Here is a 116,735-nt window from a genome sequence, read left to right on the forward strand (position 1 = left end):
GTGGCTCCAATGAGAGACTGGCAGTAAGGAAACACGGGGGGGGCTGCATTCAGTCTGGGAGGGAGGGAGGGAGGGAGGGAAGGAAGGAGGTATGGAGATGTGCTGCATGCAGGGCTCAACCCTCTGCCAAAAACAACAGGGGAAACTGTGGCTCAATCCCTCCAACCACAGGTACGGGAAAAGAAGGTGGCCCTGTAACATTAGTGTCCTTGTGAGTACCATGCTATTACGAGCATTCAGAGAACATTATCAATACATATAATCTTTGAAATGTAGTTGATTTCTGGCAGTGGTCAAGCTGAGGGGGCAGCTGTATAAACAGGCACGGTTATGTGGTAAGAGCTGCAGAGGGTTGTGGTCTGTTGCTAAAGGGGCCATCACACGGCCAGTCGGCTTGTTCAACACTGCTGCCAGGCCACACTCACTCCCTCTCTCAGCCATTCGCTCGCTATCTTGCTCACTCACTCTCTCACTCACTCTTGCTCGCTCACTTGCTTCTATACATCATCTCAGGTGGATTCATAGTGCATGTGTGATGAATTTGAAAAGTATTTTCAGCTGAAGTACTTCTGACTGTCCTTCATTAGACCTGCGGCAGGTCTATAAGTGCATACAAACGAAAATATACGTTTTCCAAAAACTCTCACTCTAGACCCGGGTCTTTCCTATAAGCAGTATAGGAAAAGGTTTCTTCCATGATCAAGGTGAGATGCTGTCTACTGCAATATCTTCTTTTCCCATTTAAATGCAAATAACTCTGAGAACATTGACTTCACACCAGCAAAGAGTCAGGCTTTTTGTCATATCTCGTCACACCATAAGGTTAAAGCTTTTCTATGGAAGCTGAAAGATTACCACATGTGCAGTCCTGAAACTCAACAGGGCAATCTCTTTCTGTGTTTAGGGTCATGAGTAAAAATGCCCAGTTGCCCATTATTCTGGCCACCATGACTAGAAGAAGAGATCTCAGTGACTTTGAAAGAGGGGTCTTTAACGGAGCATGGGGGGGTTAAAGTGTGTGTGTGTGTGTGTGTGTGTGTGTGTGTGTGTGTGTGTGTGTGTGTGTGTGTGTGTGTGTGTGTGTGTGTGTGTGTGTGTGTGTGTGTGTGCGTGCGTGTGTGTGTGCGTGTGTGCATTTTTCCTTTTAACATTGTTTCTCCCTTGGTGATGTTTGTGACTATGCTTTACCTTTAGGCTTATTGAGAAGGACTTAAAACTCTCATGAGTTTCACAAACAGAGTGTTTGTGATTGGAATTCCCTTTGTTATGACCATGGAACAGGGTCAATATTGTCCTGTTGACTTCCTGTTTTCAGGACAGAACAACCCATGGGGTTACGATATGTATCTTTCTCTGAACACAAAAGAGGAGAGCGGAGAGAAATGATCTCTGTATTAATTAACATCAACTCACAAAACATAGCAGGAGGGGCTTACGCTTACGACTCAACAACACTATGTACCAAGAAAACGTTTATTGAAATGGCAACACAGCATGTGGAGACAGCATGTGCCAACACAGCATATCACAACCACATTATAACCAGGTTCATATGTGAATGATAGATATTGTAAAATACCAATGAGTTGGAATTTCCCCAAAATGAGAAAAACACCACTGCTAAGAAAATGTTAATTGACATGGCAGCACAGCATGTGGAAACTGCAATACCCATTTCCAGGACGAACAAAACACCTCATGTTTTTCTCACAAAATGGTGAAAACATGTCCCACAACTTGCCTGAAACATTGAGCTTAGAGACAGAGTTCAGTGCTGACAACTACACCTTTCAGCTCAGCAGCACCGACTCGAGGTGGATTCTGAACCCTGCATTGCTCAGCAGAACGCCAGCAGCACTGGATCCCATGCAGTCACAAAGAGTGGAGAGTGAGACATGCACCAGGGGTGATACATCTCCCTACACAATACGCCTACACAATGTGGATGAACCCTGGAACTCTGCAGTGTGGTGTCCAATGCCAGCCCTCCATTTGAGCCCCAAAGGCAGTCAGTGGCCCTGAGCAGGTATTGCACACTCCATTTGGAATGCAGCGTATTCTGCAGAACACTAAAAACAACGTCATACACCACTTAGATAGATGTCAACAGCATCATTAAATCGTGTGCTGGCAAGATTTTATCCAAAATATTATAGTTCAGGCCCACTTAAAAAGTCATGTTGGCGGCAAAATGTGCACATGTCATGTTGTGTTTCTATCAAGCAGAAAAGCACAACTCCCATATGGGCAGAGTGGAACTAGATCTGACACCCCCAACTTTTGTCTTTAAGCGTGAAGACTGGATGGGGAGAAGAATGTAGAGATGGCTTTGCAGGACTCTCAGGCTTGCTTCTCATCTCAGCCAGCAAATCCATTCTCACCCTCGGCAAACAGATAACTTGTCGGACCTTGCCTGAAGAGATGGAGAGGAAAAAGTCAACTTGGAATCACCAGGGAGATTTTTTTCATTTGACCTCTGCCAAGTGGATTTGTAAAAGGACCTTTATGGAAGGCCAGAATAGATTGGAGATTCAGGAGTATAGAGTGAATGGCATGGCTTTGTATGTGTGAATACTTGGGAGGGACAGTTTCTTTTGACCACATTGATTCCATCCTGACACTTCCAGCTAACTTCTTTCAAGTCATTGGCAGGCTTTATTGAGAAACTAATGCATGACATTTAAAGGGATGAGGTTGAATAAGGAACTGATAATGCAGGTAGGAAAGGACGGTGAAAAGAATGAGTCTCCTTTTGAAAATGAACAAGTCTTTATAAGCAATAACTCAATGAATATATTACGTTCTATCAGTTTGGAAGGGGGAAGTAACAATTTTAATGGTAATTTCCCAATCGCTGTTAAATAAATTACATCGGCTGCCCTCTAAAAAGTACTATTCAAATGATCATCATTAAGTACGTGACGAAGATAACACTTTGTAATTTCTGACATTTGCAATGGGGTTATTAATCAGCACCTGTTAAGGTGCTCTGTCTTCAGTCGCATTAGTGGAAGTGAAAGTCAAACAATTTTTGGAAAGAGATGTGAATGAGGTTTAAAGGCTTAAAGGTCAAGTTAGTATGTGATCTCACACAGTATTCATAGCCACAGAGGTAGCGAACTGAACGTGTGCAACATGTGCATTACCAGTGATTTGCAATAGGTCTTCATTTGTCCATTTTTCTTCGTACATGAAGTTCCAGTGAAAACACACAGAAAAGTATATGTTATACCACTTGTGGATTGGACAAGCATTGAAATCCGTAGGAATACACAACACATTATTAGGAAGTGTATACTCAGCCAAATCCTGTTGAATATTTCCCGTCCACATTTCATGTGAGGGTGGCAGATGGTGCGTTGCTGGCGGTCGGTGAGATGGGAGATGGAAATAATACAGACAGGCAGTTGATTCAAAGCAAACAAACACCCTCTCAATAGTCAGATTCAGACATGGTCATATAAATTCCAAAGGAGGAAATAGAGTATGAATAACAGGATTTTGAGTCATTCCCATTCCCAAGTGCTGAAAACATAAAGACGTCAGAGGTTACTTTCTCTAACATATTTTTCCTATCCATTATTACAGTTTTGAGAACTATTTTGTAACATTGGAATACACATTTCTGTGTTTACAGGATAAGTCACTGCTGTTCCATAATCAAGTCTCTGATTTGTTGACAATTGAAAGGAGCCAATCAAAGGGGAATGGAGAATATTTGAAGGTGAATGTTTTGTTGACCTTTGTTTGAAGGTAAACTTGTCAGTTTGTCTCAGCTGTAATAGCAATGCAGTATGCTACTCCTGTTTTGTGTAATGAAATACTGCCTATAATATACAGACCTAATGTAAATCTTCCAAAAGTCTGACGTTCGAGTCAAGCAACAATATCCATTTAACTGTGTTTGAACTTCCTTCTTGTTGATATACGGCTAGATGTGTGCCTTCCTGCTATATTGTTAGTGGCTGTCTGTCTTCATTTGAGTCCATACACCACACCTACATTCCAACATCAAAGAAATTGTTAATGGAAACGTGTCAAAGACCAAGATGTTATTGCTGTCAGGTACAGTATGTTCCATCATAGGTAAGTGATTTAATCTTCTTAATTCCGGATTCATCTCTGATATTTTCTTCTCATATCATTATCATACAGACTAAGGCAGTATGCCCTGTGAGCAGGTAAGGTCTACACGTAGGCTATAACAATGTGTAGGCTAGTAGGGGTGGCAGGTAGCCTAGCGATTAAGAGCGTTGGGGTGCTGGTTAGAATCTCTGAGCTGGCTAGGTGATGTGCCCTTGAGTAAGGCACTTAACCCTAATTTTCTCCTGTCGCAATTGTAAGTGTTCACTGTAATTACAATAGACGTCGATAAGAGTTTATAATATAAGTTTAAGGTCATATACATTGGTAACCCACTATCAAAGCAAAAAGCCTTAAACGTATGTGTTTTTCATAATTGTGGAAGCAATCTGGTTTGAGGGCCACTGTTGTCCAGTTAGTCACCACAATACTCCGATATTTTCTAAAAGCCTGCTCATCGAGATGCTGGAGGAATGGGCGGTGGCAGCTAAGGTACTTCCCGCCTAGTGGGTGTGTTTTACGCAAATGACCATTGCATCCACCTGCCAGCGCGTTTCCCCAGCAGTCAGGAGCGAATACACTTTCACCAGTAACACTGGCTGCATGTTTAGCCGAGTTTCAGACGAGGAATTCTTTAAATTGACAATTTTGAAGGAGCTGTCACATTGGACTTGTCACAACTTCTGGTCATTAAACTTACACGAGATTTACTTGGAGAGACGATATTTTCAGCTGCGCCTCATGAGCATTGGACCGGGCAGCGGTAAACACACCGGGCTCCAGGTGAATCTCTATAAGGACTCCTGCAACGGGGACACGGCACCCCGGATCTTATACATTTTAAACTTGGAGAATTGAGGCGACCGATTCCGTGGAATTCTGTTGGTTTCTTCGATGACTTGTAAGGTTGGACTTGGACTCAAAGTTATTTGTGTAGAGTAAAGTGACAATCAGGTATGCCTAATTATTTATAACGTTAATTATTTGCATTCAAACAGCCTGCAATTGGCTCACACAGCACCGTCATTTATCATTTACTTTATATTATCGTGAGAGGTATACCTATGCTGTTTACTTTACTGGTGTGTTACATGGGACATTTGGTTACCTCAAAATAACTGTGATAAAATGGTTTTAATAAGTTCTGTACTGGCATTGTAACCCTTAAACATGTTAATTCGATTAGGCTTAATTAGCCTTGTGAAAACCATCATGAGGCTATTTCAATTATAACAATGAACTTTAGCATTTGAAAGTGTGACAGTAATATTTGGACACGTAGACTTTGTTATAAACATCGAACTAAATATTATATTTCATGTGAGTGAGTTTTAACGTGCTTTAAATTAGTATTTAGATTTTATTATATGCACGCTTGCAAGTTGCGCATGAACTCCTACCAGGTTCAGATTGTTTACAGCATTAAAATCAGAAAAATGTATAGCTTTATCTCTCGCAGTCCAACACCGATAGTGTTGATGTGAAATTGGGGAAATATTTCTCGATATAATTCAATTCAATTGCCAGACTACTTATTCATAGCCTATTGCTTTGTTCGCACTGGAATTTGACAGCTGAAGTGTTTTCAAAATAGCATAACAATTAAAAATGGTTCAAAGTGGTTTTGTAATACACTAGGTGTTTTCTTTTTAGAATAAAAATACGGACGGGATGGATTTAGTAATCCACAAAGTGTATTTTGCTGCTGGTAAAAGCGCACAAATCATTAACAGCGCACACATGTCTCTAGGAAAAGCAATGCAGTATTTAGCCTACCCACGCCTGAAAGGGAAAAATAGCTAATTACCAAATAATTGGGAACATGAACAAATGTAGGCTACTCTTGGAATACGATCCCCTATAGACCGCTGAATTTACAAGCGCGGCTGGACCAAGCAGGGAGGGTGATTGGCTGAAAGCGCGTTTTAATAGTGGTCTTTACCACCCTGCGCTTGTAAATCATGCTCAACATGTCGATTGTCTTGACTCACAATATAGCAATAAGTTAAGTTTGGCTGTCTAAAACACATGCAGGAACTGCGAAAAGACAATTGGTCAACACTCACCTTTTATAGGAATGGTCTTGATAAGTAATAAACGAGGTACCGTTCAAAATGCCAGTGAACCGATGGCGTGGGGGATACGTTGCCTTAATGTAGATGTCATGTTTATTATACATGGTTGATCCTTTGATTAGAACTATGTCAAGGCTACTGACCTTGATTCCTGTATTTAGCGCCAAATATGTTTTACCGTGGCCCACGCTATTACACTGCAACTACACTTCTTGCACTTTCTTCAAGAATGTTAAGATGAATACATTAGATTGACCTGTTTAGATAATCAAATCAAGTGGAAAGTCATGCCTTTGTGTGTGTGTGACAGTGTGTGTATGCGCCTGTATATGTGTGTTTGTGTCTGCCTATATGGTGTGTGTTGAAATGTAATTTGTAAATAGTCTGTTGTTTAATTTAATTGTGTAAATATATCTGTCCTTGACTTAGAATAAACAGCTCGCCAGTTAACAAATTGCCCATAAATAGCTGAGGTTTGCGCTGATGTTTATACTCGTAAATCCCCCCTAACCAACCCGTTTGGTTCGAGGATATATTTTGGACTGTAGGCTCTGGCTCCAGCTCTCCAGCAGTCTACATGTTGAGTTTGTGTTTGTGGTGGAAGTCTCCTTTAAAATGTGCCCTCTGGCAATCACATGCAGAGTGGTTAGATGGCCGTCAAGCCATGAAATAAGACCAATTTGTAGATTTGTTAAATAACGTTTCTAGGCAACCCTGTATACCCATAAAGAAGCATGCAGTATTCTGCTTACCCTTTATAACTTGAGTTTATTGCACATTCCTGTTTGATGTGGTTGGCTCCTTTACACAATTTAATTACAATGTTATATACAGTTTCAATCAACAGTCCCAAATGGTTCTGGCAAGACTGATTTTATTTATCTTCAGTACCATATTGTCCTTTGTAGAGATGAGATTACATCAGTGACCATTTGTCACACTGAATTGTGTGACAACAAGGTATATTGCGTGACGAAGACAAGGTAGAACCTTACATTAGGTGACTACAGCACATAATTACAGAGTAGTGCACAGGGTTGGTGGTCATGCAAGAGGATTGTGTTTGGTGGGACTAGGAGACAACAGCATCTTCTTGCACAAGAGGCAGGGAACAGTGGAGGAGGCATCATTGTGTCACACATACATAAAGGTCAAATATGACTCTTGCCAAATGGAATTGTATAGAAAACTAAAAGGCTGGATTCTCTACGTTCGAAAGGCATTAGGTCCCAATGGTCTGGTTATAATCCCTGAACATCAGTGATGTACTTCAGATGTTCACATCTTCAGATGTTCACATCTCTCACAAATAAGCTCTCATGAAGACCAATGTTTCGAGATCTACACTCAAGGTATGCTGTGTTATAATGTGTATGGCTTTTCGCAGCGGGAAGTTTTTAAATCTTTAATTGTTGACCTCTTCTTTCCTCCAGTGTTCTGCGATCGTTCTATTCCTGGAGGTTGGTTTACCATGCTGTTGGACAGTCTGTGGACGGTCCACATGCTCCTGGCCCTGGTTGTCGGGGCTCTGTGCAATCACAACATCATCGACCCTCATGCTGCACCCCGCGTCTTCATCTCCTTCAAAGGTAAGAGGCAAATGTCTCTGGTCTATTTCTCCCCCAAGCACATCCCTATCTGTTTAGTGTTTTGTGCTAGTGGTTTCTACGTGGTGTCTTGAGTTCATGCAGTGCTCTACTCTAATAGTTCGGTGTATCGTCTTTAAAATAATCGCCTCATTTGCTGTTTTCTGCTACTCTGAAATGTATGTGTGCACCCTTATGTGTGACTGATGAGTTGATGATCAGATAAATGGGACGATTCTGGCTTTGATAAGTGCTCTAGATTCCATAGGAAGAACTCAGACTCTCAGGTTACACTGCAGACCCGTCCCAGTGACCACTAACAAATCATGCAATGCTAATTTGCTTCCCCTCTTAAACATCCTGGCATGGTAATTCTCAGCAGCTGCTTCCACTTGACTGTATGTACGAATAATTAAAAACATAAACAAAGACAGAAAAAATGGTTCAAATTGAGGTTAACAAAGACAACAGTGTATTTTTGAGAAGCCTTTTGCGTCTGGTACAGAATGTTAGGTATAAGGTGTCCTTGAATCAACATGATTAGATTCTCTGATGTTTTTGAAATTGAAAAGGAACAATCTAAAAGTGAAATTGATGCATTAAAAAGACGCAGCATATTAGCATGTAATAATAACACTATCATGGTCATTATCAGATTGGGGGTCCCTCTACAGAACGACACATCTCAGGGCTTTGTTCATGCACTTCAGTGGTCATGTAGATGAGGTGGGGTAGGGAGGGAGCAGGTAGCGGGTATTACTGAGAGCAAATTGCCTGGTTCAGCCAAGCAGAGCGCTGTCTGTCCCTAAGGTCTGTCCCACTCTCAGATCTAGCTTGCGATTAGCAGCCGGAGCAGAGCTAAGGGACTGAGCAGTGCCCCTGTTTGCTTTGCCTTCCATTTCCCTGGGCTCTCTCCACGGCACCAGTTGACTTAATTAACTGGACAGGCACAGTTCACTACTAAAGGTTCTTTCCCTTTTTAATCAAGTCGGATTTTACATGTCACTGAGCACATATCCAGAGCTCAGAAATTCCTTCGTGTTTTATTCAAAATATTATTTACCCAGTTCTCTAGTTTAATATCTGCAAATATATTGCTTTTACTCAACTGTAGGTTGGTCTTTTCGTTTTTTCCGGTTCAATGCCTTTCTTAGAATGGATGACTTTTTATTCAAATCTTTTTCTCAGAAGTATGTAGTTGAAATTTTAGCCAGTTCTTTATTCACCTGCAAGACTCTAAAAGAGTCATTCATTTCTGTTAAACCAGCTTACTATAGCAGTATTGTTTAGCTGACGAGAAGACGGAGGAGTCCCTTGCTCTCTTGCTTACCTGTTTGTTTTTCTCCCCAGTCAACATGCATGTCACGGTCGACTCTGCTTTTCTCCAAAGCTCTGGAGAGAGCATTTTGCCTTTAAATATTGTGAAATGCACTTAATTGTTTTTCTAATCTCTTGGTAACATCACCTATATATCATAGTGTTTTAATACGTTGACTATAGGCCAGCAATTTAGGTTACTAGATTGTTGGCAACAAGTTTTAGATCCTCTTTATAGCACCCTTAGATGTTTTGGCTATGGGCTTTGGCACAGCATAAAGTTGATAATGATATATTTTTTGCTAGAATATACTCGTTATGAACGTGCCGTATAAAGGTGCTGTATCATATTAAACATATCTCTAATTAAAAACTTTAAGCTTACATCCCTCTCTTGGTTACCTGACGGTCCGTTCTCTCAATATTACAAAGTTGGCTGCCTGCCAAAAACTGATTAACTCTGTTTCTCCCAAGACGGTTTAAGGACCGTGACCTCTTACTCAAGAGGCCCTCACTTCCCCATTAAAACAGGTCGTACACATGTGGAGAGTAAATCAAGAACCTCTTAATTGTTTTTTTTTCTTTCCCCTTTATTTTGTGCTTCACTTAAATGTTTCCCCGGGGAACACCATGTATGATCCACAGTCTGGTCTACTGACTGAGTGTCCATTAAATTCAGATATGTTAGTTAGTATGTCTCAAGATATTCACTCTAATGCTTGATAGTTAGAAATGCTTATGTACTGCACATACAGTATGATTTGGAGCTAAATTATGTAACTGTTGATATGAACCACAGTGAGGAAGTGTAGCCATCAAAAGGATACTCCTCTGTAGCTAGCGAAAACATGAGGTAAGAGCCTTGGAAAAGTAGACTTTGGTCAGGCTTACAACTGTCTCCGGCCCTGCAGGATAACAGCCAGGGTGAAGGACTTTGATAGCCAGAGCTGTGAAGTCTGCTTCAGTTAGGAGAGCTTATAGGAATCTGTGTAATCAATACCGCACAGCTTGTTTAAATTGCCAACCTAACTTGGGCATAAAGAGAAGTGAGTCGCCATAGATAATCAATTGCACTCTATGGGTGTAGCTCAGACAAGACTGCTGTCTCCAGAAATCTCCAAGAAGGGAATGTCTCCTCCCGTCTTCGCACGTAAGTCAGAGGGCCTGGAAAGAAAATGGAAAAAACAGTGAATATGTTTTAGCCTTTCCCCAATGACCGTATTTTAAGGATCAAAGTTGAGTTCCGAGCCAGCGGGAATTCATAGGGAGTGAAATCTGCCGTAACTCTGTGTGCCTGAGCCAAAAAATAATATTCCTTTCTACGGAACTCGATGACCAACACAGTTCTATATTTATGTAATAAATGGAGTTAAAGGCATTATTCCAGATTGGGTTTATTGCCATGCAAAAGGATTGTGTGAGAGAATACAGGCCTCCAATGTGACAACTACTAAGTTATTGTTTACATGCAAGGCCCCTTGTAAATCCATTTAAAGATTACAACAGATTTATCTGTGTACTTTTACAGATTACTCATTCCGTATCACAGTTTGACAATAGCCATGGAGAATGACAAATCATTTGGATGAACAAATGCACTGCTAGGCATTGCTCCAGGGAAGTTTCTCCATTATGTTTTGGTATAGAATTCCCCTGCATCACAGATAAGTGTAACCTTACTATGTTGGCCCATATTCCCCCTCTGACACATTTCTGCTCATGCGTTACGGATCTAAATTCATGCTTATAGCTCTGCCTTTTGAGGTCTTAAACCACACGTGGACCCTGGCTACAGCTGTGCTGGTAAATACGTAGCTTACTATAACTGACTAAATGCTTATTGTACTCTTATAGAACGTCAGCTTTTGTTTAATGTTATTGTAAAAGGCACAGGGTCAAGAGCCACTACAGTTGTAAATAACATGACCATGGCTGTGAAGGTGACATAGCCCTCCCCTGCAATCGCCATCACTAGATACGTGCTGATAAGACCGTGGAGCACACTAGTGTGTATACTCGCATATAATTGGTTGTGTTTGATGTTGTGCTTTCTGTTTCTAGCTTCCTATTAACTGCTAGCGAGAAGTTATACATGCACCTTTACTCTCCCTTTCACCTTTTCCCTGACGGACTTAATGACATTTGAAACGGCTGTTCTCCAGTGTAGTCCCTGGAATTATGGACCATGGTGGGAATGCCGTGACATCACATTACTCCCCCATTGGCATACAGGACCAAATCCACTGGAAGGGGGTCCCTGTTACCACCGTGGTTGTGGTCGGGAACGCCAGCGGTAGGTGTCTCAGAGCAGGAGGAAGCTACACTGAATGATTGCCCCTGTCTTTCAATCAGTTGTCATCTGCATCCTCCACATCCATGCCGGGGTTAGCAGCAGACTCTATTTCGGGTGCTGTTGGGGTTAAAAACTCCCCTTCAGGGCTAAAAGCCCTGCACTCATGAATGGCAGTGCCCTTGAAGTACAGTATTAATGTATCTGTAATCTAAAGTGTTATTTGCCAGTGTTTTTCTGGGTTAACGCCTTAGAACCTGCACAACAACAGAGAAGGATTTAAAAACCATGAATAAAAAGCAGCTTAATACTGTTAGTACATGCCGTTTAGCAATAGTTGTTTTCCTTTAAAAAAATCTGAGTGCCAGTTCATCTTTCAGCTAATCCCCCAGTTGTGCCCTCTCACTGTCTCCACTAGTCAATGTTTAAAACATTACAACATTGATACAGAATACAGACAATAGCCCAAGTGTTCACTTAGGTTAGGAATACATTAGACCGAGTTGTCTCATCCTGAACTCCTGAGTATGTTTGTTTACATGCACACTAATAGTTTGATATTAAACTGATTCTTATTAAACTGATTATGGTAGTAGGTCGTAGACATAGAAAAAGTGTGATTCATCAAACAATCCTATGAGTGTCATACACACATGGAAACATGACTCTCTTGGGATATACTGTCCCTGTCCATACAGCCAGGCTTCTCAGTACATCGCGCAGTCAGGAATAAAGAAGTCTTCGGGAAGAATGGTGTGATTGTGATAACATACAGAAACTCAGTTCCTTTTGTTCATCACACCTAGAATACATCACAATCAAATGCCAACCATATTACCTCCAAAGAGAATTATCTTTGTTTATAGTCAGAGCCGTGTATATTCCCCCTCAAGCCGATACCATGACGGCCCTCAAAGAACTACACTGGACTTTATGCAAACTGGAAACCACATATCCTAAGGCAGCATTTATTGTATCTGGGGATTTTAACAAAGCAAATGTGAGGAAAACGCTACCGAAGTTCTACCAACACATTGGCTGTAGTACTCGCGCTGGGAAAACATTGGACCACTGCTACTTTTCGAAATTCTTACAAGGCTCTCCCCCGCCCTCCCATTGGCAAATCCGATCATGACTCTAGTTTGCTCATCCCTTCCTATAGGCAGAAACTCAAACAAGAAGTACCCATGCTAAGGTTCATTCAACGCTAGTCTGACCAATCCGAATTCATGCTTCAAGATTGTTTGATCACTCGGACTGGGATATGTTCCGGGTAGCCTCTGAGAATAACAGCAACAAATATATGGATACGGTGACTGAGTTCATCAGGAAGTGTATAGGAGATGTTGTACCCACTGTGACCTACCCAGACCAGAAACCGTGGATAGATGGCAGCATTCGTGCAAAACTGAAAGTGCAAACCACTGCATTTAACCATGGCATGGTGACTGGCAATATGGCTGAATATGAACAGTGTGGTTATTCTCTCTGTTAGGCTATCAAACAGGCAATACGTCAATACAGAGACAAAGTGGAGTCGCAATTCAATGTCTCAGACACAAGACATGTGTGGCAGACAATTACTCACTACAATGGGAAAACCAGCCACGTCGCGGACACCAACGTCTTGCTTCCGGACTAGCCAAACACCTTCTTTGCCCGCTTTGACGATAACACAGTGCCACCAATGCGGCCCGTTATCAAAGACTGTGGGCTCTCCTTCTCCGTGGCTTAACATGAGTAGGACATTTAAGCGTGTTAACCCTCGCAATGCTGCCGGCCCAGATGGCATCCATACCCGCATCCTCAGAGCATGCGAAGACCAGATGGCTGTAGTGTTTACGGACATATTCAATCTCTTCCTATCCCAGTCTGCTGTCCCCACTTTCTTCAAGATGTCCACCATTGTTCCTGTACCCAAGAAAGCAAAGGTAACTGAACTAAATGACTATCACCCCGTAGCACTCACTTCTGTCATGAAGTGCTTTTAGAGGCTAGTTAAAGATCATTACACCTCTACTTTACCTGACACCCTAGACCCACTTCAATTTGCTTACCGCCCCAATAGATCCACAGACGATGCAATTGCCATCGCACTGCAGACCGCTCTTTCCCATCTGGACAAGATGAATACCTATGTAAGAATGCTGTTCATTGACTATAGCTCAGCATTCAACACCATACTATCCTCCAAACTCATCATTAAGCTCGGGGCCCTGTGTCTGAACCCCGCTCTGTGCAACTGGATCCTGGACTTCATGACAGGCCTCCCCCAGGTGGGTGAAGGTAGGAATCAACACTTCCACTTCGCTGATTCTCAACACAGGGGCCCCACAAGGGTGCGTTCTCAGCCCCCTCCTGTATTGTCCACCCATGACTGCGTGGCCAATCACACCTCCAACTCAATCATTAAGTTTACAGACAACCCAAAAGTAGTAGGCCTGATTACCAACAATGATGAGACAGCCTACAGGGAGGAGGTGAGGGCCCTGGGAAAGTGGTACCATGAAAATAACCTCTCACTCAATGTCAATAAAACAAAATCAAGGAGCTGATTGTGGACTTCAGGAAACAGCAGAGGGAGCACGGCCCTTTCCGGGATCGCAGTGGAGAAGGTGGAAAGCTTCAAGTTCCTCGACGCGCACATCACTGACAATCTGAAATGGTCCACCCACACAGACATGGTGTGGTGAAGAAGGTGCAAAAGTGCCTCCTCCACGTCAGGAGGTTGAATTTTTTTGGGGCTTGGCCCCTAAAATCCTCACAAACTTTTATATATGCACAATTTAGAGCATCCTGTCGGGCTGTATCGCCGCCTGGTATGGCAACTGCACCGCCCGCAACTGCAGGGCTCTCCAGGGGGTGGTGTATCACCGGGGGCAACCTACCTGCACTCCAGGACACCTATAGCACAAGATTGTCACAGGAAGGCCAGGAAGATCATCAAGGACATCAACCACCCATAATGTGGTTTCCATATGAAGATCATTAATAAAGGGACAATTGGCTGTGTGTATGAGGCTATTAGCTCTATGACAGTTTCCATGGCTGTCTCTCCAACCTGCCCTGATTTTCATGGCACCTCAAGCGTACACATTTAGACACACCTTTACACCGAATACCTAGCTCATAACACTCCTATGGACCACAAGACGTGTTGAATCTATGAAACCAAACCGCTGTCATCTGACACAGATGAAAATGTTTGGCTATGTTTTCTAATTACAGTTAGCAGGCCAGTGGTGGAGAGGTAATTACTGACAAAGCATTAAAAAATATATATTACATTGGCCCTGGCCCAGACCTCAGTTTCTCCCCATAGCAGCTATATTTAGTGAGAAATGCTGTGCTCCGCTAAGTGTCAGGCACATAGCGCTCATCTGTAATATAGTTGTTAACCAGAGACAGATGAAGGCCAGTGGATATGTGGAAACACTGCCTGGTCGTGCCTTTCTCTCTGGGTGTTGTATTCATGATACACGTGTCAAGTGTGTCACTTCTGTCAGGCAAGCAAGTCTCACTCTGTCAGATGCATATTGTTTGTGTACAAAATTGTGTGTGTGTGTGTGTGTGTGTGTGCGCGCATGAGAGACAGAGAGAGAGAGATTGTTGAAGCTCTATGCTGTGAGGTCCGTAGATTGAGCTCTTGTGTTCCAAAACCAGTTTTGATCCTCCACTTTGGTCCACATGATAGGAGGGGGTGATGGGGAGCGGAAGGGAGTGGAAGGGAAGAGATGGGAGGGGAAGTGAGGGTGGGGGGTAGTGGAAGGGAGGTGACAGAGATGGCCGCCTCGCTTCGCGTTCCTAGGAAACTATGCAGTTTTTTTGTTTTTTTACGTGTTATTTCTTACATTAGTACCCCAGGTCATCTTAGGTTTCATTACATACAGTCGAGAAGAACTACTGAATATAAGATCAGCTTCAACTCACCATCAGTACGACCAAGAATATGTTTTTCGCGACGCGGATCCTGTGTTCTGCCTTACAAACAGGACAACGGAACGGATCCCATGCAGCGACCCAAAAAAACGACTCCGAAAAAGAGGGAAACGAGGCGGTCTTCTGGTCAGACTCCGGAGACGGGCACACCGTGTACCACTCCCTAGCATTCTTCTTGCCAATGTCCAGTCTCTTGACAACAAGGTTGATGAAATCCGAGCAAGGGTAGCATTCCAGAGGGACATCAGAGACTGTAACGTTCTTTGCTTCACGGAAACATGGCTCACTGGAGAGACGCTATCCGAGGCGGTGCAGCCAACGGGTTTCTCCACGCATCGCGCCGACAGAAACAAACATCTTTCTGGTAAGAAGAGGGGCGGGGGCGTATGCCTTATGGCTAACGTGACATGGTGTGATGAAAGAAACATACAGGAACTCAAATCCTTCTGTTCACCTGATTTAGAATTCCTCACAATCAAATGTAGACCGCATTATCTACCAAGAGAACTCTCTTTGATTATAATCACAGCCGTATATATCCCCCCCCAAGCAGACACATCGATGGCTCTGAACAAACTTTATTTAACTCTTTGCAAACTGGAAACCATTTATCCGGAGGCTGCATTCATTGTAGCTGGGGATTTTAACAAGGCTAATCTGAAAACAAGACTCCCTAAATTTTATCAGCATATCGATTGCGCAACCAGGGGTGGAAAGACCTTGGATCATTGTTACTCTAACTTCCGCGACGCATATAAGGCCCTGCCCCGCCCCCCTTTCGGAAAAGCTGACCATGACTCCATTTTGTTGATCCCTGCCTACAGACAGAAACTAAAACAAGAAGCTCCCACGCTGAGGTCTGTCCAACGCTGGTCCGACCAAGCTGACTCCACACTCCAAGACTGCTTCCATCTCGTGGGCTGGGAGATGTTTCGTATTGCGTCAGATAACAATATTGACGAATACGCTGATTCGGTGTGCGAGTTCATTAGAACGTGCGTTGAAGATGTCGTTCCCATAGCAACGATTAAAACATTCCCTAACCAGAAACCGTGGATTGATGTCTCGCGTGAAACTAACCACTGCTTTTAATGACTGGTAACATGAAATACAAACAGTGCAGCTATTCCCTCCGCAAGGCTATCAAACAAGCTAAGCGTCAGTACAGAGACAAAGTAGAATCTCAATTCAACGGCTCAGACACAAGAGGCATGTGGCAGGGTCTACAGTCAATCATGGACTACAGGAAGAAATCCAGACCAGTCACGGACCAGGATGTCTTGCTCCCAGGCAGACTAAATAACTTTTTTGCCCGCTTTGAGGACAATACAGTGCCACTGACACGGCCTGCAACGAAAACATGCGGTCTCTCCTTCACTGCAGCCGAGGTGAGTAAGACATTTAAACGTGTTAACCCTCGCAAGGCTGCAGGCCCAGACGGCATCCCCAGCCGCGCCCTCAGAGCATGCGCAGACCAGCTGGCCGGTGTGTTTACGGACATATTCAATCAATCCCTATACCAGTCTGCTGTTCCCACATGCTTCAAAAGGGCCACCATTGTTCCTGTTCCCAAGAAAGCTAAGGTAACTGAGCTAAACGACTACCGCCCCGTAGCACTCACTTCCGTCATCATGAAGTGCTTTGAGAGACTAGTCAAGGACCATATCACCTCCACCCTACCTGACACCCTAGACCCAATCCAATTTGCTTACCGCCCAAATAGGTCCACAGACGATGCAATCTCAACCACACTGCACACTGCCCTAACCCATCTGGACAAGAGTAATACCTATGTGAGAATGCTGTTCATTGACTACAGCTCGGCATTCAACACCATAGTACCCTCCAAGCTCGTCATCAAGCTCGAGACCCTGGGTCTCGACCCCGCCCTGTGCAACTGGGTACTGGACTTCCTGACGGGCCGCCCCCAGGTGGTGAGGGTAGGCAACATCTCCTCCCCGCTGATCCTCAACACTGGGGCCCCACAAGGGTGCGTTCTGAGCCCTCTCCTGTACTCCCTGTTCACCCACGACTGTGTGGCCACGCACGCCTCCAACTCAATCATCAAGTTTGCGGATGACACAACAGTGGTAGGCTTGATTACCAACAACGACGAGACGGCCTACAGGGAGGAGGTGAGGGCCCTCGGAGTGTGGTGTCAGGAAAATAACGTCACACTCAACGTCAACAAAACTAAGGAGATGATTGTGGACTTCAGGAAACAGCAGAGGGAACACCCCCCTATCCACATCGATGGAAAAGTAGTGGAGAGGGTAGCAAGTTTTAAGTTACTCGGCATACACATCACAGACAAACTGAATTGGTCCACTCACACAGACAGCATCGTGAAGAAGGCGCAGCAGCGCCTCTTCAACCTCAGGAGGCTGAAGAAATTCGGCTTGTCACCAAAAGCACTCACAAACTTCTACAGATGCACAATCGAGAGCATCCTGGCGGGCTGTATCACCGCCTGGTACGGCAACTGCTCCGCCCACAACCGTAAGGCTCTCCAGAGGGTAGTGAGGTCTGCACAACGCATCACCGGGGGCAAACTACCTGCCCTCCAGGACACCTACACCACCCGATGTTACAGGAAGGCCATAAAGATCATCAAGGACATCAACCACCCGAGCCACTGCCTGTTCACCCCGCTATCATCCAGAAGGCGAGGTCAGTACAGGTGCATCAAAGCTGGGACCGAGAGACTGAAAAACAGCTTCTATCTCAAGGCCATCAGACTGTTAAACAGCCACCACTAACATTGAGTGGCTGCTGCCAACACACTGACACTGACTCAACTCCAGCCACTTTAATAATGGGAATTGATGGGAAATGATGTAAATATATCACTAGCCACTTTAAACAATGCTACCTTATATAATGTTACATACCCTACATTATTTATCTCATATGTATACATATATACTGTACTCTATATCATCTACTGCATCTTTAAGTAATACATGTATCACTAGCCACTTTAACTATGCCACTTTGTTTACATACTCATCTCATATGTATATACTGTACTCAATACCATCTACTGTATCTTGCCTATGCTGCTCTGTACCATCACTCATTCATATATCCTTATGTACATATTCTTTATCCCCTTACACTGTGTATAAGACAGTAGTTTTGGAATTGTTAGTTAGATTACTTGTTGGTTATTACTGCATTGTCGGAACTAGAAGCACAAGCATTTCGCTACACTCGCATTAACATCTGCTAACCATGTGTATGTGACAAATAAAATTTGATTTGATTTGTAAGGGGTGAAGGGGAGGGTAGCATGAGTCCCCCCCACTTAGTGAGTGGTTGGCTGGCATACCAACAGTATAGCTCCATGGATTAGTAATTAACCAAAACTATTTGTAAATCTGTTTACACAGTGTGAGAGCACTAAAGGCAGAGCTGTGTTTCCTACTTGACAGGATTAGTCATGTAGAAAGCTGCCTTCATCTTACACCTACCCCTACCCCTACCCCTCACCCTTACCCCCCCACCTCACCACCACATCCCCTCACCCTTACCCCCTCACTCTCACCCACATCAGGTGGTGTGTTAGAGGGGTTTGTGATCCCAGAAGGGTCACACATGGGGGAGTGGTTCTGCACATACTGTCCTAAATTCAGTTGTAATATTGTCTCACATCTTCATGTGTTGGTCAGTAAAGGCACACTGTAGGTTTTATGACAGCCCATGAATTGAGGTCATTGTAGTGATGGGTTATAGAATTGCTGTTACAGAATCTTGCCAGTTGGCACTTGAGTCTGCAGAAAGCTTACAGTACAGTACCTAAGGCCATGTGGCCATTTTTTTTTTTTTTTAATTAACCTCTATCTAAGCAGGGAGTCATGCTGAGACCACGTTTTTATGCCATACTGAGACCACAGCCATGAAGTCTTTAAGAGAATATGTATCAAAAACCACTTGGGTGGTCCTCATTTTTTATGCTGATAAAGGGTTGGGGCTTCTCTCTGGAATCTATTGGGGTTAAATAAGAGTTAGTAGCATTGCTCAGTGTGTGCACATCTGGGCCCAGTTGCTGAAAGATAGATGTTGATAAAGTCTGTGCTTTCATGCTTTCATGAGGGATCTGTTGTGTGGTAGTGCGTGTGTGCGGAGTGCATATGTGTGTGTGTCATTAAGTGTGTAAACAGATTCTGTGGAGGAACAGGAGACACAGGCAGGTCCAATCCCCACTGTGCTCGGCAGGGACCCTAAGTGCAGCAGGCGGATTATTCTGGGGAGGGAAACTGAAGGTGACAGTGTGTCATCTAAACATAGCCCTCCCCATCTCAGCCGCTCAGTTTCCTGGTGCAGAGCCCTCTCTCCTTCTCCCACTCCCTCTTCTACTCCCACTCCCTCTCCCACTCCCTCGCTCCTTCTCCCACAACCTCTCTCCTACTCCCACTCCCTCTCTCCTACTCCCACTCCCTCTTTTCTCCCACTCCCTCTCCTACTCCCACTCCCTCTCCTACTCCCACTCCCTCGCTCCTTCTCCCACAACCTCTCTCCTACTCCCACTCCCTCTCTCGTATTCCCACTCCCTCTCTCCTACTCCCACTCCCTCTCTCCTATTTCCACTCCCTCTCTTCTTCTCAAACTCCCTCCCCCCTTTCTCTCACTCCTTCTTTCTTCCTTCTCTCTTCAATTAACAAGGGAATGGCAGTAAATGCAAAGGGAGTGGAGTGTTTGGGATTCCTGGAGTGGCAGTGGTGATCTCTTTTAGCACACACAGGAACAGAGCTGCTGGCGTGTGCGAGTGTGTGTGCGCGCGTGTGTGCGTGTGTGTGTGTGTGTGTGGTGTTCCTATACTGCTCCAACTTTCACCTGTGGACATCCTCGCTGGACTCGGGTTCCTGATTCTTTTAGAGCCTAGTCTTCATTGAAACTGAGATCGTCCCAAAAAGACTTCTGTTTCGCAGCCATGTTTTTGCATCTGTTGCTCCCTCGCCATGCTGCAAAATCCAAATCATCCAGACACTATGAATAACTGAACACCGCAGACCAGCGGGGCCTGTACACATTTGTTTTTATATTGATATTGTGAAGGTTACACTGAACCTCTTACAGAGAACGTGTGCAGACATTTCCAGTCTACAAGCAAATTGGTAAGGAATGACATTTAGTGAACTACATGCAGCTACAGTTACAGATGGCTTGTACAGTGCCTTGCAAAAGTATTCATCCCCCTTGGCGTTTTTCCTATTTTGATGCATTACAACTTGTAATTTAAAAATATTTTGGGGGGGATTTCATGTAATACACATACACAAAATAGTCCCAAATAACTTCAAAAATTCAAAACAGAAAAGTGGTGTGTGCATATGTATTCACCCTCTTTGCTATGAGGCCCCTAAATAAGATATGGTGCAACCAATTACCTTCAGAAGTCACCTAATTGTTAAATAAAGTCCACCTGTGTGCAATCTAAGTGTCACATGATCTGTCACATAATCTCAGTATATATACACGTGTCCTGAAAGGCCCCAGAGTCTGCAACACCACTAAGCAAGTGGCACCACCAAGCAAGCGGCACCATGAAGACCAAGGAGCTCTCCAAACAGGTCAGGGACAAAGTTGTGGAGAAGTACAGATCAGGGTTGGGTTATAAAAAAAATATCAGAAACTTTGAACATCTCACGGAGCACAATTAAATCCATTATACATTTTTTTTAAAGAATATGGCACCACAACAAACCTGCCAAGAGAGGGCCGCACACCAAAATCCACAGACCAGGCAAGGAGGGCATTAATCAGAGAGGCAACAAAGAGACCAAAGATAACCCTGAAGGAGCTGCAAAACTCCACAGCGGACATTGGTGTATCTGTCCATAGAACCACTTTGAGCCATACACTCCACTGAGATGGGCTTTATGGAAGAGTGGCCAGAAAAAAACATTGCTTAAAGAAAGAAATAAGCAAACATGCTTGGTGTTCGCCAAAAGGCTTGTGGGAGACTCCCCAAACATATGGAAGAAGGTACTCTGGTCAGATGAGACTAACATTTAGATTTTTGTCCATCAAGGAAAACGCTATGTCTGGCGCAAACCCAACACCTCTTTCACCCCGAGAACACCATCCCCACAATGAAGCATGGTGGTGGCAGCATCATGCTGTGGGGATGTTTTACATTGGCAGGGACTGGGAAACTGGTCAGAATTGAAGAAAGGATGAATGATTCTAAATACAGTGAAATTCTTGAGGGAAACCTGTTTCAGTCTTCTAGAGATTTGAGACTGGGACGGAGGTTCACCTTCCAAATGACCATAAGCATACTGTTAAAGCAACACTCAAGTGGTTTAATGGGAAACATTTAAATGTCTTGGAATGGCCTAGTCAAAGCCCAGACCTCAATCCAATTGAGAATCTTTGGTATGACTTAAAGATTGCTGTACACCAGCAGAACCCATCCAACTTGAAGGAGCTGGAGCAGTTTTGCCTTGAAGAATAGGCAAAATTCCCAGTGGCTAGATGGTTCAACCGGAGCAGTGAAACTAAAATGTTTCCCTCACCTGCAGGGTTTTACCCTTCAAGGTGACTCTTTTCTAGGTGGCACAATTGGCACATCCTGTGGGATTTGGTGGCTTTTCTCACCAGTCAAGACAGAGCATTAGTGCTTACTGGATAAACAGGTCTAGAATCCTGCCTGGCTTTGTCCTTTTGTACCCGGCACTCTCTGCTCTCAGTTTGAGACCTGAACCACAGTGTATTCTTAGATGTAGTACTAAGCCTGTGGAAGATACGATTAAGGTGTCAGTGAGAATGATAGTCCAGATGGATTAGATGCCTAATAATTAGTTACGTGTGCATGCATGGATGTATCCTCCCTAAACCTGAGCTGAGGCTGGAAGGCTACCTGAAAACAGAACCCTGGTGAAAGTGAGAGTATTATAACAGGACCAACTTAAAATGCTCTGATTTACTGGAGTGGTGGGAAAAAGAGAGAATGAGGGAGGGAGAGACAGAGAGAGAGCGAGAACCTGAATGCAGTGACCCACGCAGTGATCAAGTGCAGTTTGACTGAGCCATGACCTTGACAGGCTTCTTTGTCTTGTCATTTGGATACAGGGAGAACACAGCACCAGTGCTATTCTCGGTACCACAATGGCTCATGACAGCAGCACTTGGAAAAGTGTCTTTTAAGATACGAGGTGAACATGCCTGTAGAGTTGGGGATGGGTGGTTGTACAGTACATTCATGTAGTTTTAATCTTGTTTTGTCCTCCATCTGTTTAAGGAAATCTCTCTCAGGGTGTCAGGGTGGGAACAAGATGGTTGTGATGGCTCCTGTATTTCATGGTAGCTACTGTTGTTTAGTAATTGGCTAAATCTCAAACTTGTCTCTCTCTCTCTCAGCAGTATGGGGAGCACGTTGAGGCACAACAACCATCCTCTGAAAATGTGTCCAGCTGGATAATCTATTTATTTAGTTGATGTTTGTTGGTATATCTCAGGAGTTATGCCACGTAACATGGGGTATGGACTTAACCCATACCCTATTTGTCTTAAACAGATAGACAGTAGCACTCTTACATGCATTCATGTACACAGCTCCTTTCTCCCAAGAGGTGAGCTATGTGGGAATTCCTCCGAAAGTTTGTGCCAGCAGGCCTTACTCTGACTGAGGAGGTCAAGGGCGCTCTTCCCCTCTGATCATTCCGCCCAACCATCATTTCTCACCCTTCTGTCAGTCGGAGATTCTGTTACCGTAGTCTCTCTCTCTCTGGGCTGACACTGGGAACACCATGCAGTCACCAAGCTGAGTTATGAGAGTGGGCGAGTAAAGTTTAGACCTGAACCAAATGGGCTCAACTGAGTTGGACCTCAGGAAGAAAAGGTCATATAAGTTGGCCATAGTACGATGTTGCAAACCAACTATTTAAAAAAGAAGACTCCATGCACCATGTCTGAACGTACAGTTCTGGGCATTAAAACATTCTGTTTTATCAAAATGCTAGCTACATCGTTAACTTCAGGTCATTTTACATAAAGTACACCAACTAAGTGTTTTCCAATGCATGCAACAGATATAGACAACAAGCTGGAATAATATGGATAATATAACAATATCATTTCCAGAGGTACACCTCTAAACGTCAAGTACATTTTCATTTTTTCTGACTTAGATTAAATTACCATCACCATTTCACCCACTCTCTCTCGGTTCCCTTTATGACTGTCAAGTCCCCCCACTCCACCTCTTCAACTGGTCAGCTGTAGTCATATCCCCCGTTTGGAACAGGGGAAACTAAGCCCTTAGGAAGGCACAATGTATGGGAAGTGGCCCCAAAGAGCACTCAGGCGTAATAGGATGCATGTTGCTTTGATGCTTTTGTGGTGGGGCGTTTTGAAATGCTGATTTCTACTTTTCCCTTTGCTGCCTCTTGCATGTTGGTGGAGTAGGTAGGTGTTGATTGTTATGTGAGGAGATGGACTCGCATCCACATCAATTGAGGCCATGCCAGGGCAGCTTTTACCCCCTCTGGTTTTGTTTGTGGCTCATCTTTTCAAGCCCCCCCCCCCCTCCTTGGTGGTGCCTCCTCTCCATTGGTGAGGGAGTGAAAGGGGGGACCCCGGCATGCATTCCCCTTGTTGTTGTTGTTGTTATGTGTCGCCCACACACTCTTCCCCCTGTGAAGGTCCCGCAGGCCTCTCAAGCCACAGGGGCGTTTGTATAGGTCTGCCTCCCATTCACAGAAGTTCATTCACATTCTGGGAGACCTGGGGGTGGGTGTCAAACTGGCATCAGGCCTTTTTGTCAATGAATGCCCCGCACCGCATCCCACAGGCCTCTCTCTGTGCTGCATGTACTCTATAGGTCGGCCCCAGAGAGGATCGCTTTGGAGATGCAAAGGGACGACAGCTGCTTTGAATATGGGTGAAAAATGAAGTCCTTGGGTGGACATGGGGGTGCTTGGATGGAGTCAGAGGAGCTGGGAGGATTGTTCACTCTCTCTCCTCTGGCTGGCCTATCGCCATGTCGACATGAGCCCGGTGTTGTAATCGGAAATATCTGTGGATATTATGGGTGTGGAGAGAAAAGAGAATGTTTTTTTAAATGCCTTGGTGAATGCTATGACATAATACTCCACTTAACCCTGGGAGATTTCATTCATCTGATTTAATTTCTATTTGTTCCAGCTCTGGAGTTCTCTTATTCTCTTACCCCCCTCAGGTGCACCCCAAACCTGAGCTCATCAATGGCTTCCCATTGTTTTACAAATCTAGAAGGGGGGGGGTTACAATGTTAAGTCTCTGTTTGACTTATTAACTTGGCCGCTTGTTTCGCCCGCTTCCTCTCTGAATGGGGGTTAATGAATACTTTATTGCTACTTTACTGTGTGTATCTCAGTGAGCGTATTTAATCCACCCCCCCCCCCAGAGACGTCCCATGGCGTTTCCCAGAGTATCACGACAGCCTCTTTTGCATTTCCTTTCTGTGGGAAGACAAACGAACCCAGAGTCTGAGAAAAACCACTCACTCATACACTCCGAGGGAGGGAGAGAGGGAGTAAGAGCAAAAGAGAGAGAGAGGCAGAGGATAGGATAGGATTACACTCTCCCACTCCTCCTCAGTTAGGCTCTCCATCGGTCCACAGACAATCTCTCTCTTGGGCTACAGCGTGGATCACATTTCATCCACAGTTGTTCTTTTCCACTTGCCCAGTTTTGGCATGTTTGTGCTGTGTCTTCCAGGACATGAATAGAGCGTAAGAGCAAAAGAACGGGGTGAAAGACGGAGAGACAAAAATTGTAGACTATCGGAGGAGGATAGGGATGGAGTGAGTGAGCTGTTTGGGGGCAGAGCGTTGGGATTTGGCTGCAGCCCTGTCTGTAACTGTACACTGTGGGCCGTGGCAGCATGCGGTCACTTCCCTGGAGTTGAGAGCTACTAGTGAGTAGTCAGGCAGGCGTCCATGTGTTTGTCACCATTGAGGTTTTATTTCTGCCTCCTTTCGTGCCCGTATGAACAAACTACTCAACCTCACGCTTTTTCACTGTTGGATGACAGATATCATCAGCCCCTTTGTAACGTTGCTTTTTACTCTGTGGACTAAGAAAAGATACAGCGCATAACTCTGTCGGCTTAGGGTAAATGACATGGCACGGCTGTGATGATGACAGTTGGCTATTTTAATCTATGTTATTAAGTAAATGCACCTCCTCATTTTCCGCTACGGGGGAGGAGGGTGTGTGTGACCATGCAGAGGAGGGTGCCAGCCAGGGAGGGTCTCCCTCTGGATGCACCTCTGTCCACCCCAGGACCCCTGAGCGAGCTATGTCTATTTAATGGGACCTGCCTTCTCAGCAGAAATCAGGCTGAGCTGAGCTATTGAAACAAACCAACCAACCCGGGGGAATGTTTAAGCGGTGGGCCAAAAGAGCAGCGGCAGATAAGCACCTCTTCCTGTTGTGTTAGACATGAAAGCAGCATTGAGTAAATGTAATTGATCGTAACTAATTAGCGGAGCGCAGATAAACGATGCCGAGCAGATGAGATGCAGTGGTTTTAATGACACACTGGAGGATAGAATGCACTGTGGAATTAACTCTTCAACATCCGTCCTGACACGGCTTCAAGCACAAGATGACGCTTGTGTGTGTGTGTGTGTGTGTGTGTGTGTGTGTGTGTGTGTGTGTGTGTGTGTGTGTGCATGAGTTTTTCTCATTGCTGGCCATGCTGGTGTATGGAAACCTATGCAGTTTAGATGATTCAATTGACAGATTTTTCCAGTCTCTAACATTTATACCCAAAAGCCTTTACAAAAAGGTTTTTGGTGGAAATAAATAGAAGAGGGTTTAATAGAGCTAGGGTTTATGTCCGCTCCAGGGAGAAGTAGTGACCTTGTTGGGCTAGTTTGGGTTGACTCTCTCTTCTCTCTTTACTCATCTTGGCTCCTGCTCTCTTTACTAATCAGCACTATACCAGGTTGGCTCTCTCTTCTCTCTTTACTCATCTTGGCTCCTGCTCTCTTTACTAATCAGCACTATACCAGGTTGACTCTCTCTTCTCTCTTTACTCATCTTGGATCCTGCTCTCTTTACTAATCAGCACTATACCAGGTTGACTCTCTCTCTTTACTCATCTTGGATCCTGCTCTCTTTACTAATCAGCACTATACAAGGATGATGTTGCCATGGTGAAAGCGAGAGAGGGTGTGGTTCTGTACTGACCAGACCTGTTCTACTGCTCCAACCCCATGCCAGTCCCTATAACAGCCACTCCTCTCCATGTCACACGTCAGCTGGCATTGCCAGGAAGGCCCATGCAGCACAGCTCTGGTTTTGTCTAGTAGCTGGAATAAATAATGGGCCTTCCTGAAAAGAGAATCTGGCAAGACTGCGAAATCTCCCAAACAACTCAGAAGTGACTTTATTATGGTTCCACTTGTAATGATTTCTGTGGTTTGATTTGGAACGAGAAAGTGTCTTGTGGGGGTTAAGCTGAGGCTTCAGTTTAGTGGTTTTAGTGTCATAGATGCATTACCAATGGGAGCCTTTTTAACACACCGTAATTAAATTTTAACAGCTACGAGGGACCTGTTAATTGGATTACCGTAGGACAGAGAGAGTAAATCAATACAAGATCATCATATTGCTCTCTGAGGCGTTCATGGCATCCTTTCAAATGAAGGTCCAGGAGATGTTTTGCCATTTGCTTTTGAGTTGTGTTACAATGAAGACTTTTTTATTGTCTCCAAAGGTATATTTTGTCAACCCCTTAGCTAAGTGTTTCTAGGTCAATAGTGAAACTGAGAGTTGGTTTTGGATCACTTGTTTAGTTTTTTTTCCACAGTCAGGCTTCTATCTCAGCTAAGCTGTCATTGTCCTCTGTTCAAAAGAACCCCAATTCTCCTTCTCAGTAACATTCTTAAGTTACCTGCCAATGGCTGCCATTTGAGATGGAGAGGAGACTCACGTCCATCAGTGAAAGACGAAATGCGGTACGCAACTGCCTGACATATTTCCTGTCATGGAGTTTCATCTCCTACTTCCCTGTATCAAACACAAAAACGGTTGCCAGCAAGATATTTTCATGCCAGATATTTCCACATTTGATTAACATCATGTTGATCTGCATCAGTGTGATATACAGAAGGCCTATGGGCATTACTTGACTGTTTTTGTCTGTGCTCTAGGAGGCTGGCACAAGTTACTACAGCAGCTGCACCACGATCAAATGTGATTAGCTAAACAACACAGTTTTTCCTCAAATCAGTATATGAAGATGCTTGTCTTGTCAAAATGCCTCTGTGTACAACTATGCAGTGCTTGTCGTTTGAGTAATGGGAATATACAGGAGAGCAGATCTGAATCTTGTGATTGTAGGTGTAAGGTACTCAGTTTCAGAGTAACTTAGGTTCTCACTTCATTCTTCAGAAGCTTGTGAGGAAATAGAAACGGTCTGGAGGTCGATGGTGGTGTACATCATCTGTGAAAAGGAGTTTTCGAAGGTAATGTATCAATGTCAACACATTCTGGTTTAGAGTGCATGGATAATCCAAGTTGTTCTCTCTCCATTCTTCTCAGCTTCACAGTAAACCCGATCTGCCCGCTGGATAAAAACAGATAGGTTTGCATATGTCTCAACATTTTTTGAATGCTGTTGAAGTCCCCACACATGGAAATGTGTTTTAACTACAGCTAGGAATGACAAAAGAACATTGCAACAATTCAATGTTTCTTTCTCTACACCCAACAGCTCTCCCACATCATATCACAGCTGAGACAGTGTGGGGTTGATGCATAAAGCATCCGACAAAATTGATTTAGGACATGTTAGCTGTTGATGTACTGCACTTTCACATTATCCAACAGCCCAAATATTTCCCCTTCAGTGCACTTTCTCTGGCTTTGATTCAAGCCAAAGATCTTCAACGGATATTCTGCATTCTCTCCGAGCGTTCTGTGGAAGATAAACTTGCCTGGGGAAGCAGATTACCTTCTACCTTACACAAAAGCTCCGTTTTGACTTGTCTTGCGTAAGTGCCGTGGCAATTAAAACTGTTTTTCAGAAACATCACGACGGTGCGATAGAGGCCAGGCGAATCGCAGAAGGCTACATCTCGATCTTGTTCACAGCTGTGCAACGTCTCTAGTGTAGCTGCTGTAGAGAAGAAAAGCTGGCGAGCAGAAACAAACAGTGGGCCAAGAATCATATCTGTGGTCCAGTCCAAATCAGATGAACAATATTACTAAGATTCCAGTAAGTGAGAGGCACCTCCTTTATCATGATATGCATGTGGTTCTTTCTGGAGCTCCTCTGATATCATCTGCATTGACCTGATGCAGATGGAAGGACTGGAGCTTGGTTGGCAGTCGTGGTAAGAGATAAAAAAATGCCAAGCAAAATCTTCGTTGCAGGTGGTACCACCCTGTCAGCAGGGCTGGCAAAATGATTGTATAATCATGTAACCAACAATTATGGACAACAATCCGTGAACAAAATAAAATTATCGTCATAATCATCTTAATACGTTCATTTTAGGAGCAGTAAAGAATCAACTTTATATTAAAGTAAATCGAGTTTACCCAATAGCAGGTTTTATATGAAGTGGGTAAAATGGGTAATTATTTTACGAGCAGAATGAATGGCATAGTTGGGAGAAGTTTCACTTCCAAAAGTTACAAGCGGTCAATACCATTAGTTTTTAAGACAGTGTCAGGGTTTTCGCTGCTGGTCATTCAAGTCAAGTGCAGGAGAGCAGAGATAGGTGATCAGGTGACTTTATTTTCCAAGAGCAATAACAGACGGGCGCAAACAGCTACAACTCAAGCCAACCGGCGAAAGTGACAAGCGCAAAATACCGTCAAGAATACAACCATAAGTTTCACCAAAAATTCCCGAATAGGGTACAGGCAATGCCCAGGGTGAAAAAAAACCAGACTGGCACGATACAATAAACACAAAACAAAAACAATTCCACACAAAGACTTGGGGGGAACAGAGGAATATATAGATATGCAGTGTGATTATGGAATGTAAACAAGGTGTGCAGGGAACAAGACAAAACAAATGGAACAATGACAAATGGAGCGGCGATGGCTAGAAGACCGGTGACGTCGACCGCCGAACACCGCCCGAACAAGAAGAGGAGCCGACTTCGGCGGAAGTCGTGACAAACAGAGGTGTCACCAAAGCTGTGTTGTATTCATTAGGGATGTTGTAGCTAATTTTCAAAGATGCATTACAAGCAACAACAACAACAAATCTACTAAAATGACAATTATGACAACCGTGGTCATTTGCATGACAATAAACATGACCCACATTTCCATAATTGTAATAAGCCCTTACCGGTCAGTCTCTTGCTGTGACCTTCGCACATGGGAAGTGCTGAGACTGAGAGACAAACTGAAAATGAAAGTACATCAAAAGGAAACAAACAATTCAAACAAGAGAGAATTAAACCAAAGGAGAAAGACCCTAACAAGAGAACAACTTGGTCGCTGTTGTAATCGCAAACACTTAACAAGGATTTTGTGTTAATCTGCTTCGTTGTGCCTCTTCAATAGAAGAGCAGTGGCACCAGAGATAGAAGACTACTGACCCTGTACAGAACAACCGGTACCCTCCCAGCATTTAATCCTGCCTCCTCCTCCTCCTTTGTGTATTGTTAGGTCCTCATGCTGGGTGGTCGTGGTTCTACACCCCACACAGACATTACATTTGTGGAACACCCTTTTCATTCCACTTTTTTCCCCCCACTGGATCAAATCATCTGTTTGATGTTCAAAATCCTTCCCACAAAGCCCCTTCACTATACATTCAGATTTTTTGGAAGAGTATGACTTTGATTACTTTGTATAACTCAATATGAAGTCATTCTCATACTAAGTGGATAGTAAGCACTCTCGTAAAATGACTCTGGGGCCCTCTCGTGAATGATGTAACTATTAGAGACGTGCCTTTCAGTGTATCCGTGTTTCCCTGCTTGAATAGAGCCAACAATAACATGCCATATTAATTGCTTACATACTGGGATTGGGTTTTGTTCCACTTGGCACAGCATGGGGAATCCATTAATCTCTTCCCTCAAACAAGGGGATGCTCTCCATCCATGGTTTGATGCCCAGTTGATGGTTAATTGCTGAGACATGGAGGCCACAAAGGAGTGCTGAGAAGTACTGGAGCATGCTGGGCTTTTACACAGGGCCAGGGCCAGACGGAGATCTCAGCTCCACAGAGCAGTTTGGGTGCATCAAAGCATAACACTGCTGCCTCGGAGGAAGAGGAAACGCTGTGATAACCCCAATTATAGACAGACCAAAATAAGTTAGTCGCTGGCTTCCATTGTACTTGTTCCTTTACTTTTCTCTCCATCTCTCCCTGCCTTGCTCCTTTTTACTTTATAACTTCAATTTCCCCTTTATCCATCTGTGTCGTTTCCACACGGCTACACCAACAGGCACTCTGTCTGCAACCAGGTGTGAGGTATCTCATCTGTGATTTGTATGACATTTAGAGAGCACCCTCTCATTGAGCTTGTACTTGGTCCCGTTGCCTCCTCCCAACCACATCATTGCCTTACTTGCTATCTAGAAATTCACTGAGAAAAGCAGTTGGAATATACACTTCCGACCTCACTCTCTACCAAAACTCCTCCAGCGATGGGCTACAAGGTCATGGGGTAGAATGCCAATTAAACATTAAGACTGTCAGTTTAGACTGCAGTTGAAGATTTAGTTCCTCTGTGAGAGACTACCTGGACAGTCCCCGCTGGGGGAGAGGAAGAGCCTTTATTTCACTCTTTTTCTGAGTTGTCAACCTATCTTTTATTTACGGTGCATTCAGAAAGTATTCAGACACCTTCCCTTTTTCCACATTTTGTTACATTACAGCCGTATTCTAAAATTGATTAAATACATTTTCCCCCTCATCAATCTACCAACAATACCCCATAATGAGAAAGCGAAGTATTCAGACCCTTTGCTATGAGACTCAAAATTGAGCTCAGGTGAATCCTATTTCTATTGATCATTCTTGACATGTTTCTACAACTTTATTGTAGTCCACCTGTGGTACATTCAATTGATTGGACAATATTTGGAAAGGAACACACCTGTCTATATAAGGTCCCACAGTTGACAGTGCGTGTCAGAGCAAAAATCAAGCAATGAGGTAGAATGAATTGTCCGTAGAGCTCCAAGACGGGATTGCGTCGAGCCACAGATATTTCTGCAGCATTGAAGGTCCCCATGTGGCTTCCTTCATTCTTAAATGGAAGAAGCTTGGAACTTCCAAAACTCTTCCTAGAGCTGGCCGCTCGGCCAAACTGAGCAATCAGGGGAGAAGGGCCTTGGTCAGGGAGGTCACTCTGACAGAGCTCCAGAGTTCCTCTGGAGAACAACCATCTCTGCAGCACTCCACCAATCAGGCCTTTATGGTAGAGTGGCCAGACTCAAGCCACTCCTCAGTAAAAGGCACATAACAGCCCACTTGGAGTTTGTCAAAAGGTCCCTAAAGGACCCTCAGACCATGACAAGATTCTCTGGTCTGATGAACTAGATTGAACTCTTTGGCCTGAATGCCAAGCATCACGTCTGAAGGAAACCTGGCACCATCCCCACAGTGAATCATGGGGGTAGCAGCATCATGCTGTGTGGATGTTTTTCAGCAGCAGGGACTGGGAGACTAGTCAGGATCGGGGGAAAGATGAACAGAGAAATACTTGATGAAAACCTGCTCCAGAGCTCTCAAGACCTCAGACTGGGGTGAAGGTTCACCTTCCAACAGGACAACAACCATAAGCACACAGCCAAGATAATGCAGGCGTGGCTTTGGGACTAGTCTCTGAACGTCATTGAGTTGCCCAGCCAGAGCCCGGACTTGAACCCAATCAAACATCTCTGGAGAGACCTGAAAATAGCTGAGAGGATCTGCAGAGAAGAATGGGAGAAACTCCCCAAATACAGGTGTGCCAAGCTTGTAGCATCATACCCAAGAAGACTCAAGGCTGTATTCAGGTGCTTCAACAAAGTACTGAGGAAAGGGTCTGAATATGTATGTAAATGTGATATTTCAGTTTTATATTTCTAATACATTTGCAAAAATTTCTAAGAACCTGTTTTTGCTATGTCAATATGTCACTGACCTCCTTGATTCGGTCTTATGTAGCACAATTTGAAATTGTGTTTTTTGGATGAAAGCATAGACACAGAGCTACAAAATGGTATATCATACATTGCATTTGAAGAACAATGGGAAAGTATTTCTGCTTTGAAAGTTGATTAACTTGTTACCTTGTTATGGCCTTTAAATGTTTTGGTACCTACTGGAGAGCTCTTCTTTGTCTACACCCATTCAGCATTGTCCCTACCCTGTTAAGCTTTAGCTCCACCCATCTCTTTAAGGGTTGATCCGAGTGTTCTGTCCTAACAACAACAGTCAAGCACCCAAGCTAACTGGCTAACATTGGCTAGTTTGCTAGCTACTTCCAGACACAAATGATAGAACAGCTCACTGACCATTTTACGCACCCTAGCAGAGCTGGTTTGACTGTTTTTATGTTATCCTGAGCATTGGTGACTGCAACTGTACTGCTGGCAACAATTCACTCTTTTTTGGCAATGTTTACTGACACTGGCCATATTCAACAGGTGTTGAGCATTTGTAAATTCATCAGTTATTCTGCTCTCTGGCACACTCAAGATGAGAGTGCTCTGAAATTGGAGTAAATAACCAGAGTGAATTTACCAGCTACGCCTATCAACAGTTGTCGCAGTGGCATTCTATTGAAATGATTACTTGCATAGTGGAGTCTGTTGTTAAGACATGTAGCTACAGTAGCGAGCTAGGTAAGCAATAAACCATAATCCTAACTCTTGACGTTACTACCGTTCATGAATCTGCAGGTAGCTAACCAACCAGGTTCAATGTTAGCTAGCTAACATTAGGCTATAACTAGCAAAGCAAATGGCTCTGAGATACGAATAATAAGATCATACATGTAATGTTAGCTAGTGAGCCAGCCAGCCAGCTAACGTTAGCTCGCTAGCTAACAGTACACTCAAAATTAGAAATGTGTCAAATCCAGAGACAGGTGTTTTCTCCATCTCCTTAGCTATCATACTCTAATTCCACTGATTTCAAAACTCAGTCCTTCAGAAAGTGGAGAGCAACACTTATGCAGTTCTACTATGCAATACATTAAAAAAGACGCATTCGACAGGATTACCTACACATGCTGACCAGCTCAAAACAAATAGAAGTGTGCTATATGGCAGACCAATTCGAACTCATTTCTCGGCATGTTCAGCCCACTCATTATCTCAGCCAATCATGGCTAGCGGGAAGGTTGCCTCTTTTTCTGTGGCTAAACCAACTAGGATTGTAATTTAATAATTTTATTTGTATTTGCAGATGGCATATAAATATGTTATTAATGCACATTAATGTTCTAGAAGGCATTTATGCCAAAAACACATTTTGGTTAAAAAACAAAAGTTTGTTCAAATGGCTCTCCTGTGAAGTAGTGACAGGCGACATGTGCCTAGTTTCCTGAAACGAGTCACATATGGGGTATTGTGTGTATATTAATGAGGGGGGAAAAAACAATTTAATCAATTTTAGAATAAGGCTGTAACGTAACAAAATATGATAAAAAGTAAAGGGGTCTGAACACTTTCTGAATGCAAGTGTAGCTAACACCTCACTGACCCCAGACATAAGAGTATGAAAACAGCGAGAGACCTTAGCTTTGGTGAATGGAGGTTACTGGTTGGGTCGTCTCTGGCTCTCTCTAGATATTCTCATGCATCTGGCCCTGGCCTGACCCCCGTAGGGCTCAAATGAGATTAATGTCAGGGCCCCTGGATGCTAGAGTGCTGCAGAGAGCTTAGAAGTGCTTTATTCTCGTCTCTAAGAGTGGACCCATGGATTTAGAGTGCCTGATGTGGATGACCAATAGGGCTGCAACGCAACTCGGACTCCCGAGTGGCGCAGCGGTCTAAGGCACTGAATCTCAGAGCTAGAGGTGTCACTACAGACACCCTGGTTACATCACACCCAGGCTGTATCACAACCGGCCGTGATTGGAGTCCCATAGGGCGGCGCACAATTGGCCCAGCGTCGTCCGGGTTTGGCCGGTGTAGGACGTCATTGTAAATAAGAATTTGTTCTTAACTGACTTGCCTAGTTAAATAAAGGTTAAATAAATAAGTAAATAAAATAGGCTAGCTGGTATTTGACAGGCCTACTGTGTGTTAGAACGTAACGCTTAGACCTTGAGTGATGGACTTGATTCAGAACAATACAAAATCCATATTTTATTTGTTTTTAAAGAGTGCTCTTAGTGTAATATCATCCATATAATATTATTATATGAGAATATAATATACATATACAGTGGGGCAAAAAAAGTATTTAGTCAGCCACCAATTGTGCAAGTTCTCCCACTAAAAAAGATGAGAGAGGCCTGTAATTTTCATCATAGGTACACTTGAACTATGACAGACAAAATGAGAAGAAAAAAATCCAGAAAATCACATTGTAGGTTTTTTTATGAATTTATTTGCAAATTATGGTGGAAAGTAAGTATTTGGTCAATAACAAAAGTTTACCTCAATACTTTGTTATATACCCTTTGTTTGCAATGACAGAGGTCAAACGTTTTCTGTAAGTCTTCACAAGGTTTTCACACATTGTTGCTGGTATTTTGGCCCATTCCTCCATGCATATCTCCTCTAGAGCAGTGATGTTTTGGAGCTGTTGCTGGGCAACACGAACTTTCAACTCCCTCCAAAGATTTTCTATGGGGTTGAGATCTGGAGACTGGCTAGGCCACTCCGGGACCGGGCTTCTTACGAAGCCACTCCTTCGTTGCCCGGGCGGTGTGTTTGGGATCAGTGTCATGCTGAAAGACCCAGCCACGTTTCATCTTCAATGCCCTTGCTGATGGAAGGAGGTTTTCACTCAAAATCTCACGATACATGGCCCCATTCATTCTTTCCTTTACACGGATCAGTCGTCCTGGTCCCTTTGCAGAAAAACAGCCCCAAAGCATGATGTTCCCACCCCCATGCTTCACAGTAGGTATGGTGTTCTTTGGTGTTCAAATGCTCTCTAGCAAACTTCAGACGGGCCTGGACATGTACTGGCTTAAGCAGGGGGACACGTCTGGCACTGCAGGATTTGAGTCCCTGGCGGCGTAGTGTGTTACTGATGGTAGGCTTTGTTACTTTGGTCTCAGCTCTCTGCAGGTCATTCACTAGGTCCCCCCGTGTGGTTCTGGGATTTTTGCTCACCGTTCTTGTGATCATTTTGACCCCACGGGGTGAGATCTTGCGTGGAGCCCCAGATCGAGGGAGATTATCAGTGGTCTTGTATGTCTTCCATTTCCTAATAATTGCTCCCACAGTTGATTTCTTCAAACCAAGCTGCTAACCTATTGCAGATTCAGTCTTCCCAGCCTGGTGCAGGTCTACAATTTTGTTTCTGGTGTCCTTTGACAGCTCTTTGGTCTTGACCATAGTGGAGTTTGGAGTGTGACTGTTTGAGGTTGTGGACAGGTGTCTTTTATACTGATAACAAGTTCAAGCAGGTGCCATTAATACAGGTAACGAGTGGAGGACAGAGGAGCCTCTTAAAGAAGAAGTTACAGGTCTGTGAGAGCCAGAAATCTTGCTTGTTTGTAGGTGACCAAATACTTATTTTCCACCATAATTTTCAAATAAATTCAGAAAAAATATCCCTGGGGAATGTTTTCGACACCTTGTAGAGTCCATGCACAGACGAATTGAGGCTGTTTCAAGGGAAAAGGGGGTGCATCTCAATATTAGAAAGCTACTCCTAATGTTGTGTACACTCAGTGTGTATATATGTGTGTATGTATATATATATATATATATATATATCTATCTATCATGTTTTCATGTTAATAAAGGATTGTTGTTGAAATCTGTGCAGTTTAAGAATTTGAACTCTCGTTGTCCAAGTGAGAGTGAGAGTAGGCTTAATGAATCCAAACTGTTCAGAGGGAAGTTTATTGTATTTGTCATACAGTTTCTGCTCTTTCTTTTTCTACCATGTTTCCTTTACTCACAGCTTGACTCATAGCCTCCTCCTCCCATACCACTCCCTGCTGCTTTCTGTTGTCATGCCATCCCAAAAGTTATAACTGAATGTAAATGAGTAAGCCTGTCATGGGTGTGCAGAGGGAGTCCCATTGTGAGTTTCAAATGTTTGGGGTCAATACGAGGCTATCGTACACTGGGAAGAGCTATGGATGTCACATCGTGTGAGATGCTAGTTTAGTGTTTGAGATGATAACAGGAAGTCCGAGTGATGCATGTTACCACTCTTCCACTGGAAGACAAAAAGATTGGAGGAGATAGAGGGAGAAAGGAAGCCCTCTAATCAGGGGGGGCGTACATTCCATCCAGAGAGATGGATGGAGCTTTTCTTCTACACACAGACTGAGTGCTCTGCTACCATAAGCAGCCGCAGCGCCTCCGCTGAGGTCTAAGTGCACTTAGCGGCGGTGGAGATTGGGGGTGGCTCGTGAGAGATATTAAGCTTGGACCACTAGCTCAGATAAGCCCGGCAGGGATTGAGACGCTTCGATCACTGAGTCATTATGGGGAGTCTATGGTTATAGCTCTCTGTCAATGTACAGAGCAGGATGCTTATGGTCCGGCTTAATAACAGGCACTGCAGCCCAGCATCCCCCCTACAACCCACTCCCAGCCTGTAGTCAGGGCATTGTGGTTCAATAGGATCCCTCAGGGATTTACTACTGATTCTATATAAGACTGGGAATTGAAAGGGACCTCATGATACAATATTATCATGATACGTAGATGCAGATACGATATGTGTTGCGATTCTATATATGTCTCAATTCTATACAGTGCCTTCAGAAAGTATTCACACCTCTTTACTTTTTCTACATTGTTGGTGGCATTAGGGTGGGATTAAAATTGATTTAATTGTTATTTTTTTGTCAACTATCTACACTTTGACATTAGACTATTTTGTGGAAGAAGAATTCTACAAACTGTAATTATGATACCAATTGAATTTGTATTGAACTTTTTCCATTGTTTTGAACTTTTTTCATTGTTTTTGTTTCTATTTATGTTTCTGTCATATTTAATGATACAATTAAAATAAAATATTTGGTATCATGCCCTGGTGAGTGAGTGGATGGATTGGAAGGAAGGATGGAGGGGAGGGTTTGGGGTTGTACTATTTTTCTGTTCTCATATCTGAAAATCTATAAATAAAGTACTACAAAAATGTAAAAATGTAACACAAATATATCTTGATTACATAAGTATTTAACCCAATGAGTCAATACATGTTAGAATGACCATTTGGCAGTGGTTACAGCTGTGATTCCTTCTAGGTAAGTCTCTAAGATTTTTGCACACCTGGATTGTACAATATTTGCACATTATTCAAGTTCTGTCACGTGGTTTGTTGCTCATTGCCAGACAGCCATTTTTTTTTGTCTTGTCAGATTTTCAAGACAATTTACGTCAAAACTGTAATTAGGCCACTCAGGAACATTCAATGTTGCCTTGGTAATCAACTCCAGTGAATATTTGGCCTTGTGTTTTAGGTTATTGTCCTGCTGAAAGGTGAATTTGTTTTCCAGTGTCTGTTGGAAAGCAGACTGAACCAGTTTTTCTTCTAGGATTTTGCCTGTGCTTTGCTCTATTCCATTTATGTTTTATCCCCCACAAAAGCACCCTAGTCCTTGCTGATGACAAGCAAACCCATAACATGATGCAGCCACCACCATGTGTGAAAGTATGAAGAGTGGTACTCAGTGATGTGTTGTGTTGGATTTGCCCCAAACATAACGCTTTCTATTCAGAACATAAAGTTAATATCTTAGCCAAATGTTTTGCTGTTTTACTGTAGTGCCTTATTGCAAACAGGATGCAAGTTTGGGAATATTTGTATTCTTTATTTTACTCTGTCATTGAGGGTAGTCTTTTTTAGTAACTACAATGTTGTTGATCCATCCTCAGTTTTCTCCTATCACAGCCATTAAACTCTATAACTGTTTAAAAGTCACCATTAGCCTCATGGTAAAATCCCTGAGTGATTTCCTTCCTCTCCAGCAACTGAGTTAGGAAGGACGCCTTTATCTTTGTAATGACTGGTTGTATTGATACACCATCTAAAGTGTAATTAATAACTTCACCATGCTCAAAGTCAGCTTTTTTTTTACCCATCTACCGATCAGTGCCCTTCTTTGTGAGGCATTGGAAAACCTCCCTGGTCTTTGTGGTTGAATCTGTGTTTGAAATTCAGTGCTCGACTGAGGGACATTGTATGTGTGAGGTAGAGAGATGAGGTAGTCATTCAAAAAACACTATTATTGCACACACAACCTTTCTAAAAACAATTCCAATTTGACATTATGGGGTACTGTGTGTGGGCCAGTGACACAAAATCTCAGTTTAATCCATTTTATTAAGGCTGTAACACAACAAAATGTGGAAAAGGTCAAGGGGTGTGAATACTTTCTGATGTTTAGGTTGAGAAATTAGTTTTACTGCAGCTACAGCCAAATAGTGCTAGCTAGCGTTTCTTGGCGTCACAGTATTGACATAAAATAGGCAAAAATATATATTTCTATACTACACGGTATCAATTTTGTTCCCCCTTCCCTAATTCTATGTCAAATATACTCTCCAGGAATAATGAGCAAAGTTTTCCATGTTTTAACAGGACACTTTCTAGGACTGTGAATGAGTTTAATAACCCAACGTGCTTTTTGTTTATTTCCAGTTACGGCTTTACTGTGGGATGCGCTGATGGTGTAGGACTTGTTGCTTCTACCTCAGACCATGCACCGTACACAGACCGAGGGCTCAGGTAGTGCTTTACTGGGATGTAGGCCTACAGTAGTGGGATTAAAGGCCCTGCTCATACAGGAACATTGAAACCCGCTACAGATGAAGAGCGCTGTTCTTTCGGTGGTTGTTTTCACTGGCCTGAGGCAAGGACTATTACTGATACGGATTCAGTGAAGTCAGTGATGCCAATGTAGAAATGTGTTTGTTTATGTGTACAGAGGACTTGTTTTCTCTAACATCAACAGGCTTTTCTCTCCTGCTCTGTGGCAGCGATTACATTTTCGTAACCAGGGCACAAACTCTACTGTGGCAGCAGTACTAGTTTCATAGTGAGTGCTGTGTAGTGTTGAGAGGGCTGTACTGTTATGTTATCTCTCTAAAAGAGCAATTCACCTGCTGTTCACTCTTTTTCTGACCTCAGTCATACCGCATCATTATGTTCCCTAAAAGGGGATATTTCATAACATTATGCGTGATTAAGAGTGTTGAGCAAAATGTTGATGCTCCCAAGTAGTGAAAAGGAGGATCCAGTCTTCCTGGTAATGTCATTGTTTGAAAGGACAGTAGCCTTTTGTTTGTATATGTCGTGCATGTCCAATGACATTATGGTCAGAAGCTAGCCTGGCATGCTATGTCTCTGCATTGGCACTATCTTAGTAGAGAGGGTGACTTCTCTTTCATACCTGGGGATCAAGTGTAGGCAGGTCGGATGTAGGAACTGTTGTGGGGTTTGGTATGCTTTGGTCACATGTCTGCCTTTCCCTTCCTCTCTCGCTCTCTCTCTCTCTCTAAATGTCAACTAATTACCCCTCTTCTTCCATGGCCCAGTGTCCTGTTGGCTGATTGATCAATGTTGAAAGCGGATCCCTTAAGTGAAAGTGTAAAAACTCTCTGCAATCAATGATTGACAGTTTGGTTTTCGTCTATTAAGGTCACCCAGACAGACAATATTAGCCTGTCAGAGCTATAGGCCAATCAAGTAATGAGTGGAAATGAAGGTTTGTTTTGTCTCTTCAGATTCTCCCCACTGGGCACACATGAGTTGAATCAACATTGTTTACACATCATTTCAATGAAATTATGTTGAGCCAACGTGGAATAGAGGTTGAATTGACGTCTGTGCGAATTCGGTCTAGTACCTGAGGGAAGTAGAGAGGTGGGGGCTGCAGTCAAGCAGACCAGGATTTAGTGCTATGAGCAGGACAGAACAGAACCAAGAGGGAAGAATGATTTTGTGTTGCTGTCATCTCTGCTCCCTACAAATGCAATTCAGCTTTAGGGTACAGTACTTGTTTAATATGCCATAGGCCTGATAGATTAGCTGGTTAATATACAGCTACATGTGGTCAAACAGCTTGCACCTGCAGTTGGTAAATGCATTTTGACGTAATTTACTTTTCATTTAGTGAAAGTGAGGAAATTAATCTGGGTGTTCCAGTTGAGGATCTGTTGGCCTGTCATGCTAGCAGCTCACACATGACTTTATTTAGAATAATATCCCTGTGTTTCCCCTTCAACAAAGGAGACTTGGCTGTAATTGGCTCGGCTCACGGACAGGCAGAATGAAGACGTTTTCACATAGGCCCCCATCTCTCTCTCACTCTGGGGTGGAGATGTGGTGTTTCTTAATTCAGAAAGCATATTGTCAGAGGCGCAGGGTCTCGGTGAAATGACGGGTGTACGGCGTGTGGGGGTGTGGGGAGGTCACGCTGTGGTGTTTGAGGGAGGGGAATGAGGGATACTTTGGCTTCGTTGCTAGCTGAGGTCCTAAGCACAGCCAAACTAAACACCGCAGGAACCGGCCTGATACGAACGTTGCCTCGTTCACACGCTTCTTGCTTTACTCTCTTTCTCTGACCTTGGTCTTTGATTATCTCATTCTTTCAGTTCTAAAAGCTAGAATCATTAATTGAAACAATAACAAAGCGGCACCCTGCCTCTGTTTTGGGAAAAAGCTGAGGGGTGGGCATGGAGAAATGTAACCACACTCAAATTCATAGACAGAGCTATGGATGCGAGGATTGACCATCCATGATATATAAATAATGTCTTGATTTCAGTGAATAGGCACAAGTTAACACACTGGATTAAAAAAAATAAAACGCTGCTAGCTTGATTGCAAATGGAAAAACCTACAAGAATTAACCAGCCGACCAGTTGATCTCTTGTTGTCACCGTGTCAAGTGATGATGATACCAGACAGCTGGTCTACATTCACTACTACCCCTGATCTTGCTAAGAAATTATCATTCAGGTCATTTTATTTTCAAGTATTTAATGGATTACATAAATTAGAAACAAATAAAATAATAAGAGTAGGCTACACCAACATTAGTTTTCCATTCATACGTGTCAGGTAAATTCCCACGCAGTAGATTTGCCTGGATAAAAACGAGGAAATACTGTATTTCAGTTGTATGGACTGATTGTCAAATAGATTAATCGCCCCTTAGTCTGCTCAAAGTAGGACTAATTTATTCGCTGGGCAATGTTGGTTGCAATTTAAATCAGCTTTTTGGGGTTCTTAATTAAGTAGTACAACAGTTAAACTAAGCTCATGAGGCATTTATAAGTTTTGTTCTTCAAGAATCAATGAGTATATAAAAATGGATGTAGCAACTAAGGATTCTTGCTTTTACCATTGCGCTCTCAATTTTGCCCTTTAAGCTGTTAAGAAACATGACGAATGTTGGGGATTCTTTTGGTCTGAATGAGGTGTGTGTGTATGTGTGTGTCAGAGAGGGAGAGTTGAAATCAGAGAAAGCTTGTCCTCATCAGCTTAAAGTACTTCCCACCCCCTGTCTCGTCCCTGCCTCGTCCTGTCTCGTCCTGTTAGCTGCAGAGAGATTACCAGTGACAAACTGGGAGGATCAAATCGGCTTAGCAAACTCCAACTCGCTGACCCTGGCTCCCATTCCCCTTATCCTGTATCTTCTTTACACCTCCACCTCACATGGACTGGGAGTAGAGCAGGTGTAGAGTAGAGCAGAGTTAAGTCTGATAAAGCTCTGGGGACTGCAGGAAGCCATCTGAACCAGTCGTGACAGTTGTGTGTACATTTTTAAGTAGGCCTACCAACTTGTGCTCATTATTCCATACAATTCATACAGTGAAGTAGAATAATTGAGATTGTTTTAGCAATTCTGTCATTATTTATGTTATGAATTATTGTTATGTTTAATGGACATTGAGTATTGTACAGAAGTACTGTCCAATAATGTGAAGGGACAAGAGCATTGACACAAACATGACAAATGGAAAGACAGGATTTTTCTAATCAGTTAGAATGCTATAGTGTCTTAAGGGAGACTATTACCTCTTTCTGGTTCCCGAAGCGGATCAGACAGCCAAGGCTAGAAAGGCCCTTTAAAACTGCCATGCGGGTTTAAAGGACTGTCACAGTCACAAACCACCATGGCTTGAGCTCAGTTACTTCTGCAGGCTGAGGCTGGTTGGGGCTGGCTGTCTGATAGTGTTGTGCTGGAGGGGTTAACCCTGTGGTCTCTCGTTCCCATGGGAGCAAGTGTTGGGGATGTAGGGTACTTCAGCACACTGCTTGGAGAGGCGGCAGCGGACCAAAAACACCATGCTGTTGGTGATGGGCTAATCACCCTTATTTCAGATGAGTGCCCTCTCAAAAGAGAAAGAAAATGATGAGGCAAAATGCATGACCCTGCTGACATAAGCGTGAGAAAACACCCGCTTTGACTCCTAATCCCATTTCCTGTCCTTCCGGCATGGGAAACGGGGCACCTGCCTGGGGACTGAGCCGGGCCCGTTGCTATAGGAGGGGCTGACTGGGCCACCCGCTGGCCCAACCCCCATACCTAACCCTATCTCCCCTAAACAAACTCCATGTAAGGGGTGCAGGCTGCAACTGTTGGACACTTGGGAAGGGGATGCTGATAAAGCAATTAGTGTATCCTCCTTCATTCCTCCATCCCTAAAAACAGAACACACTCACACAAAGGGCCACACAATGCCATTCCCCTCACACAACATCCCTCCCACAGGTCAGGAAGATAAACGCTGAGGTGGCGCTGTGCTGTGGAGGCCAGGCCCAAAGTGAAGCAGCAGCAGGCGGCTAGTGGCTGGTGGGAGGAAGAGCCCTGTCACAATGGCCTCTGTCACATTCTGTCTGCTCTTCCTGTCTTCCACAGGATGAGGAGAAACAATAATGCTGTCCAACACTGTGACCCCACACTGGTGTACAAATAGGTCGGAAGTTTACATACACTTAGGTTGGAGTCATTAAAACTTGTTTTTCAACCACTCCGCAAATTGCTTGTTAACAAACTACAATTTTGGCAAGTCGGTTAGGACACAAGTAATTTTTCCAACAATTCTTTACAAACAGATTATTTCACTTATAATTCACTGTATCACAATTCCAGTTTAATACACTAAATTGACTGTGCCTTTAAACACCTTGGAAAATTCCATAAAATTATGGCATGGCTTTAGAAGCTTCTGATAGGCTAATTTTAAAGTCTACCTTCAAACTCAGTGCCTCTTTTCTTGACATCATGGGAAAGTCGAAAGAAATCAGCCAAGACCTCAGAAATAAAATTGTAGACCTCCAAGTCTGGTTCATTCTTGGGAGCAATTTCCAAATGCCTGACGGTACCACGTTCATCTGTACAAACAATAGTACTCAAGTATAAACACCATGGGACCACGCAGCTGTCCTACCACTCAGGAAGGAGTCGCATTCTATCTCCTAGAGATGAACGTACTTTGGTGCGAAAAGTGCAAATTAATCCCAGAACAACAGCAAAGGACCTTGTGAAGATGCTGGAGGAAACAGGTACAAAAGTATCCACAGTAAAAACGAGTCCAATATCGACATAACCTGATAGGCCGCTCAGCAAGGAAGAAGCCACTGCTCCAAAACCGCCATAAAAAAAGCCAGACTACGGTTTGCAACTAGACATTGGGACAAAGATCGTACTTTTTGGAGAAATGTCCTCTGGTCTGATGAAACAAAAATAGAACTGTTTGGCCATAATGACCATTGTTGTTATGTTAGGAGGAAAAAGGGGGAGGCTTGCAAGCCAGGGAACACCATCCCAACCATGAAGCACAGGGGTGGCAGCGTCATGTTGTGGGGGTGCTTTGCTGCAGGAGGGACTAGTGCACTTCACAAAATAGATGGCATTATGAGGAGGAAAATTATGTGGATATATTGAAGCAACATCAAGACATCCGTCAGGAAGTTAAAGATTGGTCGCAAATGGGTCTTCCGACTGGACAATGACCGCAAGCACACTTCCAAAGTTGTGGCAAAATGGCTTAAGGACAACAAAGTCAAGGTAGTGGAGTGGCAATCACAAAGTCCTGACCTCAATCCCATAGAAAATGTGTGGGCAGAAGTGAAAAAGTGTGTGCGAGCAAGGAGGCCTACAAATCTGACTCAGTTACACCAGCTCTGTCAGGAGGAATGGGCCAAAATTCACCCAACTTATTCTTGGAAGCTTGTGGAAGGCTACCCAAAACGTTTGACCCAAGTTAAACAATTTAAAGGCAATGCTACCAAATACTAATTGAGTGTATGTAAACTTCTGACCCACTGGGAATGTGATGAAAGAAATAAAAGCTGAAATAAATCATTCTCTCTACTATTATTCTGACATTTCACATTCTTAAAATAAAGTGGTGATCCTAACTGACCTAAAACAGGGAATTTTTACTAGGATTAAAAGTCAGGAATTGTGAAAAACTGAGTTTAAATGTATTTGGCTAAGGCCTATGTAATCTTCCGACTTCAACTGTACATTTAGGGGTCATCATATGGGGTCACGTTAGGTCACCATCCTCTTTCCTCTGGTTTGTAAATCAACTGCAGACTTGAGGATACAGCTTAAATGTTAGAGAGAGAGATATGTCCAGTTATCTTCCAAAGCTCTGCATGTTGTCTCCACATGACCCTCATTCTCTTACTCAGTTGAAACCCCTGTCTCTTCTTACTTTCCTTCAGTGGAAAAAGTACTAAATTGTCATTCTTGAGTAAAAGTAAAGATACCTTAATAGAAAATGACTCAAGGGACAGCATACTGTATCAGTTTTCAGGTAAGACCCAAGGGCCTACTGTGTTGAAGTAATTTATTGCAACAGGGGCAGGCAAATGACAGGTCAAGGCAGGCAGGGGTCGATAATCCAGAGTAGTGGGGCCAAGGTACAGGACGGCAGGCAGGCCCAGGGTCAGGTCAGGCAAAGGTCGGTAATCCAGAGTAGGTGCAAAGGCACAGGACGGCAGGCAGGCTCCGAGTCAGGCAAGGGTCAAAACCAGGAGGACGAGAAAAGCGAGACTGGGGAAATGCAGGAGCTGAGACAAAACACTGGTTGACTTGAACAAATTAGACAAACTGGCAAAGACAGACAGAAACCACAGGTATAAATACCCAGGGGATAAGTGAAGATGGGCGACACCTGGAGGGGGTTGAGACAAGCACAAGGACAGGTGAAAAATATCAGGGCGTGACATACTGTAAGTCACCAAGTAAAATACTGCTTGAGTAAAAGTCTAAAAGTCTCTGGTTTCAAATGTACTTAAGTACAGTGGTGGAAAAATGACTCAATTGTCATACTTTAGTAACATTTTAAGTAAATGCTGTACATCAAATTCCTTATATTAAACAAACCAGATGCCACGATTACGGACAGACGGTGCACACTCCAACACTCAGACATCTTTTAAAACTGAGTATTTGAGTTGAGTGAGTTTGTCATCCATGCTGCATCTGATCTAACAATGTGTTATATTGATAGGTGCATGAATTGGGCCATAATTCTGTTCTGCCTGAACATTACAAATGCAACAAGTACTTTTTGGCGTGAGGGAAAATGTATGGAAGTAAAAAAGCACATATTTTCTTGAGGAATGCAGTGGATTAAAAGTAAAGATATGTCCATATCCTCTGCTTGATGTAAAAAAATGCCAAAAAAGAACAATTGACAGTTTTATTTATGGAAAATAGAGCAATTGCTTTACCTCTATACACCATAAAAAATGACCTTGCAGAAAGAAAAGCGCACTGACTCAAAAGGAAATCAGTGGTGTAAAAATACTTGAAAGTACAACTTAAGAAGTTTTGAGGGGGTATCTGTACTTTACTTTACTATTTATATTTTTGATAACTTTTACTTTTAGTCCACTACATTCCTAAAGAAGATAAAGTATTTTTTTTCTCATACGTTTTCCCTGACACGCAAAAGTACTCTTTACATTTGGAATGCTTAGCAGCAAATGGTCCAGTTCACCACTTATCAAGAGAACATCCCTGGTCATCCTTACTGCCTCTGATCTGTCGGACTCACTGAACAAAAATCTTTCATTTGTAAATGATGTCAGAGGGTTGGAGTGTGCCCCTAGCTATTCGTAAAAAACAACATTTGTGGCCTCTAATTTTCTTAATATAAGCAATTTTTAAATGATTTATTCTTTTACTTTTGATACTTAAGTATATTTAAAACCAAATACTTTTAGACTTTTACTCAAGTAGTATTTTACTGGGTGACTTTCACTTACTTGAGTCATTTTCTAATAAGGTATCTTTTACTTTTACTCAAGTATGACAATTGGATACTTTTTATTTTTCCACTGTGCGCGTGTGATACTTGTGTTGGATAAATAAGATACATGATGGCTAACGAAAATACACACGGGACCCTTTAAATCCACAAATTATGCAAATTGGATACTTTTTATTTTTCCACTGTGCGCGTGTGATACTTGTGTTGGATAAATAAGATACATGATGGCTAACGAAAATACACACGGGACCCTTTAAATCCACAAATTATGCAAATTGCCCTGTAGACTGATAAGCATTATGGTCAAATGTATTTCCATCGACTGGTATATCCATCAATGAATAAAAAGCGTTATTTTGCAATGTTTTTTTTTTTTGTTCAACGGTCATTTTGGCCAGCAACTTTTTTATTTATAATCTTTTTTGTGGAGCTGAAAGCCAGAAATTGCAAGAAATGTGGCTAGACACATACTGTTAATGCATGTGATTCATGGGTAGACAGGGCATAGTAATTCATAGTCGCACATTGTCTTCCAGTGAGTGGAACCTAATGGAAGACTGTTTCAAAGTGATGGCAGGGGTCACGACCCTGGGCTCAGTGAAACATGGATGAGCCTCTTTCTGCCCATTCTTCTCTGTGTGTTTGGTCTCTGCATCTCTCCTCCTCTCCTGGTGAACACAGGCTCATTTGGATTCTGTGCACTGTGCAGTAATGCCACTTCACCCCAGGACAATCCCTGTTTCCTGATTCCTCTCAGGCCGGGGGGAGATAACCCTGACAATGAGCTAATCCCAGATTATACTGGAGCATGGCCGGCCACTGCTGACCACTGCTGACCTTTCACCTCTCGGTCTCAGAGCTGATGCTGGAGCATGCTCAGCACTGCTGAACAGCACTCAAAACACTGTGAGATGGAAACCAGGTCAAAGCCGGTCGACCAGAGACACAAGCCATGTCATCTCTCCAAGCATTAAAATCCACTGAGTGCCTACAACACAGATACAACACAGGAGTGTGTCTGCAATAATCCTCTTAACTTTGGTTTCAAACCCCCAGAAAAAGAGATGGGGGAGGACTCGATCCAGAATGCACCTGATTAACAGCAGACTGTGGTGTAGACACACTGACGGGGCTCGCAGTCCAATGGGGAAGATGTGGGGAGGGGATGTGTGAGATAGGAGCAGGGTTGAGATTTGTCACTGTTGAAAAGGAGATAAAGCACATGACCACAGAGAGAGAGAGAGAGACGTTTTTACCCAGAGAGGATCTCCTTCCCTCTCATTCACCTTCTCCTTTTCCTCACTCTTTCTTTTGCACCATTTCTTAAGCTGTTTCTCTGTATGAGATGGTGCTTGGACAGTGCTCGGGCAAACAAAGCAATTCCTTCCCACTTCTGCTTGTTTCAAAACAAACTGTTCTAATTACGTTTTGCCTCCCCCTACCTTCTGAACAAGACGAAACATTAAAAGAGGAGAGTGTCTTCTTCATGAGGAACGAATCCCTTAGAAATCCATCATCTCCTCCCACCCATGTTGACACTGAAGTAGGCCACAGCTGTCTGCGGCTGCAACATTTAGAATGACGATAGAGACAAACATACAGTATGCCTCTCCCAATATACCTTCCCAGCCTGTATCCTCTCTCACCAAGCCTGTCCATCACTGGTGTGGGGCTGGCTGGCAGCAGGAGAGGAGAGGGCTTAGGCGACAGGAATATCAGAGGCCCCAGTGAAGGGCCTTCACTCCACATGACAGCCCATCAGAGCTGACAGTGAATACAAATTAGTGCCTTAAGCTGGAAGGGAGCAACCATGAGTGGTTCCTAATTATAGGGTAGGTGAGTCCCGGGGTCGGGGGTGATAATGAGGTGGCGATGGTGGTAAACAGAGATGTGTCAGAGGCATGGAGGGACATCACAGCACAACCTCTGAACTCTGTGGGGTCAGAGCTATACACTAATGATCTTCATCTGGTAATGCACCTTCATGTGACACACACACACTCACACACCATGCTTTGAGACATTCTTAAGCAGTTCCGGGTTCACACCTTTTTAATATTAAGGGAGCTCTATGCAAGAGACTATCAACAGCATGCCGTGAATGCCTGGGTATGTATGCATTATTGTGGGACAGCTGGCGAGATAGGGTGGGATGATATAGTACCCTGTGCAGTTGTCAGATCAAAGATGCCTGAGGATTCGCTTTAGCTTGGCTTTCTTGCTGTATATACTGGTTTCCTGCAGGAGAAGCTAGACATTAAGTAGAGTATTGGTATTCACACAGGCCACTAATAAAATGAAATTGCAAAGGTTTCGGTTCTAGCTCCACATGTAAGAGACAACAGTTTAGGTAACACACAAAGCACAGGACACAGGCATGCTGTCATGTCTCTATTTGTTTGCTTCTCCAGCAACAAGGCGCCGGGCTGTCTCTACACTTAGATACTAAAATACAGTGTGCAGGGAAACGTGACCACACCACTGAGAAACAAAAACATGAGTTTACCACCCCCTCTCCATTGGCCTCTAAGGCATCGCCAAGGAAGACTGATCATACAGTATCTCCTCATTCTAACCATGAAGCCGTGCTCTTGTATCTTCGTTATTTGGTGATTCATATTTGCTGTCTGATCTGACACTGCCAGCCACTCTGACCCTGTCCATTATGCTTTAACCCTCAGTGGTTTTCTAGAAGCACGAGCTCAGTACGCAGCAGCTGCTGTATTTCCATGTCCCATGCTCTTATCATCATTCCTTTTCATTTAAGTAGCACAGCTACTCATACCAGTGGCGGTCGGTGCTGTTTAAGAGTAGGGAGGACATTTTTGTTTTATGAGAATGATCTTATTTCTATAATCATCATATCATATTGGATGACTGTCATTCATATTCCATTAAATGTAACATCGATAGGTTTAGACTACTACGAAATAAAGTTTTTAACAAATTGGAGTAATCGAAGTGACAGAGTGATTAGTCCAAAAAGTTGCAAATTCATTCAGGTTTTTATTGGAGTTTCTATTGGACAAATTCAGATTTTTATCTGTGGGTTTATCCCCACTTCATTCTGTTTGCTTCCGGTTAAGAAACATTTTTCAACAGAATTGGCAGAATGAATATACCCCTGATCACCTGCACACAAAGTTCACTTCACTTTCATAGCAGCCACATACAAACAGCATCATCACTTTGCTCGTTGTATAATTCCTTCTCGCATCTACACGCTTTCCTCTCACCTTTACCCATTCGCTTGTGGACTTCAGTGCACAACACAATGGCTATCTGTGACAAGGCGAAAAAACCTTTCCAAGCCAAACCATAGTCAACTTAGCTACTAGAACTAACGCGCTAGTAAACCCACTACAATCACGCAGTACAATGTACATCAAACAGTTTAGCAGTTACATCATCAATGAAACATTTGATTTCAATTCAGTTTTTTGTTCCCAAAACTAGAATCTGTTATGAACAGAGTGGACTAAGTGTTGTAGATTTTACCCTTTGCCAAAGTAAAAACAAAAGTTTTGTTTAGAAGGAGTGCAATGGCGAATTGACTTAATGCATCTCTCACTTCACAGAGTAGGTGTTCCCGAACAGAAACATGCAAATACATGCTAGAACGATAGCTCTTGCTTGGCTCTACACCTCTCATTGCATGTTCTATGACTAATTTGTTCCCATTGGAAATGACAGACTGTGGTCTATCTTGGGTTAGTTATAAAAATCTTTGGTTCCAGTGTTGGATAGCCTTAGCCAGCTAGCTAACATTATTCTCAGAGTAGTTAGCTAGCTGCATTAGATAGCTAAGTAAGTGAATATGTAAAATATACAACAGAATATAGCTAGCTCTCTCTCTCTCGCTCTGCTGCTTCTTCTTATTTTTTGAATAGATTATTTTTTTAAACTGTTCAACTATTGTCTTTCTCCCTCTGAGTCAATTACTCACCACATGTTATGCCCTGCAGTGCTAGCTATGCTTTCAGTACTATATTCATTCTCTGATCCTTTCATTTGATGGACAATATGTCAGTTCATTCTGCAAGAGCTCTGATAGGACGTTGTCATAATTACTGTGTAAGTCTATGGAAGGGGGGTGAGAACCGTAAGCCTCGTAGGTTTTCTATTGTAGTCAATATATATAGGGGAGGATGGAAAATAGATGTCCTCCGGCTACACAATTTTGCTTCCCAGAGAGTGCTGTTGAGGCAACAAAACATTGGGTTTCAATCACTTATTTATTGACGTGATTATATTTAGAATGATTTTTATCTAAAAAGGATAACGTTTTTAATGTATCACTATTTAAATTGTTCTGAAATTAACTGAGTAGGATGGTCCTTCCCTTCCCCCACTGAGGAGCCTCCACTAACTCATACTCTCTACAGTACCAACCTCCAGCAATCACACGGGCATTCTTTTTACATGTGTCACCTCGCATGCAGCCAACTCAAAGCCAAATAACTCCTGTTAATGTTTGACATGAATAGAAGTCGTGTTGAAAGGAGCTGTTAAAGGCTAATCAAAGACCCTGTAGGCTCTGGGCTGCTGATTAGAAGAGGCTCCCCTGTGGCTCATGTGTGCAAACTGGGACTGAGGGGATGTCAGTGGTGGTGTCAGGCTTAATCTTGTTCCACTGTAGTGGAGATCAAATCAAATCAAAGTTTGTGTCACGTGCGCCAAATACATCAGGTGTAGTAGACCTTACAGTGAAATGCTTACTTAGAGGCTCTAACCAATAGAGCAAAAAAGGTGTTAGGTGAACAATAGGTAAGTAAAGAAATAAAACAGCAGTAAAAAGACAGGCTATATACAGTAGCGAGGCTACATACAGACATCGGTTAGTCAGGCTGATTGAGGTGGTATGTACATGTAGATATGGTTAAAGTGACTATGCATATATGATGAACAGAGAGTAGTCGTAGCGTAAAAGAGGGGTTGGTGGTGTAACGTGCAATGAGTGAAGAGGTGTGGAGTCAGGCGCAGAGAGCAAAAGGATGTGGGAAAAAACACGCTTTAATGTCCAGGAAAAATAACATGAACAAAAGTAGGAAAACAAATTAACAGAAATATTAACGGACAGCGCGAAACCCAAAATGCAAACAAAACTACGCTCTAACACAAAACAGATGAACAAGTCTGCACGAAACAGAAGCGGGCTGAACAACCTTAAATAACCCCACCCTAACAACCAAACAAGAAACAGGTGATACCAATTAGACAAAACCAAACGAACACAGAACACAGGATCGGCCACCCGAACAAGAAGGGGAGTCACCTTCGGTAATATTCGTGACAGGTGGGTGGTGGGTGGTGGGACACAATGCAGATAGCCCGGTTAGCCAATGTGCGGGAGCACTGGTTGGTCGGCCCAATTGAGGTAGTATGTACATGAATGTATAGTTAAAGTGACTATGCATATAAGATAGACAGAGAGTAGCAGCAGCATAAAAAGAGGGGTTTGGGGGGTTGGGAGGGCACACAATGCAAATAGTCCGGGTAGCCATTTGATTACCTGTTCAGGTGTCTTACGGCTTGGGGGTAAAAACTGTTGAGAAGCCTTTTTGTCCTAGACTTGGCACTCCGGTACCGCTTGCCATGAGGTAGTAGACAGAACAGTCTATGACTGGGGTGGCTGGGGTATATGACAATTTTTAGGGCCTTCCTCTGACACCGCCTGGTGTAGAGGTCCTGGATGGCAGGCAGCTTAGCCCCAGTGATGTACTGGGCCGTACGCACTACCCTCTGTAGTGCCTTGCTGTAGAACCTTTTGGGGATCTCAGGACCCATGCCAAATCTTTTTAGTTTCCTGCCCACTTCACGACTGTCTTGGTGTGTTTCTAGTTTGTTGTTGATGTGGACACCAAGAAACTTGAAACTCCCAACCTGCTCCACTACAGCCCTGTCGATGAGAATGGGGGCGTGCTCGGTCCTCCTTTTCCTGTAGTCCACAATCATCTCCTTAGTCTTGGTTACGCTGAGGGATAGGTTGTTATTCTGGCACCACCCGGCCAGGTCTCTGACCTCCTCCCTATAGGCTGTCTCGTCATTGTCGGTGATAAGGCCTACCACTGTTCTGTCGTCTGCAAACTTAATGATAGTGTTGGAGTCGTGCCTGGCTATGCAGTCGTAGGTGAACAGAGAGTACAGGAGGGGACTGAGCACGCACCCCTGTGGAGCTCCAGTGTTGAGGATCAGCGTGGCAGATGTGTTGCTACCTACCCTCACCACCTGGGTCCGGCCCGTCAGGAAGTCCAGGATCTAGTTACAGAGGGAGGTGATTTGTCCCAGGATCTTTAGCTTAGTGATGAGTTTTGAACACACTATGGTGTTGAATGCTGAGCTGTAGTCAATAAATATAATTCTCACATAAGTGTTCCTTTTGTCCAGGTGGGAAAGGGCAGTATGGAGTGCAATAGAGATTGCGTCATCTGTGGATCTATTTGGGCGGTATGCAAATTGGAGTAGGTCTAGGGTTTCTTGGATAATGGTGTTAATGTGAGCCATTACCAACCTTTCAAAGCACTTCATGGCTACGGACGTGAGTGCTACGGGTCTGTAGTCATTTAGGCAGGTTGCCTTTGTGTTCTGGGGCACAGTGACTATGGTGGTCTGCTTGAAACATGTTGGTATTACAGACTTAATCAGGGACATGTTGAAAATGTCAGTGAAGACACGTGCCAGTTGGTCAGCACATGCCCGGAGCACACGTCCTGATAATCCGTCTGGCCTCGCAGCCTTGTGTATGTTGACCTGTTTAAAGGTCTTACTCACGTTGGCTACGGAGAGCGTGATCACACAGTCGTCCGGAACAGCTGATGCTCTCATGCATGCCTCAGTGTTGCTTGCCTCGAAGCGAGCATAGAAGTGATTTAGCTCGTCTGGTAGGCTCGTGTCACTGGGCAGCTCACGGATGTGCTTCCCTTTCCACATCAGAGAAGCACCTAGCTGGGTTAAAGGTCAAATGCAGGGTACTGTGTGTGTATATACAGTGGAAGTTGGAAGTTTACATACACCTTAGCCAAATACATTTGAACTCAGTTTTTCACAATTCCTGACATTTAATCAGAGTTAAGATTCCCTGTTTTAGGTCAGTTAGGATCACCACTTTATTTTAAGAATGTGAAATGTCAGAATAATAGTAGAGGGAATGATTTATTTCAGCTTTTTTTTCTTCCATCACGTTTCCAGTGGGTCAGAAGTTTACATACACTCAATTAGTATTTGGTAGGATTTCCTTCAAATGGTTTAACTTGGGTAAAATGTTTCAAGGTAGCCTTCCACAAGCTTCCCACAATAAGTTGGGTGAATTTTGGCCTATTCCTCCTGACAGAGCTGGTGTAACTGAATCAGGTTTGTAGGCCTCCTTGCTCGCACACGCTTTATCAGTTCTGCCCACACATTTTCTATAGGATTGAGGTCAGGGCTTTGTGATGGCCACTCCAACACCTTGATTTTGTTGTGCTTAAGCCATTTTGACACAACTTTGGAAGTATGCTTGGGGTCATTGTCCATTTGGAAGACCCATTTGCGTCCAAGCTTTAACTTCCTGAATGACGTCTTGAGATGTTGCTTCAATATATCCACATCATTTTCCTGCCTCATGATGCCATCTATTTTGTGAAGTGCACCAGGCCCTCCTGCAGCAAAGCACCACCACAACATGACGCTGCCACCTCCGTGCTTCACGGTTGGGATGGTATTCTTCGGCTTGCAAGTTTCCTCCAAACATAATGATGGTCATTATGGCCAAACAGTTTTATTTTTGTTTCATCAGACCAGAGGACATTTCTCCAAAAAGTATGATCTTTGTCTCCATGTGCAGTTGCAAACCAGTCTGGCTTTTTTATGGTGATTTTTGAGCAATGGTGTCTTCCTTACTGAGCGGCTGTAACGGCCATTGTTGGTGGAAGAAGGTGAGGACCAAGGTGTAGCGTGGTACATGTCCATATTTATTAAAATGAACACGGAAATAACAAAATAACAAAGAGAAACAACCGAAAACAGTTCTGGCTGGTGCAGACACACAACAGAAAACAGAAAATAATCACCCACGAAACACAATAGAAAACCGTCTACCTAAATATGGTTCTCAATCAGGGACAACGATTGACAGCTGCCTCTGATTGAGAACCATACCAGGCCAAACACAGAAATAGCAAATCATAGAAAAACTAACATAGACAACTCACCCAGCTCACGCCCTGACCATACTAAAACAAAGACATAACAAAAGAACTAAGGTCAGAACGTGACAGCGGCCTTTCATGTTATGTCGATATAGGACTTGTTTTACTGTGGATATAAATACTTTTGTACCTATTTCCTCCAGCATCTTCACAAGGTCCTTTGCTGTTGTTCTGGGATTGATTTGAACTTTTCGCACAAAGGTACGTTCATCTCTAGGCAACAGAACGCGTCTCCTTCCAGAGTGGTATGATGGCTGCGTCCCATGGTGTTTATACTTGCATAATATTGTTTGTACAGATGAACATGGTACCTTCAGGCATTTGGAAATTGCTCCCATGGATGAACCAGACTTGTGGAGGTCTACACAATTTTTTTCTGAAGTCTTGGCTGATTTCTTTTGATTTTCCCATGATGTCAAGCAAAGAGGCACTGAGTTTGAAGGTAGGCCCAAGCATACTTCTGAAGTTGTGGCAAAATGGTTTTAAGGACAACATAGTCAAGGTATTGGAGTGGCCATCACAAAGCCCTGACCTCAATCCCATAGACAATTTATGGGCAGAACTGAAAAAGCGTGTGCGTACAAGGAGGCCTACAAACCTGACTCAGTATCACCAGCTCTGTCAGGAGGAATGGGCCAAAATTCACCCAACTTATTGTGGGAAGCTTGTGGAAGGCTACCTGAAGCGTTTGCCCCAAGTTATACATTTTAAAGGCAATGCTACCAAATACTAATTGAGTGTATGCAAACTTCTGGCCCACTGGGAATGTGATGAAAGAAATAAAAGCTGAAATAAATCATTCTCTCTACTATTATTCTGACATTTCACATTCTTAAAATAAAGTGGTGACCATAACTAACGCCTGCTACATTAGGTTAGATTTACAAAGACTGTATAGACCACATGAGGGAGGAATGTGCACAACACAACGACGAGAGGGATATAGACAGTTTGTGAATATATATACCTTATCTACTTTGAAGAACTAGTGAAATGATTTAGTTAGACAGTTCTGCAGCATACTTAGTCAGGCTAGCCTAGCTAAATAGGATGACTAATGACAGTACAGTATGGGGAGCACAGAGACAGCGTTAGATGGTTTGGCTGGCTGGCTGCTACTGTCTGAGCAGGAATGAGATGATGACTTAAAAAAATAATAAAGTATTCAAATAAAAACTAAATGTAAATATTGAATGATTTCAATATTAATTTCTTATTTTTCTATTGATGTCTATCCAATGTGGACCTGACAGAGACAATGGAATATTTTCTATTTTTTGGCTATTTCATGTTCCCTATTGCCTTTGGAATTGCCATTAAAAGCTCTAAAATCATTTTAATGGGATTATTTCATTAAGCTTTTAATGTTGAAATGTTGTTTTTGAAACAAATCGAAAACCGTGTTTCTTTAAAAAATAATCGAACCGAATCCAAACCGAGCTCAAAAAGCACTAATCGCTCAGCACTAACAGGAAGTCACTGTGATAAAGTTAACAACCGGTCGTAGACATGCAGGTATCTGGAGATGGACCATATCTGTGTAACTAAACTACACTGGATTCCCCACGGTTATGGTTATGGTAGCATCTTACCCTGGTAGGACGAGGTCACATACTCCGATAACGCTCTTAGAGTATCGCTGTGGTTGTTTCAGAGGGTGTACCAGTTAACTGCCTCATCACATTTACTTTTACTGCTTTGTCCTGACACTTGGTAGTGAGGTGCAAATTCATTCACGCCCAACCGCTAAATATCACACTGCATTTCCAGAGTTAAACACAAGCTGGCTCATTAACAGCTGATTACCTCTTCCTGAAAAACTCTGATTACATACAAATCCCTCACATTATTTGAGTGGCTATGATGATTAGATTAATCTATTATTAGATGATAAATCAACCAAAACGCTGCATGCAGAATTTTCTCATATTTGTCCTTAAACTAGTTGAAGCATGTTTACAGTAGAACCGTGAAGGAGAACCTTCTTGGCAGCATTAAGCTGCCACATCATGTTTTTCTCTTACAGTTTGGACTAGACGGTGACAGAATGGCACAGTGAATGGTTGTAGCTCTGATCTCCAGATAGCAGAGCCTGAGCGCCGAGCCCATTCCCAGGTCCATCCTACCCCTGGCAGGCCTAACCAACCACTGACATTTACTCTGCCTGAGAACAACTGAGCCTTTCTTATATGTACAGGGCTACAGGCAGCAGACACTTCCTAATTATGGCAGGGAGAGAAGAATAACACAGACGTTAATGAGAATGTCTGACTTAGACTTCCATAAGGTAATGGATGACGGGTAAATCTGTTAAACCTGTGGCACCGTTGCCTGGTTGACACATTACTGCACCTCGTAAAAATTGGACAGAACTGCCAACACGGCAGCTCATTCTGCCCTTCCTATTGGCGTTCGGTTTTTCCTTAGGTCCTAAATCTATAGGGGTTGAGATCCCGTCCACTGGTGTTGAAACGGAGTGGGCGTAAAGGAGTAGTGTTGACCACTTTGCCATTTTTCTTCACGACATTGACAGCTTAAAAAAATATTAGACCCCAGTTTCTGACATGCACATCCTTTCATGTGAGTGAGCATGCCACTTCTCCCACCCCCCTCTTAAACACCCTAATTATCACTACTGCCACTCCAGTGTGTGTGAACTCACACACCTCGCCTCACTCCAAGGAGCTGAAAACGGCCTCAGGCCTCTAGTAGCAGTAGTACAGGCTTGTGTTAGTGTATCCAAATCGCATTGTTTGTTTTTCAATAAATATGTCCCAGTGAATGAATATGGTTTAACTGGATAGACTGATGTTACTGCATGTATTCTAGCCTTAATCTAGCCTCACTACAATTCCAATAAGGAGAGACTGTCATTTTTAAAACGGAAACCACAGAACCTAGATGGCTCATGTGGTATAAAACCAGATATTTTTGCAATCCCTGCCCCTATCTTCAATCTGGCAGATTCCATGTAACTATTCAGCCCCCCCAACCCTGTTTCCCTCCACTCTGCCACCCTCCCCTTCCTCCAGGCCTCTGCAGAGACACAGGCAGTCTTCATGCAGCAACATGCCCTGTTCTGTCGTTCTTTGGCAGGGCCCACACTTTTAATTTACCCAATTCGAAACCAGAGAAACACTATGTAGCTGGGTGGAACACCCACATCAGGTTCATGTAGCTAATGTGAGCCGCACAGTTGGGTGCCAGAAGTATTTTTCCCCCCCTTTGTTATGTTTAACCATGCAGTCAAACATTTTCCATTATTCAATCATTCACCTCATTCATCTTGTAGATTTGCCAGGAAAGTAAATATACTCTTAAATCATGGTATTTGCGGTAATCTGTCCTTAATGAGAGGAAGTGCTCATGTTTCTAAACCCACCACAAAACATGATTCATTAATACAGTCTAAATTATAAATCTACAAGTTCTGGTTATTTTGGTTATTTGAGTGGATTGTGCATTTATATACTTAACAAAAATATAAACGCAACATGTCAAGTGTTGGTCCCATGTTTATTGAGATGAATAAAAAGATCTCCGATATTTTTCATACCCACAAAAGCTTATTTCTCTCATATTTTGTGCACAAATTTGATTACATCCCTGTTAGTGAGCATTCCTTTGCCAAGATAATCCATCCACCTGACAGGTGTGGCATATCAAGAAGCTGATTAAACAGCGTGGTCATTACATAGGTGCACCTTGTGCTTGGGGACATTATAAGGCCATTCAAAAATGTGCAGTTTTGTCACAACGCAACGGCCACAGATGTCTCAAGTTTTGAGGAAGCATGCAATTCAAATCAAATTTTATTTGCCACCTGCGCCGAATACAACAGGTGTAGACCTTACAGTGAAATGCTAACGTACAAGCCCTTATCAAACAATGCAGTTTTAAGAAAAATACCAACGAAAAAAATAAGAAATAAAATTAACAAATAATTAAAGAGCAGCAGTAAAATAACAATAGTGGGTACCGGTACAGAGTCAATGTGTGGGGGCACCGGTTAGTCAAGGTAAGTGAGGTAATATGTACATATAGGTAGAGTTATTAAAGTGACTATGCATAGATAATAACAGAGAGTAGCAGCAGCATAAATGAGGGTAGGGGAAGCTGTTTAGAAGCCTCTTGGACTTAGACTTGGTGCTACGGTACCGCTTGCCATGCGGTAGCAGAGAGAACTGTCTATGACTAGGGTGGCTGGAATATTTGACCATTTTTAGGGTCTTCCTCTGACACCGCCAGGTATAGAGGTCCTGAATGGCAGGAAACTTGGTCCCAGTGATGTACTGGGCCGTACGCACTACCCTCTGTAGTGCCTTGCGGTCAAAGGCCAAGCAGTTGTCATACCAGGCAGTGATGCAACCCGTCAGGATGCTGTCGATGGTGCAGCTGTAGAAACTTTTGATGATCTGTGGACCCATGCCAAATCTTTTCAGTCTCCTGAGGAGGAATAGGTTTAGTTGTGCCCTCTTCACGACTGTCTTGGTGTGCTTGGACCATGTTAGTTTGTTGGTGATGTGGATGCCAACCTGCTCCATTACAGCCCCGTCGATGAGAATGGGGGCGTGCTCGGTCCTCCTTTTCCTGTAGTCCACAATCATATCCTTTGTCTTGATCACGTTGAGGGAGAGGTTGTTGTACTTGCACCACACGGTCAGGTCTCTGACCTCCTCCCTATTGACTGTCTCGTCATTGTCGGTGATCAGGCCTACCACTGTTGTGTCATCGGCAAACTTAATAATGGTGTTGGAGTCGTGCCTGGCCGTGCAGTCATGAGTGAACAGGGCGTAAAGGAGGGGACTGAGCACGCACCCCTGAGGGGCTCTGTGTTGTGGATCAGTGTAGCACATGTGTTGTTACCTACCCTTACCACCTGGGGGCGGGCCGTCAGGAAGTTCAACATCCAGTTGCAGAGTGAGGTGTTTAGTCCCAGGGTCCTTAGCTTAGTGATGAGCTTTGAGGGCTGTGAGCCGATTGGCATCCTGACTTCAGGAATGTCCAATGGAGCTGTTGCCAGAGAATGTAATGTTAACTTCTCAACCATTAGCAACCTCATATCGTTCTAGAGAATTTCCACTTCCAGCTTCTTCACCTGACACCAGCTGTCTGACACCAGCCACCCAGACAGCTGATGAAAACTGAGGATTGTTTCTGTCTGTAATAAAGCCCTTTTTATGGGGGAAAACTCATTCTGATTGGCTGGGCCTGGCTCCCAAGTGGGTGGGCCTATGCCCTCCCAAGCCCACCCATGGCTGAGCCTCTGCCCAGTCATGTGAAATCCATAGATTAGTGCTTAATGTATTTATTTAAATGTACTAATTTCCTTTTATGAACTGTAACTCATTAAAATTCGAAATTATTGCATGTTGCGTATATATTTTTCTTCAGTATATTATATAAGACAGCTTTAACCTGTATAAAAATACAAAAACTTGAAATGGAGATGTCCAGTTTTGCCAGGGGATATCAAGAATATATGCCCTTGAACTCAGCATTTTCATGCTTAAAAAAAAGAAAAAAGTAATTTAAACACATGGGCAATTAACTGAAGATGGTGAGTTATAGGTAACTGTCAAAATAAAGGAAACACCAACATAAAGTGTCCTAATAGGGCATTGGGCCACCACGAGCGGCCAGGACAGCTTTAATGCGCCTTTGCATAGATTCTACAAGTGTCTGGAACTCTATTCGATGGTTCTTCCATGAGAAATTCCATAATTTGTTGATGGTGGTAGAACATGCTGTCTCAGGCTCCACTCTAGAATCTCCCATAAGTGTACAATTCGGGCGAGATCTGGTGACTGACACCCTCATTTACTCAAGTGTTTCCTTTATTTTGCCAGTTACCTGTATGTGGTAACATGCTTGCCTGCAGCCATGGGATCTCATTGTCAGTGGCCAATTATTCTCTCAGGAGGACTGATCCTGTTTGACTGTGAGGCTTCTGAGTTCACCCTTTGATTTCTGCCTCCCTCCTTTAGCCACCAGAAACATGGATTGGCTCTCTGGCCCGTTTCTGTGTAATCCCAGAGGAAGTCCTTATGACTTACCCTGAACCATAAGAGATGGGGAAATCAAATCTGTGGCCATTTCACAACATAGTGAAGTGCACATATGCATTTGAACCTGTTGCTCCCTCTTAACATGTGTCAATGTGTCATGTGTGACCGTGAGCTTGAGTTTGGGCTGTATGGTGGCTGGCTCAGGAGTTAGGGACTTGGGGCATCGGCCAGAGAATAGGCTATTAAGAAACAGTGGGTTTGGGCTTCATCTTACATGACTCCAAGCTACATCCACTAACATAACCTTTTCTGCTAATAGAATGGGAAGCGGGCACCATCTAGAGATATCCAGACGGCGGGAAGAGGATTGTCCCTGTTCAGTAGACTAGAGAGGAAGGACAGGACCGCCACCAACGACTTTACTGACAATTCTCAGCTCAAGCTACAACGGGATCACCTTCCTCTCTGTGCACCATTACTCCTGGGAGTAACGTTCATTTCAGTGTGTGTGTTTGAGGGATCAGGAGTACACGGATCAGGTTCCCTCACCAGCAACAGGAAGTCTAACTTTCCCCACTAATAGAGCCATTGCCATTCAACTGGGGGAACTTGTCCATTCCCGAAACAAAGCCCCCCTCTGTCCTACAGGCCCCCCAGAGAGAGCTAAAACCCCACACGCAGTAATGGACTACTTTAAGAGCTGATCTGCCTCTAATATATACGCTCTTATGTTGCTCCAGGTCTCCATAACTCCAAGTCTGTGTGGTGAAAATGGCGTCCTGCCCTAATGCGGATGACTCACAGAGCTCAGAGGAGTTCAGGTTTTGAGCCTCTTCCTGTACTAAAACTCCCCTGGCCTGCCCTGCAGAGGTCAAATTCCTGCTGCTTCACTCCCTCTACTGTTGGGGATCATGCACCTGTCCTGTAATATAGAGAGAACCAGCACTTCTTGGAATAGGCCTTAGATTGGCTATATACATGGTAGTCTTGAATGAAGTAAGAAAAAATAAGAAAGATAATAATGTGGTATGAGGCACCCTGTTCCCTCCAAACTCAACCAAATCTCTCATTCTGCTTGTCAAATGGTTTGACAGCAAATTAAGTAGCCTGGTTAAAAATCACCATCCGTCTTGATCATGCACGTTTTCCCCTCTGTCGTTGTGTGCCTTAGCTTGCTGATGGTGTCTCAGTGTTTGTCCAGTCCCTCTCCAGGCCTCCTGGGCTTGTTTCCACAGGTGGCCTGACCTCTGAGGCAGGGTGGCGTAGCTGAGCCCAGTCTCCCGCCATTATGAGCCCTGGATCAACATTTAATATGAGCACACTCCCCAGTGCTTCTGTCTGTCTGAGCAGAGGGTCGAGCAGGGGAGAGGAGAGCAGGGGAGAGGAGAGCAGGGGAGAGGGAGCAGGGGAGAGCAGGGGAGAGGAGAGCAGGGGAGAGGAGAGCAGGGGAGAGGAGAGCAGGGGAGAGGAGAGCAGGGGAGAGGAGAGGAGAGCAGGGGAGAGGAGAGCAGGGGATAATGTACAGTAGCTGGCAGACTTTTCCTTTCAGATTTCCTCTTCTTTTTTTCCTTGTGTATTTACCCCCAACGAGACCCAACGAAAGTTCCATTTCTCTGACTGATATGACAAGAAGCCTAAGTGGCATGTTGGGTTTACAATGAGCTCAATGCCAAATCACCGGGAAAATGGCCTCTAATGCTAGTATAGGAACAGTAGTTTCCTCTTAGTAATGCTTTAATTGCAGTGCCACAGGAGCATTAAGGAACAGATGGAATATGATTTTCCACGCAGCCTAGTAAACGTTCTGTATTTGTTTTAGAGAACGTTCTTTCACTAACAAGGGGAGGGAGGGAGTTATTATCTGAATATGTATATCTAATGCATAACAGTATTATTATCTAAATATGCATATCTAATGTAAGACAATATTATATAAATATGTATATCTAATGCATAACAGTATTATTATCTAAATCTGTATATCTAATGCATAACAGTATTATTATGTAAATATGTATATCTAATGTATAACACTATTATTATGTAGATATGCATAGCTAATGTATGACAATATTATCTAAACATGTATATCTAATGCATAACAGTATTATTATCTAAACATGTATATCTAATGCATAACAGTATTATTATCTAAATATGTATATCTAATGCATAACAGTTATTATGTAAATATGTATATCTAATGCATAACAGTTATTATGTAAATATGTATATCTAATGCATAACCGTATTATTATGTAGATATGCATAGCTAATGTATAACAATATCATCCAAATATGCATATCTAATGTGTAACAGTATTATTATCTAAATATGTATATCTAATGTGTAACAATATTATCTAAATATGCATATCTAATGCATAACAGTATTTATTTCAAGTGTTATGGATGTTTAAGGTTTTTGGTTTGTGGAAATTAACATATGGCTAGCTAGCTATAGATGTTTAAAAGGGTCATATGTTTGGTTTGTCACCACGCTTTAGTGTACATTATGACTCCATTATCCGTCCGTTGTCAGATGATTATGGGCTTTGATTACATATGTTTTGGAGCTGGATACGGAGAGCTCTATAGAGTCTATTGTTGCTCTGTAGTGCTCTGACTCCCTCCTCACCAAACAGATGGTTACATTCAGCTACTCTCTGAAAACAAACATACGCTGAGGAGTTGCTGACAAACTGGTTCAGAAAGGGCTTAAACTGGCCCCTGGAGTGTCTGTGTGTGTCTCTGTCTGTCTGCCTGCCTGCCAGCCAGCCAGCCAGCCAGCCAGCCAGCCAGTGTGTGTGTACATGTGCAAGTGTGTGTGTGCATGTGTGTTAAACTTCACATCCAGTAGCACACAGCCAATGATATACAGAGGGGTGTAGTTTGGGGACTCATCATTCAACCCAACTCTCAAACACAAATAATCACGGGGTGAGACCACATGTCGCAGCTCTTATGCATAGGGCCTCGACAGCTGTCAATCACACAGATGACCTATAAACAGACCCTTGGCAGACACTCTTATTAAATCAAACTGTACAAATATAGCAAATCTAATGCTATGAATCGTTGATTATTGACGTAACCCAGAGTTAAATTTAGATACGGAATGGAAGACTGGTAATATCAGATTCCATGGTAAGTATGTTGAGAAACGTCTGTGGATGGAGTTTATTTTAAGGTCCTGTGGTTTGATGGGGGACATGGGGATGGCTTTCGTCTTGCTTGGTATTCAGATAACTTTCTGAGAGACAGTCAGACAACCAGATAGGAATGTCTTTTTCACCCTGTTCAAACAGTGATTGAATATAAACCAGCGCACACCTTCTTTGGCTTTATGGAGGCATGTTTTTTTCCCAGAGTAGGGTGACCAGTTTAGAAACAGGTCCTGCATAAACATGGATATTAATAAACTTATTTTTACCCTTTGCTATATCAGAAGGATTTGTTATTTGAAACTATGTTGTGCAGGTTTTGACTTTGAAGCTACAACAGGACCATTTGAAGCTGTGATACAACAGGACCATTTGAAGCTGTGATACAACAGGACCATTTAATTTGAAGTTGATCCTCTGATTATGTGCAGACATACCTTAGTTCTGATATATAGTATGTAAACAGTAAAATACTTGAACTAGATCTACATCCTTCCTATCTGTCATCTACTATATTTTTCCTGACCACAATTTAACCACTAAAATTACCATAGTTGTGGCATTGTGGAGATGTTGTTTTTTGGTGGACTCCTAAATTAGTTCAGTAGAAGCTTATTGAGTAAAACTGCAATGTTTGTCAAGCAGCAGTACATGATTGCCACCCTGCTAAGCCCTACACTGTAGGGTCCCATTGATTGTTTGTCTTTGGTGTCGGGCCCGAGCAGCGGAGAGACAGTGGGCCTCTCAAACAGCACTGCCCTGTCTGTACATGACTGCTGAACCGTGGAGAACGTATCAAACAAAGTCTCACAGGGAAGGGTCTATAGGAAGGGTCCTGTTACTCTTGACACAGGAATGTCTGTCAACTGCATTCTTAATGTAGCCGCAGAAGACCCACTCAGACCTTCAGATGACCAGAGAAAAGCATCCTTGGCAGATGTCCATGCCGGTATTTAACAGAGATATGGAGGAAAGACAGTATTGAGATGGCAACACAATGAAACGCTCTCTAGCACGTGTCACTGACCGACTGTATTGGGTTTCAGCAGTGTTGATAAAAAAAATATCTCATAACCCCACATGGGTATGCAGGACAGGGGTGGAATGTCTCAGTTGAGCCTGCATGTGTGTGTTAATCTGTTTGTGTACAGCAGCTGTCTTTCCCTAATGGATATTTTGCTCTGTTGTTCCCCCTCTCCTCTCTGCAGAGCTGAGGTCCACCGGCACTGCCCAACACTTTGCCTACCTGCTCAACACGTCTGACTACCGTATCCTGCGTATGGACGAGGACCACGACCGCATGTACGTTGGCAGTAAGGACTACATCCTGTCCCTGGACCTGCATGACATCAACAAGGAGCCGCTCATTGTAAGACCTTACAGTCACTATCCCTGTATCTCTTCACCTTCCCTTACCTACTCTCACCTCTTCTCCCCTCACCCTTCTCCCCTCACCTCTCCTCCCACCTCTCCCCTCTCTCATCTCCAGAGCTCTATGATCCGGGGTGAGGCTAACCCTTTGCCTCAGCTCTCAAAAACGGCTCCCGAGGGTCATATGTCTCATTTCGCTGCCCTGTGTCTGACATTTTGATTAGCTCGCCTACAGTTTGTATTGGACTGCACTATTTTCTGGAGACAGGGGTTGTAAAAACAGTGTAAAAACAAAATCTGGATATGACCATTCCAAGGGGGCTAATAGTACCCTGTGGCAGGTTTAGCCCCACATCTATAAAGTCCAGTGATGTTGAACGGGTTGTGCGATGTGTTGGGTTATTGCTATAAAATGACCTTTGTTCCCCCCCTGCCTTCAGCTCCACTGGCCTGTCTCTCAGCAGAGGAAGACTGAGTGTGTTCTAAGTGGGAAGGACACCAATGTAAGTATTTCTGTTGACTCTCGATCTCCACACAACTAATTCAGGATTTATGTTTCAGATCAGGTGACTTGTGCCACCTGTAATATGGAGTAATGTATTTTCTATATTTATCTATCTATAAAGTGTGTATATATTTATCTATCTATAAAGTGTATATACATATATATATATATATATTTCCGGTCAAAAGTTTGGACAACACCTACTCATTTCTACATTGTAGAATAATAGTGAAGACATCAAAACTATGAAAGAACACATATGGAATCATGTAGTAACCAAAAAAGTGTTACTTTTTAAAATTTGATATTCTTCAAAGTTTATTTTTTATTTTTTTATTTCACCTTTATTTAACCAGGTAGGCCAGTTGAGAACAAGTTCTCATTTGCAACTGCGACCTGGCCAAGATAAAGCATAGCAGTGTGAGCAGACAACACAGAGTTACACATGGAATAAACAATTAACAAGTCAATAACACAGTAGAAAACAAAGGGGGGAGTCTATATACAATGTGTGCAAAAGGCATGAGGAGGTAGGCGAATAATTACAATTTTGCAGATTAACACTGGAGTGATAAATGATCAGATGGTCATGTACAGGTAGAGATATTGGTGTGCAAAAGAGCAAGTAAATAAATAAAAACAGTATGGGGATGAGGTAGGTGAAAATGGGTGGGCTATTTACCAATAGACTATGTACAGCAGCAGCGATCGGTTAGCTGCTCAGATAGCTGATGTTTGAAGTTGGTGAGGGAGATAAAAGTCTCCAACTTCAGCGATTTTTGCAATTCGTTCCAGTCACAGGCAGCAGAGTACTGGAACGAGAGGCGGCCAAATGAGGTGTTGGCTTTAGGGATGATCAGTGAGATACACCTGCTGGAGCGCGTGCTACGGATGGGTGTTGCCATCGTGACCAGTGAACTGAGATAAGGCGGAGCTTTACCTAGCATGGACTTGTAGATGACCTGGAGCCAGTGGGTCTGGCGACGAATATGTAATGAGGGCCAGCCGACTAGAGCATACAGGTCGCAGTGGTGGGTGGTATAAGGTGCTTTAGTGACAAAACGGATGGCACTGTGATAGACTGCATCCAGTTTGCTGAGTAGAGTGTTGGAAGCCATTTTGTAGATGACATCGCCGAAGTCGAGGATCGGAAGGATAGTCAGTTTTACTAGGGTAAGCTTGGCGGCGTGAGTGAAGGAGGCTTTGTTGCGGAATAGAAAGCCGACTCTTGATTTGATTTTCGATTGGAGAAGTTTGATATGAGTCTGGAAGGAGAGTTTGCAGTCTAGCCAGACACCTAGGTACTTATAGATGTCCACATATTCAAGGTCGGAACCATCCAGGGTGGTGATGCTAGTCGGGCATGCGGGTGCAGACAGCGATCGGTTGAAAAGCATGCATTTGGTTTTACTAGCGTTTAAGAGCAGTTGGAGGCCACGGAAGGAGTGTTGTATGGCATTGAAGCTTGTTTGGAGGTTAGATAGCACAGTGTCCAATGACGGGCTGAAAGTATATGGAATGGTGTCGTCTGCGTAGAGGTGGATCAGGGAATCGCCCGCAGCAAGAGCAACATCATTGATATATACAGAGAAAAGAGTCGGCCCGAGAATTGAACCCTGTGGCACCCCCATAGAGACTGCCAGAGGACCGGACAGCATGCCCTCCGATTTGACACACTGAACTCTGTCTGCAAAGTAATTGGTGAACCAGGCAAGGCAGTCATCCGAAAAACCGAGGCTACTGAGTCTGCCGATAAGAATATGGTGATTGACAGAGTCGAAAGCCTTGGCAAGGTCAATGAAGACGGCTGCACAGTACTGTCTTTTATCGATGGCGGTTATGATATCGTTTAGTACCTTGAGTGTTGCTGAGGTGCACCCGTGACCGGCTCGGAAACCAGATTGCACAGCGGAGAAGGTACGGTGGGATTCGAGATGGTCAGTGACCTGTTTGTTGACTTGGCTTTCGAAGACCTTAGATAGGCAGGGCAGGATGGATATAGGTCTGTAACAGTTTGGGTCCAGGGTGTCTCCCCCTTTGAAGAGGGGGATGACTGCGGCAGCTTTCAATCCTTGGGGATCTCAGACGATATGAAAGAGAGGTTGAACAGGCTGGTAATAGGGGTTGCGACAATGGCGGCGGAAAGTTTCAGAAATAGGGGTCCAGATTGTCAAGCCCAGCTGATTTGTACGGGTCCAGGTTTTGCAGCTCTTTCAGAACATCTGCTATCTGGATTTGGGTAAAGGAGAACCTGGAGAGGCTTGGGCGAGGAGCTGCCGGGGGCAGAGCTGTTGGCCGAGGTTGGAGTAGCCAGGCGGAAGGCATGGCCAGCCGTTGAGAAATGCTTATTGAAGTTTTCGATAATCATGGATTTATTGGTGGTGACCGTGTTACCTAGCCTCAGTGCAGTGGGCAGCTGGGAGGAGGTGCTCTTGTTCTCCATGGACTTCACAGTGTCCCAGAACTTTTTGGAGTTGGAGCTACAGGATGCAAACTTCTGCCTGAAGAAGCTGGCCTTAGCTTTCCTGACTGACTGCGTGTATTGGTTCCGGACTTCCCTGAACAGTTGCATATCCCGGGGACTATTCGATGCTATTGCAGTCCGCCACAGGATGTTTTTGTGCTGGTCGAGGGCAGTCAGGTCTGGGGTGAACCAAGGACTGTATCTGTTCTTAGTTCTGCATTTTTTGAACGGAGCATGCTTATCTAAAATGGTGAGTAAGTTACTTTTAAAGAATGACCAGGCATCCTCAACTGACGGGATGAGGTCAATGTCCTTCCAGGATACCCGGGCCAGGTCGATTAGAAAGGCCTGCTCACAGAAGTGTTTTAGGGAGCGTTTGACAGTGATGAGGGGTGGTCGTTTGACTGCGGCTCCGTAGCGGATACAGGCAATGAGGCAGTGATCGCTGAGATCCTGGTTGAAGACAGCGGAGGTGTATTTGGAGGGCCAGTTGGTCAGGATGACGTCTATGAGGGTGCCCTTGTTTACAGAGTTAGGGTTGTACCTGGTGGGTTCCTTGATGATTTGTGTGAGATTGAGGGCATCTAGCTTAGATTGTAGGACTGGCGGGGTGTTAAGCATATCCCAGTTTAGGTCACCTAACAGAACAAACTCTGAGGCTAGATGAGGGGCGATCAATTCACAAATGGTGTCCAGGGCACAGCTGGGGGCTGAGGGGGGTCGGTAGCAGGCGGCAACAGTGAGAGACTTATTTCTGGAGAGAGTAATTTTCAAAATTAGTAGTTCGAACTGTTTGGGTATGGACCTGGAAAGTATGACATTACTTTGCAGGCTATCTCTGCAGTAGACTGCAACTCCTCCCCTTTAGCAGTTCTATCTTGACGGAAGATGTTATAGTTGGGTATGGAAATCTCTGAATTTTTGGTGGCCTTCCTGAGCCAGGATTCAGACACAGCAAGGACATCAGGGTTAGCAGAGTGTGCTAGAGCAGTGAGTAAAACAAACTTAGGGAGGAGGCTTCTGATGTTGACATGCATGAAACCAAGGCTTTTCGATCACAGAAGTCAACAAATGAGGGTGCCTGGGGACATGCAGGGCCTGGGTTTACCTCCACATCACCCGCGGAACAGAGAAGGAGTAGTATGAGGGTGCGGCTAAAGGCTATCAAAACTGGTCGCCTAGAGCGTTGGGGACAGAGAATAAGAGGAGCAGGTTTCTGGGCATGGTAGAATATATTCAGGGCATAATGCGCAGACAGGGGTATGGTGGGGTGCGGGTACAGCGGGGGTAAGCCCAGGCACTGGGTGATGATGAGAGAGGTTGTGTCTCTGGACATGCTGGTTGTAATGGGTGAGGTCACCGCATGTGTGGGAGGTGGGACAAAGGAGTTATCAGGGGTATGAAGAGTAGAACTAGGGGCTCCATTGTGAACTAGAACAATGATAACTAACCTGAGCAACAGTATACAAGGCATATTGACATTTGAGAGAGACATACAGCGAGGCATACAGTAATCACAGGTGTTGAATTGGGAAAGCTAGCTTAAACAGTAGGTGAGACGACAGCTAATCAGCTAGCACAACAACAGCAGGTAAAATGGCGTTGACTAGGCAACGGGGCCGACAGATAAAACATAAACAAGCAGAATGGAGTACCGTGATTAATGGACAGTCCAGAGTGCATCAGCTATGTAGCCAAGAGATCAGTGTAGCCACCCTTTGCCTTGACGACAGCTTTGCACACTCTTGGCATTCTCTCAACCAGCTTCATGAGGTAGTCACCTGTAATGCATTTAAATTAACAGGTGTACCTTTAAAAAATATATATTTGGGGGATTTCTTTCGTTCTTAATGCGTTTGATACAATCAGTTGTGTTGTGACGAGGTAGGGGTGGTATACAGAAGACAGCTTTATTTGGTAAAAGACCAAGTCCATATTAAGGCAAGAATAGCTCAAATAAGAAAAACGACAGTCCATCATTACTTTATGTCACGTTTGTCATAATGATGAGACCAAGGCGCAGCGTGAGTAGAGTTCCACATAATTTTAATAAACTGAAACTCACCTAACAAAACAACATACGAAACTTGATGACTACTGATGTCCACCAAGGCAATTATACATAGGGAAGATCCCACAACACAAATGAGGAAAATGGCTACCTAAATATGATCCCCAATCAGAGACCACGATAAACAGCTGTCTCTGATTGGGAACCATATCAGGCCAACATAGATATACAAAAACCCCTAGACATACAAAAACCCTAGACATACAAAAACTAGAGTACCCACCCTAGTCACACCCTGACCTAACCAAAATATATAGAAAACAGAGATATTTAAGATCAGGGCTTGACATTTTAAGACATGAAGGTCAGTCAATGCGGAACATTTCAAGAACTTAGAAAGTTTCTTCAAGCGCAGTCGCAAAAACCATCTAGCGCTATTATGAAGCCCAGTTGAAGGGCATATTTTTTTCCTTTATTTAACTAGGCAAGTCAGTTAAGAACAAATTCTTATTTTCAATGACAGGAACAATGGGTTAACTACCTTGTTCAGAGGAAGAATGACAGATTTTTACCTTGTCAGCTCAGGGATTCAATCTTGTAACCTTTCGGTTACTAGTCCAATGCTCTAAACACTAGGCTACCTGCCGCCCCACATACCTACGGGGATTTAATTTGGCCCTGTAAAATCCTGGTTCCGCTCTGTCTGGACAAACAGACAGGGCAGGACTGGCACCAACTAGTCTCACTCTTCCCCATCTGCCAGTGTAGGGTGTGGATAAATAGATTATACTGGCACACTAATATATTGACATTTCCATTGATGTTAATGATAATTGCCTCTTGTAATATGCTTTATGTTGTATATAGGTATTATCATACATGTTGATAATCCATTCATGTCTGTCTATGTTTGTTCCCATGCAGGGCGAGTGTGGGAACTTCATCCGTCTGATTGAGCCATGGAACAGGACCCACTTGTATGTCTGTGGTACTGGGGCCTACAACCCCATCTGCACCTACGTCAACCGTGGACGCAAACCGCAGGTTAGAGCTCCACACCTTATTGAATACATTGAGTCTGTGTTCACATAATGAAGAGGTGAGGGAGCATATGGCTCTGTCTGTAAAATCAAATCAAATGTATATTCATCACATGCTGTGTAAACAGCTGGTGTAGACTGTGAAATGCTGACTTATGGGCCCTTTTCCAGCAATGCAGAGTTAAAGATCAAAATGTCATACAAAATTGAAATAGTGACACGAGGAAAGCAGTTGACGTCGGAAGTTTACATAGACCTCAGCCAAATACATTTAAACTCAGTTTTTCACAATTCCTGACATTTAATCCGAGTACAAATTCCCTGTTTTAGGTCAGTTAGGATCACCACTTTATTTTAAGAATGTGAAATGTCACAATAATAGTAGAGAGAGTGATTTATTTCAGCTTGTATTTCTTTCATCACGTTCCCAGTGGTTCAGAAGTTTACATACACTCAATCTGCCCACAAATTTTCTATAGGATTGAGGTCAGGGCTTTGTGATGGCCACTCCACTACCTTGACTTTGCTGTCCTTTGCCATTTTGCTTGGGATCATTGTCCATTTGGAAGACCCAAGCTTTCACTTCCTGACTGATGTCTTGAGATGTTGCTTCAATATATACACATCATTTTCCTACCTCATGATGCCATCTATTTTGTGAATTGCACCAGTCCCTCTTGCAGCAAAGCACCCTCACAACATGATGCTGCCACCCCCATGCTTCACGGTTGGGATGGTGTTCTTTGACTTGCAAGCCTCCCCCTTTTCCTCCAAACATAACAATTGTCATTATGGCCAAACAGTTCTATTTTTGTTTCATCAGACCAGAGGACATTCATCCAAAAGTATGATCTTTGTCCCCATGTACAGTTGCAAACCGTAGTATGGCTTTTTTATGGCGGTTTTTGAGCAGTGGCTTCTTCCTTTCTGAGCAGCCTTTCAGGTTATGTTGATATAGGACTCATTTTATTGTGGATATAGATACTTTTGTACTTGTGTTCTCCAGCATCTTCACAAGGTCCTTTGCTGTTGTTCTGGGATTGATTTGAACTTTTCGCACCAAAGTACGTTCATCTCTAGGAGACAGAACGCATCTCCTCCCTGAGCGGTATGACGGCTGCGTGGTCATGGGACCACGCAGCCGGAAATTGCTCCGAAAGATGAACAAGACTTGTGGAGGTCTACAAAATCAGGCTGATGTCTTTTGATTTTCCCACGTGGTCAAGCAAAGAGGCACTGAGTTTGAAGGTAGGCCTTGAAATACATCCACAGGTACACCTCCAATTGACTCAAGTGACATCAATTAGCCTATCAGAAGCTTCTAGAGCCGTGACTTAATTTTCTGGAATTTCCCAAGCTGTTTAAAGGCACAGTCAACTTAGTGTATGTAAACTTCTGACCCACTGGAATTGTGATACAGGGAAGTATAAAGTATAAAAATGACTTGTGTCATGCACAAAGTAGATGTCCTACCTGACTTGCCAAAACTATAGTTTGTTAACAAAAAAATGGTGGAGTGGTTGAAAACGAGTTTTAATGACTCCAACCCAAGTGTATGTAAACTTCCCGACTTCAACTGTATATTGTGAATAACAGTTCCTCTCTCAATGCGAAACATCTTTCAAACACTCGCCCTCGATAACCACCAAGCCTTGGTATGAAATAGATCGTTGTCATTCTCTGATCCCACATCTCCACATAGTTTTGCAAACTGGCGTGAGCACAGTGAGTGTGGTTTGATGTAGTTTACAATTTAAGTTATCTGCTACAGTATATTTCCTAGTTCTGTGCTCAGATCTTTTGCCACCAGTTGCTCTCGGTGTATCATACAATGCATCCATTGGTCAGAGGAAGACATACATATTCATAACTAGAGTGCAGAGGCCTGCCCACCATCCCACCGTAGATGGAGCCACATCTGTGTAAAAGCCCACCATTCGATCCCATATAATCTGTTTTTCGTCAACATAGCACACTGAACATCCCGTGCCATTTAATGCTCGGGAATCGTGAGACAGAACTATATGTCTTCGTGAATAGCATCCCCCGACATATATATTGAACAAAACTCAATGCCACCGGGGTCTGACAATCTGGATGGAAAATTACTGAAGATAATAGCAGATGATTTTGCCACTCCTATTTGCCACATCTTCAATTTAAACCTACTAGAGAGCATGTGCCCTCAGGCCTGGAGGGAAGCTAAAGTCCTTCTGCTACCCAAGAATAGTAAATCCCCCTTTACTGGCTCAAATAGCTGACCAGTCAGCCTGTTACCAACCCTTAGTAAACTTCTGTGTTTGAGCAGATACAATGCTATTTCACAGTAAACAAATTGACAACAGAATTTCAGCATGCTTATAGGGAAGGACACTCAACAGGCACAGCACATACACAAATAACTGATGGTTGGAGAAATTGAGTATAAAAGGATTGTGGGGGATGTCTTGTTAGACTTCAGTTCAGCTTTTGACATTATCGATCATAGTCTGCTGCTGGAAAAACTTGTGTTATGGCTTTACACCCCCTGCGATAATGTGGATAAAGAGTTATTTGTCTAACAGAACACAGAGGGTGTTCTTTAATAGAAGCCCCTCAAATATAATCCAGTTAGAACCAGGAATTCCCCACGGTAGCTGTTTAGGCCCCTTGCTTTTTGCAATTTTTACTAACAACATGCTACTAACTTTGAGTAAAGCCAGTTTGTCTATGTATGCGGATGACTCAACACTATTCATGTCAGCTACGACAGTGACTGAAATGACTGCAACACACAAAGAGCTGCAGTTAGTTTCAGATTGGGTGGCAAGTAAGAAGTTATCCCTAAATATTTCAAAAACTAAAAGCATTGTATTTGGAACAAAACACTCACTAAACCCTAAACCTCAACTAAATCTTGTAATAAATAATGTGGAAATTGAGCAAGTTGAGATGACTAAACTGCTTGGAGTAACCCTAGATTGTAAACAGTTATGGTCAAAACATATTGATGCAGTAGTAGCTAAGATGGGGAGAAGTCTGTCTATAATAAAGCGATGCTCTGCCTTCTTAACAACACTATCAACAAGTCAGGTCCTACAGGCCCTAGTTTTGTCGCACCTTGACTTCTGTTCAGTTGTGTGGTCAGGTGCCACAAAACAAAAAGGATTAGGAACATTGCAATTGGCTCAGAACAGGGCAGCACAGCTGGCCCTTGGATGTACACAGAGAGCTAATATAAATAATATGCATGTCATTCTCTTCTGGTTTATAGTGGAGGAATAGATTGGACTTCATCACTACTTTTATTTATGAGAGGTATTGACATGCTGAATGCACCGAGCTGTCTGTCTAAACTACTGGCACACAGCTCGGACACCCATGCATACTAGAGGTCGACCTCTAATGCCTACCCCACAAGACATGCCACCAGAGGTCTCTTCACAGTCCCCAAGTCCAGAAACAGCCTATGGGAGGAGCACAGTACTACATAGAGCCCTGACTACATGGAACTCTATTCCACATCAAGTAACTGACGCAAGCAGCAAAGTTAGATTTTTTTTTAAATAGATAAAAAAAACACCTTATGGAACAGCAGGGACTGTGAAGCAACACAAACATTGGCACACACACACACACACACAAGGATTTAGTAATGTAGATATGTGGTAGTGGTGGAGTAGGGGCCTGAGGGCACACAGGGTGTTGTGAAATCTGGGAATGTATTGTAATGTTTTTAAAATTGTATAAACTGCCTTAATTTTGCTGGACCCCAGGAAGAGCAGGTGCCTCTTTGGCAGCAGCTAATTGAGATCCATAGTAAATACAAATACAAATGCATGGGCATCTCGGCCCTCACATCTAACGTCCATTTGGAGAGCATAAGCTGGGGAGTTTGAGTTGTTCAGTCAGTTTCCTCTTGATTTCAATAGCACAAATTCTGTGTTTAACAGTGTTCTCAGAATGATATTGATGTGAGTTTCTGTGCCTCTACCTCCGCACACATTGTTTTCACCATATCAATTGCGTCCGGTAATATCAAAGTCTCTGCAATAGTGTGTGGCTTCATAGCATAGCTGGCCTAGCCATTCACCATGGGAATGATTCAAGTGCAACAAGTGTGGCCTTTTCCTATAAAGGCACAAGGCGAGACCCAGATGCAGACACAGGAGGCAGATGGTTAGAGTCCAAGATGTTTATTAACAATCCAAAAAGGGTAGGCAAGAGAATAATCGAAGACAGGCAAAAGGTCAAAACCAGTTCAGAGTTCTAGAGGTACAGAATGGCAGGCAGGCTCGAGGTCAGGGCAGGCAGAATGGTCAGGCAGGTGGGAATGGAGTCCAGAAAAACAGGCAAAGGTCAAAACCGGGAGGACTAGTAGAAGAGAATAGAAAAGCTGGGGCACGGGAAAACATGCTGGTTGACTTGAACATACAAGACAAACTGGCACAGAGAGACAGGAAACACAGGGATAAATACACGGACAGGTGAAACAGATCAGGGTGTGACATTCCCCATGATATAAGGGCGCTCTCTGATTGAATTTAGTCTTTTAGATTTGAATGATTTTGATTTTTAAGGTTAGCCACATTATAATGATTTTTAGATACAAAGACAATATTATAATATATATGTATTTTTTGGGGGTAGATTTTGGAAATTCACCCATGACCCCATTTTCATATCAGGTGACACCACATTGGGTCGCGATCTCTAGTTTGGGAACCACTGCTGTAATCCATGGCTTCTGGATGGGATATGTACTGTCACTGTGGGGACGACCTCGTCAATGCACTTATTAATGAAGCCAGTGACTGATGTGGTAAACTCCTCAATGTTATCTGATGAATCCCGGAACCATATCTAAGTCTGTGCTTCTGAAACAGTCCTGTAGTTTAGCATCCGCTTCATCAGACCATTTCCATATTGAGCACGTCACTGGTACTTCCTGTTAAGAGTTTTTGCATGTAAGCAGGACGCAGTATATAGTTATGGTCTGATTTGCCAAAGGGAGGGCGAGGGAGGGCCTTGTATGCGTTTCTTTGCATAGGGGACATGCTGGTAAAAATTTGGTAAAACGGATTTCAGTTTCCCTGGATTAAAATCACCAGCCAAGTGAAAAGCCGCCTCTGAGCTATAGAGATCATCCCCACATTTACTCTCCATCCCACAGCCTCCCTCCCTCTCTCTCTCTCTCTCTCTCTCTCTCTCTCTTCATCCCCACATCTCTCTTTCTCTCTCTACATTTCTCTCACCATCCTACTTTCATTCCCACCTTCACCATCCTCTACCCCCCGATCTCCACTGCTTCATCTCCAGCCCCAGGCCTAAGCAGGCATTGGAGTCTCAGTCTTCACAACTGTCGTCCCCAGCGTTACTTCTCACCTTTACTGTTACGGCGCTGAATGTTAATTCTCACTCTTTAAATGGAGGTCTTGAGTTTCGTAGAGCCAGGCATCACCACCATGGAGTACTTTACCCCTCTGCTATTTCATGTGGATCCATATGACCGTTACTAACAAAGGGCATCCATCCCTACATCTATCCATCCATCCATCCGTCCATCCACTCATAGCTCTAGAAGCCCTGTGTCATTCTCAGTTGGCCTGCTCCCGCTATGCTCCCTCAGCCTCCAGTCCTCACCATATGAGAAGTTGAGAGCTCCCGTTATGGGGTGCCAGTGGAATGTTCTAGTTATAGTACATTAATGAGATGGCTTTTATTTTCCCCTTCATATTAAACAGACAGGTCAGACTCTTCCCATGAGTCCCCTCTCTCTCTCTCTCTGCTGGTCTGGAGTTAAGTATGGGAGCAGAGATGTGAAATGGTACACCACCATACACACAGCTTTTCCAGACAGGAAGCCAGGAGAAGGCGAAATGCTGCTCATTGCCAGAAATCTACTGTGCTCATTGTCTCATGTAGATGTATACACATACACACACACACACACACACACACACACACACACACACACTCATACTCACACACACACACTCATTCTCACACGTCAGGAACCTGCTTTGACATTTGTAACTGAAGACGTCCAGATATATTGTTATCAGCTTGCCAGATACCATCATTCTTTCTTTTTCAGACGTTATTCAGACACGTACTATTCACTCAGTTGTAGATAATTTCCTTTCTAAATACCTAAAGGATATATATTAGCCTACACGGGGCTATGATAGGTAGTATTGTCTGTAAAAGCCAAATGTTGGTTCTTGGCGGTGGCTCAGGCCAGGATTTAATGTATGTACCATACTGTGAGAGACTGTATTGACTCAACCACATGGTACAGAACTAATATTGATGATTTTCACACCATCTGGTGAAGTTGAGCCACACAGGCATTCCTTGCGCAGAGAATGTAGAGAATAAGATATCCACACATTTTACCCACAGGCTTTCCAAATTACATTATTGAAACAGTCATGTAGTCACATCAGTCCCAGACCAGTTTACAGAGTTACTGAGCTCACGTCAGGTCCCACCTACTGCAGGTGCGTAACATCTAGAATGTGTCGCTGTCTCCTGTTTTAGGCCGCCATGCACCTGCAGATGCCCCAGACCGGAGGGAGGGCTAGCCGCGCAGCCCAACCAAACGATGTGTCCGAAACACTGGGACTAAAGGTGGGACGTGGGTCTGGGTCAGGTGCCCATCACTAGCATGGGCACGTCTGCCTGCCTGCCTGCCTGCCTGCCCCTGAGCCTTACGTTTTTTGGGCTGGGGAGACCCACTATGGGACTCAGCCAACATGCCATGCCTCTGTCTCTCACTCTCTCTGTCTCCCTGTAGGGGAGGGCTGTGCATGTCTCCCGACCCCTCAGTTCTGTCTGTGCTCATTCTGTGTCTTGAAGCATTTCTGTTCTGTCTTTATCTGTTGAATTGTCCCACTCTGTTGGGTGTCTAGTGAAGTGGATCGCTTATCTCCTCATGGCTACGCATCTCTTCACTAGACCCTGTCCATTTTAAGTTTCATCCATTATGTTTGTGTTATCCGTTGCTCTCGTTGTTCATCTGTCAATTTTTGTGTAAGCCTCACTTTCTGAGCGCTCTCTCTCTCTCTCTTTCTCGTTCTCTCTCTGTGTGTGTTTGTTGAACTGATTTGTCAGTATTTGCGTTGCCTGCTTCTTATGCATGAGAGAGATGGAAGCCCAGCATTTTGTGATTTGCTACACAAGGTCACAGAACATGTTGATACAGTACACAATCAAATATACATGTTTCATTTGTGATAGATAAATTAGTAACTTTCCTCTCCTCCTCACATTGTCTTGTCACTTGTCTTAGAGGGCACAGAATGCCCCACCCTCCATTCATTACCCCCCCACCCGTCCTCCCTCTGTAGGAATGCGGGCCAACCCCTCTCACAGGTCTCACACGGTTAATGTCTGACCCTCTCACACTGCAGCCCCGTTGGTTCAGGACAAACACCAGTCGACTGTGTCCAACTACTAAAGCAGAAAGGAAATAATAGACCCACATAGCTGAGCATTACTTGAATGTTTGTGCTCTCCCACCATTCACAGCACAGGAAGGAACTCTTAACCCTTTGAACGACAGGGCCATTGTGTTTTCAGCCTTATGTTGTGAATGTGTTGCATGCAACACTTAATCCTCTGTATGGTAAAATCTTTCATAAAGGTTTAAAAACATGTTCCGAGAATATCCCTTGGCACATGTAACCGTTGGTGACTTGGTGCATGTCAACATCTGGCATCTCTTGCAGGGAGCTGCCAACACCTTCAGATTTACATGTGCAGTTGATTTTAATCAAAGGTGAGAGGGAGTCTCATAAAGGTGCACGTAGGAGCCAGTGGAGAATAACTTTGGCAAGCACCTCACTTTCTCTTGCTCGGTTGTTGACGGACAAGGACAGAGATGTCTTCGTCTCTGCTCCCCTTCTTCCTCGATTGAAGAGCGAGGGTTTGGGGGATTTGGTTTGTTCTGGCTTGTGGCAAGGCTATGTCATTGCATGCCATTGGCTGGTCCCACCCGCAAATCCAAATACCTGCCAATCACCTTTCAGTGCTACGTATAGAGATACCAGGAGTCATGAGCATCAGTCATCCAGCCTCCATCCAGGAAGTGTTTTCACTGAGCAGGATTGCAGGTGTCAGCAGCAGTAGGGGTACATAAACAGTTATAATCAAGAGGGGATGAGAGACATTTGGCATAGGAGACATTTCTGTGCAGAAAGAACAGCCTTTGACGCATTATTCCCCCAGTCCTTCTAGTGCACTATGGATGGATTTAGAAGAGTTGAATTGACATTTTTTCTGTATGAAGGAACTCTCATTATTCTATGTTTCATCCTCTGAAACCACAATGCCTTATAGGCCCCAGAGGACCTACTGGAAACATATTGCACTGCCTCATTTCCCCTCCACTAGGGAATTACTGTGACATGATGAAGAGCACTATGAATGTATCGCTTCTTTCTTATGATTTTTCTATTTCAGGAATACATATGGCATTTGGAGCCGGGCAAAGTGGAGTCTGGGAAAGGAAAGTGCTCCTACGACCCAAAGCTCAACAGCGTCTCAGCTTTGATCAGTGAGTATCATCTACACTCGGCCACATGGCTGGAGAATGGCTGGAGAGGTCCCCAGTCCAGTCCCAGATCATCCAGTTCGTCCCCATGGCTCTCTCAGTGACTCTGAGGGACCTTGAGGCCATGTCCCCTGTGTACGCCTCCTTTTATTTCCCACTACTAAAAATGGCCACCTCCTCTATCCTCAATTTAATGGCCAATTTTGTTTTTGGCACACTTAAAAAATGTTTCAATGCCTAAGATATGTCCAGACAGTGTCCTTTTCCATTCTGTGCCTATTTCCCACGAGATAGATCAGAGTGGAATGGTCATCTCATCTCTCATGATAAAATCAGGAGGTATTTTGCTTTGTTAGGAATGAAAGAGCTGTGGGCAGTCTGGGCACATACCACTGGGTTCACTGTTTTAATAAGCCAATCCTTTCCATTGTGGTTTCGTGACTTCCAATGGAAAAATACCAAGAACATATTCACATGATTTGTTGTGGTCATTTACCTTCATGAGAAATCCAATATTTTGCTTACCTAGCCCAAGTTCGAAGAGCAATCACATGACACCTTGCAACATGTTTCGTTTCTGGTAACTTCATGATGTAATGTTTATGATATTGGTGTTTATGAGGTAGTAGAGCGTTCTCCGCCTGCCACTCAAGGTCAGTCAGCCAGGGCCAGATCTCACAGTTGCCACCAATGTAAGTTGATTCTGACTCTGTGGGGTGGAATAGTCAGTATAAATTGTCAGTGTAGCATACTGCCAGCTGACCAGGGCGGAACCAGGAAACCAAGGGACTGTTGTCTTCTGAGACCAATTACCCCGCCGCCCCACCCCCCATCTCCACCAGTTAGCATCAGCTATGGGTGACTGATGGCAGGAATTGAGAACTGGAGACTACTTTGTGTTAAAAATGTTTTATTGATACCAATCAGGAGAAACATTTGAGTATATATTGTCATAGTTTGGGAAATTTTTTAAGGTTATAAATGGTCAAATGTAGTCATAGAATGTGTGAAAAAATAAGAAAAAATTGTGGATGACCATAAAAAGACTTTCCTTCCCACTATCCCAGCCCAACCCCACATCCCCAGTTCCCACCCACCGGGAAGATAGTAAGATCCTTCCTGGCTGTCACTTCAGTCCCACGGTTCACCCTCCCTCCACCCTACCCACAGACCACCCATCCTCCCTCCTGCCATCGCCAGGTATCCCCACCCCCCCCCACCCCCCATATTTAGACCATATATTGAGCAACCCCAATTCCCCCAAAACCTGACCAGTCAGTTGACTAAAGACAAATAAGAAATACAAATGGATAGAAAGATAAAGATTAGAGAGTCAATTGGGGGGGGGTGTTCAATAAATAAATAAATAATAGTAATTAAGAGGTAATTAGGTCAGTAGATAAATAAGTACTGAATTGATGATAAAGGGGACCTAGACTTTGGCCATAATGCAAGGTGTGGGTACCCAAGTCATCCTCCTCTGTAATGACAACAGTGGTTTTATCAAGAGATGCGACTCGGGGCTGCTATGCTCTGTGAAACATATCTACAGGCCCGCAAATGGTGTAACAGATCTTTTCGACTTTCGAAAGAACATCATGTCTCTCAACCACCACACATGAGAGGGTGGGGCAGTCTCCTTCCAATTCGGCAACAACAACAAAAACATGTCGCGCCAGAACGGAGGCAAAGGTTCTTGTGTCTCATTGTAGTTTTGGGAAACACAACTCTTCTGGGGTGACGCCAAAAAGATCAATCAACAGGTTTGGTGAGGTGAGGTTGTCAGCTGATTTACAATGGCATTATCACAACACACAATTAATGAGTATTGTCAAAAAGAAAGAGTATTATTAGCCATGTGGGTACAGCGATTAGATGTAACTACATAGTCATAGTCAGCCAGGCCAATACAGGGTGAAAACAACAACAATCAAACCTAATGTACAGTGACAAGAAAAAGTATGTTAACCCTTTGGAAATACCTGGATTTCTGCATAAATTGGTCATCAAATTTGATCTGATCTTCATCAAGGTCACAGCTATAGACAAACACAGTCTGCTTAAACTAATAACACACAAATAATGATCGTGTCTTTATTGAACACACCGTGTAAACATTCACAGTGCAGGGTGTAAAAAGTATGTGTACCCTTGCATTCAATAACTGGTTGATCCTCCTTTGGCAGAAATAACCTCAACCAAATGTTTTCTGTAGTTGCGGATCAAACCTGCACAATGGTCAGGAGGAATTTTGGACCATTCCTCTTTACAAAACTATTTCAGTTCAGCAATATTCTTGGGATGTCTGGTGTGAACTGCTCTCTTGAGGTCATGCCACAGCATCTCAATCGGGTTGAGGTCAGGACTGACTGGGCCCAGGTAATTTGCAAAGGGTTCACATACCTTTTCTTACCACTGTAGATTAGCCAAAATAAAAGGTGCTTAATATGGGAACGATTACAACTTAGTGCTTGACATTGTCACAACGCACAATTAGAACGATTACAGCTAACGACAAAAAGGGACAGTGGTGGTCGCTGCAGCAGGGAGGAGGGAGAGATAACGGGTGCTTGTCACACAGCCACTCGCTTTCACTTTGTTTAACACAGCACAGCAATTCTGAGCCCGGCCCTCCACAATCAAATCAATTGCGGTCGGACTACCTTTAGTCATTTGTGTCTTAATTATTTCATCAAATAGTGTGCTTAAAGCTTCAGACAAGCTCAGTGCATATAGTTGATTTGATTAAAACATATATGGAAAAATACACATTTAAACATTTTGACCAATCGATTGGTCGAAAGAATAGATGACTCCTGGACGACCAATATTTTTTTTTAGTCGGGGAAAGGCCTACATCCATTAGTTTAAACAGACAATAATGAACTGAAGGTCCCGTACCTTTGTCTCCAAAAAGTTTTGTGGTTTGCTAGCAAAGCCAGTCTCAGCCAAACTAGCCAGTGTTGTAGCCCAGCTAGTCGGTGGCAACTCAGGGCAAACTTTTTCGGCCATAGTTTTTCAAGTCTTCTACTCCCCAGTGGATTTTTCTGCAAGTTCCATGAATCTGTCGGACTCCAGGGCAGAGTGCAGCCACACCACTTCTCCGTTTTGGGTGATTCTCAACTGGGCAGGGTAGAGGAGGGAGGGTCGGAGGCCACGTTCGTAGAGCTTGGACATAGCATCTTTGAGCTCAGCCCTCCTATTATTGGCTGTAGTTCTCATAGAAGCGTACAGTGTGCCCATGGTATTTCAGGTGCCCCTTCACCTGTGCAGTCAACAACACAAGGTCCTTAGTTTGGTAACGGTGGAAGCAAACAATGACAGCACAAGGCTTCTGGCCTGGTCCAGGCTTCTGAATGAGGCTGTGGTGGGCCCTGTCTAGCTCCGGAGGAGAAGGGAAAACATCTTCCCCTAGGACCTCCACGAAGAACTTGGAGAAAAAAGCAGTGGGATGTGTGTCCATTTCTGTCTTTTCGGGTAAATTCACAATCCTCACATTCTGGTTCCTAGTGCGCCCATCTAGGTCCATTACCCTCACCGTTAGGGTAGTGGAGTGTTGCAGTGGTCTAAGATACTGCAACCCAGTGCAAGAGGTATCAGTGCAGTACCTGGTTCAAATCCAGACAGCATCATATCCGGCTGTGATTGGGAGTTCAATAGGGCGGTGCACAATTGTCCCAGCGTCTGCCTCGTCTGGCTGGGGTAGGCTGTCATTGTAGATAAGAATTTGTTCTTAACTGACTTGCCTAGTTAAATAAAGATTATATATTTTTAAATTGCATTTCAATGTCTCTCTTCAGCTTGATGTTTCTAGTGTTTAGACCCAGGTATTTTCAGCAGCTGCTTCAAGGTCGACGATCCGCCTTGAGAAGTAACTAGAGTGTGGTTGTTGTCCAGTTTCACATCCATTCTAGCAAATTAAGTCTTGAATCACTCAGCTATTATGACAAAATTGGCGGGCGATGCCCGCCATTGTTGCCTGCCAATGCGGTTTCTCTCGCAGGGTAAAGTTAGATCTTAGTGAGGTGGCCTCTGGTTTGTCAGGTTTTGGCAGTTTAGGCGTTTTCGATTGCCACGGGTATTACAAAACTGCCTGTACTAACTGCTAGTTAGTACATACTAGTAGTTTAGTTGTTGCTCCGTTTGCCCTGAGCCCCTGTTGTCCTGATAACCCCACCCTTGAGAACTGTCAAGAACCCCGTAGCTGTCAAATGCATGCTGAGACACCTGCTGTCATATTTACAAAAAATATATATATATATTTCACCTTTATTTAGGTAGGCTACCAGGTAGGCTGGTTGAGAACAGGTTCTCCTTTGCAACTGTGACCTGGCCAAGATAAAGCGTAGCAAATCGACACATACAACAACACAGCGGTACACATGGAATAAGCAAAACATAGTCAATAATACAGTAGAACAAAAGAAAACAATATGAGGCCCAACCAGCAACTGAAGGACCAACACCCAGCCTCCCCACTGACTAACAAGACTATGGTCCTCCTTCTCTGTACATAACTTTAAAAGGCCAGGTTAGTGGCAAACCGTGCAATCTTCCTTATGTATGATTGTGTAATATAATGTGTGTTGTTCATCTGTCTTTGTCCACATTATGTGCTAAAGATGTCTTTGACACAGGCACCGTGATGATGACAGTCTAAAGATATGTATCTGGATGTAGGGGATGGAAAGCCCTGAGGTATTGGGCACTAGGGTCCTGTCAGGGGACCTGCCAGGGACTAAAGGTTTAATTATGGGGGTGGGGGGTTCTGCGTAAGGAGAGCGTCAGTCCTTCATGCCAAGGGTGTGGCTGGCTTTATATCAAAGAGTCAAAAGTATTTTGCTCAGCCGATTGAATCTCTCTCTCTCTCTCTCTCTCTCTCTCTCTCTCTCTCTCTCTCTCTCCCTCTGTCCTTCCGTCTCTCTTTTCCTTTTCTCTCAGACGGTGAACTCTATGCTGGGGTCTACATTGACTTCATGGGAACAGACTCTGCCATCTTCCGTACTGGGAAACAGACCGCCATGCGTACAGACCAGTATAACTCCAGATGGTTAAATGGTAAATAAATTAATGGCTTCTTTGGCACTCAAGATATCTGTTATACAAGAGCTTGTCTATGCTATTAAGACAACTGTGCTGTAATTTATGCATGGGATGGCACGGATTTGAAAGTACCATTTGTCAACATGTGAGCCGAAACTATTGAAAAGTTTAATCATGTTTATGTTTACAAAATCTAATCCTTTATTAAACACGAAATGCAGACAGTTTGTAAATGATATTAACCAGATGTTCAGTGAAATTGATCTCCTCCTAAGCTTCTCACACTCCTTCCCTCTCTCCTTCTTCCAGACCCGTCCTTTGTCCATGTGCAGCTCATCCCTGACAGCGCAGAGAGGAATGACGACAAGCTTTACTTCTTCTTCCGTGAGACGTCTGCTGAGATGGGCCAGAGTCCCGTGACTCAGGCCCGCATCGGTCGGATCTGCCTGGTGAGCACAGCCTCAGAATGGAGTGTATTAATAATGAGGCCACCTTCACCTCAGAACTGTCAAATAACAATACATGTGACATGCACAACATGACAAATAAACCCTAGTTTCTTTAAGAAAGGGAAAGGAACCAGTTTTGTCAGGACTTCCTGGGTGTGGAACTACTTGTGTTAGTCTAACACTAACTCGCCGAAATCCACATGTCTATTTAACCTTCCTGTGTACAATGCATGCCTCTGTCCATGAGATGGTACTCTGACCTAAGACCCCATGATCCTCTGACCTCTCCTGACTGGTAGTCTTAAAAAACTCTAAAGGATGTAGTATATTAGGTATTCAGTTAACAGCTTGGTAAAGTCCAGAGCCTCTAAACCAGCCCAGCAGCCCTTCGACATCATTATTCTCTAGTGCCTGTGGTAATTAACCACACACTGTCTTAATAAAAGCATGGCCCTGACCTTCTACCCCCAGAGCTACAAATTGAGAAGAACAGCAAAAAACGAATAACAGGGAATGTGTTTGTCCCCTGTAGGGTATACTTGGAGCTTAGGATGCATCTTTCTGGGCTTAGCTTACAAACATGGAGAGCGTAATGTTTATTCAGTTATGTCACCATGCTCCAGTTCTTCCACAGCTCACCACTGTGTTTATTTGAATGGGTGAGGCAGTGACCCTGCACACAAACACTCATTCCCCTCTCAATGTTTTTTTACACTGGTCCCCAGGGATGCTGTTCTATCATTCTCCCTTCCATACACATCTGGATGCTCTTAATGCCATTAGCCTCTTAATGCCATGGCTCTATACACTCCTCATACCCCAAAACATGAACAACTGTACAGCGTAGTTGCTCTAAAAATGGAGTACAAAGTTTGTGAAAACAATTTCAAATCCCATTTAGGGATTTATTCCAAATACATGTGTGTAGAAGGTATTGTGCAGTATGTACAGGCCTACAACCGTCATGTGGGTATTAAAATGCTATATGTGGTGAAAACAATTTGCTACAGCAATATTTTTTAAATATATGACACGGCAGTGTGTTTCCCCATCAAAGTGGAACGTGCTTTAAGGAGAATGTGTTGGTTAAGGAGGAGGAAACCTCTAAATCACATCTACTGGGTTTGACTGTCCCTCACTAGACTGGAATTTGGCCCTGCTCCATGACAGATGGGAGAGGCTCTAAATAAGAGGAGACAGTGTTTACCATCTCATCCCCCCACAACTAAGCATTTCTCAACGTTTTGCAGGGCCGCTCTCAAAACCGGCCTGCTTTTTAAAATATGTACAATGTATGTGGGTGGCTCCACCTGTTTGTTTTTGGACAGAGGATGTGAGTGCGTGTGTGATGAAGACTGTGTTTTCTCCCCCTCTCTGCAGAATGATGATGGTGGACACTGCTGCTTGGTCAACAAGTGGAGCACTTTCCTGAAGGCACGGCTCATCTGCTCAGTGCCGGGGGCCGACGGGATTGAGACGCACTTCGACGAGCTCCGTGAGTTCTCCTTCTTCCCCTTTACTGTGGTTTCATCCACTATCCACATCAAAGTAAGGAACGAGGAACCAGACAGCCTGTTGAATATCTTGAGGTTTCTCATCGGTATTAAAACTGTGTCAAATAGAGACCAGTTAAAGAGGATGGTGGTGGAACTGACTCCAGACCAGTTGCAGGGGTGGGCAACTCCAATCCTCGGGTGCCTGAATGGTGTCACACTTTTTCTCCATCCCCTAAAGCTGATTAATCATATTGCATTCTAAACTGAAGACTATGATTAGGTGATTATTGGAGTCAGGTGTGTTAGCTGGGGCTGGGGCAAAACTGTGACACTAATCAGGCCCCTGAGGACTGGAAATGCCCACCCTTGATAGAGGAACTAGTTGGTGTTGCCTGTCTTTTATAACCCTGCTTGCACTATCCAACCAGGCTCATCTAAGGCCAGTTTTAGCTCTGCATACCACCACCTGACAAGTGCCTGACTACACTGCACTGCACTGCACACAGCCCAGTCTCTGCACCATATGGCAGCCTCTTCCATTACACAACCTCCTCTCAATCCTCCCGTGGCCCATACGGCATGCTGTAATGGGAATTGCGCCCACTCCGGTACTATAGTTGTTATTTTCTTTCAAGATGTCTCAAACAAAAGGCTCCTTTTTCCTTGCTGTGCAGTAAAAGGTGTCTGGGAAGCACTCCCATCCTGTCATAGACTGGATATGAGGGGCTTGCTGCCTCGTGGCAGACAGATCAAGTAGCCAGGCAGGACTGTCAAGCCCATTACCATGTCTTCCTATCTCTGCCTCACTGCTTCCAAATAGAATGTTGGAATGATAAGAGTTCTGATTAATCTACGACCGAGCCTACAGTAGACACGTTCTAACCTCAAGAATGAAAAGCTTGTGTTACTTTCTATTTGACCTCTGTTTATAGTCCCAGAGTGCGCAAATATTGATATAAAAACTATCATATCGAAGTCAACTTGGAGTCACGCGATGACATGGTCTGTATTCCTCCCAGTACGACTCGGGAAACCATGCAGCCTATTAGGCTAAATATGAAATAAGTTCCAGAGAGGAAAGTGCACAGTGATCTTGATCTCCTTTCCAATAATGGGGGGGGGACCCTGGGCTAGAGCGCACATGCCTCGCCAGTAGGCACATTTCTATTTAATGCAACAGTTTAATGCAACAGTTACAGTTTTGTGCAACAGTGACTAAACTATTGGTAGAGTTTAAAATGCGATGGAAACACATTGAACTTTAGATTTTTATTAAGTACATGGAAGCGAAGAAGTACATTTTGTGTGCACTACGTCATCACACACTGATTCTTTATCTGCAACAAGTCAGTTTGGTGGAAACACGCCACTGGTTGGAAAATGCACAGATTTTTAGAATGTTTGCATGAAAATCTGCGGCAATTGTATGTAAACCTAGCTACTGGTGCTATATAACCATTTTGCCCAAGTAAATGAAAGGATATCCAAACCGTAAGCAGCGTACTCTACGGTTATAAACTACTTTGTGTCTTTATTAGTCGGCTCAGTGTTGACACAGGCATGCCGTGCACACTGGGTTTAGAGGAGTGTGGAGGGCTGGCACTGGTTCACATGTACAGTGCACCGTTCAGGACAGTACTTAAATAAAGCTGTAAATGTGTAAAGACACGGGCTGTTGCAGTCTCCTAATGAACAGTGCAGACTCAGCTTAGCAACAGGCTGTCCATACAGTACATCCATACAGTACGTCCCGAACTAGGAAGCAAAGGTCAGACAGACCTGATGCCAGTGGCCACTGCCCACTCCTGCCAGGCACTGTACCCCCAGGAAGTGCATGTGTTTAACTGGGTATAGGTGAGCTCCATGCCAAGTCTCCAGTTTACTGATGGATTATAATGTCTGGTCTAAATACAGGTGTAGGACCTTTATTTGAGCCAGTTTGCTACAGCAGGAAAGTAATTCTGCGGCAACAGGAAATTTGAATTATTTTGTGGATTATATATGTACACTACCATTCAAAAGTTTGGGGTCAATTAGAAATGTCCTTGTTTTTGAAAGAAAAGCACTTGTCCATTAAAATAACATCAAATTATTAATACAGTGTAGACATTGTTAATGTTGTAAATGACTATTGTAGCTGGAAACAGCTGATTTTTAGTGGAATATCTACATAGGGGTACAGAGGACCATTATCAGCAACCATCAATCCTGTGTTCCAATGGCATGTTGTGTTAGCTAATCCAAGTTTATCATTTTAAAAGTCTAATTGATCAATCGAAAACCCTTTTGCAATTAAGTTAGCACAGCTGAAAACTGTTGATCTGATTAAAGAAGCAATAAAACTGGCCTTCTTTAGACTAGTTGAGTATCTGGAGCATCAGCATTTGTGGGTTCGATTACAGGTGCGAAACGAATAACTTTCTTATGAAACTCGTCAGTCTATTCTTGTTCTGAGAAATGAAGGCTATTCCATGCGAGAAATTGCCAAGAAACTGAAGATCTCGTACAACGCTGTGTACTACTCCAGCAAACTGGCTCTAACCAGAATAGAAAGAGGAGTGGAAGGCTCCGGTGCACAACTGAGCAAGAGGACAAGTACATTAGAGTGTCTAGTTTGAGAAACAGACGCTTCACAAGTCCTCAACTGGCAGCTTAATTTAATTGTACCCGCAAAACACCAGTCTCAATGCCAACAGTGAAAGAGGTGACTCCGGGATGCTGGCTTGCTCAGAGCCCTGACCTCAATTCCATCGAGCACCTTTGGGATTAATTGGAATGCCGACTACGAGCCAGGTCTAATCGCCCAACATCAGTGTCCGACCTCACTAATGCTCTTGTGGATGAATGGAAGCAAGTCCCTGCAGCAATGTTACAGCATCTAGTGAAAAGCCTTCCCAGAAGAGTGGAGGCTGTTATAGACGCAAAGGGGGGACTAACTCCCCCTCGTCGAACATCTCATTCCAAAACCCATGATTTTGGAATGAGATGTTTGACGAACAGGTGTCTACATACTTTATGTCATGTAGTGTATTTTGTAGGGGGTGTTAGGGCTGACATTTTAAAGTCTTTTTAAACCTTGAATGCACCACAAGTTTGCAGTTCCTGCTGTGCCACAAAAATTCTCAGCAACAAAGGAGTGATCCAATGAAGATCCTACATCTGTCGGTCCATGCTCAGGTTGTGGTGTTGACAGGGGAGAATAAGGATGGAAGGATTACTCCAGTACTGCAGGGCAACAAGTTCTATGTGCCTTCTACACTGAACAAAAATATAAATGCAACGTGATGGTCCCACCCATGTTTCATGAGCTGCAATAAAAGATCCCAGAAATGTTCCATATGCACAAAAAGCTTATTTCTCTCAAATGTTTTGCACAAGTGTGTTTACATCCCTGTTAGTGAGACAAAATAATCCAACGACCTGACAGGTCTAACACATCAAGAATCAGTGGATTAAACAGCATTATCATTGCACAGGTGCACATTGTGCTTTGCACAATAAAGCCCACTCTAAAGTGTGCAGTTTTGTCACACAACACAATGCCACACATGTCTCAAGTTGAGGGAGTGTGCTATTCGCATGCTGACTGCAGGAATGTCCACCAGAGCTGTTGCCAGAGAATTGAATGTTCATTTCTCTACCATAAGCCTCCACCAACATTGTTTTAGAGAATTGGTCAGTACGTCCAACAGGCCTCACAACCGCAGACCACAGTGTCGTATGGTGTCGTATGGGCAAGCGGTTGGCAGATGTCAACGTTTTCAACAGAGTGCCCCATGGTGGCGGTGGAGTTATGGTATGTGCCTGGATAAAGAGAACAGATTAACTTACATTTTCACTCTCTATTAGTGTAGTAGTAAAGTAAAGAGGACCTTGGGGTAATTATTGTGAACTTTGATGAGCCTTCCAGCCCAGCTGTATTCCTTGTGTGGCAACAGTTTTATGTGTGACTTGCTGTTAGCTTCGGACGCCAGAGACCCAGAGTTTTACAGTTGAGAAGAGTTAAAGATTTGGCTCTACTTGAGAACTTGCACCCAAATGACCCCCAGTAAATTGAAACACAAGGTAGAGGCCCTTATCCAGGCACATGTGCTTGTATTCTATGTCAAAATGAATAATGCAAAGCAATTATAGAAATTGATACTGTAAAGGTTTAGATTGTATGGTTTTATACAAATAAGGAAGTACATTGCATGAAATTGAGCATCAACAATATTTACACTTTTGAAGCTACTCTAATCAATCTCACTGCTTCAACAATCCGCAGGTACCTGCGCATGGATTTCACAAAGACTTTATGAGAGATGAACAAGAGTGGTAGAGGGAAAGAAAGATTGAAAGAGAAGGGGGAGAAGTAGAGGGCAATATCACGCTAAGCTCTAGGAAAAATACATTCATACTTTTGAGGAAACGAAACATGTTAAGACAGGATTTTTATTGCCTTGCAAAAGTAGGAAGGTGAAAGGACAGTTTGGAGTCTGGATTCACTCACAGCTCTTACTAACATGCACATGAGAAGCCTTCCTGTTGCCAACTCTTCTCTGCCTTGTCAGAATATTTCAACTTCAAATCAAGTAGCTTTTTTCATAATGATAATAACAATTTTGGGAGACAACAGACTCAAACAGCCAACTGTATTGAGCTAATGATAGCTCTGGTTTTCTGGCTGTTTGTGATTGCAGTGTAGTCTACGGTATCTGATTCATCACTTCCTGTAGTGGAACAGCTGTGTTTCTTGGTGGGGCTCATCTGTTATATGACAACCCTGACAGCCTTTCTCTCTGTATTCTATTAAGTATGTCGAATTGCTAATCCTAGTGAATAACAATGTGCCCAGTCTACACAAAAGGAAGAATTGTAGACTAGCAGAATTTATCATACGTCTCATTGGAGTCCATTGCATGATAATGCTTTCAATTTGAGTTCTCACAGGATCTTCACAGGCTCTTGCATGTAGACATGCAGTGTCTTTATCCTCTGGCCAATGGCCATTCCCCTACTGCACACAAGTAGTCTGACTTACTATTGAGTTCTGTTCTGTGAGGTGGATGTGACTCCTGAGAGGAGAATGTGGGCCAGTCAGAAAGCAGGCCAGCGAGGAGAGACAATCACTATTGGCCGGAGGCCAATCAGATCTAAAGTAGGTCTCCTTCTGCAGCCACCTGGGCTCCAACCAGAAATAAACTGGTTGGAGTTTCTCTCTGGGACCCCCAGAGGCATGTGAGGTATGATTTCATCTTCCTCTAAGGCACGTGTCAAACTCATTCCACGGGGGGAATGTCTGCAGGTTTTCGCTCCTCCAATGTACTTGATTTGATTAATTAAGGTCACTGATTAGTAAAGAACTACCCTCACCTGGTTGTGTAGGGCTTAATTGAAAGGAAAAAACAAAAACCAGCAGACACTAGGATTGAGTTTGACACCCCTGCTCTAGGGCTTAGAACAAAGCCCAACTGCCACCCCTCCCAACCTTGGACACCGGAAGTGGAAAGTGTCTGTTCGTCACGTATTAAATAACTCAGATTCCGGAGAAAACTCTCAGGTGACACAGCAATCATGTTGTCTCACTCAAGCCTAGACACCTCAGGCGACTGTGTGGGTTTCATTGCTATATATCTTTACATGGTGTCCCAGTTTGGTCTTTTTTATTAATTGTTCTGCATACATAGATGCTCAATAATGAGTTTCATTACCCTCTGGGTTCAGTTGGGAATATCCACTACTGGATAGAATGCTTACTGTTCAAGGGTGTGGTCTCTGAAGCGCTTTGTCTTTGTTTTATCATATTGTGTACTGTACAGACAGTACTGTAGCCTTCATCTTGGCCTAGGGAAGAATCCTGTGGACGTTTGTCTCTGTTAGTTTCCTGTTGCTCTGTAAAGATGTGTCATGGGCTTACCCTTCCTGTTTCTGTCAGCAGTATGATGGATGTCAGTCGTACAGCCCTGGAGGAAAAGGCTAGCCACATCTTCTCCTCCTTTCATTTTGACCCCATCCTCACTGCTAGGCTAGTTTATCTCCAATTCCATCAAGCCCACCACATTTTTTATTTAACTAGGCAAGTCAGTTCAGAACAAAATTCTTGTTTACAATGATGGCCTAGGAACAGTGGGTTAACTGCCTTGTTCAGGGGCAGAACGACAGATTTTTTACCTTGTCAGCTCGGGGATTCGATCTAGCAACCTTTACGGTTACTGGCCCAACACTCTAACCAACTGCCACCCCTGCATGATTGTGGTCCGGTCACACAACATCTTCAAGCAACGCAAAGCTTGACATTAGATTTAGATTAGAAGTTGAATCGCTACATGTAGTGTTGCAGGTCTAATCACAGGGTACAGTGAAAATGTTAAGCTCCGAGCTCCAGCAATGCAGGTCAAAGTGAAATAGAAACGATTCATGTGATGATAAAGAGAAATGAAATGCGTGCCTCTGAGCTGCCCTCTAAAAGAGGAGAGGAGAGACACTGTGTGCATTTGCTCCTCCTGTTTGAGGAGGAGAGCTGTTCTGATGGGAGTTCAGGTTTTGCCAAAAGGTGTGAAAAGCGAAAGGTGGATTGACTGGACCTCTGTAAATACTACCTTCTCTTTGCACTGACGTGATTCTTGCTGTGTATCTCTTTAAGGAGACGTTTACATACAGCCGACCCAGGACACCAAGAATCCTGTTATCTACGGAGTCTTTTCCGTCTCGGGGTGAGTGGTCAAACTTGTTTTCAGAAACTTTTATTAGAAACAATGAAGAATAATTATTTAAATACACTTTCGTTGTCATATGATGTCCCTATTAGTTGTTTCAGTTCTTAACCCGATGAGCTGTCTGTCTCTCCCCTCTCCACACAGCTCAGTGTTTAGGGGTTCAGCGGTGTGTGTCTACTCCATGGCAGACATCCGCCAGGTCTTCAATGGGCCCTTCGCCCACAAAGAAGGGCCCAATTACCAGTGGGTCGCCTACACTGGGAAGATCCCCTACCCTCGACCTGGGACGGTGAGCCTCACCCTCCCATGGCCATGAGTGTTAATACCAAACCACGCTGGCATAAGAGACACTTAGACTTTAAATAGAAACCGTCTGTCTGTCAAGCAGGACACAAACATTAGCCTCCATAGCCGTGTTCTCCTGCTATAAGAGTCCTCATGTCTCCCATGTTGATGCTGTGGATAAGTGGTTGTTGTTGTTTCTGTGGTGAGAGGCAAAGTTTTAATGCTCGTTTCATTTTCAACCACAGTGCCCAGGTGGAACGTTCACCCCCAACATGAAGTCCACCAAAGACTACCCAGACGAAGTCATCAACTTCATGAGGAACCACCCCAACATGTACAATGCAGTGTACCCAATGCACAAGCGCCCCCTGGTGGTCCGGACCAATGTGGACTACGAGTTCACCACCATCACTGTGGACCAGGTGGCCGCCGCAGACGGGAACTATGAAGTGCTGTTCCTGGGAACTGGTGAGTCGTCACTAGTCTATATTCACGTGAAATAAAGTAGGCCTACATAAAGTCACATTAGCGTTACTTTCTATAACTCTTTGTACAATGTCCAAGGATGCTCAACAGATGTCCTTCTGAAAGGAATATAAAGGACAAAACCTCCGCCAGATGGACCTGGTGTCTTTCTCATGATCATTTATCACCAGGAGAAAAGCTTCTGACCCCCTTTTTGTCAAAATGAATGTTTAACCAATAAACAGGGTCGTCCTTTGCGTCATTCACTTGAAGTAGAAGCTTTTGAGGTCTCTACCTGCCGTTCAGGGCGAATGGGTGAGAGGAGGGGGAATGGAGGTGGGGGGTTACAGAAATGAAATCCATTATACTAATCTCACCACCAGCATAGTGCAGCAGTAGTGATTTTACGGGGTTTTTTCCTCCCATACGCTCATTATCCCTTTAGTGTGCCGTCTTTGTTCTGCTCTGCGTCTCTTGGAGACTAGAGGGGTTTTATACGAGTGCACCGTGCTCCACTGTGCCCGGAGTCAGTGGAATGTCTCTCCTTTGAGCCGCCGTCAGGAGCACGCATTCATCGCTGCGTTGGGGCACATTGAGAGTCATAATAAATCTCAGGTATCCTGCACTCAGGAATGCCTGGGTGCAGAAATCAAACATGCCATTCTGTTGGGGCACGGCTGGGCTGTCTGGGGGGAAATTCCTACCTCCTGGCTCCTGTAGAACGGGGCGCAGGGAGGAAGAGGAGAACGTTATGCCAGTTGACATGCGGTACTAAGCAAGTGAAAGAGATGATGTTCATATAGGGGAGCACAAAGGTGAACACTGAGAGAGAGCTGCCTTTACATAAGCAGACTGTGAGGGCTGTTTGATTGACAGGCAGCAAGGCAGGGTAGTGTCAAGCCACAGTAGGTGTGTGTAGTAATATCAACTCTCAGGTGTTTCCCTGGGCCACAGACAGGGGGACAGTTCAGAAGGTGATTGTTCTGCCCAAAGACGACCTGCAGACTGAAGAACTGGTCCTGGAGGAGGTTGAGGTGTTCAAGGTGAGCACTCACTGTCTTTCTTCTGTCTCTCTCTCTGCCTATATCCACGTCTATTTTCAATAAAGATACTTTCGAAGACTCATCAATGCATTGTCTCCACATTCCAGGTTCCAACTCCAATTATAACCATGAAGATTTCGTCCAAAAGGGTAAGCATGTCTGTATAAACTTACCTAATAGACTTAGAAATCACTGAGAAATGTCCTTATTTTTTTTAAAGAAAAACACTTTTTTTTTGTCCATTAAAATAACTTCAAATTGATCAGAAATACAAGTGTAGACATTGTTAATGTTGTAAATAACTGAATAGACTGACGAGTTTAAGAAGGAGGTTCTTTGTTTCTGGCCATTTTGGGCCTGTGATTGAACCCACAAATGCTGATGCTCCAGATACACAACTCGTCTAAAGATGATCAGTTTTATTGCTTCTTAAATTATAACACCAGTTTTCAGCTGTGCTAACATCATTGTAAAATGGTTTCAATTAGCCTTTTAAAATGATAAACTTGGATTAGCTAACACACCGTGCCACTGGAACACAGGAGTGATGGTTGCTGATAATGGGCCTGTAGATATCCCATTAAAAATCAGCCATTTCCTGCTATAATAGTCATTTACAACATTAACAATGTCTACACTGTGTTTCTGATCAATTCGACGTTATTTTAATGGACAAAAAAAAAGTTTTTCTTTCAAAAATAAGGACATTTCTAAGTGACCCCAAGCTTTTAAAAGGTAGTGTATATTTCGTAGGATAAAGAGGAGGGAGTGAATTAAATGAAGGGAAATTATTTAAGAATGCCATGAGCTACCTATATGATGCTGTGGAACTAATGTTTCCCTTCACAATTCATAGAATGCCTGCAAGTCTGGTCGAAACAATAAAAAGAGAAATATGGTAAACGCATTAAGTTAGTGTTGTCTTTCGCTGTGGTTAAAATAGTCGGCCTTGGATACATGATATGACATCCTTCTTAGAAAGGGTTACAATTTTACACAGGCTGACAAGAATGATGAATTCAAAACAGCTGATCATAAAAGCTGAAGGTGCATTGTCCTGGGACAATGGGAATCTTAGTTATACAGTAAAGATGAGCTCTCCCAGTGTGCTCGCAACTCTTCCAAGTAGCAAACTATATTTACACGTGTTTTAATAGTTATATTATCACATTACATTGTTATAGCTTTGACCGACTCTTGGCCACTGTAACCCTCTGCACTGTGACTTGATCTGTGGTAAATATTGGATATTCCCCTACTTTATCCAGCTGGGATCTCACATCCTCCTTTGCGTTCTAATCTCACAGCAACAGCTCTATGTGTCTTCTGAGCTTGGTGTGACCCACCTGGCCCTCCACCGCTGTGATGTGTATGGGGAGGCGTGTGCTGACTGCTGCCTGGCCCGGGACCCCTACTGCGCCTGGGACGGAAAGTCCTGCTCCCGCTACTCCACCTCGCAGAAGAGGTGAGCATCAGCATGAGCTGCTCAGAATTGTAAATGGCTTCATACTGTAGATTGTTGAATGTCTCTATAGATTGTTGAATCAAATCAAATCAAATTTATTTATATAGCCCTTCGTACATCAGCTGATATCTCAAAGTGCTGTACAGAAACCCAGCCTAAAACCCCAAACAGCAAGCAATGCAGGTGTAGAAGCACGGTGGCTAGGAAAAACTCCCTAGAAAGGCCAAAACCTAGGAAGAAACCTAGAGAGGAACCAGGCTATGTGGGGTGGCCAGTCCTCTTCTGGCTGTGCCGGGTGGAGATTATAGCAGAACATGGCCAAGATGTTCAAATGTTCATAAATTACCAGCATAGTCCAATAATAATAAGGCAGAACAGTTGAAACTGGAGCAGCAGCACGGCCAGGTGGACTGGGGACAGCAAGGAGTCATCATGTCAGGTAGTCCTGAGGCATGGTCCTAGGGCTCAGATCCTCCGAGAGAGAGAAAGAAAGAGAGAAAGAGAGAATTAGAGAGAGCACTCTTAAATTCACACAGGACACCGAATAGGACAGGAGAAGTACTCCAGATATAACAAACTGACCCTAGCCCCTCGACACATAAATTACTGCAGCATAAATACTGGAGGCTGAGACAAATATAGGCTGAAGGGCTCTATAGATTGCTGAATGGCTCTATAGAATGTTGAATGGCTCTATATATTGTCGAATGGCTCTATATATTGTTGAATGGCTCTATAGAATGTTGAATGGATCTATAGATTGTTGAACGGCTCTATAGATTGTTGAATGGCTCTATAGATTGTTGAACAGCTCTATAGATTGTTGTATGGCTCTATAGATTGTTGAACGGCTCTATAGATTGTTGAATGGCTCTATAGATTGTTGAATGGCCCTTTAGAATGTTGAACGGCTCTATAGATTGTTGAATGGCTCTATAGATTGTTGTATGGCTCTATAGATTGTTGAATGGCTCTATAGATTGTTGAACGGCCCTTTAGAATGTTGAATGGATCTATAGATTGTTGTATGGCTCTATAGATTGTTGAATGGCTCTATAGATTGTTGAACGGCCCTTTAGAATGTTGAATGGATCTATAGATTGTTGAACGGCTCTATAGATTGTTGAACGGCTCTATAGATTGTTGAACGGCTCTATAGATTGTTGAACGGCTCTATAGATTGTTGAACGGCTCTATAGATTGTTGAATGGCTCTATAGAATGTTGAATGGATCTATAGATTGTTGAACGGCTCTATAGATTGTTGAATGGCTCTATAGAATGTTGAATGGATCTATAGATTGTTGAACGGCTCTATAGATTGTTGAATGGCTCTATAGATTGTTGAACGGCTCTATAGATTGTTGAATGGCTCTATAGAATGTTGAATGGATCTATAGATTGTTGAACGGCTCTATAGATTGTTGAATGGCTCTATAGATTGTTGTATGGATCTATAGATTGTTGAATGGCTCTATAGATTGTTGAATGGCTCTATAGATTGTTGTATGGCTCTATAGATTGTTGTATGGCTCTATAGATTGTTGAACGGCTCTATAGATTGTTGAATGGCTCTATAGATTGTTGAATGGCTCTATAGATTGTTGAATGGCTCTATAGATTGTTGTATGGCTCTATAGATTGTTGTATGGCTCTATAGATTGTTGAATGGCTCTATAGATTGTTGAATGGCCCTTTAGAATGTTGAAATGTTTCTATAGATTGGATGGTTGATGTATATGGATTGTTAGCTGGCTCTATAGATTGTTGAATGGCTTCCGGTATATGGATTGTTGAATGGTTGAAAAGCTCTATACTATAGGCCGTTGAATGACTACTGCATGCAATGTTTTATGGCAGATTGTTGACTGACTCTATGGAATGTTGAATGGCTTTGCATTTGCATGGTAATTTATTCTCTTCTCTTATTCGGGAATACTGGTCTGACCCCTTTAGACGCAGCCGGAGGCAGGACGTGAAGTACGGGAACCCCATCCGGCAGTGCAGGGGCTTCAACTCCAATGGTAAGACCAGTGTGTGCCAGAGGGTGGATGGAGTAGAGATTTTCAGTGGCGGTGAATACATCTCATCCATTCATTGACTTTATTTATGCCATCACACGGCAACATTTTCATCAAATAGATATGAAATAAACATTGCTCTTCTGGATTTGTTGTCTTTGTGGGACATGATACTGAATCTATGATTGCCATGGTGTCTTTCTCAGCGAATAAGAACACCTTGGAGATGGTGCAGTATGGGGTGGAGGGCAGCAGCACCTTCCTGGAGTGCCAGGCCCGTTCTCCCCACGCCGCCATCAAGTGGCACCTGCAGAGGGACAACAGTGACCGCCGGAAAGAGGTGAGCGGCCATCTATGACACACACAATATCACTCAAACTAGTATTCTTCCCAAAACACTGTTGCGCTCTATACTCTCTGCCCATTGAGCCCAGACGTATTATATATTATATACAGTGCCTTGCGAAAGTATTCGGCCCCCTTGAACTTTGCGACCTTTTGCCACATTTCAGGCTTCAAACATAAAGATATCAAACTGTATTTTTTTGTGAAGAAGCAACAACAAGTGGGACACAATCATGAAGTGGAACAACATTTATTGGATATTTCAAACTTTTTTAACAAATCAAAAACTGAAAAATTGGGCGTACAAAATTATTCAGCCCCTTTACTTTCAGTGCAGCAAACTCTCTCCAGAAGTTCAGTGAGGATCTCTGAATGATCCAATGTTGACCTAAATGACTAATGATGATAAATACAATCCACCTGTGTGTAATCAAGTCTCCGTATAAATGCACCTGCACTGTGATAGTCTCAGAGGTCCGTTAAAAGCGCAGAGAGCATCATGAAGAACAAGGAACACACCAGGCAGGTCCGAGATACTGTTGTGAAGAAGTTTAAAGCCGGATTTGGATACAAAAAGATTTCCCAAGCTTTAAACATCCCAAGGAGCACTGTGCAAGCGATAGTATTGAAATGGAAGGAGTATCAGACCACTGCAAATCTACCAAGACCTGGCCGTCCCTCTAAACTTTCAGCTCATACAAGGAGAAGACTGATCAGAGATGCAGCCAAGAGGCCCATGATCACTCTGGATGAACTGCAGAGATCTACAGCTGAGGTGGGAGACTCTGTCCATAGGACAACAATCAGTCGTATATTGCACAAATCTGGCCTTTATGGAAGAGTGGCAAGAAGAAAGCCATTTCTTAAAGATATCCATAAAAAGTGTTGTTTAAAGTTTGCCACAAGCCACCTGGGAGACACACCAAACATGTGGAAGAAGGTGCTCTGGTCAGATGAAACCAAAATTTAACTTTTTGGCAACAATGCTAAACGTTATGTTTGGTGTAAAAGCAACACAGCTCATCACCCTGAACACACCATCCCCACTGTCAAACATGGTGGTGGCAGCATCATGGTTTGGGCCTGCTTTTCTTCAGCAGGGACAGGGAAGATGGTTAAAATTGATGGGAAGATGGATGGAGCCAAATACAGGACCATTCTGGAAGAAAACCTGATGGAGTCTGCAAAAGACCTGAGACTAGGACGGAGATTTGTCTTCCAACAAGACAATGATCCAAAACATAAAGCAAAATCTACAATGGAATGGTTCAAAAATAAACATATCCAGGTGTTAGAATGGCCAAGTCAAAGTCCAGACCTGAATCCAATCGAGAATCTGTGGAAAGAACTGAAAACTGCTGTTCACAAATGCTCTCCATCCAACCTCACTGAGCTCGAGCTGTTTTGCAAGGAGGAATGGGAAAAAAATTCAGTCTCTCGATGTGCAAAACTGATAGAGACATACCCCAAGCGACTTACAGCTGTAATCGCAGCAAAAGGTGGCGCTACAAAGTATTAATTCAAGGGGGCTGAATAATTTTGCACGCCCAATTTTTCCGTTTTTGATTTGTTAAAAAAAGTTTGAAATATCCAAGAAATGTTGTTCCACTTCATGATTGTGTCCCACTTGTTGTTGATTCTTCACAAAAAAATACAGTTTTATATCTTTATGTTTGAAGCCTGAAATGTGGCAAAAGGTCGCAAAGTTCAAGGGGGCCGAATACTTTCGCAAGGCACTGTATATATATGCCACCACTGCGACCTGTATGCTCTAGTCGGCTGGCCCTCGCTACATATTCGTCGCTAGACCCATTGGCTCCAGGTCATTTATAAGTCTATGCTAGGTAAAGCTCCGCCTTATCTCAGCTCACTGGTCACGATAACAACACCCACCCATAGCACGCGCTCCAGCAGGTATATCTCACTGGTCATCCCCAAAGCCAACACCTCCTTTGGCCGCCTTTCCTTCCAGTTCTCTGCTGCCAATGACAGGAACGAATTGCAAAATTCGCTGAATCTGGAGACTTATATTTCCCTCACTAACTTTAAACATCAGCTATCTGAGCAGCTAATTGATCGCTGCAGTTGTACATAGCCCATCTTTAAATAGCCCACCCAAATACCTACCTCATCCCCATATTGTTTTTACTTTTCTGCTCACCAGTATTTCTACTTGCACATCACCATCTGCTCATCGGTCACTCCAGTGTTCATTTGCTAAATTGTAATTACTTGCTACTATGGCCTATTTATTGCCTTACCTCCTCACGCCATTTGCACAAACTGTATATAGACTTTCTTTTTTTCTATTGTGTTATTGACTGTACACTTGTTTATTCCATGTGTAACTCTGTGTTGTTGTTTGTGTCGCACTGCTATGCTTTATCTTGCCCAGGTTGCAGTTGTAAATGAGAACTTGTTCTCAACTAGCCTACCTGGTTAAAAAGGTGAAATAAAATGTTTAAAATAAAAAATATAAAAAATATATGGGTTTTTGGTATACTATGACCTAAGGTTATTCAAACCATACATCAACTTCGTGACAGGGGATGTGATCTTGTTCAGATAAAGTGGGATTAGTTTAGGAGTAAATCTCCCAGGAAGGACATGATGTTCCCCTCTGTCGACTGCACTTCTCATTCTGTTACATAATGATGCCGAGGGGTCTTCCTCAGGCTACAGTATGTTTCATCTGAAAGCTGAAGTTGTCAGTCTATTGATGTATTACTGTTGTCAGTGTATTGATGTAATACTGTAATAAAGAGATAACAGCCATACAGATATGATAACCAGGTGGTTGGTTTTCAACCTGAAGGGATAAAGCCCAAACTGTCCCAGTACCCAAAGGGAGGGCCCATCCATAAAACAACATAAGACCTGCTCATAGTTTCTCCCCCTGAGGCTGTTCTTGAAGTTTACTGTGAAGCTATAGTGTAACGTCTGTTTTATTTGGCTTTTCGGTTGGATACTGCCTTTCCCCATTGGCATGGCTTAATTGGCTGGGCTGTTGCTCAACCCATCTGATTCTGGGTATAAAAGCTGTCAGCAGCTATAAAAACTCTTGGATATGTTTCAGGAATGACATCGAGAGACAATGGAAAACATCACTAGAGCACTTTTATTGAAGTGGAATTGACTGTGGTATTTAACTGCAGATCAATGTGGATCATGTTAGTGGAAGAATGTACAGGTAGACATAACACTGATATATTGAGATAGTAGGTGGTTGGTGGTGCTGGGCTGCCAATAAGAACAGGAGATTAGCTGTCAGCGTGGCCTCTCCACTGATGTTACTATCCTGGCTTTACATCGTGCCTCATTTCATCATTGTAGATGCAAGTCATAACTCTCTCTTTCTCAGATGCGCTCTGACGGGCGGGTCCTGAAGACAGAGCAAGGTCTGCTGCTGCGTTCTCTCCAGCCCTCAGACTCTGGGGTCTACCAGTGCACGGCCACAGAGAAGAACTTCAAACACACGCTGGTCAAGCTGCAGCTGGTGGTCCTGTCTGGCCGAGCCATCAACAACGTCCTGGTGGAGGGTGGGGGACTGGGGCCATCTGCGCTCCAGTCCAGCGCTTGGACGCCCAGCGCGGGTCAGTACAAGGACCTGCTGACCATCCTGAGCCAGCCAGAGATGGGCCTGATCAACCAGTACTGTCAGGACTACTGGCAGCTGGGAGACCCCATGATGGGAGCCATCAAGGCCAATGACATGAAAGAGCTCAAGGAGCAGAAGAAACCACGCAACCGCCGACATCACGGTGAGGGAGAGGACGAAGAGGAGGTGGAGACATGAGGGGTCCCTCAACTCTCCCAAACTTCAACCGCACCCCAGGGAAACTGGGAAAGACTCAATTCAGGAGACTGACAAGGTGAAAGAAAATCAAAACCCACAAATAAAAGAAATGGAAGTGGAAAAAAAACAAGTCATACAAACAAACACAGCCCACATCCCTTTCAACAATAAAGTATATGATACACAGTATTTATTGTAGGTTGTATATAGTATCATTCTGTGGATTTCTTTGTACTTATAGAAAAATGCTCTTTGTGTATAGGTACCTTTTGGGTAAATGTTATTGTATTATTGTTATTAATTGTATTATTGTTGTTACTGTCATTACAAAAATCTTAATCTTTCCATCTTTCGACATTGACAGCTCTGTTTGGAATGTAAACTCTGTTGGTAGTAAGCTGAAAGGGGTCATTGTGTAAACAGATACGTTAACCGAGGGTTGGGGTAGATGGGGATATAATGGTTTCTTGTTTGCTTTGACTGAATATCAATACTCATATTCTCAGCTCACCAGGAAGTGTTTGAACATACAGTAACCTCACAATCAGTGCATAAGGACAAAGACTCCTGACTCCAATTTCAGAGGATGCACAAATGGCCCCACTCATTGGCTAGCTGTCCATTCTCCCTGTGAACCTGTTGTCTAAATGACTATGTTGAATACTGTTGCTGCTAAGCATAATTGGCTCCCCTAATAGGTTGATGCTATTTATTTTCGGCTTCATTGGTTATTCCTCACTGTACAGTATGTGCCATTAACTCAGGCAAACCAATTGTTAAAAATACAGTGTTGCCATGTAGCCTATGCATGAAATCATCTCTAGATTACCAGAGTCCGTGAAGGGGGGGGGGGGTTATTATTGAATGGCCAGGTCCATCGAATAGATTGTTGTTTAACAAAGAATGAAAAAAGGATTAAAACCTTACCTTTCAGCAGCTAAATTGTGGTAAATGACATTGTGAGAATCAGAAAGTAAACTTACTCAGAAGAAAAAAAAAACACTGTAGATACTTATCAAAGAAATATTTTAAGGACGTCTACGAGCTTTGTTTGGTATATTTTGCAATCTAAACATCGAATGGGACTGAGTGGGACTGAGTGTGAGGTACAGTAAAGGGTCAAGGTTGTACACAAAGGGCATTATTCTCTTACCTTCAAATTATTCAATTGAATCTTATGGAAAGTATAAGATATTCAAAACATTGGCCAGGGCCAAACCTAGCACACTTTGGCCAAATACAGTTCCTTTTGGTCAACAAAAACAAAGCGGAATTCAGTTTGAGATCAAGCGATGCTAGAGCGGAAGAGGCGAAGCGAGAGGGATAACTGGGCCCAAAATCTGTCTTCACCTGCCATTTGTTCTTGTTTTTTTTCCTCTCACCAAGCAGAGTTTTTGTATGGAGGTCAAAGAAAGTGTAGAATTTGGTTAACAAAAAATGTAATGGCTTATTTGCTACTTGTGGCTTATTTGATCGAACAGAAGTTTCGCAATGCTTAAGGTTGTTACGAATGTACTGATATAAGAAGGACACGTCACCTCCCGGCAACTTTGAGAAAAAAACACTTTGTATCGGAGTTGTGCCTTTTATCACAATCGTATCTGCCTTCTCATTGGCTAGAATGGTCCCACCTGATATTGCCTCCTACCAACTACCTTCCATTTTTGAAGGCATTTATTTTCATTGTTAGAGAGGTCAATGGAGTATCTGATCAATATAATGGATAATCTATGGCAATGCCCAGATCACTTTCACTCACCAGCCATGTTGGTTCAAACTAAGAGCCATCTCTTTTCATTTACCGGTGCATTTGGATTCTTCGACTTTACATGTGAAAAAAAATAAATGTCCTCCTTACACAACAAAACATTGTAACAACGTTGTGACAATAACCAAAATATTCATTGTGTGCATGAATATGTATTTGTACTGTAATTATGAAACAAAAAAAACTATGTTGTAGTTTTTCTGTTCTTCAAGTGTACAGTATGGTCAAACGTCAGCGAAGACATGAGGGACAGCCTCAGTGCAGCATAAAACAGAATGGAGGAGAATTACTATGTGTAATGTACCAGCAGATATTGATAGGCTCTCTTTTCCACGCTTCACTATGGGATAGTATTCATTCCCAGAATAAAACCAGACGGCCCCTGTTACTCTCCTCCAGTTGAAAACAGGGTGTTACAGCAAAAAAATGATTGTACAATTTCTTGGTATTTTTACGGTGTCTTTTTTTTCTTTTGGTTTTGTATTTCTTTTTTTGTGTTCTTTTTGCTATCAGTTAAGATTCAATGCACAGAGGTGATGTTATTGTAATTACTTGTGTAAATTACTTTCTCTTCCCTTTCCATTGTTGTTGCTGACTAATAAATTAAAGCTCTATATTTTATAAAATATAATGCTCTGCTTTTATTCTGATGTATGGTGTGATGTTTCCATATTCTATTTTGTGTATCACTCAGAACTTTTGGGAATAAATGTTCCAAGCTACCACAGAGAGAGAACGATTAAGCTACCAGCCATTTATGGCTGACAAGGTCATCATTGGCAGCTTGACTGACAGTGACGCTCTGTTATTATTCAAGATGGAACCCTGGGAGGAAATAGATGCGTAGAGCTTTTCTTCAGCCTTAACATTTTTATCATCTCCTCTCATATTTCAATATGGAATCACATGGCCTATACCCTCATTGCCAGTAGATATCATGATCAAATGGACTGTATGATTTGTTGTGGTCGTCAAGTAACCCCAACAGCACACATTGTTGTTGTAATCCCGGACAAAAACACCTGAGTCAACTAACCATCAAGTTGAAAAGTAGAATCAGATGTGCTTGTCCGGGGCCACACACAAAAATTTGATCTGTTGGAGGTACTCCAGGACCGGAGTTGGGAAACACTGCCTTAGAGGATGGCGCTGACTACAAGGCCATGGGAGACGGCATGGTTAAAGCAGGGCCTTGAGGATTTCCACACCTTGTAAAAGCCAAGACAGCTTTCTCCATGACCGATCTAGCTCATGGCCAAACTGACACAGTAGCCCCTATTATACCTTGTTCTAACATGTGTCTGTTGTGCTGATCTTGTCCACATTCTGATTGAGCCCACATTTGTCGACAGGTGTAGACAATCAAAATTCTCATTGTGATTTGATCTGATTAGATCTTCCTGAACGCCTCTGGAGGTAGTCGAAGACACATATTGTGCGGATGTCTTTGAAGTGTAAACAAATCCGGACAACAAAAGCGTATACATTTGGCCAACGTCACGGTTGTCTCGCCCTGAAAAAAATCACAATGGTCTTCATTTGAAACCAATAGATCGTATGTGTTTGCCACAACCAAATACCGCATACAGCTCTGAATAAAATGGCCATATAGAAATAAAGATATTTATGAAGAGATATCGTCAATCCAGATGGTCAGATATTTATAAGTGGGGACACGATCAATGTGGGCACCATCCAATGTACTCATGCATAAATCATCAGATACATTTTTAAGTGTTTTGGGAAAATAAAATATACTTGGATTTACCTGCATTAAGTACCAATTTCAGTTCAACAAAGGCAGATTGTAGCTCCGAAAGAGCCTTGTAAACCGTGGGGGCAACAGCGTACACAACAGTGTCAGCTGCATACAGGTGTATGTACTTTTTTAGCAGATAGACCAATATTGTTTATATACACAGTAAAAAGTACAGGACCTAACAGATCAATGAAGAGGGCAACACAGTGTTTCCTTTTGTCCATACAATTTACCACATCAATTAAAGTGATGCATTGGAGATGGTGTTATGACCTGACCTGAAAGCAGATTGCTACGAACTGTATTCTAAGTGTTCATAAACACTTAGAATACAGTTCGTAGCAGATTGATAAACACTTAGAATACAGTTCGTAGCAGATTGATAAACACTTAGAATACAGTTCGTAGCAGATTGATAAACACTTAGAATACAGTTCGTAGCAGATTGATAAACACTTAGAATACAGTTCATAGCAGATTGATAAACACTTAGAATACAGTTCGTAGCTAGGAAAGATCTAAGCTGAGAATTGATCAAAGAGTAAAAAAATAAATATTCACAAGACAGTTCAGAGATTGGCCGATAATTATTTAGGTCGGAGGGATCACCTCCTTTGCGGAGATGGAGCACATGGGCCGCCTTCCAAACCCTGGGGAAAGTACCTGAGATAATTGTCAGGTTAAAAACATGTGTCAATAATTCTGCCATCAGGGGAGCAGAAAGCTGCAGTAAGAAAGGAGCAAGCAGATCAGCCCCAGTGGATTTATTTTTTATTTTTTAAATCAATCTTAATCAAGGCGTCTAACACATCACAAGTAGAAAGTTGTTGAAATGAAAACAAAGATTAACTATAAATTGACAACTATTCCATCGAGCTAGCTAGAGGGTGGGAGATACATTAAAGTAGACCAATGTTACTTTAAAGACAGGATGTGCTCTCTCAGCTAGCCTACAAGGCCTAATCATGGTAAAATAAATACTTATTATTGTAATGATAATAATAGTAAGGGCAAAAATAATTAGAACAACAACGCCAAGATGAAGTGTCAACATTATCTTCTGTCTCTCCCACAGCACACAACAGAGAAGCCCAGGATCACAAATGGCTTTGTTGGGCCAGGGAGATTGATTCTGAACTGGGAGCAGTGAGAGGCAGCAGTTTGGCATCCCATGAAACTGCTTGATTGTTCTGATTTGACCTTCAGAAGATCCTCAGTCAGTGATTGGTCTTTTCCAGTCAGTCACACCCACTCCGTTACTCAGAATTGATAATCCACTGACATCATCAGTGTCCTAACCTGGGGTGGTTGCCTGGTGGGAATTTGAGCAGATCAACTGTTCTTATATCAATTACAATTGCAATGTACTGCATGGAATACTGTATATAGGGTTAGGGTCACATTTAGGTTTATTTACAAATTCCCAGGTCTTGGCAGAAAAAAACTCTTACCTACATACTACCTGACCAAGAAAAACTCCAGGCTCTTCTTATCAACACAACACAAAATTGGGTTAGCAAGGACAGACAGTCTAGAAGGATAGAATCATTGGGCAACTCTGCAGTGACTTGACCTGGGTAGGCAAAGCAGATTTTAAAAAAGTGGGCAATGCTGCTCCCTGCTGGACAGCTATAGCATAAACCATGTCATTAGTGGACTAACATTTTTTTCTACAAGCATTTTAAAGCACAATTTAATTTGTATCGCTGAAGAGTAATTTCCGATAGAGCCCACGTGTGCAGCTTTTACCGGGAATGCAGTCACCTCTGTCACGGGAACATTGTCTTTAAACCTATATCACGCTGTAATGCAGAATTTCCTAGATAAAGATTGAATAGAGCCCTTAGCATATATGTTCATACACATTAGTTATTTCATTTATTAATTTGACCATCTGCAAACAACTGAATGGTAATGTCTATTAGTTATACAGTTATCTTATACTCTTATTCTTCTACCCCTACCAAAACGCATACAGTTGAAGTCGGAAGTTTACATACACATAGGTTGGAGTCATTAAAACTCGTTTTTCAACCACTCCACAAATTTCTTGTTAACAAACTACAGTTTTGGCAAGTCGGTTAGGACATCTATGTACATGAAACAAATAATTTGTCCAACAATTGATTACAGACAGATTATTTCACTGTATCACAATTCCAGTGGGTCAGAAGTTTACATACACTAAGTTGACTGTGCCTTTAAACAGCTTGGAAAATTCCAGAAAATGATATCATGGCTTTAGAAGCTTCTGATAGGCTAATTGACATAATTTGAGTCAATTGGAGGTGTAACTGTGGATGTATTTCAAGGCCTACCTTCAACCTCAGTGCCTCTTTGCTTGACATCATTGGAAAATCAAAAGAAATCAGCCAAGAATTGTAGACCTTCACAAGTCTGGTTCGTCCGTGGAAGCAAGTTCCAAACGCCTGAAGGTACCACATGGATCTGTATAAACAATAGTACACAAGTATAAACAACATGGGACCACGCAGCCGTTATACCACTCAGGAAGGAGACGCGTTCTGTCTCCTAGAGATGAACGTACTTTGGTGCGAAAAGTGCAAAACAATCCCAGAACATCAGCAAAGGACCTTGTGAAGATGCTGGAGGAAACAGGTAGAAAAGTATCTATATACACAGTAAGACGAGTCCTATATCGACATAACCTGAAAGGCCGCTCAGCAAGGAAGAAGCCACTGCTCCAAAACCGCCATAAAAAGCCAGACTACGTTTTGTAACTGCACATGGGGACAAAGATCGTACTTTTTTTTTCATCTGGTCTGATGAAACAAAAATAGAACTGTTTGGCCATAATGACCATCGTTATGTTTGGAGGAAAAAGCGGAACGCTTGCAAGCCGAAGAACACCATCCCAAACCTGAATCACAGGAGTGGCAGCATCATGTTTTGGGAGTGCTTTGCTGCAGGAGGGTCTGGTACACTTCAGAAAAAAGATGGCATCATGAGGTAGGAAAATTATGTGGATATATTGAAGCAACATCTCAAGACATCTCAAGTCAGGAAGTGAAAGGGTCTTCCAGATGGACAATGACCCCAAGCATACTTCCAAAGTTGTGGCAAAATGGCTTAAGGTCAACAGAGTCAAGGTACTGGAGTGGCCATCACAAAGCCCTGACCTCAATCCCATGGACAATTTGTGGGCAGAACTGAAAAAGCGTGTGAGAAAGGAGGTCTACAAACCTGACTCAGTTGCACCAGCTCTGTCAGGAGGAATGGGCCAAAATTCACCCAAAATATTGTGGGAAGCTTGTGGAAGGCTACACCAAACATTTGACCCAAGTTAAACAATTTAAAGGCAATGCTACCAAATACTAATTGAGTGTATGTAAACTTCTGACCCCCTGGGAATGTGATGAAAAAATAAAAGCTTAAATAAATCATTCTCAACTATTATTCTGACATTTCACATTCTTAAAATAAAGTGGTGATCCTAACTGACCTAAGACAGGAAATTTTTACTTGGATTAAATGCCAGGAATTGTGAACAACTGAGTAAAACTGAGTATAAATGTATCTGGCTAAGGTGTATGTAAACTTACGACTTCAACTGTACATACTTTCCTCTGGAGGAAAAACCTCCACCTACAAACTGCATTGTAGCATTTCACCCAGTAGATGGCAGGGCACACCAATGGCTGTGATGAAAACAAAATGCTATGATGTACCGTATGCTTGAATGCTTGAATGTCATTCATGCCTTTGTATTGCGTCTGGGTTCAACTGCCAATAAATCAATGAGACAAACTGCACATATTCATCGTCTTTATAATCTTTGTCCATTGGGAATGGACTCAGTCACTCGGATGATGACGGATGAAGTCACTTCAGTGTCACAGGAAACAGAGGCATCCATAGTAAATGGTAAATCTGAGTGTATTATTAAGAGGAAGGCAGAGCGACATTCCATACCTGAATTTGAATTTAAGAGTCATGTCACTTTATACTCGTCGCATCAATTACAGATACACGCATTCTCTTCATCTAACGGAAGAATGTCTCATTGATTCCATGACCATTACCCCAAGCATATGTCAATCTGCCTTCAGGAAAGACCTTACTGTTCAATAACTTGTTTAGTGCTATACCATTGCGCGTTGCATGTTTGTAAGCTTCATATTTCTTTATCTCCTTTTTTAAAATCATAATCCAGACAGCAATGTGCATGTTTGTTTGTCATTCCAACATTTCTTAATTTCTTTATTTTTACATTTTGGATTATCTGTGTCCAGTGGCAATTTTAGCATGTCAATCTTGGTGTGGAAAACTCATTTTATTTTATGCATGCCAGAAAAGCCACTACACAAAACAACGCTAAACAATACATTAATTGCACTATAACGGTGAAAAACGGTGCCCGCAAACTGTTAGGGCCTACATAAAGCTGTCCCAACAGTAGAGCTTTATTTTCAGCACAATGGAGTGAATCCTTACCATCGCTAGCTACACCTGGCTATCAGCGGAGCCTTGCCTGGCAGCAAAAAAGTACATTTAGCCTAATTTACTGCCTTTTTAAAAACATAGCTGATAGGGCTGACTTGCTTAAGCAAATGTGGTTTCTACTGACAATTGAGATGAACAAACTATGGCATAAAGGGATGATAAGTGGATAAGAGGCAATCCATAATTTGATTAAGACATTAATGAGCGAGCTAAGATGGACGTAGTTTACTTTTTAATGTACAACGACAGAATTCAGAACATGGGCCGTTCTTACAGTATCCTGTACACCAAGTCAGAACTGTAGCATAAATAAAGGGGGCATATAAGCAGACAATAAAAGCTCTTACAATATTTGATGATTACATTTCTCTAAACAGGCTATAGGCTACATGTGTACCACCAAGTCAGAAAAGTAGGCTAAGTTATGAGGGGGAAAGGGAACAAATTATTAGGGTGAGACACATGGGCTACTAAAAGCTTACTACACAACATACACTTACTATTAATTTCTCAGCTACAGTATACATATCTCCCTGGCATTTTACATAATTTCTGCAGCAGCATACAGTACATTTTTGGACTCACCATTGTGCTGTGCTCACTTGAACAGGAAGGTGGCGCGGCGGTCCTTCTTGTGGGTAAAGTTTGTTATGAAACTTTGTCATCAAATTCTGGCAGTCTTTGGATTTATGGTGCTTTCAAGACAACTGGGAACAAGGTCGAATCATGACGTCAGTGATTTTCAGGTCTTAGCTTTAGAAAGAGGCCTGAGTTCCCGACTTAGAATTCTGAGTTGGATGACTGTTCAAAACTTATTTTTCCAGTTGTCTTGAACTCAGTGAAGTCTGAGATTTCCCAGTTCCGAGTTTCCAGTTGTTTTGAATGCGGCAGAAGTCATGCTGGATTGACAGCATGACCACTTTATTCAACCTTTACTGGCCCATGGTGTTGCATGTGAATGTTTATCCTTTAAAGCTTGGAAAAGAGACACTTAAACCCAGACTTGGACCCACAACCTCTCCACCTAATAACAGGCAGGGGAAGCAAAACAGTGATTGCTTTGCAACTGATTCCTTCCAAATCACTCATTGTTGAATTTGCAAGCTCCAAATTTTTGTGTAATGTTTATATCCAATGGCTGACAAGCACCAATCTATAATTTAGCTTCATATTTTTACATTTCAGTCATTTAGCAGACACTCTTATCCAGAGCAATTAGGGTTAAGTGCCTTGCTCAAGGGCACATCAACAGATTTTTCACCTAGTCGGCTTGGGGATTTTATCCAGTGACCTTTCAGTTAATGGCCCAACACTCTTAACCTCTAGGCTACCTGCCACCCTATGTCAAGGATCTGCATATGACAAGGATTGAAAAGCATTTGCCAGTAGATTGTCGAAGTAATTCATGATGATGACTGCTTGTTTAGCTTGCAAAGCTACAGTAGATATGTGAGTTGACGTCATTTTATTTGTGGCCAATGACCTTGAGCCTTCTTGGATGGCAGCACCCAAGTGGGCTTGAACTTTCTAGCTCTCCCTATAGATTTTGCTGTGACAGAACACTGAGCCAATGACTGCGCAATTAGAGAAGATTACCAAACACTACGCTCTGTATTTTCTGCTGGCTGCCCCTCCACCACATAAATCACTGAGCTAGGCTGAAACACCTGCATTTTGGAGCTGCCTTACTCAAGAAAGCAAAAAATAGACCAGATTCGTATGTGGCTTTATTAACTCAATATATATATATATATATATATATATATATTTTTTTTTACATTGTTTCGAACTGACATGTGATACATACACAAATAACATGCAAAACATGCAGCACCATTTTTTTTAGCTATACAGGTGGGGCTCAAAACAGGTGGGGCTCTGTGTGTGTAATGTTTTGTATTGATAGCGATTGCTGCACTGTTGGAGCTAGAAACATTAGCATTTAGTTGCACTTGCGATAACATGTGCAAGTCTGTGTACACGACCAATACATTTTGATTAGATTTCTTTCCGTCTTTTATCCAATCAATTATTCAGTGAAATCTAACTGGAAACTAAGTGAAAGGCATGTTAAAGTCCCATGTCCCACTGGGTAAAGAATAGCTGTTATTACTGGCTTTTAATCTCAGCAACCGCCAGTTTTAAGAGGGGCAGGAAACGGACTCTCATTCCTCCCACCACAATACAGATGAACAGAAGGCATGAGACATGGCAAGCCTCTCTAAAGGAAGGATATCCCATTCCCATCTCAGCCGTCTTTATCCCATTATACATTCAAAGAGACCAATCTGAATTAATTCCAAGTATCCTGGAGAGTCACTCGAATTGTGTCCGTTTTGGCATAGCACACTTAGGGATTGTTCTTGCTTAACATCATACTAGAATATGAGTTAAAGTTAAATTGAAAAAGTTATTCACTTACAGTGCATTCGGAAAGTATTCAGAGCCCTTCCCTTTTTCCACATTTTGTTACGTTACAGTCGTACTCTAAATTGATTATTTTTTTAAAATTAAATCAATGTTCCCACAATACCCCAGTGAAAACAGGTTCAGACATTTTTGCAAATGCAATTTAAAAATAGAAATATCTTATTTACATAAGTATTCAGACCCTTTGCTATGAGACTCGAAATTGAGATCAGGTGCATTCTGTTTCCATTGAACACAGTGGCCTACATCATTCTTAAATGGAAGAAGTTTGGAACCACCTAGACTCCTCCTAGAGCTGGTCGGGGGGCCAAACTGAGCAATCTAGGGAGAAGGGCCTTGGTCAGGGAGGTGACCAAGAACCTAATGGTCACTCTGACAGAGCTCCAGAATTACTCTATGGAGATGGGAGAACCTTCCAGAAGAACAACCATCTCTGCAGCATTCCACCAATCAGGCCGTTATGGTAGAGTGGCCAGACTGAAGCCACTCTTCAGTAAAAGGCACATGACAGCCAGCTTGGAGTTTGCCTAAAGGCACCTAAAGGGCTCTCACACCACGAGAGACAAGATTCTCTGGTCTGATGAAACCAAGATTGAACTCTTTGGCCTGAATGCCAAATATCACATCTGGAGGAAACTTGGCACCATCCCTAGTGAAGCATGGTGGTGGCAGCATCATGTTGTGGAGATGATATTTAGCAGCAGGGACTAGGAGACTTGTCAGAATCGAGGGAAATATGAATGGAGCAAAGTACAGAGATCGTTGATGAAAGCCTGCTCCAGAGCGCTCAGGACCTCAAACTGGGGCGAAGGTTCACCTTCCAACAGGATAACAACCACACAGCCAAGACAACGCAGGAGTGACTTTGGGACAAGTTTCTGAATGTCCTTGAGCCAGAGCCCGGACTTGAACCCGATCTAAAATCTCTGGAGAGACCTGAAAATAGCTGCGCAGCAAAGCTGCCCATTCAACCTGACAGAGCTCGAGAGGATCTTCAAAGAATGACAAAGTACTGAGTAAAGGGTTTGAATACTTATGTAAGTGTGATATTTCAGTTGAAATGTTTTTTTTTTTAATAAATGTGCAAAAATGTATACAACTCTGTTTTTGCTTTCTCATTATGGGGTATTGTGTGTAAATTCATGAGGAAAAAGGTTGTAACGTAACAAAATGTGGAAAAAGTCAAGGGGTCTGAATTCGTCCCGAATGCACTGTATGCTCTACTGTTTAGAGAGGCTACTGTCAACACGTACATAACACATGACAGAGGGCACGATATGATGAGCCTGCTTATGAGTCACTGGTGAATTTGTCCATTTAAGCTTTAAAATGAAGCTTGATCATGTCATTTCATGTACAAGCTGCTTTTATGAGTCAGCTTTCAATTGCAACATTAACTGAAGGCTCAATTCAATCCGTAGAGCTGAAGATATGAGCTCGTGTTTGAAATTTAAAGGCAACGTTCGCGCATTGGCGGAGACTGCATGAATGTCAACGCTGCATATGTCGGCTCAATCGGAAATTACCTGTACATTCCAATCACGCTGTATCTTCCGCGATACGGATTGAATTTCGAGCCATGACCGTTTTCCCTGTATTGGATGGTTGCTTGCCGTTCCAGATAAAACATGTTCTAGCCGTGTACAGCACATCTCAGAAAGGTAAGCAGCTGAGAAGAATAAGTGAGATAGACATAGCAGCCTGGCCTCAAAGCCATACGTAACATACATTATGTATTTCTGAGCACCTCCAAGATGTATGATACCTACTAATGGTCTAGTTACTTTGGACAGAAATAAAAGTAGGGAGGTTGGTCAGGGAGGATGGGTGGGCGTAATCTGCGACCGTCCAGCAATCTAAAGGTTGCCTGTTTGAGTGGCGTAAGGTACAACTGTAGCATGTTAGCTAACCCTTCCCCTAATCCTTATTTAATATTCACTTAATCTTTCATATAAATTATCCTAACCTTTGTCGTTAGTTCACCTAACCATCAACGTAAATCCTCCCCTTTATTCTCCTTTGTACTGTAGTTACGAAGCAACAAGCAACCTGGTCTCAGAAAGACATATAATACTATACTTCTTTCAAAACGTAGGGAGCCATAGGGACTCGTGACCACATATTCCATGAGTATACTTTTATTACCATCAAAGTCATGAACTCAGTCAAGGAGTACAGTACAGAGCCTACAAATGAGAGACAGCCAGGACCTACAGGTGACCACTGGTCTAGATGACCATTAAATTGAGAAATAAAAGGTACATCAGAAAGAGCATGAAATGAACAGACATGGAATACTAAATACAGTGGCACTGAAACTAAGCATTGCTTAAGATTGTGTAACAGTATTTATTTGTGGTCATAAGTAAAGAGGATGGTATATTCTCACACATTTTTTTAAATATTGCTGTTAAGCTTCTCATGGAAATCAAAATGTTCTGGCAAAATGAAGACATTGTGTAATGCTATATCTCAATAATGTATTTGAATATGCATATCAATCAATCAGTATATATATATATACATACACACACACATATATATATATATATATATATATATATATATATATATATATATATATATACACACACACACACCGTACCAGTCAAAGTTTGGACACAGCTACTCGTGCAATGTTTTTATTTAAAACATTTAAAACTATTTTCGAGACACCAAAACATCAAAACTATGAAATAACACAAATGGATTCATGTAGTAACCAAAAACGTGTTAAACAGATCAAAATATATTTTAAATCTAAGATTCTTCAAAGTAGCCACCCTTTATCTTGATGACAGCTTTGCACACTCTTGGCATTCTCTCAACCAGCTTCATGAGGTAGTCACCTGGAATGCATTTCAATTAACAGGTGTGCCTTGTTAATTTTTTTGAATTTCTTTCCTTAATGCGTTTGAGCCAATCAGTTGTGTTGTGAAAAGGTAGGGGTGGTATACAGAAGATAGCCCTATTTGGTAAAAGATCAAGTCCATATTATGGCAAGAACAGCTCAAATAAACAAAGAGAAATGACAGTCCATCATTACTTTAAGACAAAGAACAGTCGCAAAAACCTTAAACCGCTATAATGAAACTGGCTTTCATGAGGACCACCACAGGAAAGGAAGACTCGAAGTTGCCTCTGCTGCAAAGAAACCACTAATAAAGGATTCCAATAAGAAGAAGAGACTTCTACACCTGCATTGCTTGCTGTTTGGGGTTTTAGGCTGGGTTTCTGTACAGCACTTTGAGATATCAGCTGATGTACGAAGGGCTATA

The 116,735-nt window shown here is 43.1% G+C and overlaps 1 protein-coding gene across 4 annotated transcripts; it reads left to right on the plus strand.

Annotated features, from left to right (window-relative positions):
- The first annotated feature begins 4,633 nt into the window (after positions 1-4,633).
- Positions 4,634-105,432, plus strand: LOC112254361 (semaphorin-3F). Of its 4 annotated transcripts, none has more exons than XM_024426855.2 (19): positions 4,634-5,037; positions 7,592-7,747; positions 65,213-65,373; positions 65,816-65,878; positions 71,280-71,399; positions 77,918-78,007; positions 79,841-79,934; positions 84,873-84,989; positions 85,284-85,423; positions 86,804-86,918; positions 93,545-93,614; positions 93,762-93,906; positions 94,148-94,370; positions 95,322-95,410; positions 95,518-95,559; positions 96,718-96,875; positions 98,831-98,898; positions 99,102-99,235; positions 102,602-105,432. In XM_024426855.2, exons 2-19 carry the CDS (start codon positions 7,630-7,632, stop codon positions 103,034-103,036), a joined length of 2,382 nt encoding a protein of 793 aa, XP_024282623.1. In that variant the 5' UTR covers positions 4,634-5,037; positions 7,592-7,629; the 3' UTR covers positions 103,037-105,432. The 4 variants fall into 4 exon arrangements, with proteins under 4 accessions (XP_024282623.1, XP_024282625.1, XP_024282622.1 ...); XM_024426854.2 differs by having other exon boundaries at positions 4,635-5,037; positions 98,816-98,898; XM_024426857.2 differs by lacking the exon at positions 77,918-78,007.
- Positions 105,433-116,735: the final 11,303 nt, after the last annotated feature.

This window comes from Oncorhynchus tshawytscha, linkage group LG07 (genome assembly GCF_018296145.1).
Source record: "Oncorhynchus tshawytscha isolate Ot180627B linkage group LG07, Otsh_v2.0, whole genome shotgun sequence".
NCBI lineage: Eukaryota > Metazoa > Chordata > Actinopteri > Salmoniformes > Salmonidae > Oncorhynchus > Oncorhynchus tshawytscha.

Bases quoted from the DNA above. Each gene is read 5' to 3' on its own strand.
- LOC112254361 (XM_024426854.2), top strand. From the start codon at position 7,630: ATGCTGTTGGACAGTCTGTGGACGGTCCACATGCTCCTGGCCCTGGTT. The intron at 93,907-94,147 runs GTGAGCCTCACC...TTTCAACCACAG, and splicing joins CCTACCCTCGACCTGGGACG to TGCCCAGGTGGAACGTTCAC. The intron at 98,899-99,101 runs GTAAGACCAGTG...TGTCTTTCTCAG, and splicing joins CAGGGGCTTCAACTCCAATG to CGAATAAGAACACCTTGGAG.